General features: G+C 41.1%; 2 protein-coding genes across 2 annotated transcripts; one reads left to right on the plus strand and one right to left on the minus strand.

Moving 5' to 3' along the window:
- Positions 1-4,195: 4,195 nt before the first annotated feature.
- On the plus strand, positions 4,196-54,818 carry pusl1 (pseudouridine synthase like 1). Its single transcript, XM_062043677.1, has 8 exons — positions 4,196-4,234; positions 15,316-15,375; positions 31,831-32,018; positions 38,579-38,716; positions 45,032-45,202; positions 48,244-48,298; positions 48,455-48,617; positions 52,449-54,818. The coding sequence occupies exons 1-8, from the start codon at positions 4,196-4,198 to the stop codon at positions 52,505-52,507; spliced, it is 873 nt and encodes a 290-aa protein (XP_061899661.1). The 3' UTR covers positions 52,508-54,818.
- On the minus strand, positions 52,507-77,380 carry ddx19b (DEAD-box helicase 19b). The gene is made up of 12 exons (XM_062056722.1): positions 77,170-77,380; positions 76,210-76,249; positions 72,287-72,376; positions 71,987-72,122; positions 67,486-67,578; positions 67,302-67,404; positions 65,228-65,342; positions 64,988-65,165; positions 62,022-62,259; positions 56,756-56,918; positions 56,483-56,674; positions 52,507-53,724 (listed from the first exon to the last, which is right to left on the minus strand). The coding sequence occupies exons 1-12, from the start codon at positions 77,227-77,229 to the stop codon at positions 53,663-53,665; spliced, it is 1,470 nt and encodes a 489-aa protein (XP_061912706.1). The 5' UTR covers positions 77,230-77,380; the 3' UTR covers positions 52,507-53,662.
- Positions 77,381-115,000: the final 37,620 nt, after the last annotated feature.

A 115,000-nucleotide genomic window follows, 5' to 3' on the forward strand; every position in this document is an offset into this window, starting at 1 on the left:
ATTAGGGAACACAACAGATTGCATATAATTTATAAACAAAATTACATTTTCAAAATAAGCATTTATGTACAGTCCAGATTATGTCCAGGTCACTCAAATTAGGGAACACAGCAACAGATATCATATAATCTATAAACATAATTATACTTTCAAAATAAGCCTTTGAGGACTTCTCATCTTTTTTTTTTAATGTTTTTTGGCATCATTATCGTTTTCAACCATGTAACTTTGTAAAATTAGAAAATACTGAATAAATGTTTTAAAGAAAGTAATACTAAGTGAATATCTGTTTTTGGCCTTAAAAATAAACATTTTACCGAGTACTATAATTAAATTGACTAAATCATGATTGTCAATGAACTCTCCTAAAATAACAGAAACCACATTAAGCTTCATAAACAAACCAATCCTTAAACACATTTTTTCAACTTCCACCCAAAACAAAGACACAATATGACAATACCAAAACAAATGCAGGGTGGATTCAGGCTCCTGACAACAAAATCGGCAATCATCTGACTCTGTCATATTCCATAATTTTAACATTTTCCCTGTGGGTAAGAAGTTATAAATAATTTTAATTTGAAAATAACGATTTTGCACATCGATAGTGGTTTTATAGATTAGTTTGAATATGGCATCCCATGGCAACGGGCAGTCAAAAAAGTCCTCCCATTTTCCATCTGTGTTGTATGAGGCAGCCTTCAAAGATTTCTTTATTAAATAAAAATTATATATTTTTCTATTTATTTTAGTTCCTTTTTGCCAACTAGAATTTCTTATTAGAGGTTTACAAACTAATAATTTAGTAGTTCCATAATTAATTATTTGTTTCCATCTTTTCCCAATTACTCCAGTTAGTTGATAAAATGAAAAGCTTGAGCAAGCATCACCATACATAGCTCTAAATTCATCATACTTCATAATTTTACCATTCTCATTGATAATATCATTGACAAAAATGATTCCTCTTTCAAACATATTTTTCCAAAAGAAAGGCTTTCCATCTATTACAATATTAGAGTTCATCCATATTAACTGCTGCAAAATATCGTCTCTTTTTTCTGGCACATAAAATTGAAAACACCACTATGAGTGGATTGTTTCCTTTATGAACCCCGCCATGTTTCCCAGCAGACTCTCTGGGAGGGGATCACTTGTAAAAAAGGATACAATTTCTTTTGATACAGTACATGTTTTTTGTCCAACAGGACATTTGTGTACCACTCAATGTTTAAATACATCTTTGGAACAATTGATGCTTTTAAAGACAGACACATAGCTTCAAGGTTGAGAAGTTTCAGGCCCCCATATTCATACTCTTTGTACAAAACCTTTCTTTTAATCTTTTCTGGTTTGCCGTTCCAGACAAAATCGAAGACCCTCCGCTCATAAATCTTAAAAAAGTTTTGTGATGGAGCTGGTAATGACAAAAACAAATAAATAAATTGAGGAATAATTAACGAGTTGGCAATAGACATTTTACCATACAAGGTTAGGGATTTCCCTTTCCATAATTGCATAATTTTGTCCAGCTTTCTTAGTCGATTATCATAATTTACTGAGCCTAGATCTTCCAGATTTTCTGGGACAACAACACCAGGTATGTTAACTGGTCCATCTGTCCACAAAACAGGCACTTTGCATTCCATTCGAAAGGACGTTCCCTTTAGATTTCCGATCCTTAACATTTTACATTCATCATAATTAAACTTAAGGCCAGATTGCTGTGAAAATATGTCCAAAAGATTAAGAAGGTTCCGCAAACAATGAGGAAAAATCTTATCTTTGTGAATCAGCCTTTTCTGACATGAACTTCATCAAGAACAAACACAGAACACGCCTCACTGATGCACATCTGCAAGACTCACTCAGAGTTGCAGTGTCAAGTTACACACCAGAGTACAACACACTAGTTAACAGCATGCAATGCCAGGCTTTCCACTAACTGACAAAGAAACAGATAACAGATTTGGTGTCCAGTTCAAAGTGTGACATGATTTAAAAATTTGAGAGTTTACTTTTGTATTTTACATGAGTTATTATTTGTACAAACATGGTGCAAAGTAATTCATGATTTGTTAAAAAATGTTAGTGGCTAGCTAGTTAAAATGGGATATTGTGATTTCACAAGACTGTCTTAGAAGTGATCATTTGAAAATGTTCAATTTGAAAAATGTGCACTTAGAGAAAATATAAAAATAAAGTGTTGCATATTGATATTTATCTGTTTCTATATATATTTATTGTGAGAAATCATTAAGATGATCAGTGTTTCCACAAAGATAAATATAATTAATTATTAATAATAACAGAGTTAAAGGTAAATTGAGCAAATTGGCTACTTCTGGCAATTTATTTAAGTGTGTATCTAACTGGTAGCCCTTCGCATTAATCAGTACCCAAGAAGTAGCCCTTGGTTTCAAAAAGGTTGGTGACCCCTGCAATAGTATAATGTGTTTGCAAATTCCTTTTCAAATGATTTTTCATCCAGTGTAAATCCAAATAGCACATATTTAAAACAAATGTGCAGTAACTTCCAGTTACAAGTACTGTAGAAGTAAACACAATAATCTATTCTTTATTCATTCATATTTAAGCTCTTATTTTTAACTTTTTATTTTTATTTTCCATCGATTTATTCCTTATACTTATTTTATTTATCAATTATGTTTTGTTGAGCGTTTAATTGACCCCACAAATACATTCACTACACTACATTCCTCACTTTATTTCACTACTGAATAATATATTATTGCAGATGACTTTATTTCACTACTGAATAATTTATTATTGTAGATGATTCATTCCTTTCTTTGACCAATGAGGACATTTAATAAACACGGGAGGTTGAGAAACTAAAGGAAAGGTCAGGGTTGAATAAACTCTGCTTAAATACACTCCTATTTCATGTCATCTTCCTGAGAGTAACATGTTCAAAACAAATAAAGCATGAATATTAACATGAATATTAACATGACTAAGGATAATATTATACACTGACAAGAAAACATCTTTGTAGTCCCAAGCAAACTGGAATCAAAGAAAGGGGACTTGGACATGTGTTATTGATGTTTTGTTTATACTAGTAAAAACAATCCATTGTAAAGTGCTTCAAACATTCTTTTCTAATGAAAATAAAACTAACTAAAATGTTTGAAATTTGCTTCCCATACTATAGTAACAAGTTGTTATTTGTGTGGTCCTAAACCTCCTTTGTAATGATCTGGAATGTTCTGCTGTGAATATGAATATGTGAATATGTGAATATGAATATGTGAATATGAATATGTGAATATGAATATGTGAATATGAATATGTGAATATGCCAATACAAATGTTAGGTAGCAGTTATAAAACAAGATGCAGAAAGGGTCAATTTACATTTACACAACTAAGAATAAAATATATATATGATTATAAAAAGTAATAATAAAACTAACATAACTTTTTGACATAATAAAAATGTGGATACAAAATTGTGTTTACGCTTGAATTCCTTTCCATATGAGAATAATGAACCAGACAAGTGGTTAAAAATGAATAAATAAAACATTTAAAAGTAAAATTGATGTTTTTTTTAAAGTGAATCCAAATGTTTTCTTTGACTCATTTTCTAGTCCATCTGCCAGTGGAGTGATATTTTCGTTTGCATAAAAACTGCCAATCGGTTCTCATGGTTGAAAGTTTGCCAACATCTCTCTTAGCAATCAGGTGTTAGGTGGAGAATCATAGACTTAGACAAACTTTATTGATCCACAAGGGAATCATGCCTTGTTTTTTTGTTCGCACTTTTTTGTTTATTTCTCTTATCAGTACAGTTTTGTTTTGTAACTTTCCGTGTTATTAAACGGTAAGCTCACCCAACTACGCATATTATTGTTAAGATCTACCACATCCAAGTCTTAGTGACTACAGTCACTACACAAGTACAAACCTTCATCTTCTGGAGAAGACAAGTAAGAAGGAAACAATAACTTGGATCTTTTAAGAAAAGGACATAAGTAAACATTTGGTAAACAACTTTTCAAACTCCTGTGAACATTTGGCGTGCTACACCTGCAGCTGATTGATTACCTGAGCAAAATGTCAACAATCCATGGATGTCTTCTCGAGTAAGATTAGTAAAGGTATATCAGGACCACTTCCAACAAGGCATCTCTGGTAAGTGCAATATATCCATTGTAGTCCATAGATGACACTTTGGATCACCTTGGATGTGCTGTGGGCAAGAGTAAGCTGGTTCACTTTACTGATAAATTATACCGCCTCTCGCATACTTTCTTCACAATAGTGGTTGTTTTTATTACTGTCTGAAAAAGACTAAATAATGTTTGAGAATACTTACTACAATCATGGTTTTAACAATGGTTGTCCTCAACCTAACATTGTTTGCAAGTAAATATTCCAAACAATTAGGTCATTTATTTTCATAAAGCAGGGGTGTCCAAAGTGTGCCACAGCTCAAGTTTTTTTGGCCCGCGGCATATTGTCGAAATAAAATCAGACAAAAAAAGAACAGTAAAAATGTAAGCATAATAATAAGCAAATATGGTAGCTTATTTTAATACTAATAATTAATACGAAGCAGACACATTGTTTTGTCTGTAAATTTATGTCTGTTTTAGATTCTTTTTTTTCCTACTTTTTTTTTTTTAACAAAACTAAATATCAAAACGCCCCCCGAATGCTTTGACTCGTCAGTGTGCGGGCCTTTGTGGAAAAAGTTTGGACACCCCTGTCATAAAGAAATAACATTAAATAAAATGAACCAAAAAACAAAAAGAGCAATGTGATGTGGGTACACAGTGGCAGCCATTTTAACTGTCTCATTGCATTCTGGGTAAAATCATCACTTAAAATAGGGGCCTTAAAGTACTCTGTATTTTGTGCAAGAACAGGAAGTTGTATTACCTTTACCTGAGTGAAGCAGGGAACTATTGGCCGCACGTCTGAATGTATAGCATCCCAAAACTTGTGGGTTCCTGGTTCAAATCCAGCCCCAGGGCAAGACCCTTCACACACCTTGTTCCCAGGGCCACCCACATTGGTACACACCTTGTTCCCAGTTGGGGGTGTATTAGTGGCCAAGGCATGGGTAACTTACACATCTGTGAAGGCACCATTAATGTTCAAAGGTACATACAGCTTTTGGAGCAACATATGTTGCCATCCAAGCAACGTTATCATGGTCGCCCCTGCTTATTTCAGCAAGACAATGCCAAGCCACGTGTTACAACAGCGTGGCTTCATAGTAAAAGAGTGCGGGTACTAGACTGGCCTGCCTGTAGTCCAGACATTGAAAATGTGTGAAGGCTAAAATATCAGAAGGGAGACTGTTGAACAACTTAAGCTGTACATCAAGCAAGAATGGGAAATTATTCCACTTCAAAAATGTGTCTCCTCAGTTCCCAAACCTTTACTGAGTGTTGTTAAAAGGAAAGGCCATGTAACACAGTGGTAAAAATGCCTTTTTTGCAATATGTTGCTGCCATTAAATTCTAAATTCATGATTATTTGCGGAAAAAAAAGAGGTTTCTCAGTGTGAACATGAAATATCTTGTCTTTGCAGTCTTTTCAATTGAATATAAGTTGAAAAGGATTTGTTGTATTCTCTTTTTATTTACCATTTACACAACGTGACGACTTCGCTGCTTTTGGCTTTTGTATCATTTCCCCTTGACTCCTTTTTTTAGTAGTGCTATTTTGTTTGAAATAATTTTAATGGGTATTATTTTTGAGGCCAGTTGTGTTTCAAACAAAATAAATGAAAATGAAAAAAGTAATTCCGCTGTTCAGGTGGATGATGAATTGATTTAAAAATGAAATTGTCACATTATGACTTTTCTGACCAGGATCAAGGAATAATCAGAATCAGAATCAGAATCAGAATCAGAATCAGAATCAGAATCAGAATAGTTTTATTGCCATTGTTTGAGAACGGGTTCACAAACTAGGAATTTTTCTTGGTGCAATCGTGCAACATAAAACACATACAACACATATTTGGTAATAAAAAGAGCTGTGACTGAGCTATCAGATAGACTTAGAAGGAATTCAAGGAATTCAAGGAGCTACTGTTAGGAGTTATTGTTCATTTGCCGGATGGCCGAGGGGAAAAAACTGTTCAGGTGGCGGGAGGTGTGGGTCTGGATGGAGCGTAGTCTCCTGCCTGAGGGAAGAGGGGAGAATAGTTTGTGTCCAGGGTGAGAAGAGTCAGCTGCGATCCGACCCACACGCCTCCTGGTCCTGGAGGAGAACAAGTCCTGGAGGGATGGGAGCTTGCAGCCAATCACCATCTCAGCAGCACGTACGATGCGCTGCAGTCTATTCTTATCCTGGACTGTGGCGCCGGGAACCACACTGTGATGGAGGAGGTCAGGATGGACTCGATGATGGCTGAGTAAAACTGCACCAGCATCTCGGTCGGCACCTTAAGTTTCCTCAGCTGCCGCAGGAAGTACATCCTCTGCTGGGCCTTCTTGATGAGGGCGCTGATGGTCGGCTCCCACTTGAGATCCTGGGTGATGGTGGTGCCCAAGAAATGGAAGGAGTCCACAATGGGGACGGGGGTGGAAGAGTCAATCAGGGTGAGGGGGGATGGTGGGGCTGTGACTTTCCTGAAGTCCATGATCATCTCCACTGTTTTCTGGGCGTTCAGCTCCAGGTTGTTGAGGCTGCACCAGGACGTCAGCCGGTCCACCTCTCTCCTGTAGGCGGACTCATCGCCATTCGAGATGAGCCCGATGAGGGTGGTGTCATCCGCAAACTTGAGCAGTTTTACAGATTGGTGACTGGAGGTGCAGCAGTTTGTATGCAGGGAGAAGAGCCAGGGGGAGAGTACACAGCCCTGAGGAGTACCAGTGTTTGTGGTTCGACTGTCCGAGACAATCTTCCCCAGCCGCACGTGCTGTCTTCGGTCTGTCAGGAAGTCATTGATCCAACTGCAGAGGGAGTCGGGCACGCTGAGCTGGTAGAGCTTGTCTCGTAGCAGTCCAGGGAGGATGGTGTTGAAGGCAGAGCTGAAGTCCACAAACAAGATCCTAGCGTAGGTTCCTGGGGAGTCCAGATGCTCCAGGATGAAGTGGAGGGCCAGCGAACTGCAGTGGGTCCAGGAGAGGGGCGGTGATGTCCTTGAGGTGGGGCAGGACCAAGCGCTCAAAGGACTTCATGACCACAGACGTCAGCACAACCGGCCTGTAGTCATTTAGTCCTGTGATCCGTGCTTTCTTGGGGACAGGGACAATGGTGGAGGTCTTAAAGCAGGACGGCACGCGGCATAGCTCCAGCGAGGTGTTAAAAATGTCAGTGAAGACAGGAGCCAGCTGGACCGCACAGTGTCTGAGAGTGGAGGGGGAGACACCATCCGGCCCAGGGGCCTTCCGCGTATTCAGCTTCAAGAACTGCTGGCGTACATCCTCTTCTTTGATGGAGAGGGCCTTTACAGTCCTATGATGTTTTTGGAGTCCTGTGATGTCCTTGGAGTCCTTTGAGTCCTTTAACTCCCTTAATGAAGTGCTGGCATTGGTGGGGAGGGTGATGGTGGGGGAGCATGGCTTTGATGAGCTGAAGGCCGGTCATGAAGACAGTAATGTGTGTTGAGGCTCTGAGTGAGAGTCCGGTCATTCAGGGCCTGGGGGGTTTTGGGCTTATAGTTCGTAAGGGCCCTTAGACCTCTCCAAACTGCAGCAGAATCATTGGAGCGGAACTGTTCCTGTAGACGGTTAGAGTACACAGATTTAGCTTTCTCCACTTCCCTGTTGAAGTGGTACTTCGCTTCTCTGTATGTACTTCGGTCCCCGCTTCTCCACACAGCCTCCTCCTTCTTGCGCAGCTGTCGGAGCTTGGGTGTGAACCAGGGCTTGTCGTTGTTATAACAAACCCTGGTGCGCGTTGGAATGATGCGCGCCTCATTGAACTGTATGTATGAGGTCACAGTGTCCGTATACTCGTCCAGATTGTCCGTGGCCGCTCCAATTGCCTCCCAGTCTGTCGTCTCCCAACAAGCACGCAACTCGTCCACAGACTCGGCGGTGAAACACTTAAAGGCCTACTGAAATGAAATGTTTTTATTTAAACGGGAATAGCAGATCCATTCTATGTGTCATACTTGATCATTTCGCGATATTGCCATATTTTTGCTGAAAGGATTTAGTAGAGAAAATCGACAATAAAGTTCGCAACTTTTGCTCGCTGATAAAAAAAAAGCCTTGCCTGTACCGGAAGTAGCGTGACGTCACAGGAGCTAGTATTCCTCACAATTCCCCATTGTTTACAATGGAGCGAGAGAGATTCGGACCGAGAAAGTGACGATTACCCCATTAATTTGAGCGAGGATGAAAGATTCGTAGATGAGGGACGTTACAGTGAAGGACTTGAGAGGCAGTGATGGACGTATCTTTTTTAGCTCTGACCGTAACTTAGGTACAAGCTGGCTCATTGGATTCCACACTCTCCTTTTTCTATTGTGGATCACGGATTTGTATTTTAAACCACCTCGGATACTATATCCTCTTGAAAATGAGAGTCGAGAACGCGAAATGGACATTCAGTGCCTTTTATCTCCACGACAATACATCGGCGAAATGCTTTAGCTACGAGCTAACGTGATAGCATCGTGCTTTAACTGCATATAGAAACAAAAAAAATAAACCCCTGACTGGAAGGATAGATAGAAAATCAACAATACTATTAAACCGTGGACATGTAAATACACGGTTAATGCTTTCCAGGCTGGCGAAGGTTAACAATGCTGTGCTAACGACGCCATTGAAGCTAACTTAGCAACTTAGCAACCGGACCGCACAGAGCTATGCTAAAAACATTAGCTCTCCACCTACGCCAGCCAGCCCTCATCTGCTCATCAACACCCGTGCTCACCTGCGTTCCAGCGATCGGCAGAAGGACGAAGGACTTCACCCGATGCGTTTGGCGGCCCGGAGACGTAGGAAGTCAAGGTGAGGTCGCCGGCTAGCGCGTCTGCTCTCCAACAAAGTCCTCCTGGTTGTGTTGCTGCAGTCCGCTGCTAATACACCGATCCCACCTACAACTGTCTTCTTTGCAGCCTTCATTGTTCATTAAACAAATTGCAAAAGATGTCCAGAATACTGTGGAATTATGAAATGAAAACAGAGCTTTTTGTATAGGATTATACGGGGTACCATAACTTCCGTTACTCTGACTTAGTCACGCGCATACGTCATCATACCGCGACGTTACAGCCGGATATTTCCCGGGAAATTTTAAATGTCACTTTATAAGTTAACCCGGCCGTATTGGCATGTGTTGCAATGTTAAGATTTCATCATTGATATACAAACTATCAGACTGCGTGGTCGGTAGTAGTGGATTTCAGTAGGCCTTTAATGGTCCTCATAACAGGTTTAGCCAGTTTCAGTCTCTGTCTGTATGAAGGGATTAAGTGCACCATCACGTGATCTGATAGTCCAAGAGCAGTGCGCGGGACTGCATGAAAAGCCTTGCTCAATGTAGTGTAGCAGTGATCCAGCGTGTTCTCCTCTCTGGTCGTGCATTTAATAAACTGTCGATCTATACTTTGGTAATTCCTGGCTCAAATTTCCCTTGTTAAAGTCACCAAGCACGATAACAAGAGAGTCAGGAAAAGACCACATGTGCTGGCTTTTGATTGAATTTAAATATGTAGAGAAATAATAATGGTAATAATAATAATGCAAAACATGTGATGTGTTTCTTGAAAAATGTGAAAAAAATACACTTTTGCTATATTGAGAATGCTTTATCAAACCGGCATGCACACACTAAAAATAATCTTATATATTCATACCTGAAATGTAATAATCAAGCTCGAGTTTTATCTCATAATTATTGTCATCCATATAAATATTTGCTTCACAATGGTGGACTAATTTAAAACTATTAAGTGAAAGGTGCAATATTTCACCAGATAATAAAGCCATTAAATAATGGTCTAGCTTTTAAATTATTTTTGTAGTTATTAGTTTGTTTTTGTCCTTGTTTTACTTTTTATGATGTTATATAAACTGCCCATGCTGAAAATTGTAGATTTGTTTGTATATTATTTAATGTAAAAAAAACAACAGCGGGATATGATGACGTCATCAAAAAGGGACGGCAAAGAAGACCTGCGGGAAGAATGCTGTTGAAATAAGTGTTAAACTAGAGAAATGATGGCTGACTATTAAAACCTTAGATGGACCTCAAACTATCTTTTAATCTGCAGCGTGACGTGAAGTCGCTACTTCTGACTACAGACACCAGAGTGTGTGTGTGTGTGTCACGACCTTCAGCAGTAATGTTGTCATCATGAAACATCGCCATGTGTACAAATGCACAACTAATGATCTAGAAAGAACGAGCATGTCAAACCAGGCACGTTACCTCATCTTTTTCCAGTACATTGGAAGTAAATACAGGTAAGTTACTTTTTCTTTCTTAACGTGTTTACTTCCTGTACAACTTGTCTTTTCCAATACATTGGAAGTAAATACATGTATGTTACTTTACTTTCTTAACATGTTTACTTCCTGTACAACTTGTTTACTTCCTGTACAACTTGTTGTCTTTTCCAGTACATTGGAAGTAAATACATGTATGTTACTTTACTTTCTTAACTTGTTTACTTCCTGTACAACTTGTTGTCTTTTACAACACATTGGAAGTAAATACATGTATGTTACTTTACTTTCTTAACGTGTTTACTTCCTGTACAACTTGTTACTTCCAATGTATTGGAAAAAGACAACACGTTGTACAGGAAGTAAACAAGCTGTACAGGAAGTAAACACGTTAAGAAAGTAAAGTAACATACCTGTATTTACTTCCAATGTATTGGAAAAGACAACAAGTTGTACAGGAAGTAAACACGTTAAGAAAGTAAAGTAACATACATGTATTTACTTCCAATGTATTGAAAAAAACCAACACGTTTTTTATAGGAAGTAAACATGTTAAAAGAAAGTAAAGAAACATACATGTATTTACTTCCAATGTATTGGAAAAAGACAACATGTATGTTACTTTACTTTCTTAACATGTTTACTTCCTGTACAACTTGTCTTTTTTCAATACTTTGGAAGTAAATACATGTATGTTACTTAACTTTCTTAACGTGTTTACTTCCTGTACAGCTTTTTACTTCCTGTACATTTTGGTGTATTTTTCCAACACATTGGAAGTAAATACATATATGTTACTTTACTTTCTTAACATGTTTACTTCCTGTACAACTTGTCTTTTTCCAATACATTGGCAGTAAATACATGTATGTTACTTTACTTTCTTAACATGTTTACTTCCTGTACAACATGTTTACTTCCTGTACAACTTGTCTTTTTCCAATACATTGGAAGTAAATACAGGTATGTTACTTTACTTTCTTAACATGTTTACTTCCTGTACAACTTGTTGTCTTTTCCAATACATTGGAAGTAAATACAGGTATGTTACTTTACTTTCTTAACATGTTTACTTCCTGTATAACTTGTCTTTTCCAATACATTGGAAGTAAATACATGTACAGTATGTTACTTTACTTTCTTAACGCGTTTACTTCCCGTACAACTTGTTTACTTCCTGTACAACTTGTTGTCTTTTCCAACACATTGGAAGTAAACACATTTATGTTACTTTACTTTCTTAACATGTTTACTTCCTGTACAACTTGTTGTCTTTTTCCAGTACATTGGAAGTAAATACCTGTATGTTACTTTACTTTCTTAACATGTTTACTACCTGTACAACATGTTTACTTCCTGTACAACTTGTTGTCTTTTTCCAATACATTGGAAGTAAATACAGGTATGTTACTTTACTTTCTTAACGTGTTTACTTCCTCTACAACTTGTTGTCTTTTTCCAGTACATTGGAAGTAAATACATGTATGTTACTTTACTTTCTTAACATGTTTACTTCCTGTACAACATGTTTACTTCCTGTACAACTTGTTGTCTTTTTCCAATACATTGGAAGTAAATACATGTATATTACTCTACTTTCTTAACATGTTTACTTCTTGTACAACTTGTTTACTTCCTGTACATTTTGTTGTATTTTTCCAACACATTGGAAGTAAATACATGTACAGTGTTTCCCATAAACTGCCAAGATACCTGTGGCGGTGGGGGCGTGGCTTTGGGCGTGGTCACCATGACATCATCAAGTAATTTGCATAATTTACTACAATGATATGATTTTCTCTAAAAAGGCTCAAAAAATTTATACTTACTAATTAATAATAACAGTTTTGTTTTAAACGTCCATCCATCCATCTATCCATCCATCCATCCATTTTACAATATAATTACAACACTTTATGTACATATTTATATACAGATTTGAACAATAAGTTATTCACTGAAATATATTTATTAATTGTGGTTCTTACAAAAAATATATCTTATAAAATATAAAAGCTAAAATGTCTCTTAAAGCTCTGCCCCTTTAATTAGTGCATACTAAATAATTTAACTTTAGCCTCCTACTACAACCATATTATTTACCAGCAACATAAAGTGAAACAGAGGCAGGGGTGTCCTGCCACAGTCAGTAACAAATAAACAGAAAACAGTAGTGGTGGTAGATAGACACAGAGCTTCATCAAACATCTGATCCACTGAACAAAGAGCTCCAAAAATCTTGAACTTTAGACTGCCATCAGTTTTACTCCCTACACTTAACCATGTGTTTCCTACTGCCTGCAGACTTTGCACCCTTTTTTATATACACATGTTGTGTTTCTAATATAAATACTATTAATAAAGTCAAATACAAATAAGGCAACAAGAGAAGTATCCTACACTTCTCTTTTGTAAAGTAAATCTGAACAGCCGACATGGGCATCTACATCAACTATATGATTTGCCTGTGAAGCTGGACAGGACAAAAAAAATAAAAAAAATTTATTTTTATTTATTTTTTTAAATTTTTAAACGTTTTTATTTATTTGTGGCGGACGTAATCCTTTCGTGGCGGGCCGCCACAAATAAATGAATGTGTGGGAAACACTGATGTATGTTACTTTACTTTCTTAACATGTTTACTTCCTGTACAACTTGTCTTTTTCCAATACATTGGAAGTAAATACATGTATGTTACTTTACTTTCTTAACGTGTTTACTTCCTGTACAACATGTTTACTTCCTGTACAACTTGTTGTCTTTTCCAATACATTGGAAGTAAATACAGGTATGTTACTTTACTTTCTTAACATGTTTACTTCCTGTACAACTTGTTGTCTTTTCCAATACATTGGAAGTAAATACAGGTATGTTACTTTACTTTCTTAACATGTTTACTTCCTGTACAACTTGTTGTCTTTTCCAATACATTGGAAGTAAATACAGGTATGTTATTTTACTTTCTTAAAATGTTTACTTCCTGTACAACTTGTTGTCTTTTCCAATACATTGGAAGTAAATACAGGTATGTTACTTTACTTTCTTAAAGGCCTACTAAAACCCACTACTACCGACCACGCAGTCTGATAGTTTATACATCAATGATGAAATCTTAACATTGCAACACATGCCAATACGGCCGGGTTAACTTATAAAGTGACATTTAAAATTTCCCGGGAAATATCCGGCTGAAACGTCGCGGTATGATGACGTTTGCGCGTGACGAAGTCAGAGTAACGGAAGTTATGGTACCCCGTAGAATCCTATACAAAAAGCTCTGTTTTCATTTCATAATTCCACAGTATTCTGGACATCTTTTTTTGCAATTTGTTTAATGAACAATGAAGGCTGCAAAAAAGACAGTTGTAGGTGGGATCGGTGTATTAGCAGCGGACTACAGCAACACAACCAGGAGGACTTTGTTGGAGAGCAGACGCGCTAGCCGCCGACCTCACCTTGACTTCCTACGTCTCCGGGCCGCCAAACGCATCGGGTGAAGTCCTTCGTCCTTCTGCCGATCGCTGGAACGCAGGTGAGCACGGGTGTTGATGAGCAGATGAGGGCTGGCTGGCGTAGGTGGAGAGCTAATGTTTTTAGCATAGCTCTGTGCGGTCCGGTTGCTAAGTTGCTAAGTTAGCTTCAATGGCGTCGTTAGCACAGCATTGTTAACCTTCGCCAGCCTGGAAAGCATTAACCGTGTATTTACATGTCCACGGTTTAATAGTATTGTTGATTTTCTAACTATCCTTCCAGTCAGGGTTTTTTTTTTTTGTTTCTATATGCAGTTAAAGCACGATGCTATCACGTTAGCTCGTAGCTAAAGCATTTCGCCGATGTATTGTCGTTGAGATAAAAGGCACTGAATGTCCATTTCGCGTTCTCGACTCTCATTTTCAAGAGGATATAGTATCCGAGGTGGTTTAAAATACAAATCCGTGATCCACAATAGAAAAAGGAGAGTGTGGAATCCAATGAGCCAGCTTGTACCTAAGTTACGGTCAGAGCGAAAAAAGATACGTCCATCACTGCCTCTCAAGTCCTTCACTGTAATGTTCCTCATCTACGAATCTTTCATCCTCGCTCAAATTAATGGGGTAATCGTCACTTTCTCGGTCCGAATCTCTCTCGCTCCATTGTAAACAATGGGGAATTGTGAGGAATACTAGCTCCTGTGACGTCACGCTACTTCCGGTACAGGCAAGGCTTTTTTTTATCAGCGAGCAAAAGTTGCGAACTTTATCGTCGATTTTCTCTGCTAAATCCTTTCAGCAAAAATATGGCAATATCGCGAAATGATCAAGTATGACACATAGAATGGATCTGCTATTCCCGTTTAAATAAAACAATTTCATTTCAGTAGGCCTTTAACATGTTTACTTCCTGTATAACTTGTCTTTTCCAATGCATTGGAAGTAAATACATGTACGCGTTTACTTCCCGTACAACTTGTTTACTTCCAGTACAACTTGTTGTCTTTTCCAACACATTGGAAGTAAATACATGCATGTTACTTTACTTTCTTAACATGTTTACTTCCTGTACAACATGTTTACTTCCTGTACAACTTCTTGTCTTTTTCCAACACATTGGAAGTAAATACATGTATATTACTCTACTTTCTTGACATGTTTACTTCCTGTACAGCTTGTTTACTTCCTGTACAAATTGTCTTTTTCCAATACATTGGAAGTAAATACAGGTGTGTTACTTTACTTTCTTAATGTGTTTACTTCCTGTACAACTTCTTGTCTTTTTCCAATACATTGGAAGTAAATACATGTATGTTACTTTACTTTCTTAACATGTTTACTTCCTGTACAACTTGTCTTTTTCCAATACATTGGAAGTAAATACATGTATGCTACTCTACTTTCTTAACGTGTTTACTTCCTGTAAAACTTGTTGTAATTCTCCCCAGCGGTGCAGTCAAAGTACCTGCGACACAGACCTGGGTCAAAGAGTCCAAGATCACATTGAGGTAAGACAGTTCATGTATTATAACACTTGTATCAAAACTTCATTTGTAAACTGGTGTGTGTTTTAGTGTTATTTGTGGGACTTAAAGGGGAAGTGCGCTTTTTTGGAATGTTGCCTATGGTTCACAATAATTTTGAAGGACATACTTTCTTTTCATGCATTCTAAATAGTAAATACATGCCATCAAAGGTCAGCTTACAATGGCAGTAGCTCTATTCTGCCTATAAAACCCTTAAAAACACCTCCATTAAGTTTTATAGACCTGTAAGTATATATGTAAGGTAGTAACATTTATAATAACATTTAATATTTACGTATTTTGATCTTTTTAGGGCTATGCGGCGCATTCATTTCAACAACGCATCATGTTTGCTTTTTTTCCCCACAACCTCACAGATTACTACTCATGGCAGCCAACATTATAAAAGATCACTTAAGTCTGGTGTATACTCTCATGGTCCCCCTCCAACCCCTGTGGAGCCTACGTGCACCTCCCAAAAAGCCTTGGTGTGCGACGCAGAGCTGTGATAGGTCAGTTTTTGCCGAGGAGGGTCCCTGGACACATGCGAGCAAACTGTGCTTGAAACGCACAAATGGTTGTGAGAAAAAGAACAACCAAGGCATGACAACTGATATTGTGCACTTAATATATCGGTGCGCTCTAAAAAGAATGACTGTATGTGTTGTTTTTCAGCGTATTGTGTTTTTGTTGCGCCCAGAAATAGTCACAAAGTACGACACTCTTTTTAACTTTTATTGTCAATCTTGTGCCAACAACAGGATCAATTCCGACACATTCTTTGTGGTGCGCACACGGCTTTTTCTCTCAAACACTTGTCAGTCTGTGTCAATAATCATTCAGTCACTTCACTTCATAAGATTTGTCAACTACGAACATGACCATACAGATTCTACCAGCATGTGGTTAACTTCTAACACTTTTGTTTATTTACATGATGGATACGTGTGGTGCCATGTCCTGAATAGCCTTGCAGATAATAGCAGTGTCCTCTGCCGCCGATGGTTTAGAAGTTGCACAGTCCGTCTTCACAAAAGTATTTTCCTGCGCTTTAAAATTTAAGAGTCAAGTGATGTTTGTGAATGATGAGCTGCACTGCAGACGTTGTGGGTCAGTGGTTGATGTCACTTGGCACTAGGGATGATACTCGAAACGGGTTTTCCCGGTTGTTCGATAAGAAAAGAACCGAGTCCTCGGACTCGAATCCCTTTTTGAGAACCGGTAACCGTTATCGAGACCACTATAGTAAAGAAAAAGAGTTGGTTCTTTATTCGAATCCCTGAAATCCCGTCCCGACCAGAAATGCTCCGTGTGACATCACAAGAAATGACGTCACGTAGCTCAGTCATTAGGCGCAGATAGCGAAAGCAGGAAAACAATGCACCGGAAAAAGCGCTCCAAGGTGTAATAAAGTTCAAAACAAAAGGTATAATCCAATGAATAACTTTACTGAGAGATTTGAGCAGGGTACAAACACATGACGAACACTTTTATGACCAATCGGAAACATAGCAACCAAGCTAGCAACGCACCTCCTGTACGGCAGCTGTCGCAACGTTCTTAAAGCAATCGCAGCACATACATAGGTGGATTAATGACCGGGCCTACCAGGCCCAGGGGGCCAGAGGCCCCAAGGGGCCAGGCCAACTTGGCCCCGCGGCCGCGACCCAAGCAAAACTACTTTTGCAAAAATAATAATCTTAAGCCCCAAGGGGCCAGGCCAACTTGGCCCCGCGGCCATGATCCATAGAGGGTAAGAGGCCCCAAGGGGCCAGGTCAACTTGGCCCCGCGGCCGCGACCCACAGAGGGCCAGAGGCCCCAAGGGGCCAGGCCAACATGGCCCCGCGGCCATGATCCATAGACGGTCAGAGGCCCCAAGGGGCCAGGCCAACTTGGCCCCGCGGCCACGATCCATAGAGGGTCAGAGGCCCCAGGGGGCCAGGTCAACTTGGCCCCGCGGCCACGATCCATAGACGGTCAGAGGCCCCAAGGGGCCAGGCCAACTTGGCCCCGCGGCCACGACCCACAGAAGGCCAGAGGCCCCAAAGGGCCAGGCCAACTTGGCCCCGCGGCCGCGAGCCACAGAAGGCCAGAGGCCCCAAGGGGCCAGGTCAACTTGGCCCCGCGGCCACGATCCATAGAGGGTAAGAGGCCCCAAGGGGCCAGGTCAACTTGGCCCCGCGGCCGCGACCCACAGAGGGCCTGAGGTCCTAAGGGGTCAGGCCAACTTGGCCCCGCGGCCATGATCCATAGAGGGCCAGAGGCCCCGAGGGGTCAGGCCAACTTGGCCCCGATCCATAGAGGGTCAGAGGCCCCAAGGGGCCAGGCCAACTTGGCCCCGCGGCCACGACCCACAGAGGCCCCAAGGGGCCAGGCAAAATTGGCCCCGCGGCCATGATCCACAGAGGTCCAGAGGCTCTCAATCATTATTATCAAAGCTAATTCTCAAATTGGATGGATCACACAACCTCACTCACATATTCTTTATCAATTATTAAAGGTTGTTTCTGAATTTTGATCACAGAACTTAATGCAAATATTCTTGATTGATTGACAAAGCTCATTCTCAAATTTTGATTACACAACCTTACTCTGACAAATTATCATTATCAAAAAGCTCTATCTCGAATTTGGATCACAGAATCTCACTCAAGTATTCTTAGCTGTGCCCCTCCCCCATCAAGTCTTTCATAAACCGGTCTGTTCTTTTAGAATCTCCTCATTTGGTATTTTGAACTCGTGAGAGACTGCTCAAAATTTGGTTTCCTTTCCCTCAGTTCAGACTCAGAGATAATTTGAAATCATTCAACAAGAAGTTTAACGCGCGCACACACACACACACACACACTTGAGTTGAGCATTACTTGGAAATTCTTATATTTTCCATTTTGCTGTTATTATCAGCATCTTCCCATTTTGTCCTTTTCTTTCGAGAAAGTTTACAGTCTGACATTTGTCACTGCTGTCAGTTAATAACTTTTTGGTCTTTGACCCATTTTGTCATTTTCTCGATTCGATCGTCACTGACCACTCTCTCCTGTCTGGCAGACATCGTTGCTGCCATCATAGCTAGCAAGCTGCCTGCAGCGGGTCATCCCTATGTTCCCCGTCCCTATGTTACCCGGGTCCTATGTTCCCCTCTACCGGGGAACTAAGGACCCTTTTTAAAAAAAAGGGTTCTATGTTCCCCGCTGCGGGGAACGTACAACACTTTTTCCAGAAAAGGGTTCTATGTTCCCCGCTGCTTCCAATGCGCGACTAAGTAAGACGCACGCAGACACGCATGACAGAGACGCGTTTAAGTTGTCGAAGGAAGGAAGTTCGCGTTTGAGTTGCTCTATCTGCTGCCGCACGCCCTGTGACAGGTTAGGTTTAGGGATGGTTTTGGTCAGGGCACAATTTCGCCAAAAAAGTGCTCCACAACGCCCTGTGACAGGTTAGGTTTAGGGATAGTTTTGGTCAGGGCACAATTTCGCCAAAAAAAAGTGCTCCACAACGCCCTGTGACAGGTTAGGTTTAGGGATGGTTTTGGTCAGGGCACAATTTCGCAATTTCGCCAGATACAATGCAGGGAACATAGGACCCTTTTTTAGAAAAAGGGTCCTAAGTTCCCCGGTCGCATACAAAGACCCAGGAACAACCGGGGAACATAGGACCCGGGGAACATAGGACCCGGGGAACATAGGCACGCTCCCGCCTGCAGATAGCAACATTTTGGTGTCCTTTGGGAAAATATTTAGAAAGAAGACAAAAGTACACACAGTTGTACAACTATTATCTTTATGATCTTTTTTTTGTTAGTTTCTCTGTTACTGTGTGTGGCCAATTAAGCGACTTTTGGCCATACCTGGCTGGTGACATTTAGCGACTTTCTGGTTGATGTTAAGATTAATAATAGCAACAGTTCTCTTCATCTTAATGCAATTTATTGTGTCTGTCTCTCCACATTTTGCCATTAGGTACTTTGAGCTCTTGTTGGTCAGTCACTCTAAGGTACATTGTTGCTGCCATCATAGCTAGCAAGCTGCCTGCAGATAGCGACATTTTGGTGTCCTTTGAGAAATATTAAGAAAGAAGACAAAAGTACAAGACATTGTACGATTACTATCTTTTTAAAATTATTTGTTTCACTGTGTGATTGACCGACTTTGCCGCTAGATTTCGCGTCTTTTGGCCATACCTGGCTAGCGACTAAAAACATCATTTAGCGACTTTTTGGTTGTGAAGATAAGTGGTAAAAGCAGATCTTCCTGTTGGTCTTCCCACATTTTGCCATTTGGTACTTTGCACTCTTCTTGGTCACTCCAAGGCATTTGTCCCTGCCTTCAGCTAGTCACTTGGCTCTTTTGGAATATATTTCACTGTAATTGGCTCTCTCTCTCTCTTTCTCCTCAGTACAAATCAGCCTGTTCCCTTGCCATTCATCACTGACCACTCTGCTCTCCTGTCTGTCAGACATTATTGCTGCTTGCAGATAGCTTGGGGTCCTTAGAGAAAATATCAGAAGAGAAAAGTACACAATTATCTTAATTATCTTTTTTATTCAGTCAGTCCTTCAGTGAGTCCCAGTGTGTTGGCGATTAAGCAACGTTGGCATTCAATTAGCGACTTTTGGCCATACATGGCTGGCGACTCAAAAAACTAGAAAAAAAGTACAAAAAGTTGTACAATTAATATCTTTATTATCCTTAATTCCCCTGAATCCTAGAGTGTGTTGCAATTAAGCAACTTTGCTGCTAGGTTTAGCGACTCTTGTTTTGGGCATACCTGGCTAGCGACTACAAACATTATTCAGCAACTTTTTGGCTGTTAAGATTAACGTTAATAAATTAAATCCTAATACAATTTATTGTGTTGGTCTCGCCATCTTGCTATTAGGTACTTTGAATTCTTGTTGGTCTCTGCTAAGGTATCTGGCTGTTGTCTTTGCCTTCAGTTAGTCACTTGGCTCTGGAAATATATTTAACTGTACTTGGCTCTCTCTTTCTCCTCAGTACAAATCAGTCTGTTCCCTTGCCATTTAGACATTTTCTTGATTGGATCATCACTGACCACTCTGCTCTCCTGCTGTCTATCAGACATTGTTGCTCCCATCATAGCTAGCAAGCTGCCTTGGTGTCCTTTGTGAAAATATTTAGATAGAAGACTAAAGTGCACAAAGGTGTACAATTATTATCTTTTCAAAATATTTGTTTCACTGTCAGTGTGATTGACCGACTTTGCCGCTAGATTTCGCGTCTTTTGGCCATACCTGGCTAGCGACTGAAAACATCATTTAGCAACTTTTTGGTTGTGAAGATAAGAGGTAAAAGCAGATCTGCCTGTTGGTCTTTCCACATTTTGCCATTTGGTACTTTGCACTCTTGTTGGTCACTCCAAGGCATTTGTCCCTGCCTTCAGCTAGTCACTTGGCTCTTTTGGAATATATTTCACTGTAATTGGCTCTCTCTCTCTTTCTCCTCAGTACAAATCAGTCTGTTCCCTTGCCATTTAGACATTTTCTTGATTCGATCATCACTGACCACTCTGCTCTCCTGCTGTCTATCAGACGAATCAGTTGATTCTCTGCTCTCAATTGTCTATGCTAGTAAGCTGTTATTCTCTGCTTTGGAGTGTTGATGCTGGGTTGCTAGTTTTCTAAATCACCTCACACACTTGAAGGAAGCAGCACCGATCATAAACACACAAACAAACTCACACACACACACACACACACACACACACACACACACACACACACACACACACACACACACACACACACATAGTTGGTTTATCTGTTGTGATAGGCAAAGAGCCAATGTGCAAAGAAAGAAGGGAAATATGGATCATAAACGTTTAAGTGGAGGAGCTAGAAAAAAAATTCAGCAAGAAAAGAAAAAAAAGGAATCAGTTTTACTTGAGAGTGTTCCAAATATCTCCAGCTTCTTCAGTACAAAGACATCTGCTGAAAGCAATTCTATAAATGCTACTGCAAATTCAGCTAAGGTTAGCAATGCACCTGAGCTAGCATGTAGCTCCCAAGATCCTGAGACCACTACAAGTGTAGACACTGAACCAAATGCTTCTGATGCTTATGATTCAACCAATTCAGCAGTAGCCAGTTGCTCGGATGAATGTGAGGTCACTGCACCTCTGGACAGCATAGAAAATGAGCTGAATCTTTCTTCAACACCATCTACAGTGACAACTCTACCTAGTGATCCCGCTAAATGGGCTGAGACCCTCACTGAGTCAATGAAGGAAGTTCTTATTCAAAGAGGTGCAAAATCATTTCACAACCGTCACAGCCATTATCCAGCTTCTGTGAGGAACAGTGGGCTAGGAGGCAAAACCCGATGCCTAAACAATGAACATTTTACTTCACACTTGCCCAATGGACAACGAGTACAAAGAGAGTGGCTGATGTACTCTCCCTCTACTGGTAATGTTTACTGCTTTGCATGCAAACTGTTTTCCCCAAAAACGCATTCTTTTGTGACAGGCTATTGTGATTGGAAACACTCAGAAAGATTTGGTGAACATGAGCGAAGTGCTGAGCACATAACCTGCATGCAAGCAGTCTTGAACCGCGCCAAAGGTGCCACAGTTGATGCAGACCTGTTCAAACAGTTTCAGGCAGAGAGCAGCTATTGGAGGCAGGTGTTACAAAGAGTTGTTGCAGTCATTAAATTCCTTGCAGAAAGGGGCCTTGCATTTAGGGGTAAAAATGAATCGTTAGGGTCTCCTCTCAATGGGAACTACCTTGGTATTCTGGAGGTCCTGGCTGAATTTGATCCCTTTCTAAAGGATCACATCAGAAAGTTTGGGCAGATGGGTCGAGGTAATACCTCATATCTGTCCTCCACCATTTGTGAGGAATTCATTGAATTGATGGGTGCAAAAACCAAACAGGCTATAGCAGATGAACTGCAAGCAAGCAAATACTACTCTATCATTGTGGATTCAACCCCAGATTTATCTCATGTGGACCAATTGACATTCATATTCCGTTTTGTTAGCAAAGAGGGCAGTGTTGTTGAACGCTTTGTGGGTTTTGAGCCCATTACTAGCCATACAGGTGAAAGTTTGGCTAACTGTGTCATGTCTGTGTTGGAAAATCTAGGGTTAGAGCTGTCAAATTGCAGGGGGCAGGCTTATGATAATGCCAGCAACATGTCAGGGAGGTATAATGGGTTGCAGGCTCACTTAAAGAAAAGCAACCCATTAATACACTATATTCCATGTGCAGCTCACTCTTTGAATTTGGTGGGAGTCAACAGCATTGACAGATGTGGAAATGAAGTCTCTAAGTATTTTGACTTGATTCAGTCTATTTACAACTTCACAACTGCATCCACACACCGATGGGACAGGGTATTTGGCAATTCCAACATAGATCTCACACTTAAAGCTTTATCCAACACGCGTTGGAGTTGCCGTGCAGAATCTACCAAAGCACTGTGGCAGAACTACAGTAAAATAAAAGCAGCACTACAGGTTATTTCCACTGATGACACAGAGAAACGAGACACACGAACTGAAGCTGACAGTCTAGTGCGGAAGCTGGATTCACTTGAGATGGCCTTCATGGCAGGCTTTTGGGACACTGTTCTGTCCAGATTTCAGGCCACAAGTCTGCAACTTCAAAAAGCAGACATGGACCTTGGTACAGCAGTTAGATTGCTGGAATCTCTGCGCACCTTTGTTCTCTCCCAAAGAGATCTATTTGATCATTTTGAGCAGAAAGCCTTAAACATGTTGGGTGGCACCCCATCTTACAGGGCTGAACGGACGAGGAAACGTAAAAAGTTTGCTGATGAATCAGCATCCCCAGATGTTGTGCTTGAGGGAAGGCAACTGTTTCAAATAGAGACATTTATTGCCTCTATTGATCAACTGAGTTCAAGCCTTAATCACCGTCTGGAGGCCTACAAACATCTGAACAATTTGTTCAGTGTCCTTTTCTCTTTGGATACAGAGTCCAATGCTTCAGTCCTTCACAAGGCCAAGATTCTCACTGAATCATACCCATCTGACCTCAATGAAAGTCTTGGACAGGAGCTTATACAGTTCAAATCTTTTATACAGCTCAACAACACTGATGAGGAGAGGACCCCTTCAGGACTGCTCAAAACAATAATACATTTTGGACTACAGCCTACGTTTCCTAATACATACATTGCGCTACAGATTTTTCTCACTCTACCGGTCAGTAACTGTGAGGGAGAACGCTCATTCTCTCTTTTGTCAAGAGTAAAAAATGAGCTGCGCACAAGAATGACTCAGAAAAGATTAAATGCGTTATCTCTAATGGCAATTGAGAGTGAGCTGACAAGAGAGTTGGACTTCAATGATGTGGTGGATGATTTTGCAAAATTGAAAGCACGAAAGAAACCCCTTGCTTAAAGGTGCACTGTGTAAGATTTTTAGGTTATTTCCAGAATTCACCCATTCACTAATGTTAGGCTACCTGTTTTCATGAATACTTACCACCACCATAAAATTCTAAGTATCCATTATGACTTGGAGAATTGCACTTTTGCCATTTCTGGGAAGTGTCACCTGGATTGTGAAGATAGGATTGACTTTAGGCAGAAGCTTGGTGCTTTCTCTGGCAAACTGAACCTCAAGCTTCATTCTCTGCAGCTTTGCATTCTTGTGCAGACTTTCATCCACAAGGAACTTTTCAACTTCCCCACTATCGTGAAGGGGCCATCAAAAGATTTCAGTGTGTCCAGCATGTCTAGTCTCTTACTCTCCTTTCTTTGAGCCATCTCTTGTTTCTCATCTGCCCTACTCTCGAATTTTGCCTTCATGAATTTACTCCAGTTGAGTTCAACCTCCCTTTTTGCTTGTGCTGCTGCCTTGAAACCTCTGAAGCTCCTGGCTCTTCTGTAAAATTATTGACCTATTGACTGCGTTCAGTGTGCCCAACTTCTTCAGTTTGTAGTCCACCTTGCCACATTGTCTCTCCATCCCAATGTTGTGCACAGGGGTGCCATCAATGTTACTAGCCTGTTCACTGACAGGGTCCATTGGGAAGGTCTCCTCATCCATCCTCTGCCTGGCCAGGACAGTCTTCAGATGGGGCAGCATGAGATCTGTCAGCTGCTTCACTTCATCCAAGTATTCGGCAGCCACGTCTGACACTGAGTTCAGGACATGTCCAGTGCCTGTCCAGCCACTATAGCATTCTTGGAAATGGGCTATCTTGACCTGCATGCAGCCCTTGTACCATGAACTGGCCTACACCTTTCTTTGTGGTGCTCTCCGATGCATGTTATCATTTTACCTTTCTCCTTCTCCTCAAGCTTAACCACAAATAGATACAGACTTTGAGCCTCAATTTGCTGCACAGCTGCCGTTATGCCAATGTGTTTTCCTAAGATATTATTTTATTTTTAATGATAGAAGGGAGGAAAAGGGGGCAAAAATCATGTCCGATTTAGTTTTTTGGGTGGGTTGGGGGGTTTATTTCATGATAGCTACCAACTTCCAATACATAATATCTCTCAAATGACCCAATGCACCATCACTGAAGTGGGCGTAATCATTTTCAAAAATGTTTATTTTTAGGCCATTTATCCCCTCCCCCTGTGTCTGTGTGAAACCTGTGCTTGTCAGTGTCTGTGTGGTATACCTAATAGTGTGTGTGCAGTATGTGCACTCTTCTGTACAGTACAGTGTGCATGTCTGTTCACAGTATACAGTATTTCTTGCATAGTGCGTGCGTGTGTGTGCGCCCACACGCGCGGGGGGTTGAGGGGCCAAGACCATGTCAGGCCCAGGGGGCCAAAATTTCTTAATCCGCCCCTGAGCACATATATATATGACATCTCCCTTTTTTAACTTTTGTTTTTCTTTCCTTGTAAACAAAAAAAAATCACACTGTATATGTGTTGTCTGTCTAATTATAAATAATGCAGACGAGGCGTGTTGGCTGAGTTCTTGACGATTACTTTCACAGAGTGCTCAAATCCTCATTCTTAGCTGCCGGGTGGCGACATGCAACAACACTTTTCGGGGCTACCGCGTATGCTCGTCACTCCCGTTGCTTGCTGGGTAGTTATATAAAGAAAGATTTTAACTCAATAAAGTGTATTTCTTTTTTTAGCTTTAACTTTTCATTTTTTAGCAATGTAACCACCTTTGCAAACAACTTTTCTCTTCATAGAATTTTCTTTCAATAAAGAAATAAAGTGCAAAAATGCCAAAGCATCATAACAAACAGTTATGTCAAATAGCAGCAGAAGTGCACTTTTTGGAGAGCTGTATTATTTTCAGTTTTGTGCCCAAGGGACTGATTTTATTTAACACTATATTATTATTTATACACCTATAGTGATCACAGAGACAGGTTGTTTTTGTGTTACTGTATATATTTGTTTTTCTGAAAAATCCCACATAATATACTTTGGGTAACAACAGTCAATATTTATTTATTTTATTTAATTTTTTTAGGGGGGTAACAGTCAATATTTATTTATTTTTAGATTTTATTTTTTTCTTATATAATAAAAGTGAACTTTTGTTAAACCAAATATTGTGTTTTTTTCCATATACAACAACCTATCTGGACTCGATAAGAGAATCAATAAGGAATCGGTTCGATAAGAGGATTCGATAATAGGCTCAAACTCGACAATTTCTTATCAAACATCTTCCCTACTTGGCACAGGAAGGAAACACTATCTATCTAGTCAACAACAGCTACAGTTAGTGCCCCTTAGTGTTTTGGAAGAGAATTACAAGTCTGGCACCACCCCCCCACGGAGGAACTATCAGTGTTTCCCCCAGAAAATTTGTTAGTTAAGGTGGTGGGAGAGGGCGTCGCCCGGGATAGGTGGCAGGACAGGGAAGGGGGTGGGTGGGTGGAAGGAACAGTGTAACTCGGCCTGTCGCCATCACGTCTCCACCTCATCGCTGCCACCACAGCTTGGGGGGGGGGGCAATAGACTATAGACTCTGATTACATTGAACACATTGTTTATTTAAAAATAACCACATAACTTTATGTTATAATAAATACAAATATTAGCGAAAAAAAGACGCCTACAATTTTTGGTTGTGTTTTCTGCTCCATTTGCAGAATGGCGATATACAATATATATCTTGATATTTTTTCCGTAAAGTATAAACAAAACACAAAGCAGCCCCAGTTACCTGTGATACTAAGTATGTCATTATTAGTAAGTCAATATTTTGACTTAGTAATTTGATGTTAGTTTGTCTAAATTGTCAGACGATCACTTCTCTGATGTCTCCATCATGTCCAGAAGTCTCTTCTTTATCTGGACGTCTTCTTCTACTGCATTCAGCAACTTTGTCTCGATTGGAAGTTTTCGTTTTAGTCTGTCGTGGCTGTTGAGTTTTGCCTAGTGAAAAAAAAAAACATTTTAAAAGGATTTTTACAAAATTACATTCAATAATCATGAATACATTATTTGGGATAAAGCCACTTTAGCACAGGTGTAAGATAGTGACATGTTATTTACAACATGTCAAATGGCCCTCAACAACGTCGGCAAACAATGTGTGTCAATAGAGCACATCGAAGTATTTTAATTTTGACAGAAGAAAAAAAACATTTAATGCAACTGCAGTTTTACTTAACTCAATATTATTTATTACAAGAAACTACTCAAAGCATTTTTAATACAACCCTATTTAAATACATCTAAAACAACTGAACTTTAATATATGCTTGCCATCTTGACTTCTGATTCCAATGCAAGTATTTTAGTCACACTGTTGTCACAAAATGATAATATTCAAACAAATGGGCAAAATATGATTCCACATTGTTGAAAGTGGTCATCTGAGAGCATTTATAATTGCAGTGCAGTTCATATAAAAATGTTTTGATTCCCCAGATATACAACATCTATCTGCCTTTTAACAATATTACTTCATAGCAATGAAGTTAGCGACCACATAGCTGAAATAGAGCTCTTCTGTCTTTCACCACAGAAGATTGTGGATTGCTCCCATCGGAATCTTGCTGCTCTTGTACAACATTTGCCATATCTTTGTCTGTGACCAGGCTGTCAATGGTGAATAGAGAATCTGAACTCCTGTGAGAGCTTCTCAATATCTGATGTTTCTATTCCAGGGGTCACCAACCTTTTCGAAACCAAGAGCTACTTCTTGGGTACTGATTAATGCGAAGGGCTACCAGTTTGATACACACTTAAATAAATTGCCAGAAATAGCCAATTTGCTCAATTTACCTTTAACTCTATGTTATTATTGATAATTAATTATATTTATCTTTGTGGAAACACTGATCATTGTAATGATTTCTCACAATAAATATACTGTATATAGAAACAGATAAATATCAATATATAAATACGACTGTGTATACGACGGATACCGCCCTCCAAAATAGTTTCTCTCTCTTTGATGAAATAACATTGGAGGAATTGTCAAAATGTGTAAATGGGACAAAACAAACAACATGTTTACTTGACCCAATTCCTGGGAAACTTATCAAGGAGCTTTTTGTATTATTAGGTCCATCAGTGTTAAATATTATAAACTTATCACTTTCCTCTGGCACTGTTCCCCTAGCATTCAAAAAAGCGGTTATTCATCCTCTACTCAAAAGACCTAACCTCGATCCTGATCTCCTGGTAAACTACCGGCCGGTGTCCCACCTTCCGTTTATCTCGAAAATCCTCGAAAAAATTGTAGCACAGCAGCTAAATGAACACTTAGCGTCTAACAATCTCTGTGAACCTTTTCAATCCGGTTTCAGGGCAAATCACTCTACGGAGACAGCCCTCGCAAAAATGACTAATGATCTATTGCTAACGATGGATTCTGATGCTTCATCTATGTTGCTGCTTCTTGATCTTAGCGCCGCTTTCGATACTGTTGATCATAATATTTTATTAGAGCGTATCAAAACGCGTATTGGGATGTCAGACTTAGCCTTGTCTTGGTTTAACTCTTATCTTACTGACAGGATGCAGTGTGTCTCCCATAACAATGTGACCTCGGACTATGTTAAGGTAACGTGCGGAGTTCCCCAGGGTTCAGTTCTTGGCCCTGCACTCTTTAGTATTTACATGCTGCCGCTAGGTGACATCATACGCAAATACGGTGTTAGCTTTCACTGTTATGCTGATGACACCCAACTCTACATGCCCCTAAAGCTGACCAACACGCCGGATTGTAGTCAGCTGGAGGCGTGTCTTAATGAAATTAAACAATGGATGTCCGCTAACTTTTTGCAACTCAACGCTAAGAAAACGGAAATGCTGATTATCGGTCCTGCTCAGCACCGACATCTATTTAATAATACCACCTTAACATTTGACAACCAGACAATTAAACAAGGCGACTCGGTAAAGAATCTGGGTATTATCTTCGACCCAACTCTCTCGTTTGAGTCACACATTAAGAGTGTTACTAAAACGGCCTTCTTTCATCTCCGTAATATCGCTAAAATCCGTTCCATTTTGTCCACAAGCGATGCTGAGATCATTATCCATGCGTTCGTTACATCTCGTCTCGATTACTGTAACGTTTTATTTTCGGGCCTCCCTATGTCTAGCATTAAAAGATTACAGATGGTACAAAATGCGGCTGCTAGACTTTTGACAAAAACAAGAAAGTTTGATCATATTACGCCTATACTGGCTCACTTGCACTGGCTTCCTGTGCACCTAAGATGCGACTTTAAGGTTTTACTACTTACGTATAAAATACTACACGGTCAAGCTCCTGCCTATCTTGACGATTGTATTGTACCATATGTCCCGGCAAGAAATCTGCGTTCAAAGAACTCCGGCTTATTAGTGATTCCCAGAGCCCAAAAAAAGTCTGCGGGCTCTAGAGCGTTTTCTATTCGGGCTCCAATACTATGGAATGCCCTCCCGGTAAAAGTTAGAGATGCTACCTCAGTAGAAGCATTTAAGTCTCATCTTAAAACTCATTTGTATACTCTAGCCTTTAAATAGACTCCCTTTTTAGACCAGTTGATCTGCCGTTTCTTTTCTTTTCTTTTCTACTCTGCTCCCAACCCGGGGTGGACCGCTAGCCTGTCCATCAGATGGGGACATCTCTACGCTGCTGACCCGTCTCCACTCGGGATGGTTCCTGCTGGCCCCACCATGGACTGGACTTTCGCTGATGTGTTGGACTTTCACAATATTATTTCAGACCCACTCGACATCCATTGCTTTCGGTCTCCCCTAGAGGGGGGGGGGTTACCCACATATGCGGTCCTCTCCAAGGTTTCTCATAGTCATTCACATTGACGTCCCACTGGGGTGAGTTTTCCTTGCCCGTATGTGGGCTCTGTACCGAGGATGTCGTTGTGGCTTGTACAGCCCTTTGAGACACTTGTGATTTAGGGCTATATAAATAAACATTGATTGATTGAATATGCAACACTTTATTTTTATATTTTCTCTAAGTGCACATTTTTCAAATTGAACATTTTCAAATGATCACTTTTAAGACAGTCTTGTGAAATCACAATATCCCATTTTAACTAGCTAGCCACTAACATTTTTGAACAAGTCATGAATTACTTTGCACCATGTTTGTACAAATAATAACTCATGTAAAATACAAAAGTCAACTCTCAAATTTTTAAATAAATCATGTCACACTTTGAACTGGACACCAAATCTGTTATCTGTTTTTGTCAGTTAGTGAAGACCAAGTCTTTAAAATATTTTCTTGGATTTTTAAATTTTTTTTGAGTTTTGTCTCTCTTAGAATGAAAAATGTCGAGCAGAGCGAGACCAGCTTGCTAGTAAATAAATAACATTTAAAAAATAGAGGCAGCTCACTGGTAAGTGCTTGTCAAGTGTTTTGTTTTTTTCACTGTGCTTATCCCACACTTGAAGGGATGTACCAATGCTGAATGTGGCTTCTGGATTTCACTCAAAAGACCAGACCGTAGTTACTTTTTTCCTTTTATTTTCCTTTAGTTTGCAAGTTTTTCCAACGAAGAAAGAGCTTCTTTTTTCTTCTTTAGTCTTTTTAGCAGTGTTAGTAGACTTAGTTAGTAGACTTAGTTTCTTTAGCTGTCATTAGCTGTCTTTAGTAGCCTTTAGCTTCTTTAGTAGGTGAAAAACCTTTAAGGACAAAACACCACAAGATTAACATGCTGTAAAAAATCAATCAATTATCAATCCCATAATTTACAATTATTAATCAGGCTATCAAACACTTAACAATTAAACAAGTGCAAGAAAATGGATTAATATTTTCCCTTTAAGTTAATTCAGATTTTAAATAAATTGTCTCAACATAAATGCACCAAGGTACATATAAAATACATTTAACACCAGAAACACAATAGATAAATGCAGCAGAAAACCCAATATGCAAATACATAAATACCTAACCAATTAACCACCTATTTTAGATACATATTTAAAATCCATATCCAATATAAATATATTATTAATTTAGCAGTGAAACACTCAATCTTAAACGCTGTCTGCTGCTAGAAAAATACCCCTTTTCTATGCCCTCACTAGCAGCCAAGGATCCAACACAGTTAAATCCAACACTAGTTGAGCGACTTCACCCTCCTGATGAAGCAAACTGCTCCAACATTTATCAAACTAAGCAAAGAATATCAACACTTCCTTACCAAACAACAGTTACACAAAACACCGTGTGTATTTAGTCTCCAGACTAAGCACACTACATACCTTAGTTTAGACGGTGGCTCTTTGTTGTTAAGGCGGCTGCCTTAACAACAAAACGTTGCGGAAAACCTTGAACTATAAATGAAACAAGACGCCGTCGGGGGGGACGCAAGCTACGCAACGCGAGAGTATATTCCAGCCTTTACTGTACAAGGTCTGCGGTCATTAGGATGCTGCCTGAAAGTTCCTGTTTTAGATGAAAAATGACTCATAATCCTTACAAAAAAAAGCAGGGTGGAACCAAGTGTCTTTGTGTCGTTCTCGCCATTTCCGGGTCTAAATTGGCTGTCAAAGTGTACCAACTTGTCGGAAGACATTCTCATCCTTCTACTATCCAGGTGAGAGGCATGATTTTTGATCTTCAATAAACTTTCAAGAGCAAAGGAAGCATGACGATGACGTCAACATTGGCAAACAGGAAGTGATCATGGCGCTGTTATATAAATAGTTTGCCTGCGTTAGCGCTAATAATAACAATATTTCCAATATTAGGTGAATATTCAAGTCACCAAATGTAAATGGAGTAGAGTTGATGTTTTTTTATTAGGTTTTCAGGGCGGAAAAGAGGACCGCCGCTGTATACAGACTTTTATTTAGGAGTTAAAATACATAAAAAAGTAATACATCCGTGGTCATGTCTTGCCGAATGATTGTGAACGATAGGCAACATTACAAAAAAGCGCACTTCCCCTTTAAGGCCTGCGCAGCACTTGTTATTGGACAGAAAAGTTTGCAGGCCAAGCTCACATACTTCATTTTACTCTCCCATGCCTGCAGGATGCCATAGAGAGGCTGAAGCCACTCCACCCAGTACGACTCTACATCTCCAGCAGGACAGATTCAGGCGTCCACGCCCTCTCCAACTCCGCCCACTTTGATTTTCAACGCAAAAACGATAAGCCGCCATTTACCGAAGATGTCCTTGTCAAGGCTCTCAATTTAAAGCTGGACAGGGAGCACATCAGGTAAGTGTTCCAATAGTCCTCATGCTGGATGACACACATTTATGTTTGACTTCTACCATGCATCTGACCATTTTAACAACACCACAATAAATACTAAACAAGAAGGAATAATGGCCAAAGTTCTTCCATAAATACTATTTTCTGTCATCACATGGCCGCCTACATCTCAGGTAGATGTGGTGGACACAAAGGGAAGTAGAAAGGCGTGTCCTACACACATAAAGAGGCAGGTGTCACACCAATTAATGCAGTAGGGGAACAAGGTTCAGCTTCCACATATTGACAATATTTTTACACATGTTGTGTAATTATAACAATAATACATATTTCCAAGACATAATTGACCCTGTTTGTTACATTAGTACATATGTAGAGCTGTAATATATTATACATGCACTTCCAATGTGCTGGTCATTAAGGTACCCTTTATTTGACACATGAATGGTATGGTACTGGCTAAATACAGGTGATTTATTCGACACATGAATGGTATGGTATTGGCTAAATACAGGTGATTTATTTGACACATGAATGGTATGGTACTGGCTAAATACAGGTGATTTATTTGACACATGAATGGTATGGTACTGGCTAAATACAGGTGATTTATTTGACACATGAATGGTATGGTACTGGCTAAATACAGGTGATTTATTTGACACATGAATGGTATGGTACTGGCTAAATACAGGTGATTTATTTGACACATGAATGGTATGGTACTGGCTAAATACAGGTGATTTATTCGACACATGAATGGTATGGTACTGGCTAAATACAGGTGATTTATTTGACACATGAATGGTATGGTACTGGCTAAATACAGGTGATTTATTTGACACATGAATGGTATGGTACTGGCTAAATACAGGTGATTTATTTGACACATGAATGGTATGGTACTGGCTAAATACAGGTGATTTATTTGACACATGAATGGTATGGTACTGGCTAAATACAGCTGATTTATTTGACACATGAATGGTATGGTACTGGCTACAGGTGATTTATTTGACACATGAATGGTATGGTGCTGGCTAAATACAGCTGATTTATTTGACACATGAATGGTATGGTACTGGCTACAGGTGATTTATTTGACACATGAATGGTATGGTGCTGGCTAAATACAGCTGATTTATTTGACACATGAATGGTATGGTACTGGCTAAATACAGGTGATTTATTTGACACATGAATGGTATGGTACTGGCTAAATACAGGTGATTTATTTGACACATGAGTGGTATGGTACTGGCTAAATACAGCTGATTTATTTGACACATGAATGGTATGGTACTGGCTGAATACAGGTGATTTATTTGACACATGAGTGGTATGGTACTGGCTAAATACAGCTGATTTATTTGACACATGAATGGTATGGTACTGGCTAAATACAGGTGATTTATTTGACACATGAGTGGTATGGTACTGGCTAAATACAGCTGATTTATTTGACACATGAATGGCATGGTACTGGCTAAATACAGGTGATTTATTTGACACATGAGTGGTATGGTACTGGCTAAATACAGGTGATTTATTTGACACATGAGTGGTATGGTACTGGCTAAATACAGCTGATTTATTTGACACATGAATGGTTTGGTACTGGCTAAATACAGCTGATTTATTTGACACATGAATGGCATGGTACTGGCTAAATATAGCTGATTTATTTGACACATGAATGGTATGGTACTGGCTAAATACAGCTGATTTATTTGACACATGAATGGTTTGGTACTGGCTAAATACAGGTGATTTATTTGACACATGAATGGTATGGTACTGGCTAAATACAGCTGATTTATTTGACACATGAATGGTATGGTATTGGCTAAATACAGCTGATTTATTTGACACATGAATGGTATGGTACTGGCTAAATACAGGTGATTTATTTGACACATGAATGGTATGGTACTGGCTAAATACAGGTGATTTATTTGACACATGAATGGTTTGGTACTGGCTAAATACAGCTGATTTATTTGACACATGAATGGTATGGTACTGGTTAAATACAGGTGATTTATTTGAAACATGAATGGTATGGTACTGGCTAAATACAGCTGATTTATTTGACACATGAATGGTATGGTACTGGCTAAATACAGCTGATTTATTTGACACATGAATGGTATGGTACTGGCTAAATACAAGTGATTTATTTGACACATGAATGGTATGGTACTGGCTAAATACAGCTGATTTATTTGACATATGAATGGTATGGTACTGGCTAAATACAGGTGATTTATTTGACACATGAATGGAATGGTACTGGCAAAATACAGGTTATTTATTTGACACATGAATGGTATGGTAATGGCTAAATACAGGTGATTTATTTGAAACATGAATGGTATGGTACTGGCTAAATACAGCTGATTTATTTGACACATGAATGATATGGTATTGGCTAAATACAGGTGATTTATTTGACACATGAATGGTATGGTACTGGCTAAATACAGGTGATTTATTTGACACATGAATGGTATGGTACTGGCTAAATACAGCTGATTTATTTGACACATGAATGGTATGGTACTGGTTAAATACAGGTGATTTATTTGACACATGAATGGTATGGTACTGGCTAAATACAGGGGATTTATTTGACACATGAATGGTATGGTACTGGCTAAATACAGGGGATTTATTTGACACATGAATGGTATGGTACTGGCTAAATACAGGTGATTTATTTGACACATGAATGGAATGGTACTGGCAAAATACAGGTGATTTATTTGACACATGAATGGTATGGTACTGGTTAAATACAGGTGATTTATTTGAAACATGAATGGTATGGTACAGGCTAAATACAGGTGATTTATTTGAAACATGAATGGTATGGTACTGGCTAAATACAGGTGATTTATTTGAAACATGAATGGTATGGTACTGGTTAAATACAGGTGATTTATTTGACACATGAATGATATGGTATTGGCTAAATACAGCTGATTTATTTGACACATGAATGGTATGGTACTGGCTAAATACAGGTGATTTATTTGACACATGAATGGTATGGTACTGGCTAAATACAGCTGATTTATTTGACACATGAATGGTATGGTACTGGCTAAATACAGCTGATTTATTTGACACATGAATGGTATGGTACAGGCTAAATACAGGTGATTTATTTGAAACATGAATGGTATGGTACTGGCTAAATACAGGTGATTTATTTGACACATGAATGATATGGTATTGGCTAAATACAGCTGATTTATTTGACACATGAATGGTATGGTACTGGCTAAATACAGGTGATTTATTTGACACATGAATGGTATGGTACTGGCTAAATACAGCTGATTTATTTGACACATGAATGGTATGGTACTGGCTAAATACAGCTGATTTATTTGACACATGAATGGTATGGTACTGGCTATATACAGCTGATTTATTTGACACACGAATGGTATGGTACTGGCTAAATACAGGTGATTTATTTGACGCATGAATGGTATGGTACTGGGTAAATACAGCTGATTTATTTGACACATGAATGGTATGGTACTGGCTAAATACAGGTGAAACTCAAAAAAATTGAATATCGGCAAAGGTTGTTTTTTCCAGCAATTAGATGGGGGTGTCAAACTCTTTAGCTCAGGGGCCACATGGAGAAAAATCTATTCCCAAGTGGGCCGGATTGTTAAAACCATGGCATGGTAACTTCAAAATAAAGACAACTTCTGGTTGCGTTCTTTGTTTAAAAATAGACCAAGCACATTCTGAAAATGTACAAATGATAATGGCTTTTTCTTAGACTTAGATGTTAATAGTATCCTATCTTTATTTGTGGTTGTTTATACTTTCTGAATATAGGATGTGATAATGTTCATCAGCCAAATAAATAGGTGCAATTGAGTCTGGCAGAGTTTTAAAATGCTCCCATTGGTGTTAACTTTGAATCTATCAGAAGATGACAAATATTCATATCAAAATCAAATTATAGGATGTTAGTAATTTACTTACAGGTATTTTTCTAAACCAATGTACAAAAGCCAAAAGCAGTTAAGTTGTCACGTTGTGTAAATGGTAAATAAAAAGACAATACAACAAATCCTTTTCAACTTATATTCAATTGAATAGACCGCAAAGACAAGATATTTCATGTTCACGCTGAGAAACTTCAGTTTTTGGGCAAATAATCATGAACTTAGAATTGAATGGCAGCAACACATTGCAAAAAAAGGCATTTTTACCACTGTGTTACATGGCCTTTTCTTTTAACAACACTCAGTAAAGGTTTGGGAACTGAGGAGACACATTTTTGAAGTTGGAATTCTTTCCAATTCTTGCTTGAAGTACAGCTTAAGTTGTTCAAACAGTCTCCCTTCTGATATTTTAGCCTTCACACATTTTCAATGGGAGACAGGTCTGGACTACAGACAGGCCAGTCTAGTACCCGCACTCTTTTACTATGAAGCCACGCTGTTGTAACACGTGGCTTGGCATTGTCTTGCTGAAATAAGCAGGGGCGTCCATGATAACGTTGCTTGGATGGCAACATATGTTGCTCCAAAAGCTGTATGTACCTTTCAGCATTAATGATGCCTTCACAGATGTGTAAGTTACCCATGCCTTGGCCACTAATACACCCCCATACCATCACAGATGCTGCCTTTTACACTTTGACCCTAGAACAGTCCAGATGGTTCTTTTCCTCTCTGGTCCGGAGGACACGACGTCCACAGTTTCCTAAAACAATTTGAAATGTGGACTCGTTAGACCACAGAACACTTTTCCACTTTGCATCAGTCAATCTTAGATGAGCTCGGGCCCAGCGAAGCGTTTCTGGGTGTTGTTGATAAATGGCTTTGGCTTTGCATAGTAGAGTTTTAACTTGCACTTACAAATGTAGCGACCAACTGTAGTTACTGACAGTGGTTTTCTGAAATGTTCCTGAGCCCATGTGGTGATATCCTTTACACACTGATGTGGATTTTTGATGCAGTACCGCCTGAGGCATCCAAGGTCACGGGCATTCAATATTACATGCAGTGATTTCTCCAGATTCTCTGAACCTTTTGATGATATTAGATGGTGAAATCCCTAAATTCCTTGCAATAGCTGGTTGAGAAATGTTGTTCTTAAACAATTTGCTCAGGCATTTGTTGACAAAGTGGTGACCCTCGCCCCATCCTTGTTTGTGAATGACTGAGCATTTCATGGAAGCTGCTTTTATACCCAATCATGGCACCCACCTGTTCCAAATTAGCCTGTTCACCTGTGGGATGTTCCAAATAAGTCTTTGATGAGCATTCCTCAACTTTCTCACTCTTTTTTGCCACTTGTGCCAGCTTTTTTGAAACATGTTGCAGGCATCAAATTCCAAATGAGATCATATTTGCAAAAAATAACGTTTCTCAGTGTGAACATGAAATATCTTGTCTTTGCAGTCTATTCAATTGATTATAAGTTGAAAAGGATTTGCAAATCATTGTATTCTCTTTTTATTTACCATTTACACAACGTGACAACTTCACTGCTTTGTAGATACATAACATGTCGAGACGTAACATGTTGCTCTGTAACATGTAGATACCTAAGATGCAGATATGTAACAATTAGATACGTGACATGTAGATACGTGACATGTAGATACGTGACATGTAGATACGTGACATGTAATTACGTGACATGTAGATACATAACATGTAGATACGTGATATGTAGATACGTGACATGTAGATACGTGACATGTAGATACGTGACATGTGGATACGTGACATGTAGATACGTGACATGTAGATACGTGACATGTAGATACGTGACATGTAGATACGTGACATGTAAATACGTGACATGTAGATACGTAACATGTAGATAGGTAACATGTAGATAGGTAACATGTAGATACGCAACATGTAGATACGCAACATGTAGATACGCAACATGTAGATACGCATCATGTAGATATGCAACATGTAGATACGCAACATGTAGATACGCAACATGTAGATACGTAACACGCACACAGCTGCTTGGCTTAATGCCAAATATTAGCGGAGTTAAAACTGCCCAATTAGCGTCAACTAGTGCAAGTGGAATGACTAATTTTGGTAACAAATTGTAACAAAAGTGTGTTTTACCTGCTCCACGGCTTATATGTGTACATTTATCCATGGTTTTGTTTTTAATATTTACTAATAATTGTATTTTTCTTAAAGCACAGACCAGGATTGGCAACCATAAATCATTTAATATAATGTCAATAAAGCGTTTTATTATATTTGTATCTAATCCTTGATTATGGCAGACTATATGTGATATGGAAAATTGTCTATTGTTCTTTCAGTGCAACATGAATGTGTTTAATGCCCTTTAATTTATATTGTAACCTTCTACAATTGTTCTTTAAATGCCATAGGAAACATATGTTTATTGTATTGTAAGATTTTCTGTTAAAATAGTAGTTCCCTTTATTTGTAAAAGTAAGGATGTACATGTTGGTAGTGGTAGGAAATGATTGGTGTGGGGACAACCCTACTCACATGTATGAAATATGTCTTCTCCTCCACCAGCATCAACCAAGCCTATCGAGTGGCAGCTGACTTCAGCGCCCGTTACCGCGCACTTTCCCGCACTTACGTCTATCGCATGGCCCTAGGTTGTCAAATTCCCCTTGTGGAGCGCAACATGTGCTGGAATCTCCACCACACGTGAGTGCACACACGCCCACACACACACACACACACACACACGAATAATCCACATGTGCCAGTCCTAACTGCAAATTAGGGCCAGTCAAGTTTGATGTGAGTCCAGGTCCTAAAAAGCAGAGACTACAAGAGATGAGATGATGTGATGGGAAGGAGGAGCGTGAAGAAACACATTTGTCTTCTTCTTGTTTTGAAGGAGGGAAAGTAGGCCAAGAGAAGCTGCAGGCTCATATTCATGCAGAGCTCCTTCCTGTGGCGAACATGTTGGTGTCGCCTCACATTTTCACCTTCCATCTCTCTTTCATCTACTCAAAAATACTCTCTCAAAGCATATTCTTACCTCCACCATTGATGTGTTGTTTGGCAGCATCACACAAAACAACACAACTTTGGTCCATATGCTTGATTACAATAAAATAGGAATTACCATAGATTCCAGTCCATCACCTTTTTCCCTCCGCTTTGACCCTTGCGGCTTCAAAATAATGCAGCTAATCTATGGATTCTTCTTCCAAAATGTGAAGGCCATTTGATTGTAGACTCTTACTGACACCTTGTGGCGATAGAAAATTACTACGCTTGATTTGTTTAGATTTTAGGAAGTCATTTTGAGCCTTGGAAAACTAAGTAAACTGTATATATAACTTAATATTAAGGTGGAAAGTGGTTCAATTTGATAGTCTGATAGTAATATTTTTGTGCACTGTTTTATTAATGGCTGATTTGAGGACTTAAAATGGCTGCCAATCTGCTACTTTTCCTATGCTTTGACCCTTGTGGCTTCAAAACAGTGCAGCTAATTTATGGGTTCTTCTTCGCTGACGCCCATAATGCAGATAGTTAAAAAAAAAGGTGTGTTATTGTTTGTGCTATGCCGCCATCTTTTGGACAAGTTTGCTCACTCAGGTGCTGCAGTGCCCTTCTGTTTAGAGCTTTTAACTGGAAGTACAATCGTACGGTATCGTATGTATCACAGTATTTCAGTTTCAAAGTCTTCACAATAATACCGTGATGATCTATCTTCTTGTTATGGGACATTCATCCTCCGCTGTTGCCATTTCTAATATAAAGTAGTGTGTATATATCTGTCAGTAAAGTCACCATGAAAGCACTAAAACATACTGGTTTAGTGAGTTAACATTATTCACCCAAGGAACTTTAGTTATTAGAGTATTCCGGTCGGACAGTTTTTCACGGGACACATTTCGGGCGTTGTTGTTGCACTAGTGAGCCACGGATGAGGAGATGCTGCTCTGTTATTGATTGAAGTAAAGTCTTCAATCAATCAATCAATGTTTATTTATATAGCCCTAAATCACAAGTGTCTCAAAGGGCTGTACAAGCCACAACGACATCCTCGGTGTCGAGTGGGTCTGACATAATATTGTGAAAGTCCAACACATCAGCGAAAGTCCAGTCCATGGTGGGGCCAGCGGGAACCATCCCGAGCGGAGACGGGTCAGCAGCGTAGAGATGTCCCCATCTGATGGACAGGCTAGCGGTCCACCCCGGAGCAGAGTAGAAAAGAAAAGAAAAGAAACGGCAGATCAACTGGTCTAAAAGTCTTAATGTCATTAAAACAGTTAGCTCCATCTTTTGACACTTCTTCCACTCCCGTCCTTGCACGCTACACCGCTACAACAAAGATGACGGGGAGAAGACGCTGTCAAAGTGGAGGCACGTAAATGTAGACCACAAGGAAGTCTTTTACATTTAGAAAATAATCATAATAACATGACCCCTTTAATGCGCATTATAATCCAGTACGCCTTTTGTATGAAAATAGACCTGACCAGAACCCTCTCATTGGCAGTGCACCTTTTAATCCGGTGCGCCCTATGGTCTGGAAAATACGGTAAATGTGTACAGCAGATATAGATCATCTACATCAACAATAGGATTTGTCTAAGTCTGGACAGGACGGAAAAAAAATCTTGGTGTGTAGTTTTTTTTCTGCCGCTTTATCGTTGGCTGGGTCTGAAAATAGACTACCGGTACATCTCCCAGAATCCTCCAAGGTGGGGGTGTGGAAGTGAAATGTGTTTGTAGTTGATGAGAGGAATTGTTTCTTTGGACAACCAAGCTTGAATATAAGGTCACATTGTTTTGGCCGCACAGCTGTGAGCTCAAACCTCTTCATGTGGAGTTTGCAAGTCTGGTCCCAGCGTGGGTTTGTTGTGGGCACACTTGGACTTCCTCCCGCATCCCAAATACATGCACCTTGGCTTCATTGTCATTTGTGCAACATCAGCATCTTCTTCTCTTATCAATGTACTTGTACACACTCTTTACTCCACTGTACCTTCATTATTCTCACATTACATTTAGTGATGGCTTGAAATATGTCATTTTTTGGCCTATTGCAACAAATATAAAAGTCACATTGTGACAACCAACGCCATCACAGAGATGGTGGTTTGTGATCGATATCGATACCGCCGATATCAAATCTTTACGCTCTAATATCAATCCTCAAATGAATATATCGACTCTTATTCCACCAAGTCTGTATAGTGAAAAGTCAAAGTATGCATGGGCACATATTGATATGTTTGTCACTTACAGATATTGTGTCACATTTCTATTATAGGTGACTAACTACAGTATATCATTATTATCATTTAGAACATTTCAACTTTTTCTCATTACATACTATTTTTTTTTCTTCCTTTTTTTGTATAGTTTTTTTCCGATATAAGAATAGAATGACCAAAACAAATGATTGTTTAACTGCATAACCTGGTGAGGCAAAATTATGCCGAAAATATTTAACAGTGTTTATTATGGTTGTTGCCCTTCAATAATACCGTGACGTGTGACGGCATGAAAGGAAAACTTGGCTGGTACTTTTGAATTGGCCCGTCTGGAAGTTAACGAGCCGTCAATCCATGTTCTACATGTCCGTGTGTGGGAGGTCGTAAAGGAGAGAGAAAAGATTGTTTTCATTCAAATCTGTGTGCAACTTTTTGAGTGATGTTGCTAACAAACTGTATATATGACAGATACTGCCCTCCAAAATAGTCTCTCTATTTTTGATGAAATAACATTAGAGGAATTGCTACGGCGTGTAAATGGGATAAAACAAACAACATGTTTACTTGACCCACTTCCCTGGGAAACTTATCAAGGAGCTTTTTGTATTATTAGGTCCATCAGTGCTAAATATTATAAACTTATCACTTTCCTCTGGCACTGTTCGCCTAGCATTCAAAAAAGCGGTTATTCATCCTCTGCTCAAAAGACCCTACCTCGATCCTGACCTCATGGTAAACTACCGGCCGGTATCACACCTTCTGTTTATTTCGAAAATCTTCTAAAAAAATTGTTGCACAGCAGCTAAATGAACACTTAGCGTCTAACAATCTCTGTGAACCTTTTCAATCCGGTTTCAGGGCAGATCACTCTACGGAGACAGCCCTCGCAAAAATGACTAATGAGCTACTGCTAACGATGGATTCTGATGCGTCATCTATGTTGCTGCTTCTTGATCTTAGCGCCGCTTTCGATACGTCGATCATAATATTTTATTAGAGCGTATCAAAACACATATTGGTATGTCAGACTTAACCTTGTCTTGGTTTAACTCTTATCTTACTGACAGGATGCAGTGCGTCTCCCATAACAATGTGACCTCGGACTATGTCAAGGTAACGTGCGGAGTCCCCCAGGGTTCAGTTCTTGGCCCTGCACTCTGTAGTATCTACATGCTGCCGCTAGGTGACATCATATGCAAACACGCTGTTAGCTTTCACTGTTATGCTGATGACACCCAACTGTACATGCCCCTAAAGCTGACCAACACGCCGGATTGTAGTCAGCTGGAGGCGTATCTTAATGAAATTAAAACAATGGATGTTCGCTAACTTTTTGCAACTCAACGCTAAGAAAACGGAAATGCTGATTATCGGTCCTGCTAGACACCGACATTTATTTAATAATACCACCTTAACATTTGACAACCAAACAATTACACAAGGTGACTCGGTAAAGAATCTGGGTATTATCTTCGACCCAACTCTCTCGTTTGAGTCACACATTAAGAGTGTTACTAAAACGGCCTTCTTTCATCTCCGTAATATCGCTAAAATCCGTTCCATTTTGTCCACTAGCGACGCTGAGATCATTATTCATGCGTTCGTTACGTCTCGTCTCGATTACTGTAACGTATTATTTTCGGGTCTCCCTATGTCTAGCATTAAAAGATTACAGTTGGTACAAAATGCGGCTGCTAGACTTTTGACAAGAACAAGAAAGTTTGATCATATTACGCCTGTACTGGCTCACCTGCACTGGCTTCCTGTGCACTTAAGATGTGACTTTAAGGTTTTACTACTTACGTATAAAATACTACACGGTCTAGCTCCAGCCTATCTTGCCGGTTGAATTGTACCATATGTCCCGGCAAGAAATCTGCGTTCAAAGAACTCCGGCTTATTAGTGATTCCCAGAGCCCAAAAAAAGTCTGCGGGCTATAGAGCGTTTTCTATTCGGGATCCAGTACTCTGGAATGCCCTCCCGGTAACAGTTAGAGATGCTACCTCAGTAGAAGCATTAAAGTCCCATCGTAAAACTCATTTGTATACTCTAGCCTTTAAATAGACCCCCCTTTTAGACCAGTTGATCTGTCGTTTCTTTTCTTTTCTGCTCTGCCCCCCTCTCCCTTGTGGAGGGGGAGTGGGGGGTACAGGTCCGGTGGCCATGGATGAAGTGCGGCTGTCCAGAGTCGGGACCCGGGGTGGTCCCGACTCTGGAACTCAGGTCCCCAACCGCGGTCCCCATCTGCGGTTGGGGACCGCAGATGTCCCCAACCGGTGCCTGTGCGTCGGTTGGGGACATCTTTGCGCTGCTGACCCGTCTCCGCTCGGGATGGTTTCCTGCTGGCCCCACTATGGACTGGACTCTCACTATTATGTTAGATCCACTATGGACTGGACTTTTACAATATTATGCTAGACCCACTCGTCCATTGCACCGGTCTCCCCTAGAGGGGAGGGGGTCACCCACATCTGCGGTCCTCTCCAAGGTTTCTCATTGTCATCCCACTGGGTTGAGTTTTTCCTTGCCCTGATGTGGGATCTGAACCGAGGATGTCGTTGTGGCTTGTGCAGCCCTTTGAGACACTTGTGATTTAGGGCTATATAAATAAACATTGATTGATTGATTGATTGATTGATTGATTGATTGATTGATTGCAGTGTTTGCACATAAAGCCAGTCAGAAGTTGTCAAGTTTGAACCCACATTTGTTTTGAACAACATTCTATCAATCCTGGTTCAAATGGATTCGTTACCTATGCTTGAAGTAGCAGACAAAGAAAAAGTTTGGTTGCACTGCGAGGAACACAGGTAACATAAGAAGCTACTTGGAATATATATTTGATGCCAAGGGGCCGAGCATCAATGTGTGAGGTACTTGCATTATTAAACACTAAATTGTCTGCTAACTTTTATGGCGACCAGCATTTTCCACTTTCTCTGAAGTTAAAAGTATATAGTTTATTGCATATATGTATACATGTATATTTGTTATCCAAAATGTATATATGTATGTATTTATATGTATATATATTTATAAATATATATATACTATTTATAAACATATATATGTTTTTTTGGGGCACATACACCACAATAATATCATATCGTGGACTTACCATAATATCGTACTATTGATATTGATATCGTTACATCCCAGGAAACACATCTTTAGGCAAGTATATGTGAATGAGTATACAGTACATATATATACATATGTATATCTGTTATCCAAAATGTATATATAGTATATGTGTATGTATATATATTTATGTATATATGTTTTATTTTTGGGACATATACCATAATAGTATCATACCGTGAGATGTGTTACATCCAGGAAACACATGTTAGGCAAGTATGTATGTATGAATATATGAGACATATATGTGACAACCAACCCCAAAGAAAATGTGACAACTGTCATTGTTTTGCTATAGCATGAAGGTCGTGTAAGAAGTAGTTAGCTGGCTAATAATCAACTAAACTATAGCTTTCCCTTGGCACTGTTTCAAAAGAACTTGTTTTTGTGTGTAAAAGCCTAGAAGACAAATACTGAGGAGATGAAAATGTTCCACTGTACTTAAAAACAGTACTCTCACCTTTATTGTAGGTGTCTCCCTCTTGAAAGGACTATGTAGGTGAGCGCTGACCTGTAATGCCATACATTTTTATAGCACAATCTGAGAGACAGCACCCTCTGGTGGTGTGACAACCAACCTTATTTGTGCAAACTGTTCCAAAAGTCAAAGGTGTTTCTTACCAGCGTGTCTGTCTTCAGGGAGCTGGATGTCGGAGCCATGAGGGAGGCGGCCGCCATGTTGGTCGGGACTCACGACTTCAGCAGCTTCAGGGCCAACAACTCCGACATAGTTTATAAAAACCCTGTGAAGACGCTGGAAGTGGTCAGGATAGACCCCGGGAGGGCCTTCGTCTGCGAGCATTTCCACAGGTAGGACTGACCTCATGAAGGTTTGTTTTCTTTGGACAAAAGTCAACGCCAAGACGTGTTGAATGTTCACTAATTGTGCTGTTGTACAAATGTGATAGAAGAGCTGCTGTAATAAAAATCAGTGGAGGGAGGGAGGGAGGGAGGGAGACAGACAGACAGACAGAGAGAGAGAGAGAGAGAGAGAGAGAGAGAGAGAGAGAGAGAGAGAGAGAGAGAGAGAGAGAGAGAGAGAGAGAGAGAGAGAGAGTGTGCATGCAGCCTGAGAACTAAAGGAATGATGAATGTTTCCACTACATAAAGACCCACTCACATATTAACACTGAAATTAGTCATCTGACTCCTCATTTGAATCATATTCAATATCTAACCTACTTCTAAGTACACAAAGATGATTTGACACATAATCTTGGGATTCGGTCAGGCTGATTAGAAAACAAATAACCAAATATATTGCATAAGAACGGGACTAAGAAACAATTCAGCCAAAATACATTTACATACAATTATGCTGTGCTAAAATATCAATCAATGTTTATTTATATAGCCCTAAATCACAAGTGTCTCAAAGGGCTGTACAAGCCACAACGACATCCTCGGTACAGAGCCCACATACGGGCAAGGAAAAACTCACCCCAGTGGGACGTCGGTGAATGACTATGAGAAACCTTGGAGAGGACCGCATATGTGGGTAACCCCCCCCCTCTAGGGGAGACCGAAAGCAACGGATGTCGAGTGGGTCTGACATAACATTGTGAAAGTCCAGTCCACAGTGGATCCAACACATCAGCGGGAGTCCAGTCCACAGCGGGGCCAACAGGAAACCATCCCGAGCGGAGACGGGTCAGCAGCGCAGAGATGTCCCCAACCGATGCACAGGCTAGTGGTCCACCCGGGGTCCCGGCTCTGGACAGCCAGCACTTCATCCATGGCCACCGGACCTATGCAACTCCCCCTCGCAAGGGACAGGGGAGAAGAGGAGAGAAGAAAAGAAACGGCAGATCAACTGGTCTAAAAAAGGGGGGGTCTATTTAAAGGCTAGATTATACAAATGAGTTTTAAGATGGGACTTAAATGCTTCTACTGAGGTAGCATCTCTAACTGTTACCGGGAGGGCATTCCAGAGTACTGGAGCCCGAATAGAAAACGCTCTATAGCCCGCAGACTTTTTTTTGGCTCTGGGAATCACTAATAAGCCGGAGTTCTTTGAACGCAGATTTCTTGTCGGGACATATGGTACAATACAATCGGCGAGATAGGCTGGAGCTAAACCGTGTAATATTTTATACGTAAGTAGTAAAACCTTAAAGTCGCATCTTAAGTGCACAGGAAGCCAGTGCAAGTGAGCCAGTATAGGCGTAATATGATCAAACTTTCTTGTTTTTGTCAAAAGCCTTGCAGCCGCATTTTGTACCAACTGTAATCTTTTAATGCTAGACATAGGGAGGCCCGAAAATAATACATTACAGTAATCGAGACGAGACGTAACGAACGCATGAATAATGATCTCAGCGTCGCTAGTGGACAAGATGGAACGAATTTTAGCGATATTACGGAGATGAAAGAAGGCCGTTTTAGTAACACTCTTAATGTGTGACTCAAACGAGAGAGTTGGGTCGAAGATAATACCCAGATTCTTTACAGAGTCACCTTGTTTAATTGTTTGGTTGTCAAATGTTAAGGTGGTATTATTAAATAGATGTTGGTGTCTAGCAGGACCGATAATCAGCATTTCCGTTTTCTTAGCGTTGAGTTGCAAAAAGTTAGCGGACATCCATTGTTTAATTTCATTAAGACACGCCTCCAGCTGACTACAGTCCGGCGTGTTGGTCAGCTTTAGGGGCATGTAGAGTTGAGTGTCATCAGCATAACAGTGAAAGCTAACACCGTACTTGCGTAAAATAAAATTGTGATGGTTTTGCAATATACATACATGCTATTTTTTTGCTAAAATTGTGACCGGGTGAATCTATATAACATTTATAAAGTTTTTTGTCTGGGGAAAAAAAGTAGCAACAAGATATATATTTAAACAGTGATCAATTCAGTGTTTCCCACACATTCATTTATTTGTGGCGGCCCGCCACGAAAGAATTACGTCCGCCACAAATAAACAAATAAAAATAAAAATAATATATATATATTTTTTTTGTCCTGTCTAGCTTCTCAGGCAAATCATAAAGTTGATGTAGATGCCCATATAGGCTGTTCAGATTTTCTTTACAAAAGAGAAGTGTAGGATACTTCTCTTGTTGCCTTATTTGTATTTGACCACTACTGTTTTCTGTTTATTTGTTACTGACTGTGGCAGGACACCTCTGCCTCTGTTTCACTTTATGTTGCTGGTAAATAATATGGTTGTAGTAGTAGGCTAAAGTTAAATTATTTAGTATGCACTAATTAAAGGGGCAGAGCTTTAAGAGACATTTTAGCTTTTATATTTTATAAGATATATTTTTTGTAAGAACCACAATTAATAAATATATTTCAGTGAATAACTTATTGTTCAAATCTGTATATAAATATGTACATAAAGTGTTGTAATTATATTGTAAAATGGATGGATGGACGTTTAAAACAAAACTGTTATTATTAATTAGTAAGTATACATTTTTTTAGCCTTTTTAGAGAAAATCATATCATTGTAGTAAATTATGCAAATTAATCGATGATGTCATGGTGACCACGCCCATAGCCACGACCCCACCGCCACAGGTATCTTGGCAGTTTATGGGAAACACTGCAATTATTGTATCAAAATGTATTTGATACTTCTGGAGAGGGGTGTGGTTTCATTTGCAGTATAAAAGGCCTCCACCAACATGTAGGTTATAAATGTGAGCAACATTTACAGCAAAGCATAGCTACACAAGCAAGTGAATGAAATGTAGATTAAAATGATCACTTTTATTTCAAGTCTCTATAAAGGCCGACTTGAATGAGATTGATTGAACAGGTGTACCTAATGTTGAGTGATCAAGGTATTTAAAAGATAATATTGATATTGACTATGTACTGCAGCGTAACTGAACATTGTTTTGCAGACACATTCCAGTGTGGGAGCTGACCTTTCAAAGCCAGTCCTTTCTGTATAAGCAGGTATGTTCAAGTATGTGCTGAAAATGAGAAATATTAGGTGCTATACATGGCAGAGTCGTCTTCATGTTGTGTTTAAGACAACACTATCAGTTGTTTCCAGACACAATCTGTCCATGTTGTATATGTGAGTAGTATTACATTTGGTGGTCATGGTAGGTGCGTCGAATGACCGGTGCTCTGGTGGCCGTGGGCCAGGGGAGACTCACTCTTCCCAAACTGAAAGAGATGATGGAGGCACGCCACTCTCTGGCCTATCCTTCCAACATGACTGCTCCACCTCAGGGCCTCTTCCTCACCAGGGTCAACTACAAAGAGTCCGGTAAGTCGGATGGGAACATGACCCACTTTGTTTGCCAATATCAAAAAAGTTCATTTCATTTCTCAGTCATGTGCACTCAGCACCCACCTTGACAGAATATACACTGACATTTTTGCTCATTTATTACAAACTAAAAAAAATCACACGTACACACAGTCATGGTCAAAAGTGTACATACACTTGTAAAGAACATAATGTCATGGCTGTCTTGAGTCTCCAATCATTTCTACATCTCTTATTTTATCACATCAAAGGTGGTAAAGTAGTAAAGGAATGGCTAAATCAGGCTAGAATGAAGGTTTTAGAATGGCCTTCCCAAAGTCCTGACTTAAACATGTGGACAATGCTGAAGAAACAAGTCCATGTCAGAAAACCAACACATTTAGCTGAACTGCACCAATTTTGTGGTCAAAAATTCAAGCAGAAGCTTGTGGATGGCTACCAAAAGCGCCTTATTGCAGTGAAACTTGCCAAGGGACATGTAAGCAAATATTAACATTGCTGTATGTATACTTTTGACCCAGCAGATTTGCTCACATTTTCAGTAGACCCATAATAAATTCATAAAAGAAGCAAACTTCATGTTTTTTGTGACCAACAAGTATGTGCGCCAATCACTCTATCATAAAAAAATAAGAGTTGTAGAAATGATTGGAAACTCAAGACAGCCATGACATTATGTTCTTTACAAGTGTATGTACACTTTTGACCACCACTGTAAGTATTGACAGCCTTTAAACAATACTTTGTTGATGCACCTTTGGCAGCAAATACATCCTCTACTCTTTTTTAATACGATGCCACCAGCTTGGGACACCTATCTTTGCCCATTCCTTTTGGCAGCACCTCTCAAGCTCCATCAGGTTCGATGGGAAATGTTGTTTTTTTCATCCAGGATGTCTCTGTACATTGCTGCATTCATCTTAGTCTAGTCAGGGAGGTGACCAAGAACCCGATGGTCACTCAGTCAGAGCTACAGCATTCCTCTGTGGAGAGGAGAACCTTCCAGAAGGACAACCATCTCTGCAGGAATCCACCAATCAGGTCTGTATGGTAGAGTGGTCAGACGGAAGCCATTTCTTAGTAAAAGTTTGCCAAAATGCACCGGAAAGACTTTCAGACCATGAGAAAGTACATTTTCTGGTCTGATGAGACAAAGATTGAAGTCTTTGGCGTAAATGTTTGGAGGAAACCAGACACCGCTCATCACCACCAATACCATCCCTACAGTGAAGCATGGTGGTGGCAGCATCATGGTGTGGGGATGCTTTTCAGCGGCAAGAACTCAAACACTTGGCAGAGATCCTGGATAAAACCAACACTTCATTGAACCTGATGGAGCTTGAGAGGGGCTGCAAAGAGGAACGGTTGAAACTGTCCAAAGATAGGTGTGCCAAGCTGGTGGCATGGTGTTCAAAAATACTTGAGGATGTAATTGCTGCCAAAGATGCATCAACTAAGTATTGAACAAAGGCTGTCAATACTCAAGTACATGTAATTTTTACCATTTTTAATACATTTGCAAAGATTTCTGTTTGCTGGGATCTGAGTGGACATGAATGAGAACTACAATCCCCGTTTCCATATGAGTTGGGAAATTGTGTTAGATGTAAATATAAACGGAATACAATGATTTGCAAATCATTTTCAACCCATATTCAATTGAATGCACTACAAAGACAACATATTTGATGTTCAAAGTCATAAACTTTTTTTTTTCAAATAATTAACTTAGAATTTCATGGCTGCAACACGTGCCAAAGTAGTTGGGAAAGGGCATGTTCACCACTGTGTTACATGGCCTTTCCTTTTAACAACACTCAGTAAACGTTTGGGAACTGAGGAGACACATGTTTTAAGCTTCTCAGGTGGAATTATTTCCCATTCTTGCTTGATGTACAGCTTAAGTTGTTCAACAGTCCGGGGGTCTCCGTTGTGGTATTTTAGGCTTCATAATGCGCCACACATTTTCAATGGGAGACAGGTGTGGACTACAGGCAGGCCAGTCTAGTACCCGCACTCTTTTACTATGAAGCCACGTTGATGTAACACGTGGCTTGGCATTGTCTTGCTGAAATAAGCAGGGGCGTCCATGGTAACGTTGCTTGGATGGCAACATACTGTATGTTGCTCCAAAACCTGTATGTACCTTTCAGCATTAATGGTGCCTTCACAGATGTGTAAGTTAACTATGTCTTGGGCACTAATACACCCCCATACCATCACAGATGCTGGCTTTTCAACTTTGCGCCTATAACAATCCGGATGGTTCTTTTCCTCTTTGGCCCAGAGGACACGACGTCCACAGTTTCCAATATCAATTTTAAATGTGGACTCGTCAGACCACAGAACACTTTTCCACTTTGTATCAGTCCATCTTAGATGAGCTCAGGCCCAGCGATGTCGACGGCGTTTCTGGGTATTGTTGATAAACGGTTTTCGCCTTGCATAGGAGAGTTTTAACTTGCACTTACAGATGTAGCGACCAACTGTAGTTACTGACAGTGGGTTTCTGAAGTGTTCCTGAGCCCATGCGGTGATATCCTTTACACACTGATGTCGCTTGTTGATGCAGTACAGCCTGAGGGATCCAAGGTCACGGGCTTAGCTGCTTACGTGCAGTGATTTCTCCAGATTCTCTGAACTCTTTGATGATATTACGGACCGTAGATGGTGAAATCCCTAAATTCCTTGCAATAGCTGGTTGAGAAAGGTTTTTCTTAAACTGTTCAACAATTTGCTCACGCATTTGTTGACAAAGTGGTGACCCTCGCCCCATCCTTGTTTGTGAATGACTGAGCATCTCATGGAATCTACTTTTATACCCAATCATGGCACCCACCTGTTCCCAATTTGCCTGCACACCTGTGGGATGTTCCAAATAAGTGTTTGATGAGCATTCCTCAACTTTAGCAGTATTTATTGCCACCTTTCCCAACTTCTTTGTCACGTGTTGCTGGCATCAAATTCTAAAGTTAATGATTATTTGCACAAAAAAAAAAGTTTATCAGTTTGAACATCAAATATGTTGTCTTTGTAGCATATTCAACTGAATATGGGTTCAAAAAGATTTGCAAATCATTGTATTCCGTTTATATTTACATCTAACACAATTTTCCAACTCATATGAAAACGGGGTTTGTAAAATGAACTTTTTGGATTTTAGCAAATGGCTGGCTGCAAAGAAACATTCAAAAGAGGTGTGAATATTTTATTAATCCCCGAGGGGAAATAATTATGTGGCTCTATATTCTGGAGTTATATTCCGTGCGATGAGGTTCATGGCTGGTGAGGCACTCGTTCATCTGGCAGAAAATGTATAATTGTAAGAACTTATAACAAATAATTCCAAAAAAAGTCTATCTTATTCTCTTTTTAAATTGACTACTGGTAATGTTTGTATACAATCAGCATTCCTCATGTCTTTTTTGCAACCAAACTAAAATAATAGATTTGCAGCCCGAAACAATAAAAAACACAATAAAAAATTCAAACAAAAACTTTTGATTGCAAATAATTTTGGGGGGTTTGCAAATCTTTTTTTCCTTTACAACTCAACTTTAATATTGCGAGCCACACTTCCTATGAATTATTGTTGAGGGTTTTTGAATGCATTTTTAAGTTATTATGAGGTAGAACTGATTGCTACCATTAGCTGCATTGCTAGCCACCAATAACTAGCTGATTTTTACATGTTAGAATGCAAAAAAAAAAAAAACTTTAGTCTTTTCTTGTGTAAGTATTGTGAATAAAAAAAGTGCAGTTCCTCTTTAAGTGTACAATACATACTGTGCAATAAAGAGATACTAACTCCTGCATTTGTCCCATCAGATCTCCTCCCGTCCCCACAAAGGTCCACTCATCCTTCCACAGGAGTCTCAGATGAGTAACAATGTCATTCCTTCAAGTGTATACGCCACTTTATTGGTTAATACCGCATGTGTTTCAGGACACAGATAAACATGTTTCATTGCTACTAAAATCATACACGAGTGCATCCTAGCTACACGTACAGGTGTGTCTTGTCATACCAAAACAAGGAGTGTAACACTAGCAAAGGTTTGTCTACCATGAAGAAAGTTGTTCACAAAGTATACATGCCAATAAAACTGCATACTTTCCTCACCTAAAAAGAGTTCACAGATAATCCTGCTAGCGTAAACAGTGGATAGAATAAAAGCAGACCACCACCATGGTCACATGAGGTTTGTTGAAGGTTCACTCACACCCGCAACTCTTTTAAGTCACCCACTTTGAACAATTGATGTCCATTAAAGTTGAATGTGGGTCTTATTTTGCACTTCTCAGAAGTGACCCTATGGATAAATCAATCACACTTTGTATCATTTCAAAGGCCGACACGTCACCTTTTGTTACGACCGTATGGTACATCCCTCAACTCAGCATTGGGCTCAAGAGAATTCCTTATTGAAAACATCAAGTCCTATTCAGCCCGATATTTGAGATCATCAATAAGAAAAATCATATGTATAAATAATGCACTTGAGCGGTGTATTTATCTCTCACAATGGTCAAGAAGTGTGTCGTTTTTGCGTGAATAAGAAAAGTCCAACCCTGGTTGAGGAGAGAAAACAAATCAGACCTGAATGCTCCAAAGCTTTATGTGCAAAATGTTTCAAAGCTAAAAGCTAGCATAAAGTGATGGAGACAGAAATGTGATCTCTATCGGCAGCCTTTTTGGCAAGAGGCTATGCACCCTGAATCTAGTGTGGTGTGAGCACAGGTGTACGAGCAGCAGCATACCCAACTTCACCCTTCCTACTGTGGCCCTGGGAGGGAAGATACATTCACTCCAAAGGAACCGCCGTGTCTAATTGCTTTTTTTTTGGATGGGGGAATCTTGACGTTTACAAAATACATCACTTTTTAAGCATTACAACTTTATTCCAAGATGTAAAAAGAGTGAAATGGGGTATGTTTCACACACCAAACACCTGTAGCCTCAAGTCCCTGTCATGTGTGAACGTGCAGAAACTAAAAGAGAAACCTAAAACATAGTAGAAATGTACATCACTTTCTTTATTTTAGCCGGCGATCTTCTCTATTTCGTCCAGGTCATCAGTGTCCAGCTTTTCAATTTTCTTATCTGCAAAGACAAAGTGCAGGGTTAGTGGTGTCCTTTGTTTGCTATCACACAAAATGCAACATGACAGGTCGTATTCGCCTGAGGCTCCAAGTGGTGGTCAAGGGAGTGTCGTAGTGTTCAAGGCACAATTTAGCCTTTCTCCAAGAAAAATGCCCTATGCTTGCATTGTTTCAGGCTGTTGGAACCGTTCAAATGGCCAAAAGGATAAACGTTTCTTCAGAGTTCCTCGGAAGAGTGCAAGATTTGACCAAAAAAGTAAAGTAGGACGCATTCCAGTCCAAGGGAGCAGAGTGGAAGAACGCAGAAGTTTGCAGTGATTACTTTGTTTGATATCATTGTAACGTTTATTATTTCGACATTATTTGCGTTTTATATTGTCTAGGAGTCCTTGAAACCTGTTAAAAAATGTTTCATAAACTCGCCAAGTCTCTATTAAATGAATCAAATATGAGTAGAACCTAAAAGAGTAAGAGAGGAACGGCACTTTTTTTTTTTGTAATCATTCACAATCATGAGATAAGAACACACCCCTTTTTTTTTCCTTTCTTAATGATAAAAAAAACGCTTGGAAGATGCAGCTAATTGGAATGTAGTAAGAGACACCTTTATAACAATATGTAATATGTACACTGCAAGTATATATATTATGTAATAATAGACACCTTCATAACAATATGTAATATGTACAATAAACACACTGCAAGTATATATATAATGTAGTAACAGACACCTTCATAACAATATGTAATATGTACAATAAACACACTGCAAGTATATATATAATGTAGTAACAGACACCTTCATAACAAGATGTAATATGTACAATATACACACTGCAAGTATATATAATGTAATAAGACACCTTTATAACAATATGTAATATGTACAATAAACACACTGCAAGTATATATATAATGTAGTAACAGACACCTTCATAACAAGATGTAATATGTACAATATACACACTGCAAGTATATATATAATGTAGTAACAGACACCTTCATAACAAGATGTAATATGTACAATATACAAACTGCAAGTATATATACATATATATAATGTAGTAACAGACACCTTCATAACAAGATGTAATATGTACAATATACACACTGCAAGTATATATAATGTAATAATAGACAACTTTATAACAATATGTAATATGTACAATAAACACACTGCAAGTATATATATAATGTAGTAACAGACACCTTCATAACAAGATGTAATATGTACAATATACACACTGCAAGTATATGAAACATTTTATTTTCAACTGGTTTCTGCTCCATTGTCAACTACTTATTTTGTAACCGTTTATTTAGGCAAATAATTATAGCGCTTATCGCTTTTTAAAGAGCGTGAGAGCGTTTACATTGGGGACGTGTTGCATTTATACCTGATTTATTTCCACATTCGAAAGAGGCCTAGGTCAGATATAAAAATATCAGAATTGTACATAAACAAATGTGATACAGTCGCATATGGAATTGACCTGCAGTGTGAATATGGCCTTAGATCAGGGATGTCATATAGAACAGGTTCAATGCCAGATGAGTGAAAAAGCTAAGTGTCAAATTTAGCTGCATTTTTAAATGAAAGAAACTGCTGTTCTAAATGTGTCCACATTTGTGGGGCGGTATAGCTCGGTTGGTAGAGCGGCCGTACCAGCAACTTGAGGGTTGCAGGTTCGATCCCCGCTTCCGCCATCCTAGTCACTGCCGTTGTGTCCTTGGGCAAGACACTTTACCCACCTGCTCCCAGTGCCACCCACACTGGTTTAAATGTAACTTAGATATTGGCTTTCACAATGTAAAGCGCTTTGAGTCACTTGAGAAAAAGCGCTTTATAAATGTAATTCACTTCACTTCACTTCACTGGATATCGCAATAGCAATTCTGTTAGGCAAACAAATAGTTGATACCGGGGCGAGCAAGAGTTACACAGTAAAATGACTGCTCCCCTCTACCCGACGTGAAATAAACAATTGGTAACTTCAAATGCTGCATGAGACACATTGATATAGTTCTGTGCAAAATGTCAAGAAAGTGAAGAGTGTGATTTACTGCAATACTGTCAGTTTTTGAGGTTTTTATTTTTGCTTTGTTGAAATTGTTCACACACAGCTATTATTTTTCTATCAGTACACAGTGATGCCTAGAAGGCAGGGAGTAACTCTTGAATAGTTTGTTGAGTTAGCACAGGATGAATGTGTGGAAATTAAAGTTAAAGTACCAATGATTGTCTCTCACACACTAGGTGTGGGGAAATGACTAATTAGAAGAGGTTTTTTGTGTTCAATCCTAGTTGGGCTGTGACTTCAAGTTTAATTGCTTCGTAGATACACTGAGATGAAGTTTTAAGTGTTTTGCCAAGAGGATTATTTGTAGTATGTAAATTTTCAGAATGTGCTTGTTCTATTTTGGGCCCAAGTAAAACAATCTGCAATTGTATTTTGAAGTTATTATGCCATGATTTTACCCTATTTTCCTCCATGCGGCCCCTGAGCTCAAATAAATGTGACACCCTGCCTTAGATGTTAACTGGCTATCCAGCTTTGCACAAGCAGCGTGCCGCAGGGCTGCTTGTATCGCAGCGTATATCAAAAAAGGTCTTTTTATGCTGATATCGGACTAATATCAATATTGGAATGAGACACCCCTAATACATCAATAAGCATTTATTTGATATGTTAGTTCAATATTCTGAATATAGCAATTATTTGAAGAAGCTACATGTCTTGTAAAAAAATAACACTTACTAAAATGATCCTGGATTCTGTTGAGGATGTTCATACTCATCCTGCTGTCCACCATGTTGATGGCCAACCCTCTTTTGCCGAATCGGCCCGTGCGGCCGATCCTGTGGAGATACGTCTCGTTGTCTGGGTTACCATCCCGGTCGACTGGCAAGTCAAAATTGATCACCACCGATACCTGCTCAACATCAATACCTATTGGCAAGCATTAAAAGAGGAGTACATCATGAGAAGGAGACATTCAGATGATGTAAATCTACGTTTTGTCTTCCTCACCTCGAGCACAGACATTTGTGGTGACAAGAACCTTCTCCTTCCCATCTCGGAATCGTTCGATCACTGCAGCCCTCTGCTCCACCTGCATCTCCCCGCTCAGCAGTGCCACCTGGTGCTTCTCTTTGGAAAGTTCCCCTGCAAGCCAGCCTGCAGTCTTCCTTGTCTGGACCACCCAGAAGGAAGCAGTGTTAGCACTTTGGCATGCAGTTGACATTTGTGTAGAAAACACACTCATTCACACACACAAACTGAATAGTTGAAATAGGGAGAGTCCGGAATGTTGAAAGGATTTTTACAAGTACTTCAGCTATCACTGGACATTTTACACTTTATATGATTCAACTCCATTGTTTGTTACATTTATTTACAAAATATACAGTACATTCATAGGTGAGCATTCGTACAATTAAATGTGACAAAATATTTAAATTGTTTACAGTTCTATATTTACTGAGGGCTTAAAGGGGAACTGCACTTTTTTGGAATGTTGCCTGTCGTGCACAATCATTATGACAGTAAAAAACATGGTAACACTTTAGTATGGGGAACATATTCACCATTAATTAGTTGCTGATTAACATGCAAATTAGTAACATATTGGCTCTTAATTAGTCATTATTAAGTACTTATTAATGCCTTATTCGGCATGGCCTTATTATAAACCTAACCCTCTAACCCTTACCCTAACCCTAACTAGGGTTGGGTATCGAGTATCAATTGGAACCGGGACTAACTTTCCGATTCTCCCGGAATCGTTCAAAAGTTTAAATTTCGATTCCTAGTTTCGATACCCAGTCCGCCGACCGGAAAAAAAGAATAAGTCCGCCGACCGGAAGAAGAAGCCGCTGAACACCAACGAAGAAGCGCCCACCGCCGGAAGTGTTAGCATAGCCGAGCTTATGTAGCCGAGCGAGTCAGTCAAGCATGGATAGCGGGCGTCAGCGGTCGAAAGTGTGGCTTTATTTTACTAAAAAAAATGAAATATCGGCGAAATGTAACACGTGCGACAGGACTGTTTCGTGCTTAGGAGGATGCACGTCGAACATGATGAAGCACCTCCGAGTTCATGGAGTACAAATAAATGCGTGTCCCATCTTCGATGTGCTGCGCCGACCGTCCTCCTCTGCCTCTTCCTCCGACGCCCAGCCTGGCACCTCGGTGACTGCACTGCAGTCCGAATCCGGTAAGTCAAACAATATATATGCAATAAATAATGTGTTTTGCGCCAACGTTGAGGCAGCTAACAAATTAGCCCTCATATTTTTTCATAGACAATTTACAACCTGCTAGCCAGGCTCCGCGATGTGCTCAGCGTACTCCTCCGTTCACCGTAGCGGCAATGAGGAAGATGTCGGTGCCACAGACGGAAGAGTGCCACAGAAAGGTCACAGCACACATAGTCAAAAGACTGCATCCCTTTTCAGAGGTGGAATCTCCAACATTTAGGTTAGTTAAGCAATAACGTTAGAGCTAAGCTAATTGATACTGGGCTAAACAGTAACAGCAACATTACATGTTTGTTTATGTTTGCAGGGATATGGTGAAAACTCTCAACCCAAAATACATACCACCTTCCAGGGACTACCTGTCAAACACATTGATCCCGGCATGGTACAAGAAGAATCGAGAATCGTCAGGAATCGGAATCGAAACAAAGAATCGGAATCGTTCGAATTCAAACGATACCCAACCCTAACCAAATAACTCTAAATTAAGTCTTTATTACTTAGAATATGTTCCCCTAGTGACCAAATAACTCTTAATTAAGTCTTTGTTACTTAGAATATGTTCCTCATGCAGTGTATATATTGTACATATTACATATTGTTATGAAGGTGTCTGTTATTACATTATATTTATACTTGCAGTGTGTATATTGTACATAATACATATTGTTATGAAGGTGTCTGTTGCTACATTACATATATGGGAGGATATGGGCATCTACATCATCTATATTGTTTGCCTAAGAAGCTGGACAGGACAAAAAAACAAAAAGACAGCAATGTGTATATACACATTTAAAATTGTGTTTTTTCTTAGTAGCAAGATGCCAATTTCTCTTGTATTCATGTTAGCATTTAAGTTAGCTAGCGAGCTCGCGCTTGTTGGTCCATGAGTCAAGTGCAGATATCAATCACATTTTTGGGATAATTTCAATGTAATACAGTATCAATCAATCAATCAATGTTTACTTATATAGTCCTAAATCACGAGTGTCTCAAAGGACTGCACAAGCCACAACGACATCCTCGGCTCAGAGCCCACATCAGGGCAAGAAAAAACTCAACCCAATGGGATGACAATGAGAAACCTTGGGCGACCAGTAATACCAACTGTTTGGAGTTCTACCGGGGTCATCATTTTTATCGTTACATCCCCAACAGTAAAACAACACAAGTTATTAGCTAACATCTGCAGTGCACATAGACTTGCGGTGTAAACACTTGTGATTAGCCAGGAGGCCAAGGACGGGAGGCTCAACAATTTTAATTCAAAAGACGGAGAGTAAAAACAAAACTCAGCCTCTTGCAGTTAGGTTATTGCAGTAGAGTAATTAAACCCTCAATGTTGAATCTATGTTAACATTTAAATAAAACCTACTCACACAGCCCAGCACTTAGGCTTTGACTCTTATTGCCCAGTAGAACACAAGTTAGGGGTTATGAGAACCTTGACAGAACACAGAAGATCCCTCCCAAAGAGTAGACCCACATCCAAAAAGCACTTTGCCAAGCAGTAAAAAAAAAGGCCACTAAAATCAACCGTGCAAATAGAAAAATCACTGGCTGCTTGTTGAGATATGCTATAATAAACATACACTGTATTGCCAAAAGTATGGCCACCCATCCAAAAAGAACAATCCAAATGATAAGAAAAAGGGGTCCTAATCACTTGGCGTATAAAATCAAGCACTTAGGCATGGAGACTGTTTCTACAAACATTTGTGAAATAAGTTAAAAGTTAAAGTACCAATGATTGACACAACACACACGAGGTGTGGCGAAATCATTCTCTGCATTTGACCCATCACCCTTGATCACCCCCTGGGAGGTGAGGGGAGCAGTGATCTGCAGCGGTGGCCGCGCCCGGGAATCATTTTTGGTGATTTAACCCCCAATTCCAACCCTTCATGCTGAGTGCCAAGCAGGGAGGTAATGGGTGCCATTTTTATAGTCTTTGGTATGACTCTGCCGGGGTTTGAACTCACGACCTACCGATCTCAGGGCGGACACTCTTACCACTAGGCCACTGAGTAGATTGGGCCGCTCTCAGTGATTTCCAGCGTGGAACTGTCATAGGATGCCACCTGTGCAACAAATCCAGTCGTGAAATTTCCTCACTCCTAAATATTCCAAAGTCAACTTTATTATAAGAAAAGTGAAGAGTTTGGGAACAACAGCAACTCAGCCACCAAGTAGTAGGTCACGTAAACTGACAGGAGCGGTCAGCGGATGCTAAAGCGCATAGTGCTAAGACTTTCTGCACAGTCAGTTGCTACAGAGCTCCAAACTTCATGTGACCTTCCAATTAGCCCACGTACAGTAGGCAGAGAGCTTCATGGAATTGGTTTCCATGGCCGAGCAGCTGCATCTAAGCCATACATCACCAAGTCCAATGCAAAGCGTGGGATGCAGTGGTGTAAAGCACGTCGCCACTGGACTCTAGAGCAGTGGAGACGCCTTCTCTGGAGTGATGAATCACGCTTTTCCATCTGGCAATCTGATGGACCAGTCTGGGTTTGGAGGTTGCCAGGAGAACGCTACATTTCGGATTCCATTGTGCCGAGTGTGAAATTTGGTGGAGGAGGAATTATGGTGTGGGGTTGTTTTTCAGGAGTTGGGCGTGGCCCCTTAGTTCCAGTGAAAGGAACTTTGAATGCTCCAGGATAGCAAAACATTTTGGACAATTCCATGCTCCCAACCTTGTGGGAACAGTTTGGAGCGGGCCCCTTCCTCTTCCAACATGACTGTGCACCAGTGCACAAAGCAAGGTCCATAAAGACATGGATGACAGAGTCTGGTGTGGATGAACTTGACTGGCCTGCACAGAGTCCTGACCTGAACCCGATAGAACACCTTTGGGATGAATTAGACTAGAGACTGAGAGCCAGGCCTTCTCCCCCAACATCAGTGTGTGACCTCACCAACGCGCTTTTAGAAGAATGGTGGAAAATTGCTATAAACACACTCTGCAACCTTGTGGACAGCCTTCCCAAAAGAATTGAAGCTGTAATAGCTGCAATAGGTGGACCCACATCATATTGAACCCTATGGGTTAGGAATGGGAAGGCACTCCAAGTTCATATGTGAGTCAAGGCAGGTGGCCAAATACTTTTGGCAACATAGTGTACTTTAATGCTAGTCTCAAATAAGAACAGAGGAACGTCACTATATTTGTCACAAGTCGCTTTCTTGAAAAACTATCCAGTGGGGTCTGAATACTCCCTAAATGTAACAACACCAATCTCTCCTGCTATGTCTTCTTATTCTCTGGCAGACCAGGTGAATATGAGCGGTGTTAAGAGCCCCACTTAGGAACTTTCAGTTTTGGTTGATTTTGGCGGCGCCAGAAGACCACATTTCCCATGAGGACTCGCGCCTATAGCGTCACACTGACATGATGTAATATTGTCACAAATATTAGGTGTCTAATGGCTAAGCTGATGTTAAATAGCAGACACTATCAAGAAATGATCTTGGATTGTTCTACAAACATGATGCTACTACCAAGAATGTATCGGGGCGGATGCAGGTCAGTAGCTAGAAAAGACCGGCAGGAGAGTTTTTTTTTGAAAGAAGTAGTGTGAAACTATCACACTTGGTGGTTATTTATTGCTACCACGCACATTTACGATAGCTAACATTAGCATTAGCATTTTGATTTGAGCATGGAACAAATCAAAATGTAGTTTAACTGGAACAGAGCCAAGAAGTCTTTGAGCTCACGCCAGCGAGTGAAAGCTGGGGCAATGTTGATCTTGACTGTGCTTTTATCTGAGTAAGCTCTGTTTTTCTTTTTTGTCTCTTCAGAGAAAACTTTTCGTTTCTTTGGTTGTTTTGGAGCTTCGGCCATGATAGCAGTTATTGCACGTAGACGTTCCCATCGACTTCCATCTTTTTAACGAATGGGGATATGGGGAGTGACGTATGCCGTCAAGGGCAAACAGGCAGCGGCAAATCCATTTGGGGCCGCCACAGATAAATTCATGTCTCGGAAACGTGTTATTTGTCTAAATGAGAAAGTGCCTGGGGGTGGAACTCACATGGCAGAAGATAATGGCCTGGGCGATGGTGATGGCGCCGTAGATATTGCACAGGGCTTCAAACTTCTCCTCCTTGGTGTTACACAACACATAGTACTGTTTGATGGTGTCCAGGGTCTCCTCCTCTCGCTTCAGTTTGATGATGTTGGGGTCGGGCACGATGCTCTTGGCAAAGTCCCACACGGTCTCCTCAAATGTGGCTGAGAACAACAACATCTGGCAGTTATTGGGCACCATCCTGTGTGGCAGGGGACAAACAAACATGGCATGCAAGTATATTAGAACCTCAAATTCAAAGGCAATTTGGAAAGAAAACAGTGACTACATTTCAGTTTATTAAAGGGACCTCACAGTTAGATTTTTCTAAGCAAAATTAGCCAGCTTGTGTTACTATTGGTGGTTAAGAATACACATTTGTTTAACAGTGGTCTGACATTTTTCACAATTACTAGGTTGATGTAAAACAAAAACAAAAAGGATTACATGGCCCAGCTAAAATGATTGGTGTCCAAGAGAAGCAACAAACAAGTTTGCAGTCATGTTGTTACATGTTATGCACAAATGAGAAAAAACATCATCTGGATTTTTTTCTCCAAAATTATGATGAACATATTCTTGTCTCAGGGTGCCAGACATTACAACAATTTGCAATAATTTACTTAGAAAAATATTTGAGTTTATGCAGACAGACTCAGAGCTTTTGTTTACATCATGCCCTTAAACTGAAGAAACCACTGATAAATACTATACAGTGTTATCATATTATATAATAATATCGTAAGTAATAATATAAACTTTTATTTCTCATTACTGTAGAATTGTTTACCACTGTACTGTAATTGGAAAGTAAATAACTGTTAGTTATTCTAAATAGATAAAACAAAAAATCAAATGGACTTATTTCTGTAAACAAAAATGTAATAAATAATGAAAATCTTAAAGTGCATTTTTTCCCAGTTGGAAAAAAAACAAGGTCAGACGTTGGCTTTTTGTTTATTGCCATCATTCGTGTTGATGGGCTTACATTGCCCATCTGATTTGAAGCGGAAATATTCCCCAATAAGGGAGGCGCTCTGTACATGCTTTGTGTGTGTGTGTGCGCACGTGCACAGAACTGGCGCCCTACTCTCCGCCCACCGAGACAAAGATTGTTAATGAATGAAAAGAGGGCTTACTGTGTTCAGTTAATTCTATTGTTAAACACGCTCAGGTGCTGAGAGCGATGCACAGAGACGTCTTTCTTCCTGATAAACTTGTATTCATCCCACAATGGGGAAATGATGTTGTTGCAGTGCATCTGTGTAAATGTTGTCAAAAAAACCTTTAACTTGTTCTTGACAATTGTATGCAAAACCGCTCCTCCCGACACGCAAATCACACGCTGTGTTTGGGGCCCAAAGTCTCAATTGAGGGGGCGTTTTGCGTGAAGAAGTGCATGTAAAATGTCAATTCCTATAAAATTCTAAAGTAAAGAGAATGATTTCAACAAGTATACAGTTATATTTCACTAGATATGTCTCCCGTGGTGCACACTGATAATGTTGGTCGTAGAAGTCAGTCGTACTGGGTTTCATCCTCGGTCAAGAGTTGTGTCAGAAAGGATTGCAAATTTAAGTTTAAAAAATGTTAAAAAATATTTAATGCATATTTACCAATTTCCCATGAATTTGTTTAGTATATAACCCATCCATCCATTTTCTACCGCTTGTCCCGTTCGGGGTTGCGGGGGTGCTGGAGCCTAACATGCATCAAATTGAATTGATGTTTGAATACAAAAAGTTTAATTATAGAAGTGGTATGACACAATGGTGAAATGAGGATCAGATTGTTTTAGACCAGGGTGTCAAACGTATACAGGTTTCATCCGGCCTGCAAAATGAGTTTGCTAAGTATAAAAATTAATTGCAATTTTTGAATGAAAGAAACTGCTGTTCTAAATGTCGCAATAGCAATTACAGGGCGATCCACATCATGGTTTAAAGATAAGGTGTCAGCTGACTCTAATTAGTGCAGATGTAAGTAATCAGCTGCTCCTGGCAGCAGACTAATGCTGTAGCCACCTTATTTTATTGTAAATTATTCACTCAACAGATAAAATAACCAAAGGGTAAAATGCAAAGACTTCAAGTCAACATGACCATCTTTGGAATTAAAATTATGTGCAGCACTCACAATTTAATGACAGCACGATGCACACCCTGAACCCTTGTTTTTACATTTGTTCTTCTATTTTATTGTATGCTTAGATCTACTATGTTCAAATTGGTTATGTTTGTAGTTACATTTCCTTTCATTTGGCTATCATGGTGTCATTTTGACAATTGTTTGATTATATTGTAATATTTGAATGATAATAAATGAATTTGTTGTGGCAGTTGCAGATGTCACCAATGAGGAAACACTGTTGCTTTTCCAAGCACATCTTTAATTTTGAACTGTCAATATGAGAATGCTAAACCGAAAGTGCTTCAAATTGAATGGCTTTGTAAATACACTGTTCATTGTGTTCTTCATGGTGTTTTGATTATCTACTCAGAATTTTCAACTAACTTCAAGTGTTTTACCAAGAGGATTATTTGTAACATGTACATTTTCAGAATGTGCTTGTTCTATTTTTGTTCAAAGTAAGACAAATAAAACTATTTTGAAGTTGTGTTTATTTTTGAATGATTTTGCCATGATTTTATCAGTGGGAATAGGTTTTCCTCCATGCGGCCCCTGAGCTAAAATGAGTTTGACACCCCTGTTTTAGACAATAAAGGTTCTACTCCAACTGATGATGATGTTTGCTGCGTATATGTTGTCTTTTAGTTTTTTGCTGCTGTGAAAATGGTGAAGTTTTGGAGGAGCTATATTTCCAAGGGTCTTCTTAACCTTTCCCACACATGTTTTTGCTTTACATTGTATATTGTTTTCTCTCTCTGTGTGTGCAAATACAATATTTCAGAAAACTGAAAGATTCCTACCTCTTAATCCGGATACTATGGTCTTTGTGACCTTGTGTTGCGATCATGACGTCAGCCTCGTCCAGCACAAACACCCGGATCTTCTTGGGATCTATGAACTTCAACTTGCTGCACCAATCCAACATGGTGCCAGGTGTGCCGATGACTATTTGCTCCTGCAACTTCACGCCTCGCTGCACTGCAACATTCCCACAGACAATCAACTAAAGGTACCAGGTCAGGAACAACAATGAAGCTTACGTTTATTTCCTCGGATGGCATAGACTAACTTGACCTCAGGATAGTATTTGCCCATCTGCTCAATGACTTTACCAGTCTGGAGCGCCAGCTCATAGGTGGGTGACAAGCACAGGCACTGATGGTGAAAAGGATACAAGGGATTTCAAAGTCAAACACTGAAGCCATCATATTGAAGATGAAACTCTCGAAGATAGAAAAGTACCCTACATTATAAGCCACTACACTTTGAACCCTGCTGATAATAAAATGGTGAGGCTAATTTATGAATTTTTCTTCGCTGACGGCCATAACGCAAATAGTTTTCATAAAAGTTATGCAAATACTTTGAAATTGTTTGTGCTGTGGCACCATCTTTTGGACTAGTTCACTCACTGCAACTGTTGCCGGGTGAATAAATGGCTACTGTGTTCACCGCTGTTTAAAGCTTGGAACAAGTAGTACGAGTGCCGTTCCCTCTTCTAATCGCGTTTCTACTCGTATGGATTCTTCGTTCATCACTCCAAGCAACGTCGGCAAGTTTTTCAAAATGTCTAAAACTATTCATACTTACTAAACCGTCCCATGTATGATGTCTGTAGGAGTGTTTTCATGCATATTTGTATGTGCTATAGTAATGTAATGATGTTAGCGTCATTAGTTAAAATGCTAACATGTTTACCAGTAATAATAATAATAATGGATTAGATTTATATAGCACTTTTCTAGCAACTAGATACTCAAAGCGCTCACATTCACACTTCGGTGGTGGTAAACTACATTGGTAGCCCCGGCTGCCCTGGGGTAGACTGACGGAAGTGTGGCTGCCAATTTACACCTACGGTCCCTCCGACCACCACCTATAATTCATTCACCAGTGTCGAGTGTCTGTGTTTGTATTATTAACTTACAACGGCACTCTTTTTGTATTGTTTTAGTTTCGTAAATTCTTCAGTAAATTCAGCAAAACGTCACTGTGGAGTTATTGAGACCGTGTCTAGCTGATTGGAGAGCTAGCTTCTGCAGCTAGTGGGTCCATGACCATGACTTCTGTTTTGTTTGATCAGCCGTTTTAAGTAAGTAAGTAAGTAAGTAAGTACATTTTATTTATAAAGCGCTTTTCACAGATAAAATCACAAAGCGCTGTACAAAACATAGGTAAAGTAAAACAACAATTCAATTTAAAACAACAGGGGCAACATCATAAAAAGGATACAAAGTGGATTTAAAATGATAGATAAAAGGTGCATGAACTAAAAGCTTTACTAAAAAGAGAAGTTTTCAAATGTTTCTTAAAAGTTTCAATACAGTCAAGATCACGGAGGGACTGGTGCAAATTGTTCCAGAGTCTGGAATGCCAGGTCTCCACAGGTTTTAAAAGGAGTTTTCGGGATCTTTAGAAGACCCTGGCCTGAAGACCGGAGGATGCGCCCTGAAGAGTAGGGACATAGCAAACCCAGTGATGTACTGAGGAGCCCCACCATGCAACGCACGGAATGTCAGAACAAAAAATGTTAAACTGAATGCGGAATGTGACTGGAAGCCAATGAAGACTGGATAAATCGGGGGAGATATGGACTGGTCTGGGTGCACCGGTCAAAAGTCTGGCAGCCGCATTTTGTACCGTCTGAAGTCTCTTTAGCGTTGACTTGTTGAAAAGAGTGAAGAGAGAATTGCAATAATCAATGCGAGATGAAATGAACGCGTGAATGATCATTTCAAGATCCAATTTTGATGACAAATTTCTCACTTTAGAAATATTTCTGAGATGATAAAAAACAGTTTTTGGTCAGTTGACGACAGTGACCCTCCAAAGACATTGACTGATCAAACACAAGATTTGGTACAAGATTGTTACCAAACGGCATTAAGGTATGTAAAAATCTTTCTGTGTAAATAACTTATTTCACAACGTATATATCTGTGGCTTACAGTCAGGTGCAGCTAATGTATAGTAAAATATTTTTTTATTCTAAAAATGAGTGACTGCGGCTTATATACTGGTGCGCTCTATAGTCGGGAAAATACAGTAAGTCACATAGCAATCTTGATACCAGACATCAATTAAAGATGACCGAAAAGTGTGGTAAAAACCAACCTGGGGATACTTGTGGTCAGGATTAACATGGCTGAGCATGGCGAGAACAAAGGCAGCTGTTTTGCCTGTTCCTGACTGGGACTGGGCAATCAGATTCTGTGGACTAAGCAAAAATGGACAAATTTGTATCAAATGTCCTAACATCAGTACATTTACAAAAAGAGGTAACATTTTTGACACTCACGGTTCAGCTAGCATCATGGGTAAGGCCGTCTCCTGGATTTTGGATGGCCGGTTAAATCCCATGCTATAGACACCTTGAAGGAGCTGTGGTTTGCTGCACCCAGAATAATAAATGTCTTGATTTAAAACATGTATTCTTCTAGGTGTACATTATCAATATTATTTATACAAAGCCCACATAAACCATATCAATGATAAACTGTAAAACGAATAGTATTAGTTTTAAATCAAAGTTATTCAAAGAACGACCTAATTGCACTTGAATAAACTTACAGACTTACATGCCTATGTAAAAGCTGTATACACGGCGGTATAGCTCGGTTGGTAGAGCGGCCATGCCAGCAACTTGAGGGTTGCAGGTTCGATCCCCGCTTCCGCCATCCTAGTCACTGCCGTTGTGTCCTTGGGCAAGACACTTTACCCACCTGCTCCCAGTGCCACCCACACTGGTTTGAATGTAACTTAGATATTGGGTTTCACTATGTAAAGCGCTTTGAGTCACTTGAGAAAAAGCGCTATATAAATGTAATTCACTTCACTTCACTTCACATTGCTGCCTGAGCAACTAACAACTGCACATTGAGTGATCCACCTTTACGCAGGGGAATACGTCATCGCTGTTTACAACAGAAAGTCACATGCATAAACCAACTTTCACTTTGCCTTTATCATAAAAATAAAAAGCCAAACCGTTACAAATTAAAATGGAAGAAGCTTAGTTATTTAAAGGCCTACTGAAATGAAATTGTTTTATTTAAACGGGGATAGCAGATCCATTCTATGTGTCATACTTGATCATTTCGCGATATTGCCATATTTTTGCTGAAAGGATTTAGTAGAGAACAACGACGATAAAGTTCGCAACTTTTGGTCTCTGATAAAAAAAAGCATTGCCCCTACCGGAAGTAGCGTGACGTAGTCAGTTGTTCACCTCCTCATATTTTCCTATTGTTTTTAACGCAGCTAGAGCGATTCGGACAGAGAAAGCGACGATTACCTCATTAATTTGAGCGAGGATGAAAGATTCGTGGATGAGGAACGTTAGAGTGACGGACTAGAATGCAGTGAAAGACATATCTTTTTTCGCTCTGACCGTAACTTAGGTACAAGCTGGCTCATTGGATTCCACACTCTCTCCTTTTTCTATTGTGGATCACGGTTTTGTATTTTAAACCACCTCGAATACTATATCCTCTTGAAAATGAGTCGAGAACGCGAAATGGACATTCACAGTGACTTTTATCTCCACGACAATACATCGACAAAGCTCTTTAGCTACTGAGCTAACGTGATAGCATCTGGCTCAAATGCAGATAGAAACAAAATAAATAAATCCCTGACTGGAAGGATAGACAGAAGATCAACAATACTATTAAACCATGTACATGTAACTACACGGTTAATAATTCTCAGCCTGGCAAAGCTTAACAATGCTGTTGCTAACGACGCTGAAGCTAACTTAGCAACTTAGCAACCCGACCTCATAGAGCTATGATAAAAACATTAGCGCTCCACCTACGCCAGCCAGCCCTCATCTGCTCATCAACACCCGTGCTCACCTGCGTTCCAGCGATCGACGGCGCGACGAAGGACTTCACCCGATCACAGATGCGGTTGGCGGCTAGCATCGGTTGGTGGCTAGCATTGGCTAGCGCGTCTGCTATCCAAGTAAGTCTTCTTGTTGTGTTGCTACAGCCAGTCGCTAATACACCGATCCCACCTACAACTTTCTTCTTTGCAATCTCCATCGTTCATTAAACAAATTGCAAAAGATTCACCAACACTGATGTCCAGAATACTGTGGAATTATGAAATGAAAACAGAGCTTTTTGTATTAGCCTCAATGGGGAAGCCATACCTCTGTTCTACTGGCTACATCACACGCATACGTCATATCCAAAGGAGTTTTTCAACCGGAAGTTTAGCGGGAAATTTAAAATTGCACTTTACAAGTTAACCCGGCCGTATTGGCATGTGTTGCAATGTTAAGATTTCATCATTGATATATAAACTATCAGACTGCGTGGTCGGTAGTAGTGGGTTTCAGTAGGCCTTTAAGATAGGTTATTTAGCTCAGTGTATATTTAAGTTGTATTTACTTATAATTTATTCTATTTTTTTAGTTGTCATATACTATTGCTGTTGTTGTGATATACTATTGCTTTTGTATTGTAGGCGTTGATATTTTTATTATTTCTTCCTCTTTTTGTGAGTGTTTGAATTATCCATTCCTTTTATAATTGAGCTACTGTGTCAATTTCCGTTGGGGATTAATAAAGGGTAAATACTTGTATAGCACTTTTCTACCTTCAAGGTATTCAAAGCACTTTGAGACTATTTCCACATTCACACACTGATGGCGGGAGCTGCCATGCAAGGCCCAATGGTGAAGTGTCTTGCTCAAGGACACCACAGACGTGACTTGGACGGCAGAAGCTGGGGATCGATCTAGGAACCTTTAGGTTGCTGGCACGGCCGCTCTACCAACTGAGCCACACCGTCTAATAAACCGTCAATAAAGTCTAAGTCTTAACATATTTATAGGGAAACTGCTTTTTAGGGGGAATTTTGCCTATCGTTCACAACCGTTAAGAAAGACATGACGGATGTTTTTTTAATGCATTCTAACTCTTAAACGTAAATAAAAATCTGCTTAGAGTGCAGCCAATTGAAGGTCCCATATTCTGGCCATAAAACCCATAAAAAACATCCAAAAGGGCCAACAATACTCAATACATTTGGTGACTTGATTATTAACTATTAGTGATATTGTTATTATAAGCGCTAACGCAGACAGACTATTTATAGCAGAGCCATGATCACTTCCTGTGTGCCAATGTTGACATGATTGATTTATCAGCTGCTTCCTCGTTTCCTTGCTCGTCAAACTTTATTCTAGATCATAATCATGCCTCTCACCTGGATAGCAGAAGGATGAAGATGTATTCCGACAAGTTGGTACACTTTGACAGCCAATTTAGACCCGGTAATGGCGAGAACTACACAAAGAGTATTGGTTCCACCCCCTTTTTCTTGGCAAAGATTATGAGTCATTCTTCATCTAAATGGGAATATATGAACATCCTAGCAGTCAGCATCCTAATGACAGCAGACTTTGTACAGTAAGTGATTTGTATGTTTGTTGGCTCTCATAAAGTCTGCAGTTAGCAGTAATTAGTGATGGTGAAAAAAAAACACGTCCTGATGTGGTTTTGAAATTAATGCGTTGCTTATGCTTAAAATGATCAAAATTCGTAAATATTAAATGTTATTATAAATGTTCCTACATGACATATATACTGACATCATGTATATATTACATGTTATTATGAATGTTACTACATTACATATATACTTACATCATGTATATATCACATGTTATTATAAATGTTACTACATTACATATATACTTACATCATGTATATATTACATGTTATTACGAATGTTACTACATGACATATATACTTACATCATGTATATATTAAATGTTATTATGAATGTTACTACATGACATATATACTAACATCATGTATATATTACATGTTATTATGAATGTTACTACGGTACATGACATATATACTTACATCATGTATACATTACATGTTATTATGAATGCTACTACATGACATATATACTTACATCATGTATATATTACATGTTATTATGAATGTTACTACATGACATATATACTTACATCATGTATATATTACATGTTATTATAAATGTTACTACATTATATATATACTTACATCATGTATATATTACCGGTACATGTTATTATGAATGTTACTACATGACATATATACTTACATCATGTATATATTACAAGTTATTATGAATGTTACTACATGACATATATACTTACATCATGTATATATTACATGTTATTATAAATGTTACAACATTACATATATACTTACATCATGTATATACTACATGTTATTATGAATGTTACTACATGACATATACTTACATCTTGTATATATTACATGTTATTATGAATGTTACTACATTACCTATATACTTACATCATTTATATTAAACCTTAATGGAGGTGTTTGGATGTTTTGTTAAGGGGTTTATAGGCAGAATAGTGCTACTTTAATAGGCTTTGTTGTAAGCTGACGTTTAATGGCATTTATATAATATTTAGAATGTATTTAAAAAATACATCCGTTGTCATGTCTTTCAAAAATAATTATAAACGATAGGCAGAATTCCAAAAAAAGTGCAGTTCCCCTTTAAAAGCAAAAAAAGGCTCTTAAGCCAGAACAAGATGTAATGTTTCTTCTGCTAAGGGAGTATTTTGTGTGTCAATTCATATTTATTTTTTCAAATAAAACTTGGTTGAAAGATTTCAGTGTGTGTATAAGTACTTTTTGAGCACTATCAACAATACGGCGATAACTTTGTCCACAATAAGTATAATATCATCGTTAGCCCACATGATTATTTACAGATGATCTAAAACCACTGGCATGGCTTATAAACTAGATACTTACAGTCGTAACTCCTCAAATGACTTCACAGAGAAGAGTGGAGAGTTAGGATCCTTTTGAAGAACTTCTACTTGATTAGTGTTGTTGACAAGATTACTCCGGATCAGCTTGTTCAACAATGACTGAGCTGCTTTGTCATCTGAGGAAACAAAAATAGACAACAAAAAATACAATCCCATTAAAAAATGATCAAGCCTTTGCCCACCATATGTCAGTGCTGCAAAATGTAACTGTTCCCAACTTTTGATGCACAAACTCAGAGGAACAATGCGAAGAGAAATGATGACAGTCAAATAATCTCACCAACACCAGTGTCATCTTCTTCTGTAGTCTTCTTATCTCCTCCAGCCTCAGAGTTTTCAGCTGCATTTTCTGCTGACAGTGACGGTGTGCCTGCACAAACATTTCATGACAATAATACAGTGGTGAACCGGCAGCCCAATCACAGACAGAATCCTGCAATTGGCCAGTAAAATAGAATCTATTAAATGTGAAAAATCGCGTATCGTCGTAAGGACATTTGTCTTGGAAAATCAGGGACAGCTCATTCTTGCCTTAATCAGAATCAGAATCAGAATAGTTTTATTGCCATTGTTTGAGAACGTGTTCACAAATTAGGAATTTTTCTTGGTGCAATTGTGCAACATAAAACACATATAACACATACTGTATTTGGTAATAGAAAGAGCTGTTCTGAGCTATCAGATCTTGTTATAGACTTAGAAAGAATTGAAGGAATTCAAGGAACTACTGTTAGGAGTTATTGTTCATGTGCCTGATGGCCGAGGGGAAAAAACTGTTCAGGTGGCGGGAGGTGTGGGTCTGGATGGAGCGTAGTCTCCTGCCTGAGGGGAGAGGGGAGAATAGTTTGTGTCCAGGGTGAGAAGAGTCAGCTGTGATCCGACCCACACGCCTCCTGGTCCTGGAGGAGAACAAGTCCTGGAGGGATGGGAGCTTGCAGCCAATCACCTTCTCAACAGCATGTACGATGCGCTGCAGTCGATGCTTATCCTGGACTGTGGCGCCGGGGAACCACACGGTGATGGAGGAGGTCAGGATGGACTCGATGATGGCTGAGTAAAACTGCACCAGCATCTCGTTCGGCACCTTAAGTTTCCTCAGCTGCCGCAGGAAGTACATCCTCTGCTGGGCCTTCTTGATGAGGGAGCTGATGGTCGGCTCCCACTTGAGGTCCTGGGTGATGGTGGTGCCCAAAAAACGGAAGGAGTCCACAATGGAGACGGGGGTGGGAGAGTCAATCAGGGTGAGGGGGGATGGTGGGGCTGTGACTTTCCTGAAGTCCATGATCATCTCCACTGTTTTCTGGACGTTCAGCTCCAGGTTGTTGAGGCTGCACCAGGACGCCAGCCAGGACACCAGCCGGTCCACCTCTCTCCTGTAGGCGGACTCATCGCCATCCGAGATGAGCCCGATGAGGGTGGTGTCATCCACAAACTTGAGCAGTTTTACGGACTGGTGACTGGAGGTGCAGCAATTTGTACACAGGGAGAAGAGCCAGGGGGAAGAGTACACAGCCCTGAGGAGTACCAGTGTTCGTGGTTCGACTGTCCGAGACAATCTTCCCCAGCCGCACGTGCTGTCTTCGGTCTGTCAGGAAGTCATTGATCCAACTGCAGAGGGAGTCGGGCTTGCTGAGCTGGTAGAGCTTGTCTCGTAGCCGTCCAGGGAGGATGGTGTTGAAGGCAGAGCTGAAGTCCACAAACAGGATCCTAGCGTAGGTTCCTGGGGAGTCCAGATGCTCCAAGATGAAGTGGAGGGCCAGGTTCACTGCATCATCCACAGACCTGTTTGCTCTGTAGGCGAACTGCAATGGGTCCAGGAGGGGGGCGGTGATGTCCTTGAGGTGGGGCAGGACCAAGCGCTCAAAGGACTTCATGACCACAGACGTTAGCGCAACCGGCCTGTAGTCATTAAGTCCTGTGATCCGTGCTTTCTTGGGGACAGGGACAATGGTGGAGGTCTTAAAGCAGGACGGCACGCAGCATAGCTCCAGAGAGGTGTTAAAAATGTCAGTGAAGACAGGAGCCAGCTGATCCGCACAGTGTCTGAGAGTGGAGGCGGAGACACCATCCGGCCTGGGGGCCTTCCGCGTATTCAGCTTCAAGAACTGCCGGCGTACATCCTCTTCTCGGATGGAGAGGGCCTTTACAGTCCTATGATGTTCTTGGAGTCAGTCCTTAAACTCCTTTAATGAGGTGCTGGCATTGATGGGGAGGGTGATGGTGGGGGGAGCAGGGCTTTGATGAGCTGAAAACCGTTCATGACAGTAATGTGTGTTGAGGCCCTGAGCGAGAGTCCGGTCATTCAGGGCCTGGGGGGTTTTGGGCTTATAGTTCGTAAGGGCCCTTAGCCCTCTCCAAACGGCCGCAGAATCATTGGAGCGGAACTGTTCCTGTAGACGGTTAGAGTACACAGATTTAGCTTTCTCCACTTCCCTGTTGAAGTGGTACTTCGCATCTCTGTAGGTACTCCGGTCCCCGCTTCTCCACGCAGCCTCCTTCTTCTTGCGCAGCTGGAGCTTGGGTGTGAACCAGGGCTTGTCGTTGTTATAACAAGCCCTGGTGCGCGTTGGAATGATGCGCGCCTCATTGAACTGTATGTATGAGGTCACAGTGTCCGTATACTCGTCCAGATTGTCCATGGCCACTCCAATTTAAAGACTCACTTCTGTTGCTGTATTAAAAAATGGTGCCGCTAATATTGTCACAGATTACAAATATCACGTCTCTAATGGCTATGCTGATGCATCAAAAAATTATCTTTGTTTGACCTACCAACATGTAGGCCTGGGCTAATAACTCATTTTGCTAGACGAAATATTGACCTACAAATTATTGCCGATAAACGATATTATTGCCATTATTTTCGGAGACCAAATTAACCACTGATATAATGACAATACATAATAATATTGGAAGTATACCATTACAAATGCAATAAACTTGTATTTCTCGTATATCTTAATTGAAATGTAGACTTTTAAATACGAAGTTAAATAAAACAAACATATTAAAAAAATTAAATATACTGTCGGTAAGCAAAATTTTGCACTTGAATAAAAAAAATTGTACAACTAAACACAATATAATAGGTTCTGTCTGTGTTAAGGAGGGGGTGGGAGAACCTCAAATATAAACAACAAAATGGCTGAATAAGGTTATTATGACCGAAATGATGACGGTATTATTGAATGTGCTCAAAAAGTACTCATACATGCATTAAAATCTTTTAACCAAGTTTTATTTTTTTAATCACTAAAATAAATAAGACAATACACTTTCTCTGCGACCCGATTACAGATAAGCGTTTGAAGATGAATGGATGGATGAATATACTTTCTTGGCAGAGGAAACCTTGAATATTGTTCTGGCTTCTTAAGAGCCACAATATTTGTATTTGTGTGTTTAAATATGTTCCTGTAAATTGTAAGGGCGATCAGTTGTTCTACTTCCGGTTAGTGTGACGTCACGTGAGTTCACTTCCTGTTGTTTCAACTTGACACTGTCAAGTTTATTGATCACGTTGTGCAAAAACAGCACATCCTTTATGTTTAATGTGAATACTGTCGCTCACTTGTTCAAACAGTAATGTGTTTGTACAAGTTTAGATTGGGGAATGACGTTAATTGTTTACATTTAAGCTAGCGAGCGCCAGTGTATCAAAGTGCAGTTATGTATGACGGTTCTTTGATCATTTTAATTCAATACGGTTATACTAACCGTCTGGAGTTTTAAGTTGTTTTGGGGATTTTTTGTATTTGTAATTGAAGCAGACTTTTATTTACGAGTAGGAATGTATTTGAAAAAAAATCACACTGGTTTATCGTCATGTCTGTCATAATGATTGTGAACGATAGGCTAACATTCCAAAAAAGTGCAGTCCCCTTTAACTGTAAAACCTCTTTTTCTGTTACTTAGTCTAACAAGCTTTCAAACAATGCTAACTTTTTAAAATGGAGTAAATATTAAGAAAGTTATGACATTTGTAGCAAAAAGGTCACAACTAAAATCTTGAGCCCCATTGACTTGGTATAAAAGAGGTTGACCATAAATGAGTACATTTTCAGCGGATGAGACAATGTATATCACAGAAAATGATACCTCTAATCGTCTTGGCAAGAATAATACCGGTTGGTTTCCTTTTGTCTTTATTTGACACAATGAGCATGTTTAAACTTAGTCAAACTGTCGCAGCAGTTTTCATACCGTTTTCCTCAGGCTTCTCTTTTATTTGAAGGCTGCCGATCTGTAAAGAAGAAATGGAGGAGACATTTTACACACCTTGTGAACATTTAAGTCCTTGGAAGGCAAAAGGAGAGGCAGACACTAAGAAGTAGCCGGCTTAGCTATTTTGGAGCTGCTTAAATGGTACGCTGTTAAAGCTGACCAATAGCCGCTCAACTAGCAAGGATAAAAGCATGCATCACATCTTTACAGTCAACTTGCTTGTTATGCTTCTACTTTCTAATGGATAGACATTACACGTCACAAGACTAAGTGTTCATTGTACTAAGGCAAGGCTGGTGACAACAACATATAGTCTAAAGCGCTAACTAACCAGGAACTGGCATATTATTCACTCACTAACCAGAACTAGCATATTATTCACTCACTAACCAGAACTAGCATAGTATTTACTAACTAACCAGGAACTAGCATAGTATTTATTAACTGACCAGAACTAGCATATTATTCACTCACTAACCACAACTAGCATATTATTTACTAACTAACCAGGAACTGGCATATTATTCACTCACTAACCAGAACTAGCATATTATTCACTCACTAACCAGAACTAGCATAGTATTTACTAACTAACCAGGAACTAGCATAGTATTTATTAACTGACCAGAACTAGCATATTATTCTCTCACTAACCACAACTAGCATATTATTTACTAACTAACCAGGAACTAGCATAGTATTCACTAACTAACCAGAATTAGCATATTATTCACTTACTAACCGGAACTACCATATTATTTACTAACTAACCCGGAACTAGCATATTATTTACTAACTAACCAGAACTAGCATATGATTTACTAGCTAACCAGGAACTAGCGTATTATTTAGTAACTAACCAGAACTAGCATATTATATACTAACTGACCAGAACTAGCATATTCTTTACTAACTAACCAGAACTAGCATATTCTTTACCGATTCCGCCGCGGCCGCCTCTTGCTCGTCCACCGCCTGGGCCCAGGAGTCTGAAGCCATTATGTATTTGCTAGTTGATATAGTTAAAAAATTAAAAGGATGTGACAAAAGGCGAGCGTCTAGCTAGCGGAGTACGACTAGTCTTACAATGGCGGATGGAAAAACGTTTGCGATGTTGTGCAACCAACTAAGTCGACCGAGGAGAAATCCAAATGCAGGCGAAAAAGTTCCTACCATGGACATGTTCTAAGGGTACGCAGCATGGCGTACTACTGCCTACTGGCGCTGACGAGACGCGGGGCCGCCATCTTGGAGTGGTGCTCCGCTCCACTCAGTGCAATTCATTTGGCAGGAGCAATGAACTGTCAGCGCATTTAATTCATCTTACCTCACTGAATACCAGAGGTGTGGACTCGAGTCACATGACTTGGACTCGAGTCAGACTCGAGTCATGAATTTGATGACTTTAGACTCGACTTGACAAAATGTAAAGACTTGCAACTCGACTTAGACTTTAACATCAATGACTTGTGACTTCACTTGGACTTGAGCCCTTTGACTTGACAAGACTTGCTACTTTCCCCAAAACCCAAAGCGTAAAAAGTTATTTGGGAGCGCTCCGTATTATTCATTTTCTTCGTCTGTGTCTATCAGCGTGTTGTTCCTGTCAGCGTGTGTGCTCTCAGTACAACAGCCAATCAAATTAGATCTAAGTTGTTTTCATCACACATCATTCATCCAATCAAATTGCAGGAGAAACAATGAAGAAGAGTTGTCAAACAACGAGCCAGTGAGAAACATTTATGCCAAAGTTGGTTTCGTTCTGGTATAAAAACTACGACTTGGTCAACAAAAAAACGAATTGCCGTATGCAAATCACGCAGTTCGAATATTACAGACGGAGACGCAACAACTTCCAACTTCGTTCGACATTTGAAGTTGCACAAAGAGGGGTACGTTTTGAATGTAAGATAACGTTTATTGGCTAAGTAACGTGACTTTTATTTGTTGTGTAGTTAAATCAGTGAGGCTGCAAACTCACTGCTAACGTTATAACCATAGACATTTTATAAGGGTACGCAGCTTCGAGCGCTACTGCCTACTGGCGCAGACGAGACGCGGGGCCGCCATCTTGGAGTGGTGATCCGCTCCACTCAGCGCAATTCATTTGGCAGGAGCAATGAACTGTCAGCGCATTTAATTCATTTTACCTCACTGAATACCACTGATTTTCACACGCTTTTTTGTCATACGCGTAGCTATGATAACGGACACATGTTTTGGAGTGTTTTATTATTCATAGTTTGCTTAACAGTAATATAATAGTCTTATACGCTATAAGTGACCAGACGTCCGAGATCAAAACTGGGAATATAATCCCAGAGAAGGGGGAAAAAAACGGTCAGCTATTTTTAAATTGAAGAAACAATATGATTAGGTTATATATACATGCGTATATCCTACATAAACAATGTATGCATACATTATATATATATATATATATATATATATATATATATATATATATATATATATATATATATATATATATATATATATATATATATATATATCTCTTACAGACTGTATCTCTGTTGCTGCAGCAGCAGAGAGTTTATTCTGTCTTCACACTTTGTATTGATATTTTCTATTACATTCTTCCCTTAAATGATAATGTTTACACTTTACAGTGATTGTTATATATGTATTTTTTATGTATGTCGCTTTGGATAAAAGTGTCTGCCAAATACTTAAACATATACAAACACCTGAAAGTCTTTATATCAGCTAAAACCACCAATCTGTTTCACTGGATTCAGAATAAAACCAAATGCTGTCTTACCCAAAAATTTTAGTATTTTAATATTGTTACTTGAAGACTTATTCCTGGTTACAATTATACTGTTAAGAAAGTATTGTCTTATATTTTGCCTAAAATGAGAATGCATCATAATCAGTGGCGGCTGGTGAATTTTGTTTTAGGTGGGGCTGAAAGTTTGTAAACCAAACCCCTGTAGGGGGGTCATCCTCCCCCAGAAGATTTCTTTGTGATGTTCACATACAAATATTGAAGATCTTTGCTCCTTCTCAACTCTGTGGTAATATTATTTTCATAAAATACAACCAATAGTACGTTAATGTTAAATCTTACTTGTGAAAAGTAATCCCCCGATTCCTATTTTCAACAGTCCGCTCATTTGAGTAGGAAAACGCTGAACGACAGCCTGGCATCTTTGTTTTCTAACTGTCAGTTTAGGCTGCTCGCCGGCTCCTCATCACAACTTCAAGATGGCAGCCAAATTGCTCGCGTCACAGCAACCAATGATGCGTCTAGTTATAAGATGTCTATGGTTATAAAGTCATTGCAAACACGACAATCTGTTGCGTCCACTGCAGTTTGCTACCTTTTTCATACTTTTTGTCAAGTGATTTTTTTAAGCAAGGTTGCATGAGGTACCTACAAATAACGTTACGTTAGTCATTGTATCACACACAGTAACGTAACGTTAGACGGCGGTCAGCAGCACCGCATATTTTAGCCACCTACAAAAAGACAAACATAGTCAAATAAAGGTCAGTTAAAATGTATACTATATTAAGAATATGTGTACATATTGCATAGGGCCCTGACATCTAAAAAGTACAGCTCTGTTCATTGTTTTGTTCATGTATTTGTTATATTTTTCATGTGTACACACACATCAACACACATACAGTATGAGATGAGATCAATGAGATAAGGTAAGAACAGGATAGAAACTGCTGTGGAATTAGTTACAATGGAATATGCCATGGAAATACAAACCCCGTTTCCATATGAGTTGGGAAATTGTGTTAGATGTAAATATAAACGGAATACAATGATTTGCAAATCATTTTCAACCCATATTCAGTTGAATATGCTACAAAGACAACATATTTGATGTTCAAACTGATAAACTTTTTTTTTTGTGCAAATAATCATTAACTTTAGAATTTGATGCCAGCAACACGTGACATAGAAGTTGGGAAAGGTGGCAATAAATACTGATAAAGTTGAGGAATGCTCATCAAACACTTATTTGGAACATCCCACAGGTGAACAGGCAAATTGGGAACAGGTGGGTGCCATGATTGGGTATAAAAGTAGATTCCATGAAATGCTCAGTCATTCACAAACAAGGATGGGGCGAGGGTCACCACTTTGTCAACAAATGCGTGAGCAAATTGTTGAAGAGTTTAAGGAAAACCTTTCTCAACCAGCATTTGCAAGGAATTTAGGGATTTCACCATCTACGGTCCGTAATATCATCAAAGGGTTCAGAGAATCTGGAGAAATCGCTGCACGTAAGCAGCTAAGCTCGTGACCTTCGATCCCTCAGGCTGTACTGCATCAACAAGCGACATCAGTGTGTAAAGGATATCACCACATGGGCTCAGGAACACTTCAGAAACCCACTGTCAGTAACTACAGTTGGTCGCTACATCTGTAAGTGCAAGTTAAAACTCTCCTATGCAAGGCGAAAACCGTTTATCAACAACACCCAGAAACGCCGTTGGCTTCGCTGGGCCTGAGTTCATCTAAGATGGACTGATACAAAGTGGAAAAGTGTTCTGTGGTCTGAGGAGTCCACATTTCAAATTGCTTTTGGAAACTGTGGACGTTGTGTCCTCCGGACCAAAGAGGAAAAGAACCATCCGGATTGTTATAGGCGCAAAGTTGAAAAGCCATCATCTGTGATGGTATGGGGGTGTATTAGTGCCCAAGACATGGGTAACTTACACATCTGTGAAGGCACCATTAATGCTGAAAGGTACATACAGGTTTTGGAGCAACATATGTTGCCATCCAAGCAACGTTACCATGGACGCCCCTGCTTATTTCAGCAAGACAATGCCAAGCCACGTGTTACATCAACGTGGCTTCATAGTAAAAGAGTGCGGGTACTAGACTTGCCTGCCTGTAGTCCAGACCTGTCTCCCATTGAAAATGTGTGGCGCATTATGAAGCCTAAAATACCACAACAGAGACCCCCGGACTGTTGAACAACTTAAGCTGTACATCAAGCAAGAATGGGAAAGAATTCCACCTGAGAAGCTTAAAAAATGTGTCTCCTCAAATCCCAAACGTTTACTGAGTGTTGTTAAAAGGAAAGGCCATGTAACACAGTGGTGAACATGCCCTTTCCCAACTACTTTGGCACGTGTTGCAGCCATGAAATTCTAAGTTAATTATTATTTGCAAAAAATAAATAAAGTTTATGAGTTTGAACATCAAATATCTTGTCTTTGTAGTGCATTCAACTGAATATGGGTTGAAAAGGATTTGCAAATCATTGTATTCCGTTTATATTCACATCTAACACAATTTCCCAACTCATATGGTAACGGGGTTTGTAGCTGTGACCACAAAGATAATAACTGCATTCCCCCTCGACAACATCATCTTCCAAAACCTGACCGTGTTGGACCCAGAGTCACGGCATCAATTTTCCCCAAACTCAGGTGCATCCCCTTTTTTAATTGATGGCGGTAGTTGTTTAAAAATCAACTTCAAAAGTTATAGAAGATAAGACCAGAGAAAGCACTTATATCCCCAGCTCACTTGTGTTTAATTTGCTCATTTTCATTTGCAGTTATAGAGCTAGGGAAAAGTCTGCCACAGATGCGGTTGGACCTGGATAGCCTTAGGGAAGAAGTAGTGGAGTACCAAGTGCTTGGCAGGGAAGATCTTCCTCAGGAAGCAAGGATTGACAGGTTTTGGGCCATGCTAGGGAGAGATGGAAGATTCCAGACTCTGGTGCATTTGATGAAGGCACTTTTGGGCGTGCCACACAGCAATGCATCATCAGAGAGGGTGTTCAACATGGTTAGAAAGATAGTGACAGAGAATAGAACGAGGATGGACAATTCAACCCTTAACTCATTCCTTTCCTGCAAATACAATTTCACAGGTGCTGCCCATACATATGCTCCTTCAAGGGCTGTGCTACTGGCTGCAAAGCATTTCACCTTCAAATACAACCACGTGTAGAGGAGTGTTATGTGTGTATATGTGTAAATATATATATATATATATATATATATGTGTGTATATATATATATATATATATATATATATATATATATATATATATATATATATATATATATATGTGTGTATATATATATATATATATATATATATATATATATATATATATATATATATATATATATATATATATGTATATACATACATATATATATGTATATGTGTATATATATATATATATATATATATATATATATATATGACCCCCAGCGGGCCTTTTGAATATCTCCCTAATTCTGAGGTCTCAAGGTTAGGAAGTATGAAGGCGTCTGGTTTACCATTCTGGGAGCCGGGGCGGAAGATCATGGTAAAGTTAAATCGGGCGAGGAATAGTGCCCACCTTGTTTGTCTTGGGTTGAGCTGTTGAGCAGTGCGAATCTAGGCCAGATTCTTATGGTCTGTGAACACCACAAAGGGGCCTCCGAGCCCTCCAGCCAGTGCCTCCATTCTTGCAGCGCCAAGACAACGGCGAGTAGCTCTCTATTGCCAATGTCATGATTGCATTCCGCTGGAGTCAGGCGGTGTGAGAAGAAGGCACAGGGTGCAGTCTCTGGTCGGAGGTGGAGCGAACAGCCCCCAAGCCGGAGTCGGATGCGTCAACCTTGACAAAAAATTGAGAGGAAACATTAGGGTGAACAAGAACCTGTCAAGACGTGGACTGTGGGGTGTTTGTTTTCCCGAGATGCAAGAATAGTTGGAGTGGTTTGTGTGGACTTTGCCTACACAAGGCTACTACTTTTTACAACAAGCTACCGAGCTGCTAAACTTTTGCTACAAACACTGCTAACGTGTTACCCTCGGGTGGCTCGTCTCTAAGCCAGTGTCCGAGTGGTAATCAACATGGGAACCAAGAAGAACAAGGAGGACATCGACGAAATTAGAAAGTCGCTTGACTTTCTGACGGAGGTGATGTCTGTTGTGAGTAAACAGCAGAAAACGATCATGGAGCTGGTTGCGGAAGTGAAGACGCTGCGGATCCAGAACGCCGAGAAGGACAAACAACTCGACTTTTTGGAGAGCAGGGTCCAAGCTTTGGAGCAATACAGCAGGATAAATGATGTGATTGTATCGGGTCTCCACATAAAACCCCGGTCATACGCGCGGGCGGTGACCGCCGGTAACAACGCGGGGGCGAGCGGTGTCGCCGACGGTGAGCTGGATATCTTAACGGAGCAACAAGTGGCTACCTTTCTACAGTCCAAAGGAATCACACTGGACTGTAACACCATCGAGGCTTGCCATACCCTGCCCAGGAGAAACAACGACAGCAATGACAAACCAGCTGTGATCATAAGGTTTGTAAACCGAAAGCACAAGACCGCACTACTGAGCCAGGGGAGAAAGCTAAAGGGCTCAAACATCTTTCTGAACGAGCACTTAACGAAGCACAACGCAGACATTGCAAAAAAGGCACGCCACCTCAGGAAGCAGGGGAAAATACAGAATACTTGGACCACAAGTTGCAAGATCTTTGTGAAGTTGAACGGAATGAATGCAAAAGTGGTACTCATCAGAAGCATGGAGGAGTTAGACAAGTACCAGTAGGGAAGAGCCAAAGGGACTGGCATTCTGGTCTAACTGAACTAAGGTAACAACACACCATGTCACACAACAATATGACTTTCGCTACAATGGGTGACGACAGTCATCTAAATCAGCGGATAATGGACTATGAACAATTTACTGAATTTAACACATTGGATCACTATGAGCACAACACACTGGACTTGGAACTGGACATTGACCCAGATATAAATTTCTTTTCCAACATTAATAACTCTTGTAAATACTACACTACTGAACAGTTTAATCACAACATCAAAGCAGATGGGAAGTTATCTATTATTCACATTAATGGTAGAAGTCTATATACAAACTTTAAATCCATTAAGAACTATTTGTACTCATTCTCACAACCATTCAATATCATAGCAATATCTGAAACCTGGTTCAACAAGGAAAGAGGAATGGACTTTGAGATGGATGGCTATGAACTTACTTATAAAAACAGAATTAACAAGGGTGAAGGAGGAGTAGAAATTTATGTGGATACAAATTTCAATTTCAAGATTGTAGAGGGTATGTCACAGGTGGTTGATAACCTTCTCGAATGCATTACAATTGAGATCTGCATGGAAAACAAAAAAAATATGCTAATCAGTTGTGTATACAGGGCGCCCGATTCAAGTATTGATACTTTTAAGGACTGGATGGGAGGCATGTTCTCAGGAATAGGTATTAAAAATATATTTATATGTGGAGATACTAACATAGATATATTGAAACATAGCAATCATAAAAGCACAGAGGATTTTATAAATACAATACACAGTATGTGCCTACTTCCTTCAATCACTAGACCCAGTAGAATTACATCTCACAGTGCCACTCTCATAGACAACATATTTACCAATGTAATTGATAACAAAATAAGTGGGTTATTAGTCTGCGATATTACCGACCACCTGCCGGTATTTACGGTAATTGATTATGTTTATAAGAATAGGACAGGTAAACAAAAAATATTTAGGCGAATAAAGACAGACAAATCAATTAATATGTTAATACAGGATCTAGTATCACTGAACTGGGATATGATTTATAATGAAAAAGATTTGGACAGTGCTTATAATATATTTTTGGAAATATTTAAGTCAAAGTATGATAAACATTGTCCAATCAAAGAATACAACAAAACAAGAGCATATGATAACTGCCCATGGTTAACGAAAGGTTTGCAAAATGCTTGTAAAAAGAAAAATGCATTATACAGGAATTTTATTAGACAGAGAACCAAAGAAGCTGAGGATAAATATAAAAAATATAAAAATAAGTTAATCAGTATTATAAGGATAAGTAAGAAAGAATACTACAAGAATAAACTAGAGCGTAATAAAGATAATATAAAAGGGATAATACAGTATAATAAGAGATGGTGTCAAACAAAACAGCTTACCTAAATATTTCAAAGAAGATGATATTGAAAATTACAATATGGAGGAGGTGGCAGATCGCTTCAATCACTTTTTTGTTAAAGTAGGCCCTGATCTAGAGAGTAAAATTATGGATCGAGGGGTGGAAGGGGAGCATATGGGGGATCTGGTGAAGAGAAATCCATGCTCAATGTTCCTTGAGAGAGTCGAAGAGAAGGAAATATTGGACATAGTAAAAAACTGTAAAAACAAACAATCAACAGATTTTAATGATATTGACATGTCATTAGTCAAACTGGTCATTGAGGGGATTTCTAAGCCACTTACTCACATTTGCAATTTATCGTTTCAAACCGGTTCATTTCCAAATCAAATGAAAATAGAAAAGGTCATTCCACTGTATAAAAATGGGAGCAAACACCTCTTCACAAACTACAGACCTGTCTCACTACTGCCTCAATTTTCAAAAATATTGGAGAAACTATTTAATAGCAGATTAGATTAATTCCTGGAAAAATATAATGTACTCTCAGAGAGTCAATATGGTTTTAGAACTAAAAGATCAACTTCTCAGGCATTGATGGAATCCATTGAAAGAATCACAGACGCAATTGATAATCATCAATATGCAATTGGCATCTTCATTGACCTCAGAAAAGCTTTTGACATTATCAATCACAATATATTAATTAATAAACTGGAGAAAATTGGTATATGAGGTATGGCAATAGACTGGATAAAAAGCTATTTGGACAGACGGAAACAGTTTGTGAAGCTGGGAAACCATAGCTCAAATTGCTTGGACATTGCTTGTGGAGTCCCCCAGGGGTCAGTATTGGGACCCAAACTTTTATACTGTACATAAATGATATTTGCCAAGTATCCAAGTTGCTGTCTATGGTACTTTTCGCAGATGACACTAATGTATTTTGCTCTGGTGATGATCTAGATACATTACAAAAGAACATAAATGAAGAGTTGTATAAACTGAAATTATGGTTTGACTGGAACAAATTATCTTTGAATGTGAGCAAGACCAAGTTTATGTTCTTTGGCAGGTTCAGGTTAAACACACAGTTGAAGATAAAAATTGATGGGGTGGCTATTGAGCAGGTGCACAAAATCAAATTCCTTGGTGTAACAATTGACGACAAGCTCAGATGGAAAGCACATATTACACATGTAAAATACAAAGTAGCAAGAAGTATAGCAGTCATAAACAAAGCAAAGCAGGTTCTGGATCATAAGTCACTCCACACTCTCTACTGTTCTTTAGTCTTGCCATACTTAAACTACTGTACTGAAGTCTGGGGTAACAATTACAAAAGTTCGTTACAGTCACTAATCATTTTACAAAAAATAGCAGTAAGGACCATTCACAAGGTCGGCTATCTGGAACACACCAATGCACTATTTCTACAGTCTAAATTATTAAAATTCATCGACATTGTCTCCTATCAAACAGCAATAACTATGTACAGGGCTAGGAACCATTTGTTACCACTGAACATTCAAAACATGTTTAGTGAACGTGAGGGGGGGCATAGTTTGAGGAGAGAACTCAATTTTAAAATTCAGATGAGAAATTCCACCATGAAAAGTTTTCGCATTTCCATCACAGGTGTCAAGTTGTGGAACAATCTGAGCGAAGTACATAAGCAAAGTCCAGACATCAATGTTTTTAAAAGAATGTACAAAAATATATTGTTCACAGGATATAGTGAACTGCACTAAGAGTCAGTGGGTTTGTATGTGTATGTATATGTATACTATGTATACACGCTGTTGTGTCACATTCATAGTTACTTGTTAAATGTGTGTTGTAGATGTGCATGTATGTATGTGTGTATATATATGTATATATATATATATATGTATATGTATGTATATATATATGTGTACGTACTTATATATGTATATGTATTTATATGACATAACTTTTTTTATATACTATTATTATTATTATTATTATTAAACATACAGTAAGTAATAAGAGGGGTGGGAGTACATACGTTTTTACTTCTTCTCACTCCTTTTCGGATATGTTTACATTAATGTTTATTTTCATTTCTTGTTTCTTTTGCTTTTTATTATTACTATTATTATTATTATTATTATTGTTTTTGTTATTCATTCTTGAATGGCTTTTTTGTTGTTTTTTTTCAAAATGTGTTGTTTTTGTTTTGTCTACATATTCGAAATAAACATGAAAATGAAATGAAATGAAATGAAATGGACATGGCGTGGAGGTAAATACATTATTTTATTTTAACACTAACAAAAGGTACAAACTAAAGGCGCGCACAAGGCGGAGATAAAACTTGGCTAATGAAAACAAAAGACTAGCACAAAGGCAAAAACTATGAACATGAAATATACAACAGACACTTACTATGACGTGAGAAGATCAGCATGAACTATGGAAAACATGAGTAGCATCAGGTAACAGAGGTAATGTCGCCAGATCGACTGCCTGGCAACTACAAGCTTAAAGGCCTACTGAAATGAATTGTTTTAATTTAAACGGGAATATCAGATCCATTCTATGTGTCATACTTGATCATTTCGCGATATTGCCATATTTTTGCTGAAAGGATTTAGTAGAGAAAATTGACGATAAAGTTTGCAACTTTTGCTCGCTGATAAAAAAAACCCTTGCCCCTACCGGAAGTAGCGTGACGTCACAAGCGGTAGTGCTGCTCACAATTCCCCGTTGTTTACAATGGAGCGAGAGATATTAGGAGCGAGAAAGTGACGATTACCCCATTAATTTGAGCGAGGATGAAAGATTCGTGGATGAGGAACGTTAGAGTGACAGACTAGAATGCAGTTCAACAGATATCTTTTTTCGCTCTGACCGTAACTTAGGTACAAGCTGGCTCATTGGAATCCACACTCTCTCCTTTTTGTATTGTGGATCACGGATTTGTATTTTAAACCACCTCGGATACTATATCCTCTTGAAAATGAGAGTCGAGAAGGCGAAATGGACATTAACAGTGACTTTTATCTCCACGACAATACATCGACGAAGCTCTTAGCATGAGCTAACGTGATAGCATCTGTCTCAAATGCAGATAGAAACAAAATAAATAAATCCCTGACTGTAAGGATAGACAGAAGATCAACAATACTACTATCAGGAGACACCGAACCAAACACTGGACATGTAAATACACGGTTAATGTGTATTCGACGCCTGTCGAAGCCTAGCAATGCTGTTGCTAACGACGCTAACTTAACAACGGGACCTCGTCAGAGCTATGATAAAAACATTAGCGCTCCACCTATGCCAGCCAGCCCTCCTCCGCTCATCAACACCCGTGCTCACCTGCGTTCCAGCGATCGACGATGCGGTCGGCGGCCCGGAGACGTAGGAAGTCAAGGTGAGTTCGCCGCTAGCGCGTCTTCTATCCAACAAAGTCCTCCTTGTTGTGTTGCTACAGCCAGCCGCATACACCGATCCCACCTACAACGTTCTTCTTTGCAGCCTCCATTGTTCATTAAACAAATTGCAAAGGATTCACCAACACAGATGTCCAGAATACTGTGGAATTTTGTCGAAGAAAACAGAGCTGTTTGTATTGTGTCCAAAAGGGTCCAAACACTTCCGTGGACCTCGCGACGTCACGCGCATACGTCATCCTCCAAAGGCGTTTTGAACCGGAAGTTCCCCGGGAAATTTAAAATTGCACTTTATAAGTTAACCCGGCCGTATTGGCATGTGTTGCAATGTTAAGATTTCATCATTGATATATAAACTATCAGACTGCGTGGTCGGTAGTAGTGGGTTTCAGTAGGCCTTTAAATACTGGTGACATGATTAGTGAAAACAGGTGCGTGACTCAAAATGTGAAACAGGTGAAATTAATGGTTGCTATGGTGACAAAACAAGGGAGTGAAAAAGCAGGAACTACGTGCCCAAAAATCAAACAGAACATAACTTAAACAAAACATGATCACAGACATGACAGAATCCCCCCTCAAGGACAGATCCCAGTTGTCCAAGAAACCAAAAAACAAAGCAGGATCAAGAGTCATGGGAGGGCGGGAGGGGGACTTGGCGGTGGGTCGCCAGACCACGTGTCCCCGAAACCACCGAAGCAAAGTCAGGTGGCGGCGACGCGTAGAGCGCCGCTGTACCTGACGAGGAGGGCGACCCGGGAAGGGCCGACGAGGAGGAAGGCGGCATGGAGGGTCTTGGCTTGGAGGGTCTTGGCTTGGCGGTGCTTGGTTTGGCGGTGCTTGGCTTGGCGGTGCTTGGCTTGGCGGTGCTTGGCGGCGTGGAGCTGCTACGGGCGGCGCTTAGCGGCGTGGAGCAGCTACTGGCGGCGCTTGGTGGCGTGGAGCAGCTACTGGCGGCACTTGGCGGCGTGGAGCAGCTACTGGCGGCACTTGGCGACATGGAGCAGCTACTGGCGGCACTTGGCGACGTGGAGCAGGTACAGGAGCTTGGCGTGGTGCAGCTTGGCATGTTGCTAGCTTTGGAGCTGATGCTAGCCGCGGAGCTAGCCGTGGTGCTAGCCGTGGTGCTGCTACTGGTGCTAGCCTTGGAGCTGGTGCTAGCCTTGGTGCTAGCCGTGGTGCAACTACTGCTGCTAGCCGTGGTGCTAGCCGTGGTGCTGCTACTGGTGCTAGCCGTGGTGCAGCGACAGGTGCTAGCCTTGATGCTGGTGCTAGCCTTGGCGCTGGTGCTACCCTTGGAGCTGGCGCTAGCTTTGGTGCAGGTGGAGGTGGCCTAGCTGGGGGTTGCGGCCTGGCAGGCTGAAAGACTGGTGGCGGCGGCTGGGCCAGAGGTTGCGGCTTAGCAGGCCGAAAGACCGGTGGCGGCGGCCGGGCTGGAGGCTGTGGCTTGGCATGGTGATGCTGAGCCACCCCACCTGAACAGTTCCCAGCCCTAGCCCCCCCACCCTCAAGGAGCGGATACCAGACGCGCTCCCCGCGGTCTGGAACCGTTTTTAGGGGTGGGTGGAGGGAGGTCAGGAGGGGGGCAGAATCCTCCCCTCTAAATTGTCCAAGAATGATTTCTTTATCCCCCACCTGGGGTTGTGTGGGCGGAAAAAGAAAACATTTGTGACGGGGACGGGGCTTGAGTCTTGGGGGGCGGGGCATGAAATCTGGGTGACTGTGATTGACCTGCTCTGATGTCCTGATACTGATGGATCTTGGTCTTAAAGTTTTTTCTTGGGGCCGGGTGATCAAAGGAAAAATAATTCAGAAAAAAAACCCTGATCTGTAAAGTCATCCACTGACGTTGGCGTGACGTTGTCCTGAGGGAGCCGAGCAGGCTGCAGCCTATTCCCGCCCGGAGGGGGAGGAGCTTGTGGGAGCGACGCGTGCTGTCCGCTCGCGAAAGCCTTCCCTGACGTCCTTCGTTTGGAGCGGCGCTTCCGGGACTTCGGTGACGCAGCGCCGTCCTCGAACCAAATGGAGCTAATCGGAATTAGCTCGCCATTTGGCCCCCACGTCAAATCTCGGTCCCCCATGGCACCTAGCGCTTCCCACCTTCCTTCCTCTATCTGCCAAGTTGCTTGCGGGAAAACGGATTGTTGCTGGCGACATTCTGTCATAACGGCGTGGACTTTGGGGTGTTTTCCCGGGATGCAAGAATAGTTGGAGTGGACATGGCGTGGAGGTAAATACTGTGGAGGGGGCGTGGTCCACGCGTCGCCTGTGGGCGGGGCATGTGCAGGAGCCAGCTGTGAAGCGGATGACAGGTGAGTGGATACCTCAGCTGGAACGAGTTATCTGATCACCTGTCTTTTTATTAGCAGCGTTGGTGACCGCAGAGAGGGCCTGAAAAGCCAGAGAGAAGCTGAAAAGCCAGAGAGAGCAGGGAAGGAGAAAGACTTTTTGAACTGAATGACGAAAAGACTTTTGGACTGGAAATAAAATTAAAATAAAAAACATTTGATAACTTGTGAACACGCCTGGGCACAGTTTGTCGGTCCTGGAAAGAACCCTGCGACACAGTGTTGTCACATTTTGGCGCCCAATATAGGAAGGACCGAGCAAGAAATGTCAGCCCCAACCCCCCCGGAAGCGCTCGGAAGAGTGTTGGCGGAGGTGTCAGCGGCCAGCCAGCAGCAGATGGAGGCGGGCCGCCAGCAGACCCAGATCCTGCAGACGCTGGTGAGCCAGGCGGGAGGAGCCGCGAAGAAATTGAGCAGATGCGCTTAGTAAGCTGAATGAATGGCGGCGCGCGTAGTCGCAGCGGCCAGGAGCTCCTACAGCCGGCATAGTTTTTACACACTGTTGATACTGCTCTGTGTTTTCTGACATATTGTTGGAACTGTGGCGATAAAATACAGCCATGAGGATCTGGTACAACTCAATACGGGAGTTTTTCACAAACTGTCAGCCGAGTTTATTTTCCCGGCTGAGATCATCAGACCACCTCCCGGGGCCCCCACAGCAGACGGCCGAAGAAGGAGGCGTTGCCAGCGGAAGCGCAAGAGAGGCAAGGGGGCGGGCGTTTGGGCTAGGCTAAAGGCTAGCCCGTTCAAACCGCCACTTCCTACCATCTTCTTGTCGAATGCCCGGTCGATCCGCTATAAACTGGATGAAATCCGCCTTCAGATGGCGACCAGAAGGAATATACGTGACTGCTGCTGCCTGATTTTCACGGAAACTTGGCTGGACAGAACCATCCCAGATGCGGCTACTGAATTAGCCGGCTTCACCGCCCACCGAGCTGACAGAACCGCAAACTCCGGTAAGAAGATCGGCGGAGGATTGTGTGTCTATATAAACAGCAACTGGTGCACACAGACTGTGAGGGTGGATGAACTGTGCAACACAGATGTAGAGTTTATGTTGCTAAAATGCAGACCATTCTATCTCCCTAGGGAGTTTGCCGCTGTTTACATCTGTGCAGTGTATATTCCCCCAGATGCTAATGCGAAGCTTGCGCTAGCACACATACATGACAGCATTAACAATTGCCTTGTCACACACCCCGACAGCGCTCTCATTGCAGCGGGAGATTTCAACCAGGCAGACTTAAAAAGTGTCTTTCCTAAATACCATCGGAATGTTATATGTGCAACCAGGGGAGAGAAAACGCTGGATCAAGTGTATACAAACATCGCAAATGCATACAGAGCCCATGCATATCCCCATCTAGACATGTCAGACCACCTTTCTCTTCTGTTGCACCCACGTTACACACCCAAAATCAGAACTGCTGGAATTACCAACAAAACTATAAGAACATGGCCAGAAGATGCTATCCATCAGCTCCAAGATTGTTTCCATCACACTCTCTGGGACATATTTAGGCAAGGCAAGGCAAGGCAACTTTATTTGTATAGCGCTTTTCATACACAAGGCAGACTCAAAGTGCTTCACAGACAACAAAGTGAAATGAAAGAAAATAAAAGCAAAATTAAAATGCAGACAATAAAAATAAAAACAGTGCAGACGTTAAAAGTTAAAAGATTAAAAGATTTAGCTGAAAGCTAAGGTGAACATAAAAGTCTTCAGTCTAGTTTTAAAAGTAGTGAGAGTTGGGGAGAGTCTGACATCTTCAGGAAGTTTATTCCAGCTATGTGTTGCATAGTGACTGAATGATGATCTCCCTTGATTTGAGTTTACTCTTGGAACCGCTAACAGATTGGTCTCAGAAGATCTTAGTGATCTAGAGGGCGTATATAGTGGGAGCATATCAGTGATATACTTGGGCCCTAGACCATGTAGTGATTTATATGTGAGCAGGAGGATTTTGAAATCTATTCTCTGATGTACAGGGAGCCAATGTAAGGATTGAAGAATTGGTGTAATGTGCTCACATTTTTTGGTCTTTGTTAGAACTCTAGCAGCAGCGTTCTGAACAAGCTGTAGCTGCCTGACAGTTTTTTTGGGAAGACCTGCAAGGAGACCATTACAATAGTCTAGCCTACTGGTAATAAAGGCATGTACAAGTTTTTCTAAGTCTTGAGCTGACATGAGCCCTCTAAGTCTTTTTACATTTTTGAGGTGATAGTAGGCCGATTTTGTTACTGATTTGATGTGACTGTCGAAATGTAAATCAGAATCTAAAATAACCCCAAGATTTCTGGCTTTATTTGAGGTTTTCAGGGACAGTGATTTAAGGTGTTGGATGACTTTAAACCTTTCTTTTTTAGCACCAAAAACAATTATCTCAGTTTTATCTTCATTTAGTTGTAGGAAATTTTGGCACATCCAGTGTTTGACTTGCTCAATGCACTGGCACAGAAGATCTATGGGGCGATAGTCATTTGGTGATAGCGCTACATAGATTTGGGTGTCATCGGCATAGCAATGATGGTCAATGTTATTATTTTGCATGATTTGTCCTAGTGGGAGCATATAGATGTTAAATAAAGTCGGCCCCAAGATTGAACCTTGGGGGACTCCACACGTTACGTTGGTTGGTTCTGATACAAAGTCACCAATGGAAACAAAATAGTTCCTATCTTGTAGATATGACTTGAACCAGCTTAAAACTGTGCCTGAGATCCCCACCCAGTTTTCCAACCTGTCCAAAAGTATTGAGTGGTCGACAGTGTCAAATGCAGCACTGAGGTCCAAAAGCATTAATACTGAAGTTTTGCCAGAGTCTGTGTTTAGACGGATGTCATTTATAACTTTAAGAAGGGCCGTCTCTGTGCTATGAAGAGGTCGAAATCCTGACTGGAAGTTGTTGTGGCAGCCAGTAGAAGCCAAGAAGTGATTTAGTTGTTGGAGGACAACTTTCTCAATTATTTTACTTATGAATGGTAGATTTGAAATTGGTCTGTAGTTGTTGATAACAGAGGCATCTAGGCTCTGCTTTTTTAGAAGAGGTTTAATGACTGCAGTTTTGAAAGCCTTCGGGAAATTGCCCGATTTAATAGAATTATTAACTATTTGCAAGATGTCTGTTGATAGGCAGTCAAAAACATTCTTAAAGAAGTTGGTAGGTAAAACATCAAGGCAGCAGGTGGATGACTTTAGAGCTGTCACCGTTTCCACTAGAGTTTTAGAGTCTTAGAGACGAGCGTGCAATTTCGCGTGAGTCTCTGGACGAATACACCTCAACTGTGCTGAACTATATTACCTTCTGCGTAGATTGTGTTACATCATTTAAAACAATCCGTGTGTTACCAAATAAAAAACCCTGGATGACACACAAAGTGTCACAGTTACTCAAACAGAGGGACATGGCATTTAGATCAGGCGATCCAAATGCCTACCGTTCAGCCAGGACTGCTTTAAAGAAGGGGATCAATGCTGCCAAATCAGACCATTATAATAAACTCCAGGATTGCTTAAATAACTCAGACCCTAGGCAGGTGTGGGAAGGTGTCAAAGCAATTACAAACTTAAAAAAAACAACTTCTTCCTCAGTGAAAGGCAGCGCCATCTTAGCTGAGGAATTGAATAATTTTTATGTCCGCTTTGACAAGGAAAACACAGACTCAGCACTGCCCCCCCTCTCCTCCGACGACACGGCCACAGTCCTCAGCCCGCACGAAGTAAGACTCACCTTGCGTAACATCAACCCAAGGAAAGCAGCTGGACCTGATGGCGTTCTGGGCCGTGCGCTTAAGCACTGCGCGGACGAGCTGACGGATGTATTTGTTTCCATTTTTAATCTGTCACTGTCTACATCCTGGGTCCCTGCCTGTTTTAAAACCGCTACAATATTTCCCATCCCCAAACAGGCCATCATCTCATGCCTAAACGACTACAGACCTGTAGCACTCATCTCCATACCTGCCAAATGCATGGAGAGACTGATATTGAAACGGATTAAAAAGGCAATACCACCATCCCTTGACCCATTTCAGTTCGCGTACCGGAAGAACCGATCAACCGAAGACACCATCGCTATTGTAATCCATAGACTCTTGGAACATCTTGAGCTTAAGGACACTTATGCAAGACTGCTCTTTGTCGATTTCAGCTCAGCATTTAACACAATAAGGCCAAACAGACTCAGATCTAAGCTTCACAACCTTGATCTGAACACCTTCCTCTGCAACTGGATTTTGGACTTTTTAACAAATCGCACACAGTATGTGAAAATAGGCGAGCACATTTCTGCCACGCTCACCATCAACACCGGCGCTCCACAGGGTTGTGTGCTAAGCCCTGTGCTCTTCACCCTCTTCACACATGACTGTATAGCCTCTTCAACATCCAATCTCACTGTCAAATATGCCGACGACACCACAGTACTTGGGCTCATCAGCAACAATGATGAGACAGCATACAATGCAGAGGTCCAACAGCTGGCTTCATGGTGTGCTAACAACAACTTGGTTCTTAACACTAACAAAACCAAATAACTAATTGTAGACTTCTGCAGGAAAGGGCAGAGCAAACACCCTCCACTTTTAATTAATAACAATCTAGTAGAAAGGGTCAAGCATTTCAAATTCTTAGGGGTGAACATAACAGAAGATCTATGCTGGGACATTAACACTGCTTCTACAGTCGGAAAGGCCCAACAACGTCTTTTTTTTTTTGAGGAAACTAAAATGCGCAAACATTCCGCAGAAATCAATGGTTAACTTTTACAACTGTGCCATCAGCAGTGTCCTCACTTACAGCTTTTTATTGTGGTTTGCTAGCTGCACTAAAGCGAACCAACAGGCCCTCCAGCGAGTGGTTAAAGCGGCGGGGAAAATTACAAGGACGATACTCCCAGAGATGAGTGCCATGTACACAACTCGCTGCCTAAAGCGAGTACACAAAATCCTGAAGGACAGATACCACCCAGCACATGGCCTCTTCAACCTGCTACCCTCTGGAAGAAGGTATAGATCGATTCGCGCCAGGACCACCAGAATGTCTCACAGTCTGTATCCCCAGAATGTGAGACTGCTAAATGAACAGCCTGCCCCTTTGCTGCTCCGGACCATCTCATTACCTCACTCTTCACCAGCTCAATAATTGTGCTCTGGACACTGCATTGCTGCAACATCAATGTAACACCCATCAGACATCTGACTGTTCCCACCTCCACGCCCCCTCTATTCGCCATCTTCCTGACAATGCTAAACTGTGAACTATGGTCAACCTGCACTTTAATGCAGTTTCTATGCCGCTGGACAAAGCTCAAACAAAATCTCTTTGACATGTATGACTTAAGTGTTATTATGACAATGACAATAAAGGAATTGATTGATTGATTGAAGGCGGGGAAAACAGCTGCCATGCAACGGATGACGGAAGGCGAAGACCCACTGGTGTTCCTCGACCTCTTCGAGGCCACGGCAACAGCGTGCGAATGGCCAGAGACCGAGTGGGGCGTGAAGCTGCTGCCGCTCCTGGCGGGGGCAGCGCAGCGGGCGGCGCATAGTCTCCCAGCGGAAGCCTGGGTGCACTTCCCCAACCTCCGTCGCGCAATATTAGACCGGGTCGGGAGTCACCCGGAGGACCACCGACGTCGGTTCCGCGCAATGCAACTGGGGCCCGAGGACCGCCCGTTTGCGCTGGCGCAGCAGCTTCGAGACGTGGCCACACGGTGGCTCGCACCACAGCTGGAGGAGAGCCGGATGTTCGAGCGTATCCTCCTGGAGCAGTTCCTCGACGCGATTCCCTCCAGGACGGCAGCATGGGTGCGGTACCACTGTCCGCGGGACCTGATGGCCGCAGTGGTCCTGGCCGAGGACCACCTGGCGGTCCACCGGGAGCTGAAGACCCCCGAAAAACCCACCCCAGCGCCACAGGCGGAAAAAATCCCCGTCCCAGCCCCGCGGAGACGACTTGCGCAACCGGAGGGAGCTACCTGGACCCACGAGCAGGTTCCTGGCCCAGACTTGGCCACCTTGCACCACATCACACCACACCCATTCCAGCCAACAGCAATATCAAGGGGGGGTTTGAGGGGTTATAACATTCCCTATGCTGCTTCGTTGCAGGGTGCCGGCGCTGCTGAAAGGAGGCTTCTCCCGCAGACGGCACCTCGAACACCAGGGCCGGTGTGCTGGGTGTGCGGACAGCCCGGTCACGTGAGGCGAGATTGCTCCCTGATGGAGGTGGGACAGGTGATGCGGGTTGTCGGTCCCCCAGCACCCGCCCCCGATCCAGGGGAGACGTACTGTGTCCCGGTAAGGGTACAAGGGAGTACATATCGGGCAATGGTGGATTCGGGCTGTAGACAGTCCATGATCCACCAAAACCTGGTTCGACCCGGGGCACTGAGGCATGCGACACGGGGGAAAATAAGGTGTATTCATGGGGATGTGCACACGTATCCCATTGTGCCAGTTGAAATTTGGTATCAGGGACAAAAGCATAGTGTCAAGGTTGCGGTAAGCACGCACCTTACGCATCCCATAATATTAGGGACAAATTGGCCGGGATTTCATCTTCTAGTGACGCAATGTGTGGGGATGCGTTCACGGGGCATAGGAAAGGGGAGTATCCGCGCGGTTCTCAGTGGCGACGCGGGTTCATCCGACACTGCCGAGCGGGAACCGGCGGGGACTTCGCGGGAGGTCCCCCCAGGGGCCCATTGGCACCCTACGGAGGATTTTCCCCTCGAGCAGTCCCGTGATGAAACCTTGCGCGCGGCCTGGGACCAGGTGGATTACATCGACGGTCAGCTGGTGCGCCCGGGAAAAGCGCGGGTATTCCCCCCACTTTTAGATTATTAGGGACAGGTTATACCGAGTGACCCGTGACACTCAAACCGGAGAAGAATCCACCCAGTTGTTGGTGCCAAAACGCCGCCGGGAAATGGTTTTCCAGGCGGCGCATTATAATCCCATGGCTGGCCACATGGGGTACGATAAGACACTCAATCGGGTCATAGTCCGATTCTATTGGCCGGGCATTCGGGCAGACGTGCGCCACTGGTGCGCTGCCTGCCCGGACTGCCAGCTGGTGAATGCAGCGGCCATCCCGAAGGCGCCCTTGCGCCCATTGCCGCTTATGAAGGTCCCATTCGAGAGAATTGCAATGGACCTCATCGGACCATTTCACCCGAGCACACGGGGATGCTGCTTTGTGTTAGTCCTGGTGGATTACGCAACGCGCTATCCTGAAGCAGTGCCCCTGCGCTCTATCTCTGCCAAGAGCGTGGCGCAAGCGCTGTTTCAGGTCATCTCCCGAGTCGGAATCCCGAAAGAGATTCTGACTGACCAGGGCACGTCCTTTATGTCGCGCACAATAAAGGAACTATACGGATTACTGGGAGTTAAAGCGATCCGCACCAGTGTGTACCACCCACAAACAGACGGGTTGGTGGAGCGGTTAAACAAGACGCTGAAAACCATGATCCGTAAGTTCACGCACAAGGGCAAACCAAATTGGGATAAATGGCTGGAGCCCCTAATGTTTGCGATGCGGGAGGTACCTAAGGCCTCCCTTGGCTTCACGCCCTTTGAGTTATTATATGGCAGGAGGCCGCACGCAGTGCTGGACATAATTCAGGAAAGCTGGGAGGAATTTTCCAAGCTCCAGCAAAAACGAAATCCAGTACGTCATGGACATGCGAGCAAAACTCCACACGTGAGAATTTGCTCCGTGCCCAGGAACGTCAGCAGCGCACGTATAACAGGGGGACTCGGCTAAGAAAATTTTCACCGGGAGAAAAACTGCTTGTATTGCTCCCAACTTCCAGCTCCAAATTACTTGCGCGCTGGCAAGGTCCTTTTGAGGTCACACGGCAAGTGGGTAATGTGGACTACGAGGTTCGGCGCTCGGACCGGGGCGGAGGCCCACAAATTTACCATCTGAACCTGCTGAAGGCATGGAGGGAGGCGGAGCCCGTTTCCATGGTGACGGTAGTGAGGGAGGAGGAGGAGTTGGGGCCAGAGGTCCCGTGCTCGGCCCCGCCCCCCCGTCTGCCCTGTGACAACCAGCTCACATGTGCGCAGAGAGCGGATGTTGCTAAGCTGCAGCGACGCTTTTCTGATGTGTTCTCCTCTCGGCCCGGCCGCACGAGCCTCATTCAAAATCATATTGAGACCAGCCCGGGTGTTACGGTGCGATCTCGGCCATACAGGCTCCCCGAACACAAGCGCAAAGTGGTTCGGGAAGAATTACAATCCATGCTGGAGTTGGGTGTAATAGAAGAGTCACACAGTGCGTGGTGCAGCCCCATCGTTCTGGTAGGGAAGAAGGATGGGTCTGTGCGCTTCTGTGTCGATTACCGCAAGGTGAATCAGGTGTCACGGTTCGACAAGTACCCAATGCCTCTGGTCGACGAGCTCCTGGATCGGCTAGGCACGGCTCGTTTTTTCACGACGCTGGATTTAACCAAGGGCTACTGGCAGATTCCCTTGGCACCTGAGGCCCGGGAAAAAACGGCCTCCCCTCCGGAAGGTTTATACCAATTCGTGACACTTCCGTTTGGCTTGTTCGGTGCGCCCGCCACGTTCCAGCGTCTCATGGACCGAGTGCTGCGCCCGCACGCGGCATACGCAGTGGCCTATTTGGATGACGTCATCATCCAGAGTGGCAGCTGGGAAGAACATATGCGGCGGGTGGGAGCGGTGTTTGAGTCCTTGAGGCGGGCGGGGCTCACCGCCAACCCGGCGAAGTGCGCAGTTGGCCGGAGGGAGGTACAGTATCTGGGGTACCACTTGGGGGGGGACAGGTGCGGCCGCAGATGGACAAGACAGCGGCTATCGCAGCCTGTCCACCTCCCAAGACAAAAAAAGAGGTGAGGCGGTTTTTGGGGCTGGCGGGCTATTACCGCCGGTTCATTCCCTGGTTTGCGGACCTGACCAGCCCACTGACTGACCTCACCCGAATAGGTGCTCCAGAACTGGTCCAGTGGTCGGAGCAGTGCCAGCGGGTGTTTGAGGAGGTAAAGAAAGCCCTCTGCGAGGAGTCGGTACTGTGCATGCCTAACTTTGCCATCCCCTTCTGTCTGCAGGCGGACGCGTCGGGCAGGGGGCTGGGGGCGGTGCTGTCCCAGCAGGTGGGGGGCGTCGACCGCCCCGTCCTGTACATCAGCCGAAAACTCTCGGACCGGGAGGCGAGGTACAGCACGGTAGAGAGGGAGTGCCTCGCCATCCGGTGGGCGGTCGGGTCCCACCTCCAATGGGCTCACCACCCATAGCAGGGGTCAGAGAGGTCGGGTGCGATGTGAGCTGGGCGGAAGCCGAAGGCAGGGCACTTGGCGGTCCGATCCTCGGCTACAAAAGCTAGCTCTTGGGACGTGGAACGTCACCTCGCTGGGGGGGAAGGAGCCTGAGCTAGTGCGCGAGGTGGAGAAGTTCCGGCAAGATATAGTCGGACTCACTTCGACGCACAGCAAGGGCTCTCGAACCAGTTCTCTCGAGAGGGGCTGGACTCTCTTCCACTCTCCCCCGGGTGATTCCCTCGTTCTACTGGGGGACTTCAATGCTCATGTTGGCAGCGACAGTGAAATCTGGAGAGTCGTGATTGGGAAGAATGGCTGCCCGGATCTGAACCCGAGCGGTGTTTTGTTATTGGACTTTTGTGCTCGTCACAGATTGTCCATAACGAACACCATGTTCAAACATAAGGGTGTCCATATGTGCACTTGGCACCAGGACACCCTAGGCCGCAGTTCCATGATCGACTTTGTAGTTTTGTCATCGGAGTTGCGGCCTCATGTTTTGGACACTCGGGTGAAGAGAGGGGCAGAGCTTTCTACCGATCACCACCTGGTGGTGAGTTGGCTGCGATGGTGGGGGAGGATGCCGGAAAGACCTGGCAGGCCCAAACGCATTGTGAGGGTTTGCTGGGAACGTCTGGCAGAGTCTCCTGTCAGAGAGAGTTTCAATTCCCACCTCCGGAAGAACTTTGAACATGTCACGAGGGAGGTGCTGGACATTGATTCCGAATGGACCATGTTCCGCGCCTCTATTGTCGAGGCGGCTGATTGGAGCTGTGGCCGCAAGATAGTTGGTGCCTGTCGTGGCGGTAATCCTAGAACCCGTTGGTGGACACCGGCGGTGAGGGATGCCGTCAAGCTGAAGAAGGAGTCCTACCGGGTTCTTTTGGCTCATAGGACTCCTGAGGCAGCGGACAGGTACCGACAGGCCAAGCGGTGTGCGGCTTCAGCGGTCACGGAGGCAAAAACTCGGACATGGGAGGAGTTCGGGGAGGCCATGGAAAACGACTTCCGGACGGCTTCGAAGCGATTCTGGACCACTATCCGCCGCCTCAGGAAGGGGAAGCGGTGCACTATCAACACCGTGTATGGTGAGGATGGTGTTCTGCTGACCTCGACTGCGGATGTTGTGGATCGGTGGAGGGAATACTTCGAAGACCTCCTCTATCCCACCAACACGTCTTCCTATGAGGAAGCAGTGCCTGGGGAATCTGTGGTGGGCTCTCCTATTTCTGGGGCTGAGGTTGCTGAGGTAGTTAAAAAGCTCCTCAGTGGCAAGGCCCCGGGGGTGGATGAGTATTCGACCGTGTCCCTCGGGAAGTCCTGTGGGGAGTGCTCAGAGAGTATGGGGTATCGGACTGTCTGATTGCGGCGGTCCACTCCCTGTATGATCAGTGCCAGAGCTTGGTCCGCATTGCCGGCAGTAAGTCGGACACGTTTCCAGTGAGGTTTGGACTCCGCCAAGGCTGCCCTTTGTCACCGATTCTGTTTATAACTTTTATGGACAGAATTTCTCGGCGCAGTCAGGGCGTTGAGGGGATCTGGTTTGGTGGCTGCAGGATTAGGTCTCTGCTTTTTGCAGATGATGTGGTCCTGATGGCTTCATCTGGCCAGGATGTTCAGCTCTCACTGGATCGGTTCGCAGCTGAGTGTGAAGTGACTGGGATGAGAATCAGCACCTCCAAGTCCGAGTCCATGGTTCTCGCCCGGAAAAGGGTGGAGTACCATTTCCGGGTTGCGGAGGAGACCTGCCCCATGTGGAGGAGTTCAAGTACCTCGGAGTCTTGTTCACGAGTGAGGGAAGAGTGGATCGTGAGATCGACAGGCGGATCGGTACGGCGTCTTCAGTAATGCGGACGCTGTATCGATCTGTTGTGGTGAAATAGGAGCTGAGCCGGAAGGCAAAGCTCTCAATTTACCGGTCGATCTACGTTCCCATCCTCACCTATGGTCATGAGCTTTGGGTTATGACCGAAAGGACAAGATCACGGGTACAAGCGGCCGAAATGAGTTTCCTCCGCCGGGTGGAAACTCATTTCTCACCCTATCTCCCTTAGAGGTAGGGTGAGAAGCTCTGCCATCCGGGAGGAGGTCAAAGTAAAGCCGCTGCTCCTCCACATGGAGAGGAGCCAAATGAGGTGGTTCGGGCATCTGGTCAGGATGCCACCCGAGCGCCTCCCTAGGGAGGTGTTTAGGGCACGCCCGACCGGTAGGAGGCCACGGGGAAGACCCAGGACACGTTGGGAAGACTATGTCTCCCGGCTGGCCTGGGAATGCCTCGGGATCCCCCGGGAGGAGCTGGACGAAGTGGCTGGGGAGAGGGAAGTCTGGGCTTCCCTGCTTAGGCTGCTGCCCCCGCGACCCGACCTCGGATAAGTGAAAGAAAATGGATGGTTGGATGGATCATAGGGACGGTGTGGTGGTAACGACAAAGCGCAGTCCTTGCTAAAGACTTCTTTAAGGTCGTGGTAAGCAGTGGGCACAACCGACAAATCAATGACTTCTTGGGTTACGACATGTGAGGACCCTGTGCGAGAGCAGATAGTGTGTATGACAAAAGATCCCCCAGTTAAAGATAGTAGCCTAGGTCCAGTCAATATGGGGATTGTGTTTAGCTAGCCAGGTAAGCCCGAGCACAACAGGAGCAGAACGAGAAGGAATGACTAGAAAATTGATTGACTCAAAATGGTTTCCAGATAATTGAAGAGATAACGGATGAGTCTGATGGGTAACGCTCGGCAGGTGGTCCCCGTCGAGGGATCAGACAACTCTAGGTCTGTGTAATTTAGCAATGGATATGGAAAAACGTTTAATGACTGACTTATCGATAAAATTATCATCGGAACACCATGTGTCACAGACAAAAACAGGTTCCTCAGTGGTCGGCAGGGGAAAAGGCCAGGGCTTACTGAGCACACCAAAAAGTGCAACAAAGAATCCTATTTACCTCAGGGAGGCTAGGAAGCAAGCACAAAGAGGTTAGGGATTACAGGACTAAGGAGCGACAACGTACCAGGACTGGCGAGGTGAAGCAGGCGCATGAACATGAGAAGTTCAGGAGACAATAACCGGCAAGGCCAAGCTGTCAGTGACGAGCCTAAATACTTGCGGGCTAATTAGTAGCAGGTGTGCCTCAAGGTCCGCCCCTCACCGAGGACGAACAAACTGAAGACAAAAATGCAGACATCACAATAAAGGAGAAAGCAGGAGAATGATAAAACACCACAGAAGAACCGCGATTCATTTAAAAATATATTTTTGTTAAATGAATACATTTTAATATAGATTTACAGTATAGTGTCGATTTTGTTTGTCATCTCAGATTTTCACCTGAGGGAGAGAGGAGCCTGTGATCGTCTTACCCTCGTCCCCTCCCTGGGGAGCGTGCAGTGTACAGACCTTCCACTACAAAGCACATGTGAGGGGCTTGTAGTGGAAACACCCGAAACGAGGGCACACTAGGGGACACCGGAGAAACACCACAGAGGGTGGGGTGGTCACACCCCTGCCACAATTTCAAAGCAGAGTTTGACAGTCAACAATCTCATATTTCAAGTTGGAACATGAAGCTCCTTCATCATAAACCAAAACATGTTTTCAAACTGTTATGAACTGTGTGTGGATGATGTACTACAAACCCCAAAAGCAGTGAAGTTGTCACGTTGTGTAAATGGTAAATAAAAAGAGAATACAATGATTTGCAAATCCTTTTCAACTCATATTCAATTGAATATACTGCAAAGAAAATATATTTCATGTTTGAGAAACTTCTTTTTTTTTTGCAAATAATCATGAACTTAGAATTTAATGGCAGCAACACATTGCAAAAACTGCATTTTTACCACTGTGTTACATGGCCTTTCCTTTTAACAACACTCAGTAAAGGTTTGGGAACTGAGGAGGCACATTTTTGAAGTGGAATTATTTCCCATTTTTGCTTGATGTACTGCTTAAGTTGTTCAACAGTCTCCCTTCTGATATTTTAGCCTTCATATTGCACCACACATTTTCAATGTCTGGACTACAGGCAGGCCAGTCTAGTACCCGCACTCTTTTACTATAAAGCCACGCTGTTGAAATAAGCAGGGGCGTCCATGATAACGTTGCTTGGATGGCAACATATGTTGCTCTAAAAGCTGTATGTACCTTTCAGCGTTAATGGTGCCTTCACAGATGTGTAAGTTACCCATGCCTTGGCCACTAATACGTCCCCATACCATCACAGATACTGCCTTTTCAACGGATGGTTATTTTTCTCTTTGTTCCACGGTTTCCAAAAACAATTAGAAATGTGGACTCGTCAGACCACAAAACACTTTTCCATTTTGCATCAGTCCATCTTAGAGGAGCTCGGGCCCAGTGAAGCGTTTCTGGGTGTTGTTGATAAATGGCTTTGGCTTTGCATAGTAGAGGTTTAATTTGCACTAACAATGTAGAGACCAACTGTAGTTACTGATAGTGGTTTTCTGAAGTGTTCCTGAGCCCATGTGGTGATATCCTTTACACACTGATGTGGCTTTTTGATGCAGTACCGCCTGAGGCATCCAAGGTGCGTAATATCATGGCTTACGTGCAGTGATTTATCCAGATTCTCTGAACCTTTTGATGATATTACGGAGCGTAGGTGGTGAAATCCCTAAATTCCTTGCAATAGCTGGTTGAGAAATGTTGTTCTTAAACAATTTGCTCAGGCATTTGTTGACAAAGTGGTGACCCTCGCCCCATCCTTGTTTGTGAATGACTGAGCATTTCATGGAAGCTGCTTTTATACCCAATCATGGCACCCACCTGTTCCCAATTAGCCTGTTCATCTGTGGGATGTTCAAAATAAGTGTTTGATGAGCATTCCTCAACTTTCTCACTCTTTTTTGCCACTTGTGCCAGCTTTTTTGAAACATGTTTGTTTGGTACTTGCATGGCTGCCGTTTTGTGACCCCAAGATGCAAGAACCAGGAGAGCTGAGAGCAGGTATGATGAGTCTTTAATCTCATGCAAAAACAGAAAATAAAGCAGTCTAGCATAAATGTTCCAAACATAGAGTGTTATCATTGAGCACTGAGGCGTGCTCGAGAGAAAACATAAATAGATATATGCTGATTGGCAGCAGGTGTGGACCGGCTGCCAATCAACGGCAGATGAGGAGAAAACAGTGCTCCGCGGAACAAACAGGAAATGTAACAAAATAAGAGCACTGACAGGAAGTAATACAAAAATAAGGAAACCAACAGAAATGAAGTGACCGATCGTCACAATGTTGCAGGCATCAAATTCCAACTGAGCTAATATTTGCAAAAAATAACAAAGTTTCTCAGTGTGAACATGAAATATCTTGTCTTTGCAGTCTATTCAATTGAATATAAGTTGAAAAGGATTTGCAAATCATTGTATTCTCTTTATATTTACCATTTACACAATGTGACAACTTCCCTGCTTTAGGGGTTTGTACTAATAATAATAATCATCATCATCATCAGGAACAACAAACTTGTCCATGTGATTTCTTGTTGGGTTTCATCTCTGTGCTGCTGGACAATAGGATGGACCTGTGAGAACATCCATCCATCCATTTCTACCGCTTGTCTCTTTTGGGGTTGTGGGAGGTGCTGGAGCCTATACAAACAGCACACAAAGTGACTTGGAGGGAAAATAACAGGCTTTTTCTTTCTGTACATGAAAGAATTGTGGAGGACAATAGCGAAAGAGGAACATGAACACTATAAGAGAGTAGGAGAAGATTTGTGGAGGACAATAGTGAGAGAGGAACAATGACACGGACACTGAGAAGATGGACACTATAAGAGAGTGGGAGAAGGTGTGCACGACAGCAGTGGATGCAAGTTGTGGACTTCTCCTCATCCCACTCTTTTAAGGTAAGGCAGAAGACAAGTCATGCTTGGTCTTTTTTCAATAGCTAGCTTTTTTAGGGTGATGCCATCAAGTCATACAATATAAGATTAAAAGGTTAGGGGGAAAATACTAATTAATGAGTTAATTTTACTTGATAAGACATACTAAATGAAAATTAGTATATCTAGGAAATGAGCAGGGCTTTTAAGATAGAAGTAACTATTTGATTCTGAAAACAAGAATGATTCAACTTGAAGTATCCTGGGGATGCAGCAGAATCTTTTTCATGTGGGGGAACCAAAATATCTTTTTAGTTTCACTATTTTAAACTAGAATAGACAATATATGGTTATTCATGCTAAAATGAGTATGATGTTAAGTCATTCATTGAAAATTAGTAAATGGGTCTTAAAACCTGGGACATTTCTAGAAATAACATTTTAATGTGCATATCTTAAATGAAGCAAAATCTTTCAACAAGATTTTTATGGACGAAAACCAAAACGTTTTTTCAATAGTTTTGTCTCAATTTTAAATTTTTAAATTAGAATAAGCAAAATATAATTATTCATGCTAAAGTTCATATTATGATGTAAAGTCAATGACTTAAAATGAGTAAATAGCTCTTAAAACTTTCTAGAAATAACCTTTTTTATCTTGGCTTGGAGCAAATCATTTTAAATGAGACATTTTTCAAAGTCAAAAACCAAACTTACTCTCATACTATTGACTTGTTATTGACATGGTATTATTATTGGTATGTTGACATGCACGGACATGTTATTATTATTGTTATATTGACATGTTATTGACATGTTATTATTATTGTTATATTGACATGTTATTGACATGTTATTATTATTGTTATAGTGATATGTTATTGACATTTTATTATTATATTGATTTGTTATTGACATATTATCATTGTTATATTGACATGCACTGACATGTTATTGACATGTTATTATTATTGTTATATTGACATATTATTATTGTTATATTGACTTGTTATTGACATGTTAATATCATTGTTATATTGACATGTTATTGACATGTTATTAGTATTGTTTTATTGACATGCACTGACATGTTATTGACATGCTATTTTTATTGTTATATTGACATGTTATTAACATGTTAATATTATTGTTATATTGAAATGTTATTGACATGTTATTAGTATTGTTATATTGACATGCACTGACATGTTATTGACATGGTTCCAAATGGTGTCTGTAACACAGCAGAAAAATGGCTGATCAAACAAAACAGAAGTCATGGTCATGGACCCACTAGCTGCGGAAGCTAGCTTTCCAATCAGCTAAGACTCAATAACTCCACAGTGAAGTTTTGGTGAATAAACAAAACTGAAACAATGTAAAAAGAATGCCATTGTAAGTTAATAATACTAACACAGACACGCGTGTATGTGTTAGCATATTCGCTAATGCTAACGACTCTAGCATCATTACATTACGATGGCATGTACAAATATGCATGGAAACATTCTTACAGACATCACACATGGGACGCTTAAGTAAGTGTGCATTGTTTTAGTTATATTGTAAAACTTACAAACATTGTTTGGAGTGATGAATGAAGAATCCATACGAGTAGAACGCTTTGGACAACTAGGTTTAAAAAAAAAAAAAAAAAAACACTACCGGTTATGGAAGGACACGAATGTACCTGCAATGAGCAAATTGGTCCAAAAGATGACACCATAGCACAAACAATACAACATCCTCTCAGTGTTTTGCTTGTTTTTTTCTTCAATTTTTTAAAATTATTGCCATTAGCAAAGAAAAATCCTTAAAGTCGCCACTTTGTCTTAAAAGCCGCAGGGTGGAAAGCTTAGGAAAATGTAGTTGCTTTACCTGGAACTAGAACCAGATTATTGATTTAGCTTCAGACTCCAAACTTTTGATTGGTACGTCATATAGAGTATTATAGGAATACCCGGGACATGTATACTTGTTTTCAATTCCGCACGTACAAAAAACATATTGTCTGCTAGCAAATAGTTCACGTGTCACCATATGCATGCATATATATATATATATATATATATATATATATATATATATATATATATATATATATAAAAAATATATATGTATATATATATATATATATATTAGGGGTGTGGGAAAAAAATCGATTCGAATTCGAATCGCGATTCTCACGTTGTACGATTCAAAATCGATTCTCATTTTTAAAAAATCGATTATTTTATTTTTTTATTTTTTTATTTTTAAAATATTGTTATTTATTTTTATTTTTTATTAATCAACCCAACAAAACAATACACAGCAATACCATCCATCCAGCCATCCATTTTCTACCGCTTATTCCCTTCGGGTCGCGGGGGCGCTGCAATCCAATTCCAAAACCAAACCCGACCCAGCAACACTCAGAACTGCAATAAACAGAGCAATTGAGAGAAGACACAAACACGACACAGAACAAACCAAAAGTAGTGAAACAAAAATTAATATTATCAACAACAGTATCAATATTAGTTACAATTTCAACATAGCAGTGATTAAAAATCCCTCATTGACATTATCATTAGACATTTATAAAAAAAATAAAATAATTAACAATAGTTATTGCATCGCATCTCATAAGCTTGACAACACACTGTGTCCAATATTTTTACAAAGATAAAATAAGTCATATTTTTGGTTCATTTAATAGTTAAAACAAATGTACACTATTGCAATCAGTTGATAAAACATTGTCCTTTACAATTATAAAAGCTTTTTACAAAAATCTACTACTCTGCTTGCATGTCAGCAGACTGGGGTAGATCCTGCTGAAATCCTATGTATTGAATGAATAGAGAATCGTTTTGAATCAGGAAAAAAGCGTTTTTGAATCGAGAATCGTGTTGAATTGAAAAAAAATCTATTTTGAATTGAATCGTGACCCCAAGAATCGATATTGAATCGAATCGTGGGACCCCCAAAGATTCACAGCCCTAATATATATTGTGGCACCTGATTTTCACCAAGACACAGGATTGGGTTTGCAGAAAGCCGAAAAGGGCATTTATTGCACAGGTCCTTTTTAGGAAGGGCAGGGTGTGGATGTATCAAACTTAAAGTCTCAAATAACAGACATAAATATCTCCCATCCGGGGTTCTCAATCCTTCACAAATCACACTTCTTTAAAACGTCCTAGCCGGTAATTGCCTATAAAACAAGAAAAACATAATATCAGAAAACATTTCACCAGTAAAGTCATTAATGGGTAATGGGTAAATAGTGGATGTCTCAGCTTAGCCCCTGATGCACCTGCCTTGCCACAGAGGAGAGCCAGACCTGAATGAGGCAGTGTTAAGAACAGTTGGTAGCTGGGCCCCACCCGGCCACACAGCTGGTGCCACTTCAGGCTGATTGAGCAGGTAGAGTTGTATGTACCGCCCTTCCATGATGCATCCAAAGCTGGGGCCTTGTCCTCCTTGTTCCACTCTGCCTCCATGCCCTGGCTCCTCCCCTGTGAGGTGCCTACCTGTCAGGCGCTGTTTAAATGAGACTCCACAATATAAATATATATATATATATATATATGTAACTGGTGTTCTTTTCATCTGTGTTGTGTGTAGGATGTAATAAACAGGCGCGACACCAGGGGTCGCTGCTCAGCTGCACTTTAGTGGTGTTAATGCATGTGACCATAGTACAGGGGTGGGCAATTAATTTTCACCGGGGGCCGCATAAGCAACCCGAGCACTGCTGGAGGGCCACACGACAATATTTCAATTAAATTTTGCTCAATATTATTTTTGATATAACGTAAGATAAATAATAATGATGATAATAATAATAATAATTAATAATAATAATAATAATTTAATTTAACCTAACTTAACTTTATACAAAAGCAGATTGCTTTTGATGGTCACTTTATCCTGCATTATCCAACATTTTTCCCCATCAGATTTGGACAACCATCTGTTGTTAAAAATAGTTTTTAATCATATTTATTTTATATTGTTTTTTATATTGGTTTTATATGTAATTGTTTTTTCTTTTTATTCAGTCATTGGTGGAGCTAAGGATAATATTTGAATATTGTTTGTAATATTGTTGTGCAGCACTTTGGAAACATTTTGTTGTTTAAATGTGCTATATAAATAAAGTGGATTGGATTGTCACACCTGCCAGCTTGTCCCAACACGCATTTACCTCTGTGAACAAGTCATTACCTGTGGTTGTCTCTTTAATTGACTGCATCAGAGCTCTCATCCAAAGTTAGCGAAAAACAGTCCATGTCTCCGGGCATTATCAGCGCAACAAAGTCCAATAAGCACTCCTTAATAAACTCTCCGTCAGAAAACGCCTTACTTTTTCTGGCGCTTTTGTGAGAAATGACGAAACTTGTCCTGACGGCTGCATCTCTGGGGGTGTGAAATATGGCACAAAGTCCTTGTTAGGTTTGCAGTTTTACCATCAACGCATCAGCCTCCCTTGCGCGCGCTTCATCAGACACATTCCAGTATTTTCCCTCGTGTTTCTTCGTGTAGTGGCGATTAAAATGATATTTAAACACAGCAACCTGTGTACCACACATTAAGCACACGGCTTTACCATTAATTTATGTAAAGAAATACTTGGCAGTCCATCTCTTGTTGGAAACACGCCAATCCTCATCAACTTTTCTTTTTTTAGCGTCTCATCACTTGTCTCTATGCACCTTCACTCACAGGTTCCCCCCGGACATACGGCATAAATAACACATTTCAAAATAAAAGCAGCACAGTTGTATTGCGCGCACGACATAGATGTTTTTTAAACTTTATTTTGTAATTTGTAATTGCGCCGTTCAATTCACTCACAATCGCACACGCGCATACGTCCACACGGAAGTAATACAAATAACGCTTTTCAAAACAAAAGCAGCACCGTTGTATTGCACACTCGACATAGATACTTTTTGAAATGTATTTTGTAATTTATGATTGGCCTCACGCGGGCCGGACAGGGATGAGCAAAGGGCCGGATGTGGCCCGCAGGCCGTACAATGCCCAGGTCTGCCATAGTAGGACAACTGAAATAAAAACATGCCTGACAATACAGGAAGTACAAATGTAGTCAATATTGTTCTGCCAATCGTGGAGCCCCTACAGTGTAGGGCCTACACACATACAATAATACACAACAAGAAATAGTGAACTTAACTTCTTAATGAGACAATAAATGCACTTTACATCTGTCACTTCACTTCTGTTTGTTTCCTTGTTTGGTGTTTGTTTCCTTGTTTGGTGTTTCTTTCCTTGTTTGGTGTTTCTTTCCTTGTTTTGGGTTTGTTTCCTTGTTTTGGGTTTGTTTCCTTGTTTGGTGTTTGTTTGGTGTTTGTTTCCTTGTTTTGCGTTTCTTTCCTTGTTTGGCGTTTGTTTCCTTGTTTGGCGTTGGTTTCCTTGTTTGGCGTTGGTTTCCTTGTTTGGCGTTGGTTTCCTTGTTTGGCGTTTGTTTCCTTGTTTGGCGTTTGTTTCCTTGTTTGGCGTTTGTTTCCTTGTTTTGCGTTTGTTTCCTTGTTTTGCGTTTGTTTCCTTGTTTGGTGTTTGTTTCCTTGTTTGGTGTTTATTTACTGTTGGCTCTCTTAATTTTGCTCCATTTCCTGCATTTCTCCCTGAGCGCTGGTTTCCCTCACCTGTCCTTGATTGCAGTTGCCAATCAGGCAGCTGTTTATGTTCCTCAGTGCTGGAGGACTGTGGTGATGTTTAGGACCTCTACTTCTTCCTTCTTTGTCAGTATATTAAAGACTCTTATCACGCTCCTGTTTCCTGTTTGTCAGTATATTAAAGGCCTACTGAAAGCCACTACTACCGACCACGCAGTCTGATAGTTTATATATCAATGAGGAAATCTTAACATTGCAACACATGCCAATACGGCCGGGTTAACTTATAAAGTGACATTTTAAAATTCCCGGGAAATATCCGGCTGAAACATCGCGGTATGATGACGTATGCGCGTGACGAAGTCCGAGTAACGGAAGTTATGGTACCCCGTAGAATCCTATACAAAAAGCTCTGTTTTCATTTCATAATTCCACAGTATTCTGGACATCTTTTGCAATTTTTTTAATGAACAATGAAGGCTGCAAAGAAGACAGTTGTAGGTGGGATCAGTGTATTAGCAGCGGACTACAGCAACACAACCAGGAGGACTTTGTTGGAGCGCTAGCCGCGCTAGCCGCCGACTTCACCTTGACTTCCTACGTCTCCGGGCCGCCAAACGCATCGGGTGAAGTCCTTCGTCCTTCTGCCGATCGCTGGAACGCAGGTGAGCACGGGTGCTGATGAGCAAATGAGGGCTGGCTGGCGTAGGTGGAGAGCTAATGTTTTTAGCATAGCTCTGTGCAGTCCGGTTGCTAAGTTAGCTTCAATGGCGTCGTTAGCACAGCATTGTTAACCTTCGCCAGCCTGGAAAGCATTAACCGTGTATTTACATGTCCATGGTTTAATAGTATTGTTGATTTTCTATCTATACTTCCAGTCAGGGGTTTATTTCTTTTGTTTCTATATGCAGTTAAAGCAAGATGCTATCACGTTAGCTCGTAGCTAAAGCATTTCGCCGATGTATTGTCGTGGAGATAAAAGGCACTGAATGTCCATTTCGCGTTCTCGACTCTCATTTTCAAGAGGATATAGTATCCGAGGTGGTTTAAAATACAAATCTGTGATCTACAATAAAAAAAGGAGAGTGTGGAATCCAATGAGCCAGCTTGTACCTAAGTTACGTCAGAGCGAAAAAAGATACGTCCATCGCTGCCTCTCAAGTCATTCACTGTAACGTTCCTCATCTACGAATCTTTCATCCTCGCTCAAATTAATGGGGTAATCATCACTTTCTCGGTCCGAATCTCTCTCGCTCCATTGTAAACAATGGGGAATTGTGAGGAATCCTAGCTCCTGTGACGTCACGCTACTTCCGGTACAGGCAAGGCTTTTTTTTATCAGCGAGCAAAAGTTGCGAACTTTATCGTCGATTTTCTCTACTAAATCCTTTCAGCAAAAATATGGCAATATCGCGAAATGATCAAGTATGACACATAGAATGGATCTGCTATTCCCGTTTAAATAAAAAAAAAATCATTTCAGTAGGCCTTTAAAGACTCTTATCACTCTCCTGCTTCCTGCATCTTGGGGTCACAACCATGCCAGTTCCCGACACACCTCTCACGTTGGTATGGTGGACAAAAAGGAAGTAGAGAGGCGTGTCCAACACATAAAGAGGCTGGTGTCACAACAATTCTTGCAGTAGAAGGGACACAACAAAACAATGGTTCCACATATTGACAAAACATCAAAAAACCTTCAGGTTAATTCATGTAACTTACACTTATTGTGTAATTATAACAATATTATGAAATACATTATATTTACATGACATATTTGACCATATATATATATATATATATATATATATATATATATATATATATATATATATATATATATATATATATATATATATATATATATATATATATATATATTATTGTCTGTGATTTGTTTTTTTGTAGTTGAAAAGATGAAGCTCCTCCCACTGCTTCTTGCGTTCCTGCAAACAGCCGACTTGCTTCCCTTTGACCGTCGGGCATCTGAAGAAATATTACAAAGTAGGAAGCTCGCCAACATTTTATAGCGTGACAACAATGTGACGTACGACGACAATGTGACGTACGACGACAATGTGACGTATGACAACAATTTAACATATGACAACAATGTGACATATGACAGCAATGTGACATATGACAACAACGTGACATATGACGACAAAGTGACGTATGACGACAAAGTGACGTATGACGACAAAGTGACGTATGACGACAAAGTGACGTATGACGAAAAAGTGACGTATGACGAAAAAGTGACGTATGACGACAATGTGACGTATGACGACAATGTGACGTATGACGACAATGTGACGTATGACAACAACGTGACGTATGACAACAACGTGACGTATGACAACAACGTGACGTATGACAACAATGTGACGTATGACAACAATGTGACGTATGATGTCACACCCCGCCTCGGGTGAAGGTAATGTAACCTTTGCAAACCAGACTTTCAAATCAAGGATGGCAAGGCACGCAGTTGGTAACAGTTTACAAACATTTATTGAAATCCCAATAAGTGTCAAAAGGTGAACAACGACAGGAAAAACAAAGCACCCACAATCTGTAATGGTAATAACCAGAGGCAATATTAGTATCGTATATTATATATAGTACATTTATATTGACAGGGGTCAATATACGCCATGCCGCCATGCCGAGGCGTCATGGCGTAGTGGGTAGAGCGCCCGTGTCAGAAACCTGAGGGTTGCAGGTTCGCTCCCCGCCTCTTACCATTCCGTTGTGTCCTTGGGCAGGACACTTCACCCTTGCCCCCGGTGCCGCTCACACCAGTGAATGAATGATGAATGAATGATAGGTGGTTTTCGAAGGGGCCGTAGGCGCAAATTGGCAGCCACGCTTCCGTCAGTCTACCCCAGGGCAGCTGTGGCTACGAAAGTAGCTTACCACCACCAGGTGTGAATGAATGATGGGTTTTTAACATGTAAAGCGACTTTGGGTACTTAGAAAAGCGCTATATAAATCCCAGGTATTATTATTATTATTATATTCTAAATACATTTCAAAGTTGCGTGCGTTAAATAGGCCTGTATAATTCATCAAAATAAGCATATTAAAAATAATCAAAATGTAATTCATCCATTATAACAAAATACATGTATTCATAATCAAAGGTCAATAATCAAATATGTCAAAGTAAAGACTGAAATGATCAACAGATTTAGCAAAATCAATTAGCAATCAACAAAACTCATTTAACCGGTTACAACACAACATAATCTCATCATCAAAATAATCACCTCAGTAGATGTTTGATGCATGTGTTACAC

This window comes from Entelurus aequoreus, linkage group LG01 (genome assembly GCF_033978785.1).
Source record: "Entelurus aequoreus isolate RoL-2023_Sb linkage group LG01, RoL_Eaeq_v1.1, whole genome shotgun sequence".
NCBI lineage: Eukaryota > Metazoa > Chordata > Actinopteri > Syngnathiformes > Syngnathidae > Entelurus > Entelurus aequoreus.

Excerpts from the sequence above, each read along its gene's own strand:
- ddx19b (XM_062056722.1), bottom strand. The coding sequence starts at position 77,229 with ATGGCTTCAGACTCCTGGGCCCAGGCGGTGGACGAGCAAGAGGCGGCC. Across the intron at positions 65,343-67,301 it reads CTGACCACAAGTATCCCCAG|TGCCTGTGCTTGTCACCCAC; the intron begins GTTGGTTTTTAC and ends TTTCACCATCAG. Across the intron at positions 53,725-56,482 it reads CAGAATCCAGGATCATTTTA|ATAAGAAAATTGAAAAGCTG; the intron begins GTAAGTGTTATT and ends TTGTCTTTGCAG.
- pusl1 (XM_062043677.1), top strand. The coding sequence starts at position 4,196 with ATGACACTTTGGATCACCTTGGATGTGCTGTGGGCAAGA. Across the intron at positions 38,717-45,031 it reads TGCTGGAATCTCCACCACAC|GGAGCTGGATGTCGGAGCCA; the intron begins GTGAGTGCACAC and ends GTCTGTCTTCAG. Across the intron at positions 48,299-48,454 it reads AGTCCTTTCTGTATAAGCAG|GTGCGTCGAATGACCGGTGC; the intron begins GTATGTTCAAGT and ends TGGTCATGGTAG.